At 48.2% G+C, this 144,179-nt stretch overlaps 2 protein-coding genes across 3 annotated transcripts; both read right to left on the bottom strand.

Annotated features, from left to right (window-relative positions):
- Positions 1-10,286: 10,286 nt before the first annotated feature.
- SPSB1 (splA/ryanodine receptor domain and SOCS box containing 1) lies at positions 10,287-78,212 on the bottom strand. Of its 2 annotated transcripts, none has more exons than XM_077837467.1 (3): positions 78,077-78,212; positions 19,330-20,151; positions 10,287-12,519 (listed from the first exon to the last, which is right to left on the bottom strand). In XM_077837467.1, the coding sequence occupies exons 2-3, from the start codon at positions 20,021-20,023 to the stop codon at positions 12,392-12,394; spliced, it is 822 nt and encodes a 273-aa protein (XP_077693593.1). In that variant the 5' UTR covers positions 20,024-20,151; positions 78,077-78,212; the 3' UTR covers positions 10,287-12,391. The 2 variants fall into 2 exon arrangements, with proteins under 2 accessions (XP_077693593.1, XP_077693591.1); XM_077837465.1 differs by lacking the exon at positions 78,077-78,212 and adding an exon at positions 36,282-36,357.
- Positions 78,213-93,153: 14,941 nt separating this feature from the next.
- Positions 93,154-106,970, bottom strand: H6PD (hexose-6-phosphate dehydrogenase/glucose 1-dehydrogenase). The gene is made up of 4 exons (XM_077837403.1): positions 106,330-106,970; positions 102,412-102,529; positions 100,187-100,456; positions 93,154-99,441 (listed from the first exon to the last, which is right to left on the bottom strand). The coding sequence occupies exons 1-4, from the start codon at positions 106,954-106,956 to the stop codon at positions 98,084-98,086; spliced, it is 2,373 nt and encodes a 790-aa protein (XP_077693529.1). The 5' UTR covers positions 106,957-106,970; the 3' UTR covers positions 93,154-98,083.
- Positions 106,971-144,179: the final 37,209 nt, after the last annotated feature.

The following is a 144,179-nucleotide window of genomic DNA, read 5'->3' on the forward strand; positions in this document are numbered from 1 at the left end:
TTACTCCAGTTCTCCAAAGACAGGAAGATTTTAATAAGTAAAGGAGAGGCCACAGGACAGAATCACAGCGCCAGGGCTGAAACTAGCAGGGCTTTGTGCGGGTCAGACAGAGGCAAGAGTTAGCATTCCAAAATTGAAGAGGGGGTAAAAATCTGAAAAAAACTGATTGGGTAGAAGATAAGGGAGGGGAATTTTATGCAATTAATAAGTACCAAAGCCTTGAAGGTCTGGAAAGAAAGGAGAAACAACAATCTATAAAAAGAAAAGGAGTACTAGTGGCACCTTAGAAACTAACTAATTTATTTGAGCATGCATCGGATGAAGTGAGCTGTAGCTCACGAAAGCTTATGCTCAAATAAATTGGTTAGTCTCTAAGGTGCCACAAGTACTCCTTTTCTTTTTGCGAATACAGACTAACACGGCTGCTACTCAGAAAACAATCTGTAACGGATCGAACCACATGCCTGCTGCAGGCCATGTTGGTGGTATCCAAGGACAGCGAGAGCAGTAATAGCCTGTAGGTGGTTTTTTTTAAGCCTTGATAATATATAGGTTTGGAATCGAATGTGGATATTTTTAATGCATCTGTCCCTGTGGTAACTGAGCACTCTGCTTCTGAATGCAGTGCACAGTACCTGAATGCTGGGTGATGAATGACACCCTGCGAGTGAAATCTGCAACCTATTGTTTCAAAGTACTCATTGATGGTTCTAACCTCCAAGGAAATTTGCCATTTAAGGCCAATACAGGCAGGGAGGCAGCACGCACCAGGTGTTGATAAAGTGAACAGTTCTCACAATTATTTATGAGAAACCAGGGCACAGTAAATAGTTTCAATATGTTTTAGTTCTATTCAGCAAAGTGACTCAAAATGAGCTTTATAAAGCCAACCACTCCAGCCATACTTCAGAGCTTGAAAGGAAGGATGGTCTTGTGGTGTACTGGGACTTGGGCAATCTGGGTTTAATTCCCAACTCTGCTACAGACTCCATGATTGGCCTGGTCAAGCCACTTATTTCCTGGGCCTCAATTCCCACCTCCACCCTCCCTGCTGTGAAATGCAGGTGAGGTCACTTTCCCAGACCCAAAGAAGCGCTTTGTGTGACTAGAAAATTTCTCTCTCTCACCAACAAAAGTGGGTCCAATCAAATAATTTACTTCACCTACCTTGTCTCCCTCCCCCTTGTCTACTTAAGAATGTAAAATGTAGACCAGGGGTTCTCAAAATTAATTGCACTGCAACCCCCTTGTGACAACAAAAATTACAGCATGACCCAGGTAGTGGCGGGGGGGGGCGGGGGGAGGGAGCCCGAGCGGGAGGGCAGGGGGAAAAGCTAAAGCCTGAGCTGCACTGTCCCATGTGGGGGGGCCAAAGCTGAATCCCAAGGGCTTCTGCCCCAGTCAGGGGGCCTGTAACCTGAGCCCCGCTGCCCAGGGATGAAACTCTCAGGCTTCAGCTTCAGCCCCTGGGCGGTGGGCCTCCGGCTTTGGCCCTGGGCCCCAGCAAGTCTAAGTCAGCCCAGGCGACCCCATTAAATGGGGGTCACAACCCACTTTGCGGTCCGGACTCTCAGTTTGAGAATCGCTGCTCTAGACTTTCTCTTACAACACACACAGACAGCACCTAGCACAATAGGGTCCTGGTCTCTTTGGAGCCCTTCGGTGTTAAACACAATTCTATATAACAAATACGCTCCTTATAGTCCTCTGACTACGGGCACATGGCCACAGCAGCGCTCAGCTGTGTAGAGTTCAGGCATTTTTTGCAAAGGGTGATTGGATCCAGTATGGCCAAACCTATCTTACTATGGAAACACTGGTGAGTTCAGAGTCTGAAGAGCCAAATTCTGAAGCACCGAGAGGAAAGGATGTTTTCTTTTCTGCTGGACAAAACATCACATTACTGGCAGGCGTGAGCAGGGACTGAACACTGTGTCCACTTTGGCAATATCCCGAATTCCTGGACGGACACAAGTGTGTTTTTACATGCAACACGATTGTGTAATCCATCTCCCTCCACTCCCTCTGAAGGAACTTGGCAAAAAAGCATCCACGAGGCTTTGGAAATTAAGAGTAGCCTGGAGCACGTTGAATCTCACTCCATTCCTAGTGCTCCTCGTTATGGCTGCAGAGCAAACATCACACAAATAAACCAAGCCACCTTAACACTGTACAGTCTGTAGCTTTGCTGCACCCAACTTGTCAGAGGTTCAGTCATCAAAGTCCAGTTTCTCTCTCCCACTACATCCAGTAAAACTACATACTAAAAATCCAAGGGTCATGAACTATCTACTCCAGACAGCAGCAGTGAAGAACCTGGAAAACCTTGGTCTTAGCGTTGGGGTTTCCTGGCTTGCTAGCTTGTGGCCCCACCTTCTCATGGGCTCACACACAGCTCTCTGCTTGCTGCACAGGAAAAGGCCCCACACAAACGAGAACACAGTTAACTAGCTCTTATGTGCATTCAACTCACCCATGGGTCCAGGACCAGGCCATCTGAAATATACAGATTATGTTTGGAGTAACAGCCATTACTCCTCAACCTTGTCTGGCAGGCCTCACAGACTGAAGGAGGAACAGACCCTTTCAGCACTTGGGAGGAGACATCCAAAGGAAACACCCCTGGGTTATTGGGCAGTACTCAGCCTCCAAGGAACAGTGAACCACTGCCCAGCATGGTGCTAGAGAATCCCATTGCAGAGGTGCTTGCTTTGGTGAAGAAATACAGCAGGACTCTGGCCTCACAATCCTTCTTCTTTTTGCAGGGGGCAGAAAAAGTAACCCTTGGGTCCTTGTCAAATGCCAGTTTAGGCCGGCCTGTACTGTGAACTGGATAGCATATTTGCTTGTGCAGGTCCTGAACTGGGGTGAAGTCCTGCTAGGCCCCGCTAAATAGTACTTACTGCCCAGGCAAGAGATGATTACAGTTCAGGGGCAGAAGAGATTCCCGTACGAACAGGCACTATAATGAAGCACTTTGCAGCCCTTCAGGACAAACAAAGCATTTTCTAGAAATTTATACGGCAACACCACCCCCACTCAAGCCTATACCCCTCTGCTATTAGATACCCCAACCAGCTCCTTCCTGAGCTATCGCCATCTGTTGCCTGAACAGCTTGACTAAGAGGATGCCTTAAAAAACTCAACCCACATGTACTCTGGGGGAAAAACAGTGGTGGGCGAGTGGGGAGAAGTACTGATTCTACACATTTTTTAGAGGTACAGATTAAAGTCCCACTGGGCTAGCATCAGTGGACGCTCAGAGCCAAGGCCTGTACCCAGTTACGCATCTATACTTACACAAATGGACTTTCACTTAGTTTGGTTTTCTTTCGAAGGCACTTGCATTGTATTCCCCCCATTCTGTAATACTATCCCCATTTTACAAATGGGTTCCCGGAGGACGGAAGAAGTTCTAGACCTCAGGCCAAGCTCACAGCTAGTCAAGCAGAGCCGCTGCTCACAGCCAATTTCATCACAATCAAAATGTTCGGCAGGAGTATGCTGATGTCAGCAAATCTTCTGACTGAAACCAGGCAGCATTCCTGCCACGTTGCCCACCTGGCAGGCTGCTGCAGAGCTGGGACCCTGGGAGCCCCAGCTCCAGCTGGGGCTGTCAGGACTTCCAAGCTCCCAGCTTCTTGGTCACCCCTCCAGGCAAGCCGCCAGGCAGCTCAAGGAGCCTCATGAGTTTTGTTTAGAAAAAGTCAAAATGAAACATTTTGATTTTTCAAACTGGAAATTTCAGGCTGTCTCTGTTCCACAGGAAGTTCTGAAACCAGAGTTTTGTTCCAGTGCAGAATTCTTATTTTTTCAGCGATCACAGAATTTCCTGCCCACTGGGGATTCCAGGTTCTGACGAACCCTAATATTTGGTGCTAGTCTATTTAAGGAAGCATAGGCCCAGACCAGGCTGTTCCCACAGGACCCAGTTGCCTTTACAAATGGCTGTAAGCCACCTTAACATCTATATGATACTATAATGCGTGAATGGAGGATCGTGGCTGAACTGGGCGAGTCCTGTACCCCTCGAGATCAGAACAGCAAGTGAGACAGTCAGTGTGCATTACCATAAGCTTTCGTGATGAGCTCTAGCTGGTATCTCTTAGATGCTATGTGCGTCTGTGGTTTGGGTGGGAAACAAGCATTTCGAGGCAGCAGAACAGAATGCACCAGGGCAGCTTGAACTCTGGCGGGAAGAGCATTGCTAAACAGTAAGCAAGTTGTAAACCACCAGTCAGACAAAACATCTGGCAGCTGCTTCAAATAGTTCTCTGTCTGAAGGGCGGACAAGCCTGCAACAGACTCATAAATCAAAACAGAGCCCCGGGGGGGCTTTGTGCAGCCCTAGGATGAGCCTTTCTCCCTTTGGCACCACTTTCCGGACCAAGGAAATTTTAAAAACAAAATAATTAAATAAATTTCCAAATATTTCCCTCTCCAATCAAATTCAAGCCAGCCTTTGGCACGGGATCAAGATTATCAGTGCAGTATAAGATGGGGGAGCACACGAGGGGATCCTTTTCACTCCTAGCTTCAGAACAACTTCACTCCCTCCATAGAGAAGACCTGTTTGCAACCAAATCGGAACATTCACTGCATCAGTCAGCAGAGGAAGGCTGGTTGTGGTTAAGGCATGGGGCTGGGACTCAGGAGATCTGTAGTCAGTTCTCAGCTCTGACACTGGATGTCCTCTGTGACCTTGTGCAAGTCACTGAATCTGTGCCTCAGTTCCCCATCTACAACAAGGAAATAGGGTTACTCCCTTTTGGCCGAGACCCTACCTTGGATTGCCAACTTTCTAATTGCACAAAACCGAACACCCTTTCCCTGCCTCTTTCCTGAGCACCCGGCCCCGCTCACTCTCATCTCTCCTCCCTCCATCACTTGCTCTCCCCCCCCTCACTTCCTTTCACCAGGCTGGGGCAAGGGATTGGGGTGCAGGAGGGGGTGAGGGCTCTGGCTGGGAGTGCAGGCTCTAGGGTGGGGCCAGGAATGAGGGGTTTGGGGTGCAGAAGTGGGCTCTGGGCTGGGGCCAAGGGGTTCAGAGTGTGGAAGGGGGCTCAGGGCTGGGGCAGGGGGTTGGGGTGCAGGAGGGGCTGCAAGCTCTGGCTGGGGCTCTGGGGTGGGGCCAGGGATGCAGGGTTTAGGGTGCAGAAGGGGGCTCCAGGATGTGGCTGCAGGGTTCAGAGTGTGGGAGGGGGCTCAGGCTTGGGGCAGGGGTGCAGGAGGGGCTGCGGGCTCTGGGGTGGGGCTAGGGATGAGGGGTTTGGGATGCAGAAGAGGGCTCAAGGCTGGGGTAGAGGGTTGGGAATGCAGGAGGAGGTGCGGGCTCTGGGTGGGAGCTTGGGTGTGGGAGGGGGCTCAGCGCTGGGGAAGGGCGTTGGGGTGCAGGAGGGGGTTCTGACCTGGGGCAGAAGGTTGGGGTGCAGGCTCCAGTCGGGCGGCGCTTACCTCAGGTGTCTCACGGTTGGTGGGGCACCCTGCCTGCCCTGGCTCTGTGAGGCTCCCGGAAGCGGTTGGCATGTCCTTGTGGCACCTAGACGGAGATGCCAGGGGGCTCTGTGCGCTGCCCACAGGCACCACCCCCACAGCTCCCATTGGCCGTGGCTCACGGCCAATGTGAGCTGCAGAGCCGGCACTCAGGGTGGGGGCAGCACACGGAGCCCCTGTGCCTATGAGCCAGACATGCTGACAGCTTCTGGGAGCTGCGCAGAGCCAGGGAGCCTGCCTTAGCCCCACTGCACTGCCAACTGGACTTTGAATGGCCCGGTCAGCAGCGCTGACCAGAGCTGCCCGGGGCCCTTTTCAACCAGGCATTCCAGTTGAAAACCAGATGCCTGGCAACCCTACCCTAGGTGTGTATATGAAGCAGCTAACCCAGCCTGCTGCTTGCATTGCCACTAGGGTTGCCAACCCTCCAGGATTGTCTTGAAGTCTCCAGGAATTAAAGGTTAATCTTTAAGAAAAGTTTACGTCAGCTGATGAAACCTCCGGGAACACATCCAACCAAATCTGGCAATCCGAAACACCACAGCTACGCTTCTAGTTCTATTGCGGAGCTCAGTCAGAGCTAGTGCGGGTACGTTTCCTCGAGCTGGAAGCGACACCTCCAGCTCGAGTGTACACGTACGCTGCGTCCCCTTTTCAGAAGCTCCTGCGGCACTTAGAAACCTAAACCCCACTGAAAGTCAGTAGCGCTTCAGCGCTTAAGTCACTTTTGAAAATGGGATTTGGGAGCTATAGCAGCTGGGGGGCCAGGTGGTTAAAGGTATCTTAGACACCTTTGATTTCAATGCATTAGGTGCCTAAATACTTTTAAGACTCTGGCCTGTGGGCATGTTTGAAGAAACTCTAAAAAGGGAAGCAAGTTGAAATTTTTGACCCGGCTCCTATTTAACTAGGTTACTTTCTGCCCTGTGGGAATGCTGCATGGTGTAGCAGAAAGGACACTGATGGATACCCAGGCCTGGGCTGTATTCTCAACTCCACCCTGAATCACTATGACCTCAGGCAACCCACAACCCCTCTGCACCTCCTTGTGGATGAGACACAAGCTTCCTTTCTAAAGTAGCTTGGACATCAACAGCTGAAGCCCTGCATCTGTGCCATAGCCACCAAGGCAAAACACCCCCCTTGACTTGTTACTTCTGGGTTTGTTTGGGTTTCTTTTTTTTGGGGGGGGGGGGAGGAGGAGCAGGAGGGGGGAGCAGGGGAAAGAAGTTATCATGAGGGTACCTCAGATTCTTTCAGCGATCACCACTGAACATCTATGGGGAGAGGAGCATTAGACGCCTTGGATTGTGTCACTCAGACAGCAAAGCAGGATAGACGGCAATAAAATGGAAAGGCAAAATTCCATGCAGATGAATGTGATTAGTCAGCAATAGAAGGGAGGCAAGCGATATTGTCCAGCAAGCCAGGATTGGCCTGAAAGGAGGCCCTGATGCAAGTGGAACTTGTAATTTTCACGCTCCTCAGAGGTGGGAGTAGCCTTGGCTGCTGCGGGCAAGCACCCAAGCCTATGCGACAGCAGGGGAAACAGGGCTCCACTGATTCATTAGGATTTGCTAATCCGTGACATCATTTGTTGATTCCATCAGGTCCAGGCCACATCTCATAACTTTCTGCATGGTTGCTAGGGCGATGTACATAAACACTGCAAACTCCAGGCCCCGAGCAGGTCATTTATTTCAAATATTCCCAGCAGCTGGAACATGAGCCTGTTTGGGTGTCTGGAGCAGAGCATGAACAAATTTCTCAGTCTTTGGCACCCGCCCCACCTTCTGTCCCCGCAACCCCAGCCCACTGCTGTGCTCCTCCCCATATCGTTTATGGCTCACTCGAGCTCACATTCCATAGAACATTGATGGGACAGGCTGCAAGGGAGGCAAGCTTTGCCCACATATGGTCAGAAATTAATCTCTCTCTTTGAATCCCTGTTACCTGCAGCATGAGAAAGATGCAGAGATTAATTGCTACCATGTGTGCAGGCTGCCTTCACTTAGCATCATTTCATTAGCGCTTTCCTTTAAGTATAAAGAGATGGCACTGAGGGCTCCTGCCCCTCACTTATCTTACATTTGCTCCTTGCCCAGGCCAGAAGCAGTTTCTGGTGTATTGCAACCTTGATTTGAGCACAGTTTTACAGACCCTTTCTGCAGGCTGGAGTTGTCAGAGAGAGTTTTCCTCTCGCACCCACCCCACCCAGTTTGGCAGCTGGCACAAGAGGGTGCGAGGCTTGCCCCAGAGTAATACAGGTGCGCTCAACCCCTGCCCAGTAAGTCGCATACACGCTGGTCTACCAGGGAAAAACTGCAACGTCAGCTAAGGTCACCCTGTAGCCATTATAGCATGCTACAAAGGACTAGACAGACCAACCACCCCAACCACCACGGCATTGGCATTGCAAGATGCCACTTCTAGGACCATGGAACTACCTTCTTTAGACAGGGCCTTCTTTCCAAGGCGTGAAACCTCTCCCCAAAGCCTATGTAGTGTCATTTCAAGTAGTCAGAGGGAGGGGTGGGTACTGATCATCCCAACTGCATCCCCTTTAGTGCTTTGAGCCAAAAATCAAAGAGGAACGGCTAGGACTGGTGAAAGGTGCTAGGTTAAGAGCCCTGTAGCTAAAAGGCCTCAGTGCATTGTGTGGGCAGAGGCAGTGTAAACTTCCACCCACTGCCCCTTGCAAATGCCTCAGCCTTGAGCTAGAGGACCACCAGGCTGAAGAGAGTTATTCAGATTCCTCCTCCAAATTAAGTCTTTGGCCTCCAACAGCCAACTGCAAGGACATCTGTACCAGACTGAGACCTAATGGCAAATGGTCTCCGATCATCACCACTAGGTCTGACCTAGGTAGTAGTCAGCGGCCTAGAGGGAAGAGGCTGTATGCATCCCACTATAGATTCCAGAGCCATCAGTCCCATGCATCAGGGGCATGTGCTACATTAATCTATGGGGCAGGGTAGTGCTCTTTGGCCACCTGAAAGACCCTCGTTTAAGTGAATGAGGAGAAACAGGAATCTCAATACTTCATGTAACCCCAAAACAGCCTGGCTGGAATAGGCCATGATCTTCTCTATTTATCCAGTTCCCTTCCCTCATTCCATTTCCTCCTCTGTGCCTCTCCACTTTTTCTTTATAACTTTCAAGAACCCACTCAAGTAACCCAAGGAAAAAAAAAAATGTTCCCATATTTATGGTGTATTGCCCATTACATTTTGCTCATATACACTGTGATTCTTTACCCTTACACTACAGTGTGAATAAGGCACACATTTTAAAAAGAGTGAGGCGAGCTAGCCATTGGAACTTAAGGAATGTGGTGGATTCTCAGTCACTTAAAGTCCAAGTCAAGATTGCGTGTCTCTAAAAGATCGTCTTTCCTCACTCAGAAATTATGGGGTTGATACAGGAATCACTGGGTAAAACTCTCTGGCATGTGCTATGCAGGAAGTCAGCCTAGATAACGGGCCCTTAAGGCCTAAAAAAAAAAAAAAAAAGGCATCTATGAGTGAACCTGGGTTCATTTTAAGGAACTAAGTACAAGGCCAGTAACAAGTCTTCCCTGCCAAAACCACCATCTCATCTCAGAGATATTCATTCCAACCACATGTGCAGTAGAGATTTCCAGGCATGACTGGCAGATGTGGGTCCCATAAGCATTAAGAAGTTAATGAGGTTGCCTAAACACACTGGTTAGCTGAAGATCCCCAATGCTTCACGGAAACAGAAGTGCTGCAGCTCTCGTACATCACATCCCCACTCTCTAGGCTTGCCTCCTGCTGCCCTCCTCCTACTCGGTATTCGGAAGGAAGATACATGTAACGAGAGGGCTGCAGGCTTGAGCCAGGTGACAAACAACTGTGGAGACCTGAACTCAAATAGTATCTGCTGTCACAGGTGGAAACAGTGCAACACCACCGTGATAACCACAAGCTACCAAAGGAAACGGTAGATTCTCTGACTCTGGAGTCTTCAATTCAAAGACTGGATGCCTTTCTGGAAGATCTGCTCTAGCCCATCACATTGTTGGTTTCAATGCAGGGGTAAAACTTCCATGGCTCATGATACGCAGGAAATCAGACTAGGTTATTTAATGGTCCCTTCTGGCCTTACAATATAGTAAAAACAATAAAAATAAAATCTGAGCCATCTCAGCCTATAGCTGTCCATTATGTGCCTCTGCTAGGGAGCATGCAATGGATTGCAAGGAGCCCAGAGTCTGGACAACAGGGTGACGGGCTCCAATGGTCAGGTGGAGACCAGACCCTATGCCCCCAGTGCCACATTTTTCTTCCATTAGCTACAATAAGATAGTCCGGCCTTTCACCGATGCCACTTCAGATTACTATCCACACAACCCTGTTCCCCTGTCACCTCTATGTCTCCTCCAACACAGCCAGGCACCTTGCTTTCAGAAGGGGAGCACCACCACAAGACCATACCAGGTGAGCTTGCATAAAAGCACAAGCGCAACTTGTAATGACAGCTCTGCATGTGAGGGGGGAGGGAAGAAGTTTGTCAGCCTGAAGAGCAAGGATGGTCTAGGGGTTATAGCACTAGAGATTTGGGTTTAATTCCCAACTCTGCCACAGACTTTTTGGGTAGCCTCAGAATGGGCTCTGTAAAATGGGCATAACCCACGCTCTCATCTTTGTTCGTTCTGTTCAGACTAGACTCTTTGGGGCAGGTCTCTTGGTCTGTATATGTAGAGACCCGAGCACAATTGGCCTCTGATTTTGACAGGGCCGTCCTAAGCACAAGTAAAACATGACTCCTGCTCAATATTTAATAAACTTTATTTCTGTATTGGGTTACTGAATATTATTTACAGCTGTAAAAGAGAAAGCGAAGAGTTTAAAACTGTACAAAGCAGTGCACTGGGGACAGCGAAGAGGCAGTGGAGACAAAGGGGGCGCTAAAAGCACAAAAACAACAGGGCAGAAGGTGGCCACTTCCCAGGAGTAGTGAAAGAAGCAGGTAGAGTTGAAGGCAATCAAGCGAGGCTCTGTACACGCTGAATTCTCTTGTGCAACTTTGTACATGTCCCACCCTGTAACAGAAGCTTGTACAAATCCCTACATAAAAATCATCATCCAGGATACATTAAAAAAAAGAAAGAAAGGGGCACTTTTCACCCCCACCCAGTCTTGGCACCAATTCTGTGCTTTAAAAAATACTATGCCAGTAGATTTTTTTTTTTTTTTTAAAAAAAGGTACCCTACAGCAGCTGTTTAAAACAGGATTATACAAACACCACAAATATATATTAAACATTTTCAACAAATAAACTCATTTGTACCTGTACAAAACAGAAGCAAAAAAACCCACACATTGTTTTTCAAGACAAAAAAGAAATGTGCAAAATAACCCCAGAGAAGGCAGCTTAATAGCTTGCTATTTGGAGAGGCCAGGAGAGAGCAGCTCCTGTTGACAGTGGGGGACTAGGTCCTCTCTTTTTGGCTACCGAGGTGAGAATCTTTATTTGGGATGGGCAAGGATTTTGCCCTTTTTTTAAAAAAAAAAAATGTCTCACAATGGTGGTTCTTCCCCTCTTTCCTTGACTGTAATTCATGCTAGTTTCCTTTGCTGTCCATGCAAAGCATCAAAAGAGCACTGTCAAGCCTCCCGTCTACTTTCCATCACATCACCCTCTAGATGTCTGACCTGCAGAACATACTGTTCACACCCTTCCTCCTCTGTCATCCCTCTGTCCACTAGCAGGGATGAGAGAGAGGGTCGTTCCTGCCAGAGAGCAAGGAGGAGATTATCTTGATGGACAATGGCAGACTGAAAAGCTCTGATGTGAACTACTCCAAGCAGCTTATCAAAGCAGAAGATTCCCTGGCAGATCCATTTCAGGGGTGCTAACATGAAGTGGAATATGCATGATTCAGACATGGGAAAGGAGAGATCTGTGGTTGTAAAGGTTCTGCAATCGACATAAATCGGTCTCAAGTGGCTGGCTCTCCATGGATGATATTGCATGCCAATGCATCATGGCAGGGGGAAACTCACCACCAATGGAGGGGGGGGGGAAATGGCACCTTATCTAAAAGCTGCAGATTAAAGTGAACACAAGGAAAGAGGGGGGAGATACAGACATCAGAGGGGCTGCTCAATGGATTGGTTTCCCCATCCACCACAGGCTTTATCTGCCCCTAGTGTCACATCCAGTGAAAAGGAAGACAGACAAGATGCAGAAAAAATGGAGAGAGAGATGGAGAGTGATGGTGAAAGAAATGAGATTCAATCTACATAAAGTAACAATTAAGACAGGGCGAGACAGTATCGCGACATTGACATCAGCTACATAACCACCTTATCCAAGTTAAAAAAAAAAAGTGTCCATGTGGAGTTTTTTTTGGTGTTTTCACTTCCCATTGAAGTGTTTTATGTTCTTGTTTTTCAGAAGGCCCCCCCCATCTCATGCCATTCCACATCTAGCACCTGGCATTTGACATGTTGCCATTCCCAACGCTTCCCCGTCCAAGCTTCATGTACTCTCCTTCAGCCGGCATAAGGGGCAGAATTTGCTCCTGGACTGCAGGCATTCAAAGGATGCTCTACAGCCGTTTGCCAGGAGTTGGGAGGAAAGCAGCAAGGGATGTGCAGAGAGATTCTGCAAGGTTGTGTTTTTGGGGTGGTTTTTTTTGGAAGCATGCAGGGATGTGATGTGACCTTCATCAGCAAAGGTCATCTTAGTTGTGAAACAAGGATATTTGAAAACAGCCATTTATAGGGCATATTTGGTTTTGGCATTGGAGGAAGGTATGGGGCAGAGGATGTCCAAAACTAGTGACGGGGAGAGGCTGGCAGGACCACCGTCCAATGGGTCAGCGCCAAATCGTTAGCCGCTGTTTCAGTTCTCTCGGCATCCTGTAGGTCACTGGTAGAGAAGGTAGCTCTTGAGGGATGCTGGCAGTGGCAGCACTTGGATCTCGCTCAGTCGGTCTTTGCCCAGAGCCAGCCGCACAGAACGCCGGCACAGGTCCATCAGAGGCAGCGGTTCGGCTGCAAGACAAAAAAGCCACACGTTAACTCGGAACACGAGTTAAGAGCCCGGTGGCTGCAGTGCTAGTTACAGTAGCCGATATTCTCAAGAGGAGTGCGAGAGAAACTGAGGCCCTGGCCTGTTCGGGAGCCCCTGACTATCCATTACCCTCAGCAAGCGAGGCGGCAGTTCTAGGTTACTGTGCAGGGGGTCCCAGTAGGCCACGAAAGCTGTCAACTATCTGCAGCAAGCGTCGAAGGTGATGCATGCCCTAGAAATACCCATGGTCGGGTAAGAAAGGAGATCTTGGAATCCCCCATAAGTAATTAGGGAGGTGTAGCAGCATTCAGTTAAGGTGGGAGATGCCACATTTTTAGACACCACAATGTGGGAACCTTTGTGAAAGCTGTTTAAACACAGGACTGCATCTTGCAGCAGGATTTTACCATTTCTAGATACCCTAAAGCTGTGTACTGTTCTTCACATTTCTAGGCACCCCAGAAGCCTTCACATGCTTACTTCTGACCTCCCCACCCCCAAAATACAGACAGGCCAGCTCCATCAAGCTTCACAAGTCACTATATTTGCCTGCCTCAGCAAAGATTTCCCCTTCAACCTGATCCAGCAGCACCAGACGGGACTACACACCTGCACCCATTAGTTCAGTATCCACGTAGCAGGTTTCATAGCCCTTAACAGTGAGCCAGCTTTATTTAGAGCTCACACAGCCAGTTCTACTGGGGTGTCTTTCTATGCATCCTTGGTAGATTGGGCAAGTTCCTTGTGGCAGCACAGCATCCCCCACGGTGGGCCTAAAGAGTTCCTATTCAGTTAACACTTCCTGAAATGCAAGCGCCATGCGATGAAGGGTGCAGGTGTCCTGGCTGCTAAAGCCAGTGCTTGCACTGAACACGCATCACTGATGTGAGTAATAATTTCTCTTCTGCAGTCAACCCTGCCCACCTCCCCACTCACCCCCAAAAGCCATCATTGCAGCAGATCTCTAGCCAGTTTCCCCTCCAGGGAGATTTTTCTAATGAGGTAGCTCAAGACCTCAGTCTCCATCAGAGGTTAATGGTAGCCACCCTGAGAAAAATTCAAAGCCTAACATGAAGTCACCCCCAAAGAGCAAGTTGAGCTCACTTGCCTAGGTCAGGACTTCAGCATCTAGGGGGTAGATGAGAAGCAAACCACCTACATAATGTCTCCAGCAAACCAGGCTTAAATACCTATATTTAAGGGGGCAAGCCCACGTCAGACCCCAGAGAGTGTTCCCAGAGAGTGTGTCCCCCACTGTGGACAGAACACGCTCTACTGGAAGATCTGCAAGTACGATTCTTGCAAAAATGCTTTAATAATACAGAAAAGAGAAAGCGCAAGAGTGGCTGGCTTCACTAACCAGGATTAAGACCCACAAAAGGGGAAAAGCCAGAAGTCAAAAGCCCAGCTTCATTTTAGCTCCAAAGTTACATTTTCAGGTGAGGCTTGACAGACTCCGGCAGTACCCCAGCAATGAAGAGCTGGGGAAATGTTTTTCACTTCAAACGACTGCATCTGCACCTAGGGCTCCATATCTGTCCATGCAGCAGGGAGCTGCTGTCTCTAGTTCTCAAGGAGGAGGATCTACAAAGGCCCAGTTTTCAGCACAGTGAGCACAGGAAATCGAGATTAAGATTTGATATTTTAGAGACAGAAGATCCAAATTGCCATCTCCCTACCTCCCAGGTTACAATTCTGCTACCTAAGAAAATTCATAGCCCTGAAAAAGTTCGGGATTCTATAGGCCAAACTCAAGAACGCTCTGCATTCAGATGCATGAACAGCAAGCAGGAGATGCGACTTGCGTGCGCGAGCGGTCACACAGACTAAAATTAATATTGACTAGGACTATTTCACTGCTCTCCAGAGGAAAGACTGGCTTCTTGCGCTCTGACGGATAAGATAGCAGGAACCAAAGTTACAGCTGCACACAAGGAGAAGAATCTGAATTTCAGGAGTTTTTCTTGATGAAGTTTTCCAAGCTCATCTGGACAGCACTGTAAATAAGGGTTAAAGGTTTTCAAAAGAGACGAGGTGTGACTCAGTTTTGGGCCGTCTCACTCAACACTTAAGATTGAGAAAAAAAAAGCTCAACAGGGTCTAAAAATCCAGGCTCCAGCTGGAAACCCAAAAACAGAGACATTGCAAATCTTGGCCAACAAGTGCCAATTTTTCAGGAGTTGACTACAGATTAATGCCAACTCTGAAACAAGCCAAAATTAAGCTATCGGCCCTGTTCATCCTGCCGCCAGATGGGAGGCAAAGTTTTTTCCCCCCCCAATTTTCTGACCCTAAGGGTCACTGCATTCATGCTCCCTTCCAGAATCATTCCAAGGAAGAAAAAACAAACAAACAACTCTTCCCACTCCATAAGAGTTTTAGGATCCATCCTTCCCTTTCTGCCCAGAGCAACGCTCAGTCAGGTCTCCCCCCACCCCATTTTCAGATTACTGTAGCCATTGCTTCCACCTTTTAGCCTCCCAATACTCATCTCAATCCATTCACAGGACAGCTTGTTACGATCACCCTCGCTTTCCCATGGACAAAACTGTGGTAGAGTTTTCCTAGCAGCTCGGTTGGAATCCCTTCATAGACTCCAAGGCCAGACAGGACCACTGGGAACATCTAGTCTGACCTCGTGTGTAACACGAGCCAGAGAACTTCCCTGAAATAATTCTTAGGGCATAGTTTTTAGAAAGGCATCCAGTCTTGATTTCAGAACTCAGTGCCTTGCATGTCAGATCAAGTTCAAGATTCCAACCCTTCTTTTCAAGGTTCTACACATCTCTGCTCCGCCCCCATGACACAGCCTCTCCGCCTAGCCAACGATGCCAGCCTTGTCCACCGATTGGGCTCTGCTCTTTCCACTAAAATCTACACCTTTGTCCATATCATAGAATCATAGAATATCAGGGTTGGAAGGGACCTTAGGAGGTCATCTAGTCCAACCCCCTGCTCAAAGCAGGACCAGTCCCCAATTTTTGCCCCAGACCCCTAAATGGCCCCCTCAAGGATTGAACTCACAACCTTGGGTTTAGCAGGCCAATGCTCAAACCACTGAGCATGCGGTCCTCTATGCAAGGGCTTCCCTGCCCTAAGCCTGAAGGTCCCTATCCTTCTCTCGACACACAGCTCAGCTGCAGTGCTGATAAATCAGCTAATTAACGGCTATGTGGCGAGGCATATGGGGACATGACTCTATAAGTCATTTTAAAAGGCAAGGGTGCATACTGTGCATTTGATTCTCACTCTACTTCCTGCTTCAGGCCCCACCCCAATGCACTTCATTTGTCCCTTTGCCTGTAAGTTCTTCAGGGCAAGGACTGGGTCTTTGTTTATACAGCATTCAGCACAATAGGGCCCTGACCCTCCTCCGTGGGGCCTGTGGCATCACTGCAACAGAAACATGCCAATGCCATGGTCTTCAAAAGAAGATTTGGATGCGAACTAATCCAGTTAAATTGTATTAACTACATTAGTTTGGATAACCCAAACAGTCCCGTAAAGATCACCCAGCTTCCACAGGAGCCAGAAATAAGCTTCTGTTGGCAGGTGAAAGGAACACCCAAAAGAACCACCCATGCTTGTATCCGAACTGCTGACTCAGAGAACGCAGCCACTGCTCATAGAGCAGATTCATGAGCATGGTGTCATTCAACCCAGGATCATTACTAAGTCCTCCAGGAGCTGTTCCATCTGTGCCTGGTAGCTGGTGTCTGACCATTTCTGACCTGGTTACCAGTCTCCACGGTCAAGGCTAGGCTCCAGTAGCCCCATATCGAGTATGCTACATCTTGAAACCCGCTCCAACTGAAGCGGAGACAGAATATGCCTGTTCGCTTGCTACGTGGAGTTCTGTGCTGAAAACTCCAGTCTATATTGGCTACCTATTGGCTTCACCCCGATGGCGCTGAATGGTTTGAAACCCAGCTACCCGAGCAACTGCCTCCCCTAGGCCATGCTGGATAGCAGGTGTGCTTGAGCTGGAGTCCCTTCTGGCGGAGTGGTAGGGCACCATTGCCAAGAGCTCTCTATTCCAAGGCTTGATCCCATGCCCACCAGGGTTGGGCACCCTTCCGGACCTGCTCCAAGCCAGCCTGTTTAGAGACAAGGATGCCGGGAGGAAGTGGCTGCTGCGGGGCCATCTGGTTTTCAGGTGGTAGTGTTTAGTTGTGGAAGGCAGTCTATACGGAAAGCATTGACATTATGCATTTTCAAGTTTCAGCACCAGCATCCTGAAGGGGCACCTAACGCATGGAGATTAGACACCTGACCTTTACCCGGTGCCTTTCCCTACTTCACACATGCACCTGCCCTATGCCTGAACCCTCAGAGCTAGTGCAAGAGAAGGGCTCTTGCTCATTTATTAGCCTGTCAAGTAAATACAAAGCATTCCCAACCATTGTCTCTGGTTGAATCCTTTCAGATACAGAAGACTTGATAAGGTGATTGGCAAAGACCACAGTGCAGACAAGAATCCGTGTTCCTGTGTCACAAAGCTCAATTTAGGCCACCTCAAAATTAGACCAGTCTAGTCCCATCACTGTTTAGGAGGAGAGGGATACATCTCTGCCCGTCTGCTCCTGGGTGTCATTTGAAGTGCCTGTTTTATCTTACCAACTTCTGCATGGTTTGGGACCTAGGTACCCAGGAGACCAACCATCCCCATAAAGTGCTGCAGCAGCAGCTACCAGGCTTAGCTGGAAAGCTCTCTCCAACCAACAGCACCTGGAAGTGAGGAGTGAGTTTTGGGGAAAGGGTCCTGGGCCGTGGAATTCTCCTTGCTGATGCGCAGGAGAAAGCTCTTCCTTTGAGCTAAGCATTTGCTTGACATGGGTCACAGCTAGGTCAATGTTTTGCTGTGATATGTACCGGTGTGGGGGGAGGGAGGCGGTCATTACGGAGATTGCAGTTACAGTGCACTGAAAGTGTAGAGTAAAAATACATGAGTTTGGATAGGTTTAATCCACAGCTGTCCCTGTAGTCACGTAAATGCTCAGAGCTTGCTACATACCCAACTGCACCACTGGCCAGGTTTGCTCAGAGCCCCTCTACAGTAAAATTTGAAAATCAAGACACTCAATGGTAGGTGTTTACAGCAGGGCAAATTAGGAGAAGTGAGACTTATCACACACATCCCCAGAATAAAATTAAAAACAGGCAGGCCAAACATTACACTCCAATGCCTGTGACTCAGCACCAGCTCTGTCTCAGGCCAGGAATACCCTACTGCATGTAGATGGGTTGCCAGGTTTGGTTAGATAATAGAGCAGCAGAAACACCAAAGCCGGAAGATTGAGTCTCTGCAGTCCAACCTAGGTAGCAAAAACTAGGAGGAGTTTTAATGCAGAGTGAAAACAAAAAAACCCCTTTCACTGTTCAAAAACATTGTGCCTTTTGGTCTGTTTGTACAACCCCTAGTACAAACAGAATCCTGCTCCATGACTGGGGCTCCCGTGGGATAGGGGAGACCATACAAACACCACCCATTGCCTTAATTTAATAGCTACAATGGCAAGGAGTCAAGTCTGCATTATTAGGCACTGGCATTTCATTCTACAGAAGTGAACTATACTGCTTAAAGAAAAGGAGTACTTGTGGCACCTTAGAGACTAACCAATTTATTAAATAATTCATTAATTGTAATTAATACTATACTCAATTCTGAAAGGGCTCCATCATTGCACTGGGTGACCTTTGCATGGCTTCAATGAAAAAGTAAGTATATTTACCCCCCCAAATACAGGAAGAAAGTATTCTGCAACACCTTGCAACAATATAAGACAGATGTTACTCTGGGGCTTGGGGAGAACATGCGATCCCTTCCCTTATTAAACCTGACAAATTTCAGTAGCTGCAAATGCAGATTAAGCCATTCCTCCTAATGGACTAATTCACGTTCTGGTGCAATTGGGAACCTCTGTCCCAAAGACAGACAGGCTTTTTTTCATGATCAATTTGAACTTGGAAAGCTTGTACTAAGCTTGGCGACCAATGGCCATCCGGAGTTTACACTGAGCTGTCAGAACTACCAAGGGTTTCCTGGCTCCCAACCCCACTCTGTTTAACAGCGTTCTTTAGCCTTGAAGGGAAAAGGACAGAAAGCTAGTTGCTGAACAAGATGAGGTTCCAGGCTAATGACTGCACAGCTCCCTACGCACCTGTCTGCAGAGCGAGTTTAAAACTTGTTTTCCTATATAAAGGGTACATGGACGAGAGGTCACCTTTCAGGTAGAGTGCTACAGGACTTTGCCTCGTCCATTGGCCTAAATCCATAGTAAGGCACTGGAGACTCTGGCAGTAAGGAGGAAGAGGAGAACATCAGCTTTCCAGATAGACTTAATGCAGATGGCTGGAGTCCCAGCAGTAGGTTTCCTCTCCGCATGGCTGCCCAAAATCTACAGTTTCCACCCTATACAGTCACCTACTTACTATCAAGCTGCATTCCTAATTTGAGGCACCGTATGCTGATGGGCAGCCAGACTAGTTGGGGTTACCCTGCTATAGGGACAATCTGGCTGACTGGTAACTGCACCAGATCCACTCAGAAAGAATACTACTCTTTCCAAACACAGCCCATCAGAAGTAGAAACCCCATCCTCCCCCAAACCCTTTGCTGCCCTAACAGGACCTGCTGTCCCAACAGTCATTTCGGTTTGCACAACCCAGAGTTTTCAGGTACCTAGCTATTGGGAAGGGAGTGTGGATACGTGGTTCAATCTCTTTAGCGGGGCTAGGAAGGCATGCAGAGATCTGCATTTTCAGAACAAGCTGCAGAGGGTTATACTCACGATCAAGCCCGTTCAAGTAGCGCATGCGTATTTCACAGTGCCCCCACACTGCGCTTACAACTGGATACAGTTTTTTCCCTTTAAGTCCCCGAAAAGCAACACCCATGTATTGCCCATCTACAATGAAGCTCAAGGTCCCATCATCCATGTCCAGGACCACCAGGAAAGAGTCCGGCACAATGAAAGTCTCATCCGGTTCTAAGAAGGCAGGGTAGGTTTTACTCGGCTGGTTCTTGCCATCGTGGTATAGTCTGTTCCGCCCAAGGTCCCAGCCCCAGGATTCATGGTTATTTCCTATCAGGGTCGTGTACCCTACAGAATGCAAGGGCGCGTCTGCCGTAGCCACTCCTACCACAGCATGCGTGCCCCGCTGCCTCATGGCCCACGTGATCTGCCACACATGCAGTCCCCTTGTATATCCAACTTTGCCTCGGATGGCATCTGTGCTCTGAGCCACCGGATGCCGGTGAAATATTAGTTTGTCGTCCTCTTTCACAAAGACATTCAGCGAGCGGTCATCGTTGTTCCACGAGTGCAGTAGCTGGACCTCGTATGAGACCGGAGGCATATCCAATAGCAAGTCCAGGCGTGTGGGCTTGCAGTAGTCTAGCCCCTGGAGCTCCTGCTTGAGGGGCCTGTATGCAGGGTCTCTCATATCCACAGTCTTTATCCCGCCAGTGACCTTCTGACCCATCTTGTGTTTTGAATTCAGGTATTTAGAGACTCCCAGGGCAAGCTCATCAATTACCCTCCAGCTGTCATTCAGCCCTGCAGAAGAGATTGCTAGGAGACCTTAACAAGATGTGCCCTGGTCAGTATTGCCTAAGAAAAAGGAAAAGAAAAACAGGAGGAGAGTTAAACATTAGCACAACCTGTAAACAAGATTTCCAGCACCCGGTTGTCTGGGCAAACCGATGAAAGGTCACACCTAAGGGGACTCACATGCACCCTGCACAGACAGAGACAGGACCACCACACACTGGAAGGTGCAGCATGTTCTAGAGGGAACCTTTAAGTTCTGTCTACACTGCAGGACAGGTGTGACTGCAGCATACACTGACCTACCTGAGCTAGCTTTCATCTAGCTAGCGAGAGCACCAACAGCAGGGAAGCCACTGCAGCACGGAGGCTTAAGCCTGTCTGGGACCCTGGGTACTTACCCAGGCAGTGAGCCAATGCTGAAGTCTTTGCTGCTGCAGCTTCACCACTATTAGGACTTGCACTAGCTGAATTAAAGCTCTCTCAGGTCGGTCTCCACATGATGCAATTTCACCTCTGACTGCAGTGTGGACATACCGTAAGGGCTGGGAGTTTGCCAGGCAATTCACGTGGGTGAAGTTTAAATATTTCCAGCTTCCTTATTAAGCACACCCAGCCTCCCACGAGCTACAAGGACGACACAACTCTATGTACTGTGATGTACAATGCATAGAGAAACCCAGACTTGGGCCCTTTGTGGACGTCATTAAAAACACTGACAGGTTTCCAAGTAGCAGCCGTGTTAGTCTGTATTTGCAAAAAGAAAAAGGAGTGCTTGTGGCACCTTAGAGACTAACCAATTTATTTGGTAATAGCTCATCTTCAGTGATCACTCTCTTGTTACAGTGTGTATGGTAACACCCATTGTTTCATGTTCTCTATGTATATATATCTCCCCATTGTATTTTCCACTGAATGCATCCGATGAAGTGAGCTGTAGCTCACGAAAGCTTATGCTCAAATAAATTGGTTAGTCTCTAAGGTGCCACAAGTCCTCCTTTTCTTTTTATTAAAAACACTGAAGCTGTGGTTTTCCCTTGGGTTACAAGGACTGGACAACCCTGTTGTCACTGGGCCATGATAAAGCTTTTAGACACAGGGCTTCTCTAATACGCTGCCTCCCCATAGGTATCCCCTGCATTTAATCCCCAGTCACTCCTGCTAAGTACTCTATTGTATGCTGCATACATCGGCACAAGAGTTACAGCTTGATACAAGGTACTGGCAGAGATTAAGAAATTCCTTGATGGCCCTGAACAGGCCATTGAGTTGTAGCAGATACACCTTTTAGCAAGCATAGCCTTGCTTCATCTCAGCCCCAACAGATACTCTCATGGATGCAAGCTGCACGAGACACCCCAGCCACTGCCAGGACCATCCACCTGTGTGTATCTTTCCAGATACTTATAAAGGCCCTGGAATTACATTCCAGCTGGACAACAGTCAAAGCAATCTCTACAGTTGCCCAGAAAGGAGCCAACACACACAAAGCATTTAACATTCTGCAAAGAAAAATCCCTGAACAGCCCCAGACAACTACGGCAGCTATTTGAGCCCTTGTAGCAAAGCGATTCCCAGAGGTATGCCCAAGTTCAGTTGCGTTTAGTGCCTAGAAGGAGCTTGCTTTCATCTTGCAGGGTGAGACTGCTTTGGTGGGAGAACTGAGCTTGCTTATTTGGACTTGGTTACTGAAGCTTAAAGGCAAGGTCCAAGGATTACTGCAAGTTCGGTATTTAGATTGTTCTTAGCAGCACAAGCCCCCTGTATCCCGACCCCTTGGTCTTATTTCGCAATAGATAAGACAGAACCAACCTCCAGACAGAGGCAGTTGCCACTAAATAATAAAGGTGGCTGAAGACTCTATCCCAATCTGCAAAGAGGTCTAGCACTTGCTGGGATATTACAGGGCTGGCTGGCCGAGCCTGCTGTCTATGCTATCCTGCAGGAGTTTCGCACTTTGCGTCCCACTTGCTGGTTCAGTAAGGTTGAGAGCACAGCAGAGGAAGCACTCGTTCATGGGAGGTGGGGAAGTGACTTGCACGGATTTCCCTGGAGTAGCTATAGCCGGCCAAGGGCGCCGGATCCAGCCTTCCTTGGCTGGCTGCCGTGGGTGACAAGGCTCTGGGGTGGGAGGGAATCCTCTGGGCTCTAAGCACCCTCTGGAGAAAAGATTACACAATGCAAATACACAGGCCAGGTTGGCTCGTTGCTCTGGTACAGCCTCGAATAGCTTTTCCTTCCTCAGCTCCACTCTGAAACGCGGCTCCTGAAAAAGCTTTAAACATGGCTACTTCCCAAGAGCAATAAAGCTATTTCAGTGATCAAACAAGGGAGAGGGCCAGGCAGTAAGGGAAAGCCCCAGATGGCGACAAACTGTTCACTGAACAGCGGGCAGAGTTTGAGAGCGTACCCTTCTCTGGGACAGGTCTGGAGAGGGATCTGTCCCATGGGCCCCTGGCACTTCCCTAGTCCGACCCCTCAATACTGTGAAGTACCTTGGAAGCGTCCGGATTTTGCAGAGCTGAAGGAGCAGGCAAACAGGCTCGGCCCAGCCTCAGGAGGCCCACATTCCAGCAACGCTTGGCAGCAGAGCTCCCATTGAGTTACTGGAATCCAGACAGCAGTTACAAAAACCCTCCTTGTACGTTTAGTCTCAAATTCTCTGCATCACTGGGGCAGCTGCTCTTCCCAGGGAGACAGAAGCAGACTCCGAGTCCAGAGAAAGGAGCAGGATTCTTTGCACAGCTTCAGTTTCCTTCCAAGCTTCAGACAGACTCATTTCGAGAGGAGCCAATCTGCTTAGAGACCAGCCACCTTCATGCACTGTTCTGTGGCCTTGTGTCCACCCAAGCAAATCTGCTCTAACTCAGCTACACAAGCAACCCTCTGTTTATGAGCCGCCAAGGCAGGGGCAGCTATTAGGAAAATAAAAATATAGGAAGGGAGGGAACCAGCTTTCTAAGAAAAAAAAGTGTTGTTTTAACGTTTCCTGGAGTGAGGCAATCACCCAGAATTCCTGCCAGCTACAGTCACAACAGTTACTCATGACCAGGATCTCATCTGGCATGGAAAAATCACGGTGCATGAATCAGATCTTGTATAAAAAATATAGATATAAGGTTACCGGACATAAGCGGCAGCACTTCAGTTAGAGGCAATAGGGGGAGGCTGTAATGTGCATCAGCATCACCATGGACAGACTGATCAGCTTCCCCTAAGCTTTATGCTAACAAAGTTGCTGAGACTACTCTGCTATTTTAGGTGCCTGTGGTCCAGGGGTTGCTGCAGTTCTGTGGCTATTTGCCTAGTGTGCTAAACCACACACACACACACACAGTTTGTCAAGTTTTCTGAGACTAACCAAAAGTTCCATCTCCAAGAAGTTAGCACCACAGCAGGACAGCTGGCATAGTACATTGGCCATGAAGATCTTACACATTCTCTTCTGCCTTGGACCGGTGAGCTGACTGTCAGACTCTTGGAGGTGTGCGCTTAGGGAACAAACCACTCCCAACCAAGCCTGCCCTAGTTTGTTAGTCAGCGATGGAAGAAAAACCAGCTGCCTCAGAGAATGGTTTCCGCCTTTAGATGCGCAACGTGTTTTCCGCTACGGTTTTGCACCGGCCACACGCTTCACCATTTAAGAGACAGTGTCAATGAAACAACAAGACCTATCCTACATCTCAAGTACTATATTGGGCTCTCTTCAGGGACCTCTGCTCTATGGGGCAGAAGTGCTTTAACAAACTCCAGTCCTGTAGACCAGGGTTGATAACATTGGTAATAAAAACTTGAAATGGAGGATAATTACTATAAAAGTCAATCATCCAGTATTATCCACAGGGGGACCCAAAGATAAGCTAGGGAACTTGCAAGGATGGCTTAAATCACACTTCAGCATTTGCTGACCGGCTAAGCATAAAAGTCATCAACTAATTGCAGAACAAATTTTAGTGATGTTCCCCTTTCTTTGGCTCAATGCTTCTCTTTAAAAGACGTGCCTCTTTCTTCCCAGGAATCTCATTTTGATTTGTTTAAAGCACTCCCCGAATAGGTCCGGAAGTTTCACAACAATTTATGCAAGGTCCGAGAACAAAGTCAAACTACTACACTCCAGACAGGCTATGAGGAACCCCACAGATTCATAGACATGCCCCACCCACTCCATCCTTCAACCCACTGTGCTCTCTGGTCATGAGCTGTGCAGTGCACGATACATATTAAACCTGGGCCGTCTGAACAACCAGGAGGAGAAGTTCTCAGGAAGAGAGGCTCTCACCCAAGAGGTCCTCCCACCAGCTCTCCTTGCGCTGTCTAAAGCCAGAGGACTGCTCAAATGGCAGTGTTATCATACGGACAGGTCCTTTCAGGTAGTCACATTCCAAACCACAGGGGGCTTTAAAAAGGTCAAATCCTACGACAAACTCCCCCCAAAAGCTAAGTGGGAGGCAGTGCAAGTCTGCAGAGCATCAGCGTGCGTGGGCTCTGCACAAAGCAAGGACTTGGTGCTGGGAGCTTTACAAAGGGGTACAGACACACTGCTCATGCCACTGCCCCAACCCCACCCCAAACCACGGTTATCGAGTTTGCGGTAAGTCTTGCCCGGAGCTCTCAAGGGTTAAAGCCAATATTAAGAGATGTATTGAGGAAAAAAAGCAGAACCTCTCCACTTGGTTTGTCTTCACTTGCTCTGGGACAAACAATGTCACCAAACACGGAAGCAGCAGGAGGGGATGTTCGGACAGGAAAGCACCTCCAGTTTGGACCCCTACGATGCACTCATTGCATGGAGCCTAACAGCAGGGTCGTACTGGTGTCAGCGCAGACAAGAGATTGGAACTGAAAAGGAACCAAGCCCTGTACAAAGGGAAAAGCCAAAGGCACCTCTAGCCGGCTCTGAAAGGTTCTGGACAATTGAAGTTCAAAGCCACGCACAGCTGCTCTGGCCATGCTGAGCTGCAAAGCAATGCATGACGCCTCCCAGGTCACCAGGCACAGAGGCCCCAACATGCTTTTCTCCATTTCCTGGCTTCCCATGCAAGTTTTGCTCTATGGTTGTTCGTTTGAGGGAGAGTTTACTCTGGGTCACTCTCTTCCCACAGTATTTACACAGAGTTTCTACGGGGGAAGAGGTCAGGCATCTATAAAGCACCCAGGGCATGAGGAGAAAGTCCTGGCCCCACCCCAAAGAGCTTAGGATCTGGAGACCCCATACAGAGGGGCAGCGGGAGAGGAGATGCTGTGCACAGCCACTTAAAATCATTCTTTTAAAATCTTGTTTAACTGCCTGGTATGACCCTTGTCATCATTCTTTAACCCTGGCTTATGTCTTTTTTTTTAAAAAGAAAAAGGAATCTGATTTTGTAAGTCCTTCTGGTTTGTTTTAGGGATTAAGTCAACACTGTCCCTCTTCCAGGTCTCTAACAAGAAGGAACTCATCACGACCAGGGCACTGGACTGGTGTGTGGAGTCCTGGTTCTAGTCCCAGCTCTGCCCCCAATCCGTCCTTTGGCCAATTGACTCCCCTCTCTCTCTACCTGCAATTCCCCTATCGCTCCTTTGTTTTGGCCGAGGCCTCACTGTCTGCACAGCGCCTAGCACAATGGAACCTGGTCTCAACTAGGGCTTCTAGAAGTAGATCTACACACCTGCTGACACAGGCCAGCAGCGGGTGTAGACATGCCAAAGGGCTACTTCAATCCAAAGCGACAATAATCCTTCCTTTTCTCAGCAGTCAGCACCATCCAGGAGCACAAAAACCTCTGTTACGTTGGACTGAAAGTGCGGCCAACTGTAGTACCACTAACCTGAAGGGAAAGCACACCACTCAAGTTCCCCTGTGAAACTAGTGCAACTGAAATCTGCACAACAGTTAAGCTTTGATCTCAGCAGAAAGTTATCAGCACTGTTTTCATTCTCAGTCTACTAACAAAGGGAATCAGAGAGCAACCTCAGGGGAGAGAGTCCTGCTACTCCCCCAATGCACAGACACCCCCTGCACTCAAATTCTCCGGAGGCCCAACGACTGCCGCCAACAATTAATCAACTCTTTGAAACAGCAAGCTCACCCACCTGCCAGAAAGAGCCTTTGCCTGCTGCCCTGGAAGCCAGTCGGTGTGCAGCAAGCGCTAGCCAGCCCCAGAACTTGGCTTGGCAGCTGCTAAGTAGCACACAGGGACTGTTGCATTAGTAACACGGTTTACGCTAGTTTTGAAGTGTTGCAAGTCAGCCCAGCAGACATGGGTAGGCACAACCATCACCGCCCAGCACCAGTTTTTGGCACTGGTTGCCGCCCCTCTTCAGTCTTGACTCACAGACCACAAAAAGAGGTTGCCCGAGGGGGCAACTTCCCCCAACCCCACCCACCGGCGGAGGCAGCTTGACGAGGAAGGTTCAGTTGCTGGAAAGGCTGTTACAGTCCCTCTGCAGAAAGTGAAACTGCCTTAGCACGTGAGAGCAGGAAGAAAGCAATAGAGAGATGGCACATGTCCTAGCAGACAGACTGAGCAAGAAAATCCTCTTCCAGAACAGAGGCCCTGACAAGCAGCTGTATTCTACAGATCTGCAGGGGATGGGGAGAACAAGCCTCTTTAAAGCCTAACAGAGCAGACCACCAAAAGCAATGCTGGCAACCCACGTTCCTAAGCCAAGCACCAGATTCTTCTGCAAAGTTATGGACCCTATGCCTACAGACTTCTGCAGCTACATCCCAGTTCTTCTAGATGCTGAGTGAGAGATGTACCTACCCTCATTCCTCTAAGAGGAGTCTCCACTACAGGTACGAGGAGGGGTATCTTGTCAGAAAGACCCATTTTATGGCACTGCTAGGAACTGGAGCAGTTTAAAAGCCAGCTGTTTTACAAGATGGAATTTTCGGAAAACCCCTGCTCAGGAGATGGCCTAGGAACAATTCTCCCAGCAGAAGCTTTGCAAAAGCAGTGCATTTTGGGTAGGATGTGAAATGCACTGCAGGCATCTCATGTGCTGTAGTTCATTCTCCAACTGTTCAATTCTCAAACACAATCACAGCAGGGCTGTGAACTTGAATGAGCCAGTGCCCTGAATTAGCTAAGCCCACCCTAGCGCCCAACGTCTCCATAAAACCACAACTGAGGAACCACCTGTAGGAATCCAATCTCCAGGTTAAGTTTCCATTCTCACCCTACCCAACACAGCTGTCATAAATATAAAGGGAAGGGTAAACACCTTTCAAATCCCTCCTGGCAAGAGGAAAAACCCTTTCTCCTGTAAAAGGGTTAAGAAGCTAGGATAACCTCGCTAGCACCTGACCAAAATAACCAATGAGGAGACAAGACACTTTCAAAAGCTGGAGGCGGGGAGAAACAAAGGCTCTCTCTGTGTGTGATGCTTTTGCCAGGGACAGAGCAGGAATGGAGTCATAGAACTTAGAAAGTAATCTAGCTAGATATGCGTTAGATTCTGTTTTCTTTAAATGGCTGAGAAAATAAGCTGTGCTGAATGGAACGGATATTCCTGTTTGCGTGTCTTTTTGTAACTTAAGGTTTTGCCTAGAGTGATTCTCTATGTTTTGAATCTAATTACCCTGTAAGGCAGTTACCATCCTGATTTTACAGAGGTGATTCTTTTACTTTTTCTTCTATTAAATTTTTTCTTTTAAGAACCTGATTGCTTTTTCATTGTTCTTAAGATCCAAGGGTTTGGGTCTGTGTTCACCTATACAAATTGGTGAGGATTTTTATCAAACCTTCCCCAGGAAAGGGGGTGTAGGGTTTGGGAGGATTTTAGGTGGAAAAGATGTTTCCAAGTGGGCTCCTTCCCGATTATAAATCTGTTAGATGTTTGGTGGTGGCAGCAATAAAGTCCAAGGGCAACAGTTTGTACCTTGGGGAAGTTTTAACCTAAGCTGGTAAAAATAAGCTTAGGGGGTTTTCATGCAGGTCCCCACATCTGTACCCTAGAGTTCAGAGTGGGGAAGGAACCTTGAAAACAGCCACGAAGCTCTGCAGCTAGCAACAGGAAAGTCTTGAAGCACTCCTACAACCAAGGAGGAGATGAATAATTCATAGGTTCCAAGCCAGAAGAGACCACTGTGATCTAGTCTGACCTCCTGTACAATACAGGCCAGAGAACTTCCCCAAAATAATTCCTAGGGCATGGCTTCTAGGAAAAAAAATTCCAATTTTAAACTTCTAGTCAACAGATTCTGAAGCGCTGTGGTCATCAGGGGAGTTCTGCACAGCAGCCAATAGCTGAGACAAAGACATTTGCTTTGTTGAAGGTTTGTACTCAGGAAGACATGTCTGAAAGAAGGTGGTTTCCTGCTCCTGCCAGAGATACTCCCCTGGATTACACAGGCCAGCTGCAAGTGTCAGTTAAGTCAAACTCCTGGATGCAACGTTTGTATCGGCATTTGCCAAAGGTCTCAGAAAGGCCAGGTCATATCTTAAGATTTTAGGGGAGTCCCGCATCAAAGTTCAGTGGATGTGCCCAAAAGGTCACTAGATTGTCAGCAGCTCTCAAGAAAACTCAGATTCCTCACCAGTGCCAGCTGCAACTCAAGCAGCATGTACAGACACAGCATTTTCTCAAGGCTCTTAAAAATAGCCTGCTTCAGTGAAGGCAGATTCCAGCCATTCCCTCCCCACAGCAACAAAAGCTACACTAGAGGGACAGCTAATTTTTTTTTTTTTTTTTTTTTTTTTACTGTGGCATTGCCAGACCAGGGCTCCATCTCATCTAGCATCTATCTCCAATGCTGGTCAACAATAAGCTTTTCAGAGGAAGGTGCTCTACTCCTTACAATGCCCTATTTATGAGGAAGTTTTTTCCTAACTATCCCCAGGAATAGAAACCCCAATGGAACTCCTACCCCGTACCCCTTGAACCCCAAGGCCCAGGGATAAGCAGCTCTGCAGAATGACTTCTGTGGAGCAAATTTAACCACTCTGTATTCTAGAAGGCACCTTTAATAGAGAGATAAGAGGGGAAATAAGGACATGGGGATATTTCAGCAAGTTTGCCATAGCTAGGTCACTGAGTAGGTTTGCACTGTAAGTAGCGGCAGGATCCAAGTCGGCGGAGAAGTGAACTATTAGAGACCATCTCTCCAGGATACAGCCCTGGATGTTTAAGATCACATTAAACTGATAGGTTTCAGAGTAGCAGCCGTGTTAGTCCTTTTCTTTTTGCGAATACAGAGTACTTGTGGCACCTTAGAGACTAACCAATTTATTTGAGCATAAGCTCTCGTGAGCTACAGCTCACTCCAATGAAGTGAGCTGTAGCTCACGAAAGCTTATGCTCAAATAAATTGGTTAGTCTCTAAGGTGCCACAAGTACTCCTTTTCTTTTTATTAAATTGATACTGTGCTACGTCTCTGCCAGAGTGCGGAGAAATGTAGCAAAAGCCCCTTCCCATGTCCCCAATTTGCAGCTGCAACCCTGACCTTCCCCACAACTCTCTCCTTTGCTCCTCTCCAACATCCTGCTGATCAAAAGCATTTGATGTGAGAGAGTGCGTGACAGAGTGCGAGACAAGAATTGCCAGGTAGTCTTACAAATCAGAGAGCTGGTCTAATCAGCTGTTTCCCGGTATACCTTGTGGTGTCTAAACCACCCTCGGTGCCACAAGCCAGACTGTCACATGTCCTGATGCTGCCTGCCAGCGAGAGAGTTAATCCAGCCATCTGTCCGCAGCTCTGTTCTGAAGCTGGCAACGTCTACGGATGGATTGCAGACATACCTTGTTTTTATGCAAGGGTTGCAGACAGGCTATATTGGGGGACATCACTGACAAGGAGGATGATCATATTCAGTGAGTTAAGAGTAAGAGCCATAGCTCTGAACTCCAGACAGACTCTTTTGGAGGAAAGAGCACAGAAGTTGTAGTATGGCGGATCCGGCAGCATTGAGATGGCACCTGCACATTGTGTTACGCACGGATTTTCCTGTCCAGTATTTCCCCCCTTGTTCCAAGGCCAGTTGGAGGCGGCAAAAAGACGGGTGTCTGGAGCATCCCAGCTGTTACACCTCGGAGAGGGAAGTTAGGAGGTGCAGAGAGAGAACAAGGTGTCCTTGCAGTAATTAGGCAATTACACAGAGCTATTCCTCTACAAAGCGCTTTGCAAATATTAGTCATCAGCCCTCCCATGCTGCAGTGTAAGCATTTCACCGATGAGGAAACAGTCACAGATTTAAGTGACTTGGCCAGGGCCACAGTGTCAATCGCAACATTTGGTGGCATGACAACTGATCCATGTTCTTGGGTGCGAAAGGGACACAACTGACTGTTTCAGAAAGTAGATTGGCTAGATCAGGCGTCTGCCCCAGACAGGAGAACAAGCCTTCCGAGCACCTGAGCTAGCATCATTTGCCATAGTTTGTCAAAAGGCAGGACTAGAGGTGCAGAACCAGGAGCTCCTGACCTCGTAGACAGGTGGTTTTCTAAGCCAAGCCCTTTGTGGACATTTAAACACCACAGAGCCGATGCAGCTGCTCGTCTCCTCAGTAGGAGCACTGAGGGTGCAGAGTCCACTAGGACTGAGGTTCATTAGCAGAGCCATGTGGAGAGAGGCTCACAGGTTGGATCTGCAGCCCCTCATGCCAAAGTCAACAACTCAGGGGGACGGAAGTCGATCGAGTAAAACCAGGGCCCCAGAGTGCAGTACTTTCTTCTAAAGAGCCCAGGCATTTCAGAACCTCTCAGTTATGGTTTCTTATACCCACACAATATTTCCAGGGCCCATACTGGGTCAGGATTCAAGAACCACTTGCCAGTCAGTATGGAGTGGGCGCAGAGCCAGTGAGGGAGAGGAGGACTTCCCCTCTGCTTAGGAATCTCCCCCTCTTTCCCCACATACCTGCCCTATTCTGGAAGTTAGCTTTTCTAGCACTGCCAAGACTTGAAAAGCTCACGCACGCCTCCCCCACACCGCTCAGTAAGGGCTGTGCCAGGCTTGGCTTGCGTCATAGGTAGCAAAGATCCCAAAGCCACAGCTTAGCAGCGCTGGAAAGACTGGTTTGGGCAGTTGGGAGACTGTAGTGAGAGGCACCAGCCATGCTGTCATCCAGGTTATTAACAGAGCCTTGTCTTTTATCACCTTTGTCTTGGGAGCCTCTCCCTGCTTTTACAAGCTAACCTTCACACTTCCCGGTTCTGTCACATGCTCGGCACACAGGACAAGCCTGGCTTTAAAGAGGCTTTTTTAAAAGCAGGGCGCTCGGACAGGCTTGTGTCTCTATGGATGCTGCATCATGGTTCCTATGTCCTTAGACTGGAAGCTCTGAGGCAGAGGCTCTGTTTTGTATTTGCATGGCACCTTGCCCGATAGGATTCTGGTCCAGGCCTGGAGCTCCAACATGCTCCTACACCCCCACAATAATAATATCCTATGCATAGTTACCCAACTTCACAGCAGACAGTCATAGTCTAGGCCTGGCCAAACTAAGAACTCACGGAGACCACTAGGTTGATACAAAACTGCATCATGTTTTTTCTGAATACAGCTGACAGGTCTGAGACACACCCAGCTGGTGAGCTAAGCGGGTGAAAGACTGATCTTTCGGGGCCACGCCAAGTTTCCACTTCTGGGGTGGTGCACTCAAGCCATCAAGGTAGAGTTGACACATTACTGGATTTATTGAAATTGCTAGTTAGCTCAGAGCAGCTGTTCTGACTTGGAAAGATTCCTGTGCCTGTGAATAAAGGAGCACTTAGCAGCAGGTGGGTAGCTTCCCTACCACTGACCCTCACCTCCGACAACTTGTCACTGGTTTCTTGTCACTCCCCTCCAGGAACACAGCCAGCTGGAAAGTGCAGCATCGGAGATAGCTTTCGGAGCTGCTCTATTGCAAGACCCATAGGTTAAATGGGCAGGAGACAAACAGCAGGAGAGTGGGGGTGGAATAAAGAATCAGGCAGCCCTGTAAAATAGAGAAGGGCAGGGATGCTCCCCCTAAAATTAACACCAGTAACTTTTTGCCACAGTTATTGGGCAGCAAGCTGACAGAGGCTCTCAGGTTAGCCCCAGTTCCAATGTGTTTAACTTTTCTGTGCCTGGTCTTGGGAGCTTCCAAACAGCTGGTGCCTTCTACACCCCCCTCAATGCAGATTCCCCCCTCAGTAAGCAGTGTCTCGCTGATTAACCACTCCCCATATCAGGTTTCTCTGAACCCAGGAGCTGTCATATCAGGACAAGCTGCATTTTAAAAAAGGTATTTCCCTCTGCTATTAAGCCACCATAAATTTAAAATAGCAGATGTTTACCTTTGGAGCTATTTGCATTAAAGAAACACACCTAATCCTTAGACAAACCAAGCTCCCCTTACACTGCCAGGGCTCCAGAGTCTAATTTAGTCCCGCTTTACTTATTCATAGCCCATGCAGCAGTCCATACAGCCTGTGTGTTATCTGCCTAAATGACCTTCTTTAGTTCTGTGTCATTAGTTGGACAATCACACCAGTTTGACACAGTGGGGAAGACAAAGAACCAAGTTTCTATCACTATCCAGAGTTTCTGTTCCTATATCAGAAGCTCTTTTCTGCTGAGACAGTACTATGGGCCAACAAAACAAGCCATCAGGACCCAGGTTTTCGTAACAGCACTCTCCTTTCCTCTTGAAGCCTGTTAACACTGAGTCACTGTGGTTTAATGGTGACGGCAGCTGCACTGATGGAAGGAATCCATGTTAAAGTTGTACAACAACATCAACCCCATCCTTCAAGTGACAGTGGGGCAGACAGACGACTGCTTGAAAGCCCAGGAGACCGAGACAGGAGCAACCGTTTCATTGGGGGGGGGATTGTTCTTAGGTAGAAGGAAGGGGCTGGGTTGATAGCAGGGACAATCACAACAGAGGCACTGGTGAAACTTAAGGCTCCCACACCCCTGTGTGCAAGCTTGCCCTGCCGTGGCAGCACTAGCTAGTAACAGTGGAGTCGAGTCTCCATTCTGTTCAGTCCTTGGCTATCTGCCACGCCTGCCAACCAGTGTGGACGCCTAGGGTATGTCTACACTGAAACAAACAAAAAAAAAAAAACTCATGACACCGAGCCTCAGAGCCCAGCTCTACTGACTAAGGGCTAGTCTACACTGGCAACGTGCGTTTATCTGCCTCAATGACCTTCTGTAGTTCCGTGTCATTACTGGACAATCACACCAGTTTGAGACAGTGGGGAAGCGAAGGAAAAACTTGTTTCTATCACTATCCAGAGTTTGTTCCCATATCAGAAGCTCTTTTCTGCTAAGACAGCATGATGGGCCAACAAAACAAGCCATCGGGACCCAGGTTTTCATAACAGCACTCTCCTTTCCTCTTGAAGCCCGTTAACACAGATGCTGGCTGCATGGCTTGGGTAGTTGGGGCAGAGCGCTGGGAGAGAGCTCTCCCACCACTTTAAAAAACCCACCTCCACGAGGGGCATAGCTAACAGTGCTCGGAGCACAGCTCCCCACACGGGAGCGCTGTCTAGGCCGGCACTTTACAGCGCTGAAACTTGCTGCACTCAAGGGGGTGGTTTTTTCCCCCCCACACCCCTGAGCAAGAAAGTTGCAGCGCTGTAAAGTGCCAGCCTAGACAAGCCCTTTGGCTTGCCGGGCTAAAATTTGCAGTATAGATGTTCGGGCTTGGGCTGGAGTTTGAGCTCTGAGACCCACCCTCCCCACCCAGCAGAGTTTCAGAGCCTGGGCCACAGCTAGAGCCCAAACATTGACATTGCGATATTTTTAGCCCTGCAGGACACGTCTGCTGACCCTAGCCAGCCGCAGCCATCCTGTAGGTCTTATTGCAGTGTGGACGTACCCTTCGTGACTAGAACTAGGCAGAAGTCACTCACTCGTTTTCAGACAGACCTCTGAACAGCAGCTGGACGGCTACTGCTAGACACTACAAACCTCGGCTGGATCTGAACTAGTAACCAAGACACTCAAGACTCTTCCGGTTACCAGGATCTTGTAGGATGACTGAACAGCTAGAGAGCAGAGGTGGGTCTCCCCTTGTGCCTCAGCATTGGAGGAAATTAATTTCCTCCTTCCCTTACAAAAGGCCAAGCAAAGGTGCATTCCACACTAGCACCCCAGCTACACGGTTCCCATGCTGTTCTGGTGAGTCGTTCACATGACCAAGGCTAGAACCCAGGTCCCTCCTCTATTGCCTGCTGTAGCCACTAGATGACGGTCTCCAGTTCCAGGAGTCAGCACAGATCTGAAAGACAGGCCTGCAGAACAAAGCTGAGAGCCCTTTCACTGTTAATGCCTTGTTTGGCCTTTGTTACCACTTGTTTCGAGAACACAACAAGTTTGTCAAGAATTGAACAAGGCAGCCTAGCACAGGACAGGCCTCCGATCCCCACGACAATCTGTACTAGTCAGCCACTGGAATGCTAAGGGGGAAAATCAAAGGCTGGAAAGGAGCGTGTTTGCTCATATATACTGAGGCAACAGGGCCATACAGACACTTGGAAAAGAACGTTTTTGTGCTGAGCCAGAAGCTGCCAAGCCTCCTATGTGTATGGGTGAGGCTTGGGGAGCGGAGAGAAATTCCCTATGACCCAACTACCTTTACATCCTTTGGGAGCATCCAGTTAGCTGGGGATCAGCCTTTCCCTTTAAGATTCCGGTTGCTTTTGGCAGAAGTCCCTTGCACGCAAAGCAAGGGGACAAAATTTAGTTTCCAGGTTAAAATGCTTCACACAGCTGATGCTGCCAAGATGTGTCGATCTTGCAGAGGATCCTAGAAAAGTCATGACTCCCTAGCCACAGAAGCGTAGCTGAACACATCTAGAATACCAGGTCACCCTAAACTACTAGCCTGGAGGCTCCATCCAGCATGACAGAAAAGCCACCACTAGCTAGGACCTGGAGAAGGGCAAATGCATAGTAACACCCCCCTCCACCCCACTAGGTTTGAGCCATGGTCAATGTAATACAACTGTAGACACTGTACCTATGTCAAACCTAACAGTCCTCCAGCCGCTGTTGCACAAGGCCAGACACTAGCCACTCTGCTCACAATTGTCAACTCCACCGCCCAGGTGTCACTGAAATCGGAAGTGCCCCATCCCCTTTACAGCCCCACGAATTTTTTAAATGCCTTTTCCTGATTGTCCAGTTTGGTGAGCTCACCTAACTGCTCTCCATTCTTGTGTGTATCTGCTCAGCTGACCCTGATGGCTACCAGCGCCAGATGTGCTCTAGCTTGGGAAAGACAGGAGATATTGGATCCGCTGGGCCTGTGTGTAGAAGAGGCTGTCCAAGCACTGCTGTGGACCAGCTCTAGAAACATGGACCTCTACGAGCAGATTGCACAGGGGATGCAGGCGAAGGGACCAGCAGCAGTGTCTTGAGAAAGCAAAGGCGCTGCGGCAGGCAAACAGACAGACCAGAAGGCCAGGGAGACCTACAGCTTATCTAGTGCCAAGCTGCAAGCGGAGACCCCAATCAAACATCTCCCCCCACCCCTCCCCCACACCGGGCACCTCTGGGAAGCCAGAGTCACAGGCCCCTGGTGTGAACAGCGAGGACGGGGGACAGGCGACTGGAGAGTCCAGTTATGCTGCAGGCCAAGACCTGTTTGAGACTCCACCGCAGCCCAGTCAGTTGAGCACGGGTGAGACCGATGCAAGGGAAGGAACTTGGGGTGAATGTGTGTAAATGTATTTCCCATTACAGTGATGGCACCTTCAAGTTAGCAAGACACCTAGCTACTTCTCATGAATGTCCTCCTACTAGGAAGAGGTATTGGGACAACAAAAGTAGAATTACCTGCTTTTCATGCAGGCGGGCGTGGGGTCGGGGTGCGGGGGGGAGGGAAATAGCAGAGCAGTTCATGTACTGTACAGGGACGTCCCTGGAATCCTTGAGATCTCTCTCAGTGAAACGTCCACGGAGATACTCTGCAATCCTTTCCCCAAGGTTTCTAGGGCTGGCAGCCTCATTTCTTCCTTTGCAGTGGAACACGTTCCCACGCCAGCTGGGGCTTACTGCAACGGTGCCTGCTGAAGTTAACGGGTTAGCAGCACACAGGCACGGCCAGCTTTGGGATGCCAGCAGCAGCTCTGCTTGTGTTACCCTCAGGAGTAAGAGATCAACTAAAAACACAACCGAAGGTGGGGGAACGATGCCAGCATTCTGTGCCTTTGCTCTGTAATTATGGTTTCCTGCAACTGAGCAATTCCCTCCCAGTGTCCCTCACCCCTGACTAGCCACACTCACCGTGGCTGGAGCAGAGCGCGGACCATGCACAAGCAGTCTGACGCAGAAGAGTCCATAAAAACGCCTTGTTTAAAACTGTAGGGGAGCAAGGGAAGGGAGCTCTGCATCTTAGCTTTCACTTTCTGTTGTGCTTTTATCTGTAGCTGCTGATGTGGCCTTGAGGGGTTTTTTCCAAATCTGCAGAATGCCTGAGCCAGATGAGGAGGAGGAGAAGGAAGAGGAAGACGACATATTCAGTGAGGTCCTGCAAGCCAGGGCTGCATCAGACCAGGAACAGAGAGCCTGGAGGATGAATACTGCAGACTGTATGGAGAAGGAAAGAGTGGACAGGAGAAAGGCACCAGGACATAAATGGGGCTTCTTTGGCAGCAAACACAAATGCTGCAGACACTCTTGGGGAGCTACAGGTTCAGTCCCAGGCTCACCTCCCTTTGCAGTCCATGGAGAACTCCAGTACAGCACCTTCCTACCCTTCCCCTGCCCTTATCACTGCATATTGGGGGACATTAAGGACAACCACAGCTTCACATACCCTCACCTGTGAGCAGGGGTGAAAGTAACTTAAAAGAACGTACTGGTACGCAAGGCCGGAGTCCTGAGCAGGGAGGCAGGGCCTCTACCAGAAGGAGCAGGGCCTTTCAGATCCCCAAGGCCCGGGGCTCCAGCTGCAATAGCAGCTGTTGGGAACCCTGGGCCCTTCAAATCCCTGCCAGAGCCCCATGGTAGCGGTAGCGGCCAGGAGTCCCAGGGCTCAGATTGTGATTTAAAGGGTCTGGGGCTCCAGCCACTGCTGCTACCCTGGGGCTCCAGGAGCAGGGCTCTGGTAGGGTTTAAAAGGTCTGGGGCTCTGGCCGCTGCCAGGAGCCCTAGGCCCTTTAAATTGCCAGCCTAGGGAAGCTGCCCCCTGCCGGTATAGTCAGCTGTGTACTGGGTACTGTACCGTACCGGCTTACTTTCACTTTTGCCTGTGAGAGCCACAGTAGATGTATGTGTAGCTAAAATAGAAGTGAATGTTCCATCCTTCTTTAAGCTGTTCCATGAATTTGTTAAGATTTTAATGCATTTGCTTTTAACTTGCACAGAATTTAAGTGGTTTTGTTACTCAATAAAACTATTAGTATTTTGAAAATAAATTCATCTTTATTAGTTCCCAGCCTATGCTGCAGAACAGCTGGTGGGACTTGTGATCGTACACTTTGACACAACTCATAGGATTGAGTATTGGGGGTAGCCCTGTTAGTCCCTATCCACAAAAACAACAAGGAGCCCTGTTGGAACCTTAAAGGCCAACAGATTTATCTGGGCATAAACTTGTGTGTAAGAAACCCACCTCAGATGCATGGAGTGAAAATTACAGATATAAGGTAACTCCCTTCTCTTCATGTATAATAATGCCTGCAAGTGAAGAACCAGTGTTGACAGGGCCAATTCAATCAGGGTGGATGTGGTCCACTCCCAATAATTGATGGGGGAAGTGTCAATTCCAAGAGAGGGAAAATTGCTTTTGTAGCGAGCCAGCCGCTCCCAGTCCCTATTCAAGCCCAAATTAATGGTGTTAAATTTGCATATTGCTCTGCAGCTTCTCTTTGAAGTTTTCGAAGTCCATCTGTTTGCACTTGGAGAGGAAGAGGATGTCTGTATCTGTGCAAGTTTTTTTTTTTTTTTTTTTTTTTTTAAAATGAGGTTGATGGATTTCCACTCACAGGATCAGTGACAGTGTAATCCTACATGGGCACCAACCAGCACAAAATTCCTAAAAGGCCCCCAAACCGAAGGCCAGGTACAGCAGCAGCACCACAATGCATTACTATGGCTCGCTGCTCTCGTGCTCTTCCAAAGCCCCCCTGAGCTGTATAGGTCCATGCTGAGCTCGACAGCCCTTGTACCTGGCTATTCAAACTCAGCTGATAGCCGCTCCACCTTTGCCCCCCACCCCCTTTGTTTCACAGATGTTATGCAGGACACAGCAGGCAGCTAGAACCACTGGGATATTTTTCTCATTGAGATCCAATCTTGTGCCCCTTCAATCTCCCAAAAGAGCACTGTCATTCTGCACCTGCTGAGCAAGTAGACGGCTGTTTCCTTGGTGCTGTTGAGGTGGCCAGTGTATGCTTTCCTGAGCCATGGAGTAAAGGGTAGGCTGGGTCTGCCAGGATCCTGCTGGCATTTCAGCATTGCCAATAGTCATCTACTGGTTGGGAAAAAAAGTCCATGCTTGTAGCTTTTGAGCAGTCCTGGACTCTTAAAGATGTGAGTGTCATGCACTTTCCCTCACCAGCTAGCGTTAATGTCAGTGATGCATCCCCAGTGATCCACCAGCACTTGCATAACCATAGAAAAATAACCCTCCCTGTTCATGTACTCTATGGCAAGGTGTTCCGATGGCAAAATAGGGATGTGCTTGCAATCTATCGCTCCACAGCAGTTTGGGAACCCCACTGCTGCAAATCCATCCATTATATCCTGCACATTGCTGAGAGTCACAGTCCTGCGTAGCAGGAGGTGAGTAACGGCCCTGCATACTTGCAAGACAATGGCTCCCTCTCAGTGGATTTTCCAACTCCAAAATTATTTCCCTTTGACTCGTAGCAATCTGGCATTGCAAGTTTCCACAACATGACCACCACTCGCTTCTCCAGTCAGTGCAGCTCTCATTCTAGCGTCCTTGCGTTGGGAGAGCTGGGGCAGGCTCGGCACACAGATCCAGGAACATGACATTGCGCATCTGAAAGCTCTGCAGCCACTGCTCAGCATCCCAAACCCGCATTATGATGCGATCCAACAAGAAGTGCTCATTTCTTGGGCCCAGAAACAGCACGCCTCTTGCAGCTGCTCCGTGAATGCCACTGACAATCTTGAATGGATTCTCATTCCATCCCACAACAATCTGACCTCCAGGAAACAGTCATTTTTCACGTGGCTCTTCTTGCATCTGCAAATACCAGAGGATTGTGTCTCCTCTGTTTGTAATGCTCTTGACAATAGGGCAGAGCTGTTCAGGCTGCAAGCTTCTGTCAGAGATAATGAACCAGTCCCATATAAGGTTCATGGATTTGTCAAAATAGGCATGAAAATCACAGGTGGCAATCTGGGTGGAGAAAGCTGCATCATGGGAACTTGACCCCCCTCAGTCCCAGTCATCCCTTCATGACGCATTTCTGACCCACCAGGTATTGCCAAAACTTCCCAAGTCAATGGGCTGGATGATGGCAAGTTGCATATTCGGATACCTACCCATGGCGCACTGCACTATGCATCGAAACAAGCACCCTGATGAGCAAGTGCATACCAATGCAAGGCTCCAAGCATGCACATGCACGAGCAGTCTACTAAACTGACAGCTTTATGCTGATGTGACTTGCATCGGCAAAAGTTTGTGGTGTAGACATGCCCTCAGTTGGGCCTTTAAGGGATGTCCGAGACATGACTATGGGTCTGCATCCAAAACCAAACCTCTGCCTCCAAGGCTGGGACCTGCAGGAGAATGAAGTGACTGGACAGACTGCAGAATGTGTGTGTGACCAGGCAAAGGCAACAAGCCCTTCAAAACTTTTGGGGTGACAGATGTATCCAAGTTCAATCTTTGAAAACAGAAGAGTAGAGACCGTTTGCTCACCTACCCTTTTATTTTCAATTTTGAATTTTAACTGGTGCAGTGTCCCCCTAAAAATGCTGAAAAAAAGAGTCACGCTCATTCTCCATCACCTTGCTTTCCCCCCGGGCACTCAAGACAATCCCACCTTACCCTCCATTAGGCTGCTTTGTCCTCCCACCCCAGCTAGTATTTCATTCAGGGAAGCACTCGACTGACATTCCCAGCAGAGCGTTCCCACTCTCCACCTCCTTGGGTGTTCTGCTTTGGCTGCAGACCAAGGAGCCTTCCACCAGCTTCTGCAAGCAGCAGCACGTCTGGAGCAGTGAACATGCACTTTTGCTTGTTAGTGCACAGCCGAAGGTGTCACCGTTGCAGCCCTTCACCAACTCAAGAAGAGACAGAGAAATGGTTCGGTGCTGGGAGCAGCCAAGCAGGATTCAAGTTAGAGGAGCAGTAAGTCTGTTCCAACAGCAGCTCCATATGCACAGGCAGACCGTCTCTTCTGGATGGAAAATCCCTTACAATTTGAGTTGTTTTAACAAGACTAAGGCTGCCAAACTGCAACCTCCTCCTTCCTCTTTTCATTTAAGCTGTGTTAGCCAGGTCACAAGCACTATTAACCAAAGAGCAAAAATCCCCCACAATGAAGCACTATATTACTCAGCCTGTTCCCTTCTAAGGCTTTGTTGAGTCTGACACAGAGCTACAGTAAATGCTTCTACACCAGTAAAGTCTCCGTCCAAGGGGAAGTTACGGCAAGGATGCTTGGGCCAGGTCTGGCCACCTATGTCCCTCCGTGTATGGAAAAAATCCATACCCCTGAGCAATGTAGTTAAGCCAACCTTATTCCTGAAAGGCTTCTTCCATCAACCTAGCTACTGCCTCTTGGGCAGATGATTCCCTTTGCCGACGGGAGAACCCCTCCCGTCGCTCTAGTGAGCGTCTCTGCACAGACGTGCTACAGCAGCGCAGCGGCAACGCTTAAGCGTCGACTTAGCATTGGCAAAGCTGCTCAGGGAGGCAGCGTGGTCTGAAAACATTGGCCAGCTAATTCCACTTGATCTGTTACAGCACGTGCCCCTCCACACCCCACCCACCCCCAACAAACATTCCCACCTGCTCTCCTGCAGAAAGAGGTCAGGGGAAATTTTGAGGAGCATAAAGGGGGCACTTCCATTTATTGGCAGTCTGTGCCAACAGGCCCAAAGAGCGCCTGGGCCACAAAGACTGAGTTCCCATCCACGCCTCTAGAAGGGGGTCTCTCCAGGTCAGAACAGAGGCATACTGGGACTGCATAGGTTTGTGCAATCTTGAATCAGTGATGCATTTTCTGAGGCTGAGTAGAGGACATTACTCCGCAGGACTAGAAGGCACAAGCGGCACTTTCAGCTGGCTGTAGAGAGATGCGAGGTTGCCTAGCCAATAAAGTGCTGGAGTGGGACCAGGAGATTGGGTACGAGTCCCAGCTCTGCCGCTGCGTTGCTGTGGGGGAGGGCAATTTCCTCCCTGTATTCTCCCCCCCCCCCCATCTACAAAATGGATATAGTGATGTGACCTCCTTTGTGATCTATGGATCAAAGCATTGTATAACAGCTAGGCATTATTAAATGAGAGGAAGAACCTGTATCAAAGTTCCTCCCACCCCAACCCTGAGCAACATCTCTTCTTAGGAGAAATGAGACTCCTCCTCACAAGAGCAAGAGATACAGATAGATACAGAAATGCCTGTAGTTGGAAGACTCATCAACTCCCTTCCACTAGCCTCTCGAGGCCAGCGACACAGCACACTCACTACAGTTGATTTGCTCTCTCCTTCGCATTCTACACTCCCAAAAGCCACACTTCAGATGTGACTTAGTTACAGTTTCTCTTTTCCTTCCTTTCCAATCTTAAATTCCTTTAGGAGGCCAACACTGAGCTTTTCTGGCTTCACCAGTCTCCGGTGTTTACACCTTGCTACTTGCGTTCAGTAAATGGACACTCAGCTTTGTGGAGTGAGATCTGGGCCAAGTCTCTCCAGCCTTGCTGGCCAACTGCCACTGTAGGTTTACACTCAATACAGGGGCTGCTCTGGGTTTGATCAGATCTGAACACAAAAGATGCACTGGTTTTAACACCACCTTTGCTTAAACTAGTGTTCATAGGTGGTTCTGCACTCTTGTTCTGAAAACTGGCTAAAGAGGATATAGCTAAAATTGGCTTGTTACAAGCCTTAGGCAAAGTCAATTGAGCTACATATATTGCAAATGAGTGCTCATGCAGATTTGCACCTGAATAACCAAATCTGTTTTAATCTACACCTTTTGTTATTAGAGTGCAGGTTTGAAAGTAGAACAATCACTTGGCTGAACCCAGCCATGGCAAGTCCATGTGTTTATTAAATGGTCAGGAAAGGGGGTTATAGATTGAAATAAAAGGGATCCTGTACACATAAATAGCAGCAGGTTTCAGGAACTATAAAAGAAGTGCTCTAAATGAACAGTTAATGATTTCCCAATTATCTGCAGAATTTAAAAAATTAGAATGCTTTATTAGCTCTGTGACAAGCAGCTGCATGAACCGAGAAAACAAGAATGTCATTTTAGGATGGAGCATCTCTAGGATACATTGAACACCTTTCGGGAGCTCTGCATAGCGGATACTTCTTCGTTGCCCTCTGAAGGAGATTGGGACGTAACAGCACAAGATTGAGAGCATGTTTGACAGGAAGTGGATAAGGTGATACACAAAACAATCCCTTTCTTAAATTCAACTTGCAGTCCACCCAGAAGACCAGACAGGCAGCACCTGACCCCCATACATAACAGCATCCCATGTCATCAGCATGCACTGAAGGTTTCTCTACACTGCTCTACCAGCAGTTTAAAGATTGAGGTTACTTGTGCTCTGCTCTTACCCTGTGCATCCAACTTAACATGCTCGTCTCTCCACTCTGTTGGGGACAGCTGGTAGACTTCCGGTGGAAAGACACCAACTCTGCCAGTGAAACTGCTGGGGGGAGAGGGGGAAGCAGGAGGAGGAGGAGGGGAAGAATGCGGTAAGCAGCAATTCCATTCCAAGTACAGCCAAAATCCCCTCCCTGCAGCAATGGGATAGCCCTTCCACACCGGCTTTCTTTCTCCCTGTGCCAGCACAGGTCACAGAGATTGAGAGCCTGAGCCTTTTCTGGAGTCTCCTTGCTGCTATCCCAATAACCTACTACTAGCGTATCCAAACAGGATATGTAGTGTGGTACCCAAGCACCTTGAGGTTCCTATATCTCTTCTCCCCATCCTGTCCCCAATGAGGCAGGAAATACCTGCTGACACCTTATGGGATATAGAACCAATCAACCCAGGCCAGTTGCAGGCATTTAACTGCTGTACAGAAGTACCCTCTGAGATCTCCAGGATGGGCCTGGTTAAAGATCTCCATTTGGATAGAGTCGAAAAGAGACAGCTAGACTAGGAGCCCGACACTAGACACTAGCCCCCAGGAACACAGCATGCATATCAAGCCTAGAACTGCTTCCTCTCCTTACAAAGAAATGCTTCTCACTTATTAGCAATACTGACTTACTCAGTAAGACAAGACTGAGTTGTGTGATACACAAGCCTGCAGAGTGCGTCTCTGGACTAATAGGCTATTCAGCTCCAGGGAGAAGATTACTGGAAGAGTCAGAAGAACCTTCTGTCCAATCGTATTAGTCTGTTGTCCATCTGTGATCCCACCTCCTTTTATACCATATGTCAATGCAGCCGCACTGAGTTTTAAAAAAAAGAGGACCACATCAAGAACTTAATGGCTAAGCTTCTCACAACCAATGCAGCTGCCACTACAGCCCTAGACAGGAAGAGATGCCAAGCTGTACTGAGAGTTTGTAATAGGCCAAGTGTCCTTGGAGGAGTGAAATTAGACCTTGCTCCCCTCCGTGACCCAAACAAACACTGGAACCCCACTTTGTTTAGAGAGCTGCTAGTCCACTAACCCATTAAGTTCCCAAGCCACTTCCACACAAAGATGCTTCTACATCTTTTCTTATTCTCTCTGCTGGAGTCTTCCCTGAAGTGGAAAAAAACTGTTGTTAGCAAAGGTCAGTGAAAGGCTCTATACTGTCCTCTCCCCGACACCCTCCCCTGAGCCACATAGTCTTTAGCAGGGATCAGTTAAAGCCCCCAGCATTCAGCCAAGCACAAACAACCTCCTGATTCCAGGGCATGAGGACTCAGGTGTGGGAAAGAGATGAAGGAAGGCACTGTGCAAATGTCTAGGAGACTCAGAATCTTTCCAGGACTAGCCTGTTGTGAGAGAGAAGAGAAAGGACCCCACTGTCTGACGGTAAGGCAAATCAGCACTACCAACGGGAATTAGCAAGACTAGTACTGGAGGCAATCGTTATGAATCAACAAGGCGTTTTATTTATTTGCAGCCAACGTCTGAAGTACCCCAAAGGCAGACAAAAACCGAGGAAAGTCCCTCGGACAAATGGTCTGGATAGTTGAAATGTCATGTTGCAACATCACCACCCCCAAACGATTAGTCTGCCCATTGTTTTGGGGCATGTGGGAGGAAGAACACACGAAAACTTCCTTCTGGGAAACAAGCAGCCAATATCCCAGAATGCAGCCTAGGCATGCAAGAGGTCAACATCTGTTGGCATACTGCTGATGATGCACTGTATAGCTGCCACTCCTCCTCCCTCCAATGCCCCAGATCTCCTGCTTCCAAAGCTTTTAGCTATCCTGCAGAGAGGGTATGTCTTCACTGCATAAAAGATGTTCTGAACCCCGGGGCAGGCAGCACTGAAGACAAGGGACCTTTGCTTTTTACTTGTTAGCAGCTACAGTTCAAGTCTATAGGGAGTCTGGTGTTGAACTCAAGTAGCCTCATCTTTGCTGCTATTTTAACCTGAATGTTCTTTACTAGGGTTTTTTGGGGGGTGGGGGTGAGGAGGAAGGGGACAACAGTGAAGTCATACCCCTAGTGGTCAAAGCAAACCACCTACAAATAAAGTCACAGGACAACTATCAACTGCTCCACAAGCTAAACACAGCAGCTTCCCCTTAAAAACACATATTGCCACGCTCCATAGATGTATTTGAATGCATGACAGCACAAAGCCACCTTCCAGTGTGTGTATGATTTAGTTTTGAGCCAGTCCAGTTAGGGCATGTCTATGCTTCAATTAAAAGCCCCAGCTAACCCATGCCAGCTGATGTGGGCTTGAAGGGCTTGGGCTAAGGGGCTGTTTAACTGTAGTGTACATGTTTGGGGTCAGGCTGCAGCCCGAGTCCTGGGACCCTCCCACCTCACAGAATCCCTGAGTCCAAACATCTACACTGCAATTAAACAGCCCAAGCCCAAGCCAGCCAGCATGGGCCAGCTGTGGGTTAATTGCAATGCAGACAACCTTAACAGTCCCCTGAATCACAACAAACCAGTGAATTTCACTTCTACCTGATACATGAGCTACTTGCTTGGGCAAAATTGCACTAATAGGCCAGGTGCAAAGAGCCGATAGCAGAGGTCTAAGGAGAAGGGTATGTATATGGGTATTCCTGAGTGGAGTTTCACCATATGCCAAGATCAGATACACCAACCCCTAGCTTTTAAGAATTCCCTCCAGGGTGTTTGTCAGGATCACTTATCCCTCTTTAAGAAGTTATTGACAGAAAGTGATGGCAGTGGGGGGGGGGGGGGGTGCGCGTGCATGTGGGTGCCTTGTGTCTTGCTTCTCTGATTCACAAAGGCCCAAAAGGATGTTAGATGTTTGCTTACACTAACCATTCAGCTTCTTCCTGCCCTGAAGACTATGGACACTGATGAATGTGCAGTTACAACAGAGTTGAGTAACCGAGGGAGTGATTTTTAAAACAGCTTCTGTTCATGCCAATACTTAACACAACCCCCCTTTTGCCAAGTGCTTATTAAGGAGTCAACACCCTTGAACAGGCAATTAAAGTGTGAGAGCTCACACCCCCACCCCCAGGAGATCTTTCAAAGCCTGGGGAGACCATACTTGATATTCCTCATGTTACTAATCTTACAAAAACATGGGGGGGGGTGTTTTTAAATAACTCTATGACCATCATGCAATACGTAGTGACATTTTCTAGACCAACTAGGAGATTTAGAGACTCACTTGTAGGAACTGGGGGAACAACCCCCCCTTAGGCCGCTGTGAAAAAAAGAGGGCACAAACTCCATTTTAAAAAGCAAAAGCCTTTTACAAGTCAGCTTTGAAAAGTAGGATACCGGTTTTGGTTCACGAGCCAGGACTCCAAGCTGAAGGAGAACAGTCCTCACTTCTGGTCTGTGTCCTTAATTCATAACCAATACTTGTACATTCGTAAGGCTCAGTGATAAGTCAAGAAATGCTGGGTTGTGGAGCGGGAGGGAAAAAGAGCCGAGCCACTCAATGGCACATTAAACACTAGCTTTTGAGCCATGGCATAGGGTCAGGGAAGCAGAAGAAGAAGGAACCTAGCCAAGTTTCCCAGTAGTAGGCATGCTGGACAGCATCCCCAGCTCCGTCCTGTGACTCAGAGGGTTCTCACCAATGAAAGGAAAAACGTGCTCAAGCATTAGAGTGCCTCCTGGTAAGGAGCCTACCCACGCACATGACACTATAAAGCATGAAGCTGAAAACATCCACCCTCTGTGGACAGCGCCAGCCCTATTATACAAGTAGGGACAAGTTAGACAAGTGACTTGCCCACAGCTGCAGAGGAAGCGAGCTACTGAGCTGGGACTAGAAGCAGGGTGTTACCTTACGCCTCGCCACCTGTTCAGCCCATGCAGGGAAACCCAACAGGTCCACCAGAGAAGATGCACTCTTACCAGGCTTGTAGCTACAGGTCACTTCACTGCCACAGTTAAAAGGTCTTCTCAAGATTGAGGTTCATCTGCCCAGCTTCCTACCACTGTTGTGCTAGGGAAGAGCTCCAGGCTGAACCACATCAATGGCATGATACTGGTAGCATCATTTTTGCACTGAAGCCTAGAATCAACTGGGAGGTGAACAAGTTGCAGGAACAGTCGGTACAACATGTGATGTCCCTCACACCAACACTTCCCTTTTAACCCCTCATTTTCCAGCCTCCTGGCTCAAGCTGTACCTGCCCCTCAGCAAAGAGGCAGCATGCTGCAGAGCAGTCAGTGAAACAGCCAAGCGAAACAGACTACGAGAGCTGAAACGTTGGCCCAAGTGTGGTCCCAGCTGCTTTGTAGGGTCAAGTTTTTAGGGAGGGGGCTGAACAACACATGGCTCACCTTGCTGTAAAAAGGATGTTTTATTACCAAAGCTGTCTGGATGGGGAGCTTTGAAATACTCCCTTCTCCCCCCACGTGAAAGTCCTGTTAAATTTAGCTTTGCAACCAAAACAAAATGAAAGCAGCATCTGCTTGGAAGAGATGAACACAAGATAAAAGGTGTCTATGACAGAAAGCTGGCTGCAGTCTCATGTTTTCTTTTCAAGTTTGAGCTGGGAAAGAAACATAACAAGAGCTGTGGAAAAACCCTTTCCAAATCCAGCAACATAGCCGGAAGGGAAGAGGCAATTATTCTTCTCCAACGGCATCAATGGCCAGGCAAGGTAAGAAGTGGAGACAGATTCAAACTTGCTGTCCCCTCTGGTGCCTATAGCTCCTCTGCTTGCTGGGGTCTGGAGAGATTTTCCCAGCCCCCAAAATAAGAGCAGTTTCCTAGGGATCTCCCTCAGCAAAAAGGAAGTCGAGTTTCATATGATGGCAGGGCGCCTCCAGAATTTTTCTGGCATGGAAGGTTTGCAACCCTGCCAGTAAGGAAAGGGAAAGCACTGGCATCTTTCCTCTGCCTAGAACGGCCTGTTCTTAGAGGAGAGTGAAGTTAGGATCATCATGGGTTTGCTGGGACATGACAGAATACAGTATTTAGACACTGCTGAGGGCTCACTGTGGTCAAGCCCAACACTGCAGTATGAATAGACAAGGGTTGCTCAGCTGCAGATACACAGTGACATAGCAGCTCCTCCCCACTCCAGGGAGGGGCCACCACCCCTTACCCTGCCGCAGCCCAGCTGCCAGTACCCCCTTGGACACACAGCACCCCTAGTATACAGGTTAATCCAGCACAACGGAGCTTACGCTTGTGCTACCAGGGGCCGACTGAGGCAGCCAAGGTGCCTTAAGAACTCAGGATTTTACACATGGCAGGCTCTTGTGAGGGGTGTTTAGTGGACTCAGTGCAGCCTCCCACGGACAAGCCTCCACCACTACACTGGTCCCCCTTGTTGTCAAATCTCAGCAGAGGTTCCCAGGATTGACTGGGCCAGCGAGACCCAATGCTCACCCCTCGAGGTGGTTGCTGCAGAACTGAAACAAGTGGGCAGGGCAAGCTTGCCCTGTCTAGGATTTACTGGTCTCCAAAGTCCAGCATTCTCTCTCCAGGAGCAGAGTCACCACACAAAACACTCTTGCTTGCCGATTTTGCCTGCACTGCTACTATTTTTGTATGGCATTTGCAAAGCAATGGACTGGGATTATAATTGAACCTGGAGATTCAAAAGCCATTCTAATGCTTCTGGGATAAGTAGGTAGGTCTTCCTTCCGGTACATTTTAATGGGGCTGTTGTCCATGAGGCATCCCGGTCACCTGAAAGATCAGGCCAGGCGGTTTCCCTCAAAAGTTTCCATAGCTGAAGAACTAGGTACAGGTGTTCCCTCACCTTTTATCGCATGAGCTACCTTTTAATAGAAATGGTCACATGGACCTCCCCCTCCAGCTTCTGTTGCTTCTTATCCCTGAAGCAGCTCCAGCACTTGTATTTGGAGTGTACTCATTTCTCATCTTCACAGTATCCAGCAGTCAGAAACAAGAGAAGTTAAGAGAGACTACTAGAAAGGGGGGAGGGATGTGATAGAGGTCTATAAAGCCATGACTGGTGTGGAGAAAGTGAAAAGGGAAGTGTTATTTACTCCTTCACATAATACAAGAACCAGGGGGTCACTCAATGAAGCTAAAAGGCAGCAGGTTTAAAAACACACACACCATCAACCCGTGGAACTCATTGCCAGGGGATGTTGAAGGACGAAAACATAACAGGATTTAAAAAAAAAAAAAAAAGGGTAAATTCATGGAGGATAGCCAAGGACAGCTGTTAGCCAAGATGATTAGGGATGCAACTGCGTGCTCTGGGTGTCCCTAAGCCTCTGACTGTCAGAAGCTAGGACTGGATAACTGGGGATGGATCACTCAGTCACCCTGTTCTGTTCATTCCCCCTGAAGCATCCAGCACTGGTCACTGTCAAAAAACAGGATACTGGGTTAGCTGGACCCTTGGTCTGACCCAGCATGACCGTTCTTATGTTCAACACACCATGGCCAGCCTACTCTCAATCCATCTGCAGCATCTACTGAAAAGGTACACACGTGCCCCTCCCATTGCCAGAGTAGCTGTCAAAGTCTACAAAGCATTTGAAAATTACATGTGGGAACCAAACAGGATTCATCCAGATGTGGCATAGACAAGTGCTGAGCAGTTCTGTCAACGCTGAGATGACTCTCCGTCATCTCATAGCATACTGGTGCAAATACCATTGCCAGAATACACAGAAGTGACAAGTTACTCCACAGCGTCTCATGGGCTGCCCAGTAACTATTGAGTAAGAGGACATTCCTGAGAGAACTCAAGACTACTCAAAAGGCAGCTCAGATTACCGGCGTACTGGAACATACACAGAAACTCCCTCGCCAAGCATGCTGGGCCGATACCTCACTAGAGCTCATTGGTCCTTCATTAGTCAAAGAGGTGGTTGAACCCTGTGTTTACCAGAATGCTTCAGTCCAATTATTTTTAAATGGGAATATGGCAGGCAGTACACACACACACACCCCCCTCAGTGAAGAGCACAGCTCTGCACAGCCATCTGGACTCATTAGATAATACAGGACTCCTTTCACCCTACCCGGAGAGGCTTATGAGAATATAATCATGTTTGTCAAGTGCTTTTAGTAGGGTGGGGCTACTGGAGTGATTAATTTGGATTCTTACATCACCTAGCATTGCAAAGGGCTTAAGTTACCACATGGGTCAGTGACAAGACAGCTAGATTTGTCCATTTGTCTAGGTGGTTTTTTAGCTTTGCCAATTTAAGTAGTTTTATGCAAAGCAGCTTGCATCACAGGACACAAGGGAGCTCAAATTTGCATGTACAAAAAACCTGAAGCTACTGATTCAGCTGGGCTTCCCTTAGGGGGTAGGTCTACACTGGAAACACTACAGCCGCACGGCTACAGTGCTGCAACCCCGCCGCTGTAGCGCTTCAACACAGACCGTCACTGCGGCGATGGGAGGGGGTTTTCCGTCTCTGTAGTAAATCCAGTTCCCCTGAGAGGCGGTAGCTAGGTTGACAGAAGAATTCTCTGTCAACCTAGCAGTCTACACAGGGACTTAAGTCAGCTTAACTACACCGTGCAGAGGTGTGGATTTTTCACTCACCTGAGTGATATAGCCGTGTCCATGTAATTTTCTAGTGTACAGCAGCCCTGAGTCTTCACTCCTCCAACAAAGTCCAGAGGGATCTGCTTGTCAGACAGCCCTCCCTCATTCAGAGAGCCTATTAAGACTGGTTTCAGAGTAGCAGCTGTGTTAGTCTGTATCCGCAAAAAGAAAAGGAGTATTGTGGCACCTTAGAGAAGGTGCCATAAGTACTCCTTTTCTTCCTATTAAGACTGAAGCCTGGACTACACGTAAAAGTTAGATCCACCAAGCTATGTCACTCAGTGGCATGAAAAGGTTTATTCCCGCCTCCCTCTGGAGAGATGTCACTCAGGGCTTGTCTACACTTAACCGGGGGATCAACCGCTAAATTGACCAATGCGGTCTAGTGAAGACCTGCTAAATTGACCGCTGATCCTCCCCTGTCGACATCGCGTAGCATGGACCCCGCGGGAAGTGGGTCTAAGCTGTGTCGATTTGAGTTACGCTATTCACATAACTCAAATTGTGCAACTTCGGTCAAATTTCCTCTGTAGTGTAGAAAAGGCCTAAGCCAACCTCAGCCCAGCTGTACAGACTCTGCTAGCTCAACGGAAGGATTCTTCTATTGACCCACCTACTGGCTCTCAAGGGTTTGGATTTACTACCCTCTCCTGTTACTATCGAGTCTACACTATAGCAGCACCATGCCTGTAGCACTTGTAGCTTAGAGATATCTAAAGAGGAGAAAGACTATGGGCCTGACGCAGCTCCCACTGAGTTGAAGGGCACCAGCTCTAGATATAGATTGCAAGACATCATAACAAGTACTTGCCTCTCTAAACCCCTTCAAGTCAGCATTAAGCTGTGCCCAGCTTGTTAAATTACTTAAGGGAGTTGAACAATTTAGGCTTCCCCACGTGGTGCATTCCCTGGACTAGTTTACGTAACAGGAGCACCACCCTAGGGCAGCAAACGTGACCTGCGTAACTTGACTGCGTTACTCGTAGCCATGTCAGTGTCAGGGTATTAGAGTGACAATATGGTCCAATAAAAGACTACCTCACCCACCAACTTCTGCTAGTGAGAGAGACAAGCTTACACAGAGCTCTTCCTCAGCTCTTCAGGCTTGTCTTTCATGAACAGAATGTGGACCAGCAAACGATCTTACCTCACCCACCTTGCGTCTCTAACTTCCTGGCACTAACACGATGATACCATCACAGCAAACAATTTACTGTACGCACTCCTTTGCATAACCTCATGCAGTCTTATATCAGCTGGTTAGAAGACATATTGCATGCTAAGCACACGAAGGCTATAAGAATTTGCTTTTTTCCTTATGGGCTTTTTGGGGGATTACAATGGGAAGAATGCCTGGCAGTAAGACTGAAGACCTAAAAATGGCCATATTTTAGACACTTGCCTAGGGTTAAAGGAAAGTTGTTCCAGCCAATCCAGGAGTAGTCAGAAGCGAGGGCTAGTGAAGCTGTCAGGAAGAGCAAAAAGATTGTAGGAACTGGAGTTAGCTCACACTCGATGTTTGAGCTTGTTTTTTCCCTGTAAATCTCAAGTGCAGATAAGGCTTACTTGTGGATTTCCTGTACCGGAACGTATGCATGCTTGGTAGGGAAATTAAGACCAGAGTTTAATTAGCCTTGTAATACATCGACTGATGGTATAGATTTTGTTTAGCTACCTGCCAAGACAGTCTCCAATGAAGGCAGGCTGCTAGTGCACATTGTCCATAGGGTAATTGGCAAAAAAACCTTTGCCTACATAACTTCACGTGGACCTCCCCTCCAATGACAGGGAATTTTACTTCAACTCTCCAAAATAAAAATAAGGACAGTTTCCCCAAAACACATGGTCAGATCTTTTTCATGCTGCATTGTGCAACTTTAAGAACTAGCATGCCCCTTACATTTTCACATTCCAAGTGCACCCACAATACCCCAGGGTCCTGTGTTAAGCAGTGTTTGGAGGAAGCCTCCGAAATGAACACATACACACCATGCCCTCCCTGGGACTCCTGTGCAGACTAAACTGTGGATTTCCTCTTAGAAAGGACAGAATTCCAGTACCTGTATTAAGCTAGCTGCTTTATGCCATGACTGTTCCAACGTGGCTGTCTGAAACCTTTCCATCATTACCAATGCAAAAAAAAAAAAAAAGCTAGCCAAAGCGAGAAAAACAAGACAGCATCAAAGAGAGGGCAAGTATGTTTGACATGAACCAACCCCAAATCCTCTTATCTGGCATTTCACATCCGCTAGTTTTGGGTTTTTTTTTTTTTGTTTTTTTTTAAACAGTTCAAAGGCAAGGCAAAAAATATCCAGAGTCAACCTGTCTTCTCATAGTCATCTTAAGTCCTCATAAATCAACATACCCGTTAAGTAAACATTTAATACAAATGTTTATATAGTCACTTACTTCCTGGTGAACCAAATCATTTGAAGTGGGCCATGGAAAGTTCATGACATCAGTGGAAAGTTTCCAATTCGGAGACCAAGTTTAAAACATGTTAAGGGCATTTTGGGCTCTTTAAAGAAAGCAGCGGACATGGAAACAGCCAAAAAGAGACCTGCTGTTAAGCAAAGAGTAATTTTTAAAACTGATTCCTAGGACCAAGTGAGGAATTTAGACCAGGTCTTGTGTTCTTAGTCAGTACTTCTGCGAGATGAGTAAACAGCACATGACCCGATGGATATGCTAGGTCATTAGGTTCAGGTTTCTGTCTTTATTAAGACTGGTTGAGGGCCTCAACAAGCCAAGCGGTTTCATCCACCCAGAGCACACTGAACATTTACCCGTTTTCAAGTTGCCACTGGGTGAGAAGCATCCACTCTAGATCAAAAGGTTAAAGTCTCTTGCCAATCACACACACATTTCAGGAGCGTTCTCCATCAGGACTTCTTACTAGGGTACATCAGCTCTGCAGGACAACAGCTGGCACAGAAAATTTTCCCCAGTTTTAGAAGTCTGGTACCTGGTCCCAGCCAGATCACGGGCTTGAGTAAAGGGATGTGGTTCCCTTCCACCCTCAAAGGAATTAACACTTGCCAAAGCAACTCAGACAAGTTTGCAGTAGAGTTCAGCATTCCTCAAGAAGCCACCCTTACAATAGGGGCTACTGGACAGAGAAGGGGCAGACTCTTACCTCTTAAGTGGGGAGGAAAAAAAAAAAAAAATCAGTATTTATAGCCTTTCTAAAAACTGAAGTTACGTCAAGCTAAGTGTGACCGTTTGGCGTTTGAGGTTAGGGCGGACTTCCGCATTTGCTCTCCAACTTCTTAGGACATGATGGAAACCTATCAAGTTAACATACCTCTTTCCAGCCAGATTCCTACAAGGACCTAGCGCACTTCCAAGACATTTGTCCAACCGCTGTTGTTCAGAGGTTGTCTCACTGGGCTGAGGTTATCATCGTCTGCCAGCTCCTCATTTCTAGTTGTCTCTCTCACAATGAAGAGCCCAGAGGTAGTTGCTAGTAAGAGACGCCGCAGGACTGGTTCTTTAAGACACCCATGTGCTAAGAGCCAGACTAACCACCACAGTTGCAGAGAGTGAGAAATCCTACAGGGGTAGGGGGAGACAGCCTCAGTAAGCCTACTCAACAGCTAGCAGAGAGGAAAGGGGACAACCTGGCCAGCCTCCACACACACTGCTGCCCAAGCAAGCACAGCGCTGGCCTGGAGCCCTGTCAGTACAGCACACCCTTTGTCAGAGGGACTCTCGTAGGCACTTACAACAGCCACACCTACAGTGCTAAAACTTTTTTTGCTACTAACACCACGCACAGAATGGGACACCTCCCCCACATCCCGATTCCCAGCTGTCATTACACATAAGGAATAGTTGGGTTTTTTTAGTGCAGGATGATCACCTTTGCTTTTGGAATGTGACCAAGGGGCTATCGCCTAGGACACGCCTTTAATGAGCATTACATCTGACAGATGCACTCTCTCTCCTGTTAAGGCACCTGGCATTGGACACTGTCAGAAGACAGGATACTGGGCTAGCTGGACCATTGGCCTGACGCAGTATGGCCATTCTTGCCCTTAAGGGAATTCACAGCAGACAAGCTTGGAGTCCTGGTCATTTTTGGCAATCAAGTCACTGCATTATCACATGCAGATTTAGGGCGCCCTTAAGAAAAGCGTGGTTTCATGTACTGAAGTGTACTAAAATATTAGACCTCAGTCCTCCAGTGCAGGAGGAATCCTGGATTAACCTTACTGCCCTGATGTTGTAGTAGAGAGCACATATTTTAACAGGCAGGGAAATAGTGGCTAGATCCTTGGGACCTAAAATAAAGTTTGGCTCCACTCATTAGAATTTAACATGAAAAGAAGGGGTGGCAGTGTGGCCTAGAAGATAGGAGCACCGGACTGGGACTCAGGAGACCTGGATTCTATTCCCAGTTTTGCCACTGGCCTGCTGGGTGACCTTGGGCAAGTCACTTTGCACCCTGTGCCTCAGTTTCCCCATCTGTAAGATAAAAAATAAGACTCCTGACCACCTAAGCTACTTTGACATCTATTGATGAAAAGCACTGTAAGACTCACTGTCATTATTACTCCAGGAACTATGCCTCCAAAGCAACACCGTACCAGCTTAGAGCAGAGGTGAGTGATTAAGTATTGCTTGAAAGGTGCTTCGAAGAAGGGGCTATATGAAAAGAGTTCATATAAAGTGGTAGCCTGAAAAACTACAAAGGGCCTTTTAACCACCTTAGACTGGTTGTGTGCCAACAGCACAATAATCTATAGCAAGTAGATGTTGAACAGAAGCTCTTAGTTCAGGAGTGGATTCACTAGAGAATTTCTGGAGATTAGCAAATTGATAGCTGTCCAGTAAGTCACAAGATTGTGACTTGGGGCCTTTTTAGATGAACACCCCCTTGTTTAGATGATTGGCTTCACGGGAAGCCAGAGCTTGTCACAGACCTATTTGCACAAGGGGAGCCGGGCTAGAAGAACTGAAGCTTGGGGGCAGTACTCACACCCCAGCCTCCTCCTCAAAGAAGAATCTTTCCCAATCGCCTGAACCCAAGTCAGAATTAAAATACCCTGCTCTGAGCCAAGCAAAGAGCTCTCCGCTAATGCAAGTATTTAGAGATTGGCAAAAAAAGGGGGTGACCCTTTATGAAAGGCAGGGTAACAGGTGCAAACCAGACGCACCGTAGCATCTGCCGCCCAAGCACGGAGCATCTGTGCCAAAGCAGAGCATGATGAACTCCTGGCTGACAGCTTTACAAGGTCAGTGGCAGCATCATTCAGGAAGTTTGCTACTAACAGCAACAGAGTAGTAACCTTTGCAATGTCTTTTCTGTGCCCCAGCTGGGATACCAGTCTAATTTGGGCAGCCACTTTTAAGTGCTACATGAATAGGCTTATTACACAGTGGCTTTCCAGGAGACTGCCAAACTGCTCTCAGTCTGCAAAGATGAGCTGCTGTCGGTTCATCCCAGTATCAAACCCTCCACCACGGGAATACAGCTCTCACACAAAACACCCTGAAACCCCATCCCCTCATAGCTTTGATCATTCCACACACAGATCCAAAGGCTGTCTAAGGAGAGCTGCACCCCAGATGATTCTGTGTAGATGCACATGAGGTGGATTGACCAACTTTTATATTCGCCTTACAGCCAAAATGGTTAATTGCAGCGGCCTGCAAAGCCCTCTCTTTCACTGCTGACTGCCTGCCACCTGCTGGGCCATTTGCCTTGTCTGCTCAGGACTCATGGGAAAACCTGTGTTAGCAAGTGGCTCAGCAGCACAATATTGGCACATACAAGATTTCACCTGATTCTTTCATGGGTGGCCCAACCGTGCCAAGAGAACAAGATTCCACGACACACAGAATAGGACATTGAAACAAATGCTACTGCAGAGGCCTTCTGCTGTTTGATTCTAGATTCTTGGGAGGACCCCAGGGAGCCAACCAATCAGGTGACTAAGGTCTTGTCAAGACTAGGATTCAAGGTGTGATATTAGCATGTTAGCCAGCATGCACCAACATGTTTGAGAAGTCAGTGGAGACATGGGACACTGCTTTTACACATACTAAACTGGTCAAGTAAAGCCTAATGTGGAGCTTACGAGTCAACGTGACCAGCTTCACAAGCTTACATTGCCTTGTTCTACCTACCCTAGGTTCCTGAAACACATTGGCATGTGCCAATATCACACCACGAATCTTAGTCTAGGCAAGCCTTCAACTGCATCTGCTACAGCTTAGTTGCATTTGTCTTCCCCCTCCCTCCCCCAATGAATATTGACAGGACTAATCTGGAACAGGACGTTCCCTCAAAAATCATGGCCCTTTTGAGTGGTCTGCCGGGAAAACCACTTCTGCTTTGAGCTGATTGAGAGCAGGGTGGAATCTTGAGTTGTGTTTGGCTCTTCTGTGTTTCCTGATCAGGGAGATTGAAGAAGTCAGAAGGACGTTGTTTATTGCCAAGGAAGAAGTGTCTACACCAGACACTTGGTGTTTAGAACGCCCAACATGACATGGAGTCTATATCACCATGTCCCTGGAACACAATGTCTATATTTCGATATCCCATTAAGCTCACCTTCACTCCTCCCCTTCCAGGGGACCCACGGGACTTGAGCTTCAGCAGGGGCTCTCACTATGGCTGGCCACTCTCCTACCCTAGCATCTGACAAAGGAGTCCTTTCTTGATGGCAGCAATTATCTCAGCCAGTCCTCTAGAGGGTTTCCAAGCTTGCCCTTACCCTTAGTAACCATCTAGTGCCAGTCCATTCCCTACCCCATCCAGGGGAGGTAGAACATGGGGACCAGGGGGCCACAGCCCCATCACTTTTTACCAGCCATAAGGGCAAGCAATGGGTGGGAAGAGTCTCAGGGGGGAAGAGGCAGGACAGGCAGCAGCCCAGGGAAAGAGGTAGTATGGGGGGGCAGGCCCACAGTTTGGGAGCCAGTGGATCCCCCTCTTTGAGGGAGCTTTGGTAACTAGAAATTCCCCCTCACCCCCCAGCAAGGGCAAGCAATCATTTGACCATGTTCCCCAGCACGATAAGCAGTGAGCTGAAGAGTTGCTCCTGGAGTTACCTCCCTGCTAATGGAACATTACAGCTCACTTAGTCTGCGGTCATGAGCCCTGCTCTGACTAGCCTGACTTACACATCGCTTGTACCACCAATGCTTTTGCCCACAGCAATGTGAGTAGGCTTGTCCTGCAGCTGCCCAGAGCTTCCTAGAAACCAGACAGTCCTTGCCTGGGCTCCCAGTTCAGCTTATCCCTTGGCTGCTTGGCCAGGTTTTTTATTTCTTGGCCTGGGTGCGGCCTGGAATCTCACAAACCTACTTTGGGTGAACTTTTATTCGGGGATTAGGTTAGACCAGAACACCAGAGCAGTCCCTCCCCAATCAGCTCGGGTTGTGATTGGTTTGATCCCGACTACTTAGGGAAAAACGATTTCTAATGAGTTCTCTTACAGGAAGGCCAGAGGAGATTGATCTAGCAGCTTTGTTTTGAACCACTGGCATGTAGAAACTTTCCCCCCCCCACACCCATCCCCTCCGATCCTGCAGAGGCAAAATAGACTGATGTTTACAACTGCCTCACTCTGAAGCACTTCAGAAATCACAATTCCTGTATACTGAGACACTCACAAAGCAGCAGACGAGCAGCTAGTGCTCCTGTGATGTGCCTATGCAGATCAGCGAAAGGCTATTCTGATTGGTTACTCTTCTGGGACATGGTTTCAGTAAGCTTGCTAAAACCAAACCAAACAAAAAAGGTTTCACAGCTGTCCCTAAGTATAGTATTCACAATTGGGGCAGATTACAGGGACTTAAAGTTGGTCACATTTAAGATTTGCCTTTTGATTTACAGGCATGTAGAAAGCTCTTCCTCCAACAAGTGGTAATTTACTATCTTTCACCAAGGAGCTGGCTGGAATGCAGGCACATCGCACACCCCCCCCCCCCCAATCAAATTTTACCCTTAGCATATCCTGTGTACTCCTTTGTGCCCCCATTTTATGCATTAGCTTCCTTTGAACATAGTCCATTTAAACCAAGTTCTTCTGACCAGGGACCTGCCTTACTCTGCCTCTAAGTCCCTAGTACTGGGACATGCGGCTCCTTGTACAGGCACCGACTCTGAGGCTGGAGCTCCAGGCTCCAACTTTCCAATGTGCCAGAGGGGTGCTCACTGCTCAACTTCTGGCTCTGCCACAGGCCCTGCCCCCACGCCACCCCTTTCCAGCCCTTCCCCTGAGCCTACCATGCCCTTGCTCTTCTTCCTTCCTTCTGCATGCCAGGAAACAGCTGATCAGGAGGTGTGGGGAGGGAGAGGGAGGCACTGATTGGCAGGGCTGCCAGTGGGCAGGAGGCGCTGGGAGCAGGCAGGAGCTGGTGGGGGGCTGCTGACGTATTACTGTGGTTCTTTGGCAATGTACATTGGTAAATTCTGAGTCCTTCTCAGGCTCAGGTTGACCACCCCTGCCCTAGCACATTGAGAGAGCTAAGTAGACACAGCACATGCAGAGGCAGCTCTATCAGGAGAGAGAGAAGGGTGCCAGTTTGAGGCTTTGTCTTCACTTCTTCTGTCGGTAGAACTACGTTGCTCCAGGATCTGGATTTTCCCCTGAGCGACAGAATTGTACTGATCTAACCCCTGGCCTAGACAGCACTACGTCAATGTGAGGGCTTCCGCCGTCCACATAGCTACCGCCTCTTGGGGAAGCGGAGTACCTACGCCAATAGGAGAAGTGCTCGCATCAGCAGTGGGATTGTAAGCATAGACAAGCCCCGAGTGTCAGTCTCTGCAATTACTTCTCCAACATTCATTTTTAGTGCTGGTCAAATGAGGCTGAGTCACTGGCTTTGGGTGCCTGGGCACTTATGAAAATGCTACTGAAGTTAAACCAGGTCACCTTGGGATGGTCACATTATTGAGCCCACCCCCCACTAAAACTAGAACCTTGCCTCCTTAATGAGACGCTGTTCAACTACACCGGGCTGCTCCCATCACCGGCTCAACATTCCAAAGGCATGTGCTCCACCGGGATTGGACAAGTTCAGGGGCACAGGAACGAATGGTGTAGCAGCTTAAAGTAATAATAGCGTGGCTTCCATAATATGCAGGGTTTGCAGTATTGCTCAATGGCTTTCAACACTCCTAAAAAAAAAAAATTTTTTAAATCGTTCTGGCATCCTTGGTCTGGGAGTTTAATCAGCAGCTTGGAAAGAACATTTAAATTCTGCCTGGCCCAACTCACCAACTCATCCTTCTTTCGGTAGGCACTGCAGATATACAGTCCTGGGGCCTGACTGCTCTGTGCCCCTGCAGATTTAACCAACTGAATTGTGCACAAGTTGTACAACCTGAGCTGAAGCCTCACTACCATGAGGTCCTGGTAGGCTCTGGAATCCATGAGTTAGAAAGTTGGGGCAGGTCAACATAAAGTTGCATTGTTATAATTAAGAGATACCCTGATTTCTGTTGAAACAAAGCTTATTTTAGCTTGGCTCAGCTTATTAGGAATCTCTTTCAACTAACCCAACAATGCCACTCAAGCCAGAGAAGAGTCCACATGGGTTTGCAGCAGCTTAAATTAGTAAGTCTTTTTAAAGACAGATTTTAAACCAATGCTGCTTTTTTGCGCAGAAAAGGGCTTGGTTTCATCCTTCCCTTGCTTATGTTGGATGTTAACAATTTGTGGCTTGAGTTCTCTTTAAAACACAGTCATTCCTAGAAGGAATATCGTAGAGTTACTAACTGGCTTTGTACATTTATGGTGTCAAGGCCCCATTTGGGATCTCCTCATGATGTAGATTCTTGACATGGCAACATGCCAGAGATCTAAAGAAAGCACCCCTGGCATCTATGCAACTGCTGCAGAACAGAAGACTTCTCATCAAATTCCCTTCCCAGCTGGGAGAGAAAGCCCTTGTTTGGCAACTCCATATTCTAACACATAGCCACCTTCTGCCCCAGTGCCCTCAGATAAGAAGCAGGCATGTTTGTACATTTAGAAAAAAAGAGTAAAATCCCATTTCCATCCCAAGATTATAAAAGTCCTAACAAGGCAACTTCATATATTAGCAGGGTTACCATAGTGAGCTGCCTGCTTCTGCAGTCTGCTAGCAGAGCAACAATCTAAACCTCAGAGAATTTAAAAAAGGAGTTTGTTCGAAGTCAACAGGGCTCTCTGCAACCTTGTAATGGCAATAAAACAAAGTGCATACAGATGCCAATTTCTGCATGAAGACTGGGAAAAGCATCTCATCTGAAGAGCTTCTTTGGTGCTCCATTTAATTAGTCCCAAGACTAAGTAAGCTTCACATGTGAAAGATCTCTGAACGACATTGAAGTTGTGAGAAAATAGTGGGAAGAATTTTTTGGATGTGAGTTGGGAAAGAATTAGAGCCAGTAGCACACTGTGTTTTTCCTACATCTGTGAAAGGGAAGAGATCCCATTTCTGAAGCTTGTTTATATTACAGTAACATCCACAAACCCCCAAAAGGGACTGGGCCGCTCGCTGCATTAAGTTCATAAGTGAGAGGGCTGTCCCTGCCCCGGAGAGCCTACAATTGAGAGCAAGTAGGGATGCACCAGATCAGAAGAGCCACAATGCACAAATATACTAAGGATGGCCTATACCGTTCCAGCATGAGTCAGGAAGGAAAGCAGCCTGGCCCTGGTAGGGTCTGCAGCTGAAAGCGGTCCTCAGATTATTTCTAGAGAGAACATACAGCAAAGATTCCTTCTGCGCTAAGGAAAGAAGAAGCTAGAGTGTTAAGGGATGCCTTCCCCTCCCATTCGAAGCTATGTTGATGTGTCCCAGGGAAGAGACGGCACACCAAAATATAGTGCAGCACCAGATCAATCCAGACTGTCCAACTCTCGTAGAGAGAAGCTGCATTTCCTTTATCAAATGTTTCATTTGACGGTAACCCTGCCACTGATGCCAAGGTCCTGCTCACAAGGCAGCTGTTCATCAGTTTTTAAGGAAGCCTGGGTTAGAATGGCAGGAACTGTACACATGATATATTTTAAAACCCAAATTATCTTCCTTTAGTATGCGCAGCGCGCCGAGAGATGGCGAGAAGACTTTTCCCGGAACAATTTCACTTGCTATTGATATCTTCCAATAAGAATTATCTTTTTACATATGCTGCTTATTTTTTGCATCTCACACTGCTTAGACAATGAAGAGGCTTCTAAACCAGTTTCACTTTCAGGTTATCATGCACCAGCACCAATAGCCCAGGGCTTGCAGTGCTATCCCCGTAGGGGAATGCAGCACACTGAAGTCCAAAGCCTCATTTTCACTTATTTTAAAAGTTAAGTAAATATTTCTAGCAGAATCCAGTTTGAGAGAGCAAAAGTGCCTTCATTTTGGGCCTCACCTGCCTATCAGGGGCCCTTCTGTTGCATGGCCCAAAAGACAGGTTTCCTTGCAGAGCTGGTTTCCTTGGTTGTCCCCTTTGCAGCCCATCAGTCCCCTTGCAAACAAGGCTAACTTCATGAAGTAAACCTAACAGCAGTCTGGGTCTAATTTTTGCAGGGCTCCATGTGAAGGGATACAAAACATCAGCCTAATGTGGCAAAGGAGCCCAAATCAAGGGAAGTCAATTGTTAAATTATTATGTAGTCAGAGGAGAATGGGCCACAGGAGATGGATCACTTGAGGATTATCTGTTCATTCTCTCTGGGGCACCTGGCACTGGTCACTATCTGAAGACAGGATACTGGGTTAGATAGATCTTTGGTCTGACCTAGTATGGCCGTTCTTATGTTCTTATATTCTAATAGTGCAGTCCTGAGAAGTGCAAGGCATTTCACAATAAAGGCTAGCCAACCTAATACCCAGTCTCCCACTTTGGTCAGTGCTCTCGAGGTCTTTCTAGCCCACTCCTTAAAACTCCATGCTTTGTAATTCAACTAATATTAGTAGGGCTTGACAGAATTTGTTGCTGTTTTTTTAACAAAAATAAACATCAATGTTCTCCATCAAAATTAAGTTCTATTTTTATCGAGTTAAGTTTTCATAGTTGCAGGAAGTTATGGGTCAGACAAGACTAAAAAAATAAAAACTTTGTATATTTTGATGTGATTTTTGAAACTGTTAATGTTTATAAAGTAACTATCCTTAAATCAAACTTTAACAAGTTCTCTAGAAGCATTCTGCTTACTTTGCCCACTTGTGAGTTTTAATTATCGATGGACTTTTTTAATTGGTTTGCGCGTACACAGTGAAACTGATGTTCATTGACATTTACTGATAGAAATCTAATCCTGCCAAGCCTTGTCATATTGTATTTGTCTGAGCCAGACTGCAAACATTTCAGCACAGGCACTGGACATGCTGGCCTGGTCTACACTTACAAGTTTTACTGGTATAACTATTTTGGTCATGGGTGGTTTGTTTTAAAGCAAATATTTATCCTGCTAAGGGCTCTAGGATGGATGCCGTTATAACAGTATAAAGATAACTTACATACTATAGCATGTTTCAGAGTAACAGCCGTGTTAGTCTGAACCAGAATGAGTTATGCCAGTACAAGCAGTTACACTGGTTTAACTACTAGAGCAGTCAGAATAGCAGATTTTTCAGTTCCCAGGCAATTCCAAAAAACTGGAGGGGGAAATTGTTGTGTGTCAAAACTAAATTTTTTTTCAAGCCCAAAACCAATTGTTGTTTTGACTCAGCTTTATGTGTAAGTGTTTAGATGTTTCCTTTAAGTTGAAGTTAATTTCGAATCACTGACATTTTTAAAATTTTATATTTTCTGACCAGAAACAATTCAGCAGAATTGACAGTTCGTGGGGAGCCGGGGGGGGGGGGGGGGGTCAAAGTTTTACCGTGCTCGAACGACTTCATCTACACTGGTGGTTTTGTTTCCCGCCCCCCCCCCCCACGTGTACCACAACAAAGCTTTCTAGGGTAATCAAGACCCTGATACAATCCCATTTAAAAAATTCAATTTTTTTTTAAACACACAGTAAAGGGCCTAGTTTAAATTCTACCCCAGACAGACAGTAGGGGTTAGTTTTTTCTAACGTGACAGGTGTTGGCAATACGATTGTAGTACTACAGTAACCTAACGCAGCTGCCTGTGGTAAGGGTGGGAGAAAAGCATATTGAACTGTTGCCACTGCATAAGTTTGAACAGAAGCCAGCATCCAAATCATGCCCAAGAGGCACTAAGGAAGATCAGATGCCTCTTTTTTTTTTTTTTTTTAAAAGACAATATTCACAGGCTTCTACAGACACAGGCCAATACACTCAGAACCTGCAGCCAGTTTACTGATTTATAATCGCATCAACTTTATCTTGCTTCGAGGGGGAGTTAGTTTCAAGCATGGTTTTCTCTATACATGAAAATTTGGTTTTTTCAACCAGCCAGCCATGCACAGACCATAAAACAATCAGGAATAGGCAGAGCACATGAAAAATGGCTTCTCTACATTTTTATATTGGGCTTATGCAGGAGAGGTGTGCTGGAGTGGACAGTCAGTACAATGGCTGGACGTTTACAATAAGCCAGTCAGAGAGGCACGTGCAATAAACAAACAAGAATAATGAAATTATTCATTCAGAAATGAACAAACAAGAGCTTTTCCTTGTAAGTTTAGGATACCATTCTCTAATTAAAACACTGAGAAACCAAACTTGTGTGCCCACACCCACTTTCCTATCTTTTTCACCCAGTTGTTTTTAAAGTAACCAGTGTGGACTTCAGTGTCCCTTCCACATAATTTCCCATTAGAAATAGTACAGTTCTAATTCCCAAAAATGTTTGTCTCACCCTAGCATTTCCACATACACCTCCACGAACAAGGTAGTTGTCCATATTATTGGACGTGAAAGTCACAAGCAGCAGACTCTCCAGATACTGGAGAATGGCAGAACTTCTCCAGCCAACATAGTTAAAGCTTCCTCATGTTACACAACAAGCATTTGATGCCACTAGATTTTATGAGCCTAGCACAGGAAGAAAACCCATTAATTTTTGGGGGCTCAGAGTCACTTCTAAGCTCTGGAGGGACCCTGAGTTTTAAGAAGATAGATCATACACAGAAGGTTGCATTAGGTGATATTCCTCTGGGAATAATGTGCTTATAAGAGACAAGGGGTGTCAGCCAGGAATGCTCAGCCTAAAGGCACTGCTACTGATCTATCAGAATCACGACTGAATGGGGAAAAGGAGGAAGAACGAACCTTCAGGATGACAACAGCTCAACCATCCTCTGAAGTCAGGGCCTTCTTTTAAAAGGAAGGGAAATGCAGAGTGGTCCAAGCTTTCTGGTTAGAGGAGTAACAGTAACTCAGATGTTGAGTTTTGCAGTCTGGTTTAAGTCTTCAGATTTTTCTTCCACTGGCTAATGGCTGGGGATTTAAGTTCCACTTTCCTCCCTTAAGAGGGGTGTTGAACACCAGGAAATGCAGGCCCAACAGCACTGGTTACATCCATGCAAACACTGAGCAAGTTTGCGGACACCTGAAGCCAGTCTCACACCAGCTGTCATTCTTCTCCCATCTCCCTTTCTAGTACAGGCTATCAAGGGCTGGCGGTGCAGTGGTTCTCCAACAGAGGCTCAAACCCTGCGCACTTGTGACCCAAGCAACATATGAGCCAGGAATTAAAAGCTACGCCAGGATTTATACATTCTGTTTATCGGCATGTTTGCTTGAGGCATCAATCCCAGTTTCCTTTCAAAGGAAGTTTATTGTTAAGGCTTGCACTGAGTCAGAAGGTTTCAAATATTAAAAGAAACATGTTTCAGTCTTCAGGACGGCTATTTTGCAGCTTAATAATGAGGCTGCCGCAGAAACTCATCAAGCCATGCTGATGACTCACGATCCATAGGGAAGGGGAGGGCTAGAAGGCAGGTGACATCCAAGAAAGCCTCTGCTGCAAGTATCCTTGCTTATCTCCTCTGAATGATGTCAGGAACGCATCCAAAAAAAATTCCTTCCAACTTCTGACTTGCCATGAGCCAGCGTCCAGAAATGAGGGTGGAAAGGCTTCCGGCATGCACCAGCAGTTCCAGGCAGCATGCTCTAGCCACAGTGCCCAGCTCCTGCATTTCCAGGGTGTCGACAGGATTGATTCATTCCCCCACCCAGTCAAAATGAGTCCACACATCATGAGAAATCGCCCACCAAAACCAAGCAACGCTGCTTCCTGCATTAGCCAGAAGGCAACGCCGTGCAAATCAGCAGCATACCAACTTCAGTTCTCCCAACAGCCTGACTCAGCAGATTTCTCCTTCTGTAAAGACAGGGCTGACGCATTAAGGGACCTGTTCAAGGCCACACAGCAAGTCAGAGGTACAGGTGAGATTAGCCTACAATTCCTCCTGGCTCCCAGCCCTGTCCTCAATCCACTAAACCACACTCCCTTGGGGCAAGCTAATGCTGCCAGAATGCTACAAGCACCAGTGGCCAGAGAACCCTGGACCTAAAGCCCAATCTCAGGCACAGCACCACGCTGCGAATGCGATCGTCACTGGCGACTGAGTGAGCATCTCTCTCATGCATCCGTCTGTCCCTTTAGCAGCAGCATCCCTGACCTCCCTCCACATACAGGGGTTCTTCCACCAACGAAACCCCTCTTATGAGCACATGCTCCCCTTCCAGATCAACAGCACACCAGGAGCCAGTTTGCATGCAGCCTGATGGCGCAGAGGACTGATGAGTTATGCAGTATTTCACCTCTAAGTCACAGCTTTATACCCAGATTGGTAGGGACAGAGTTGTTACTGTGCTGTAGCTATTCACCAAGTTGGGTGGGTGTGTGCGAGCCCAGCATATGCCTTTAACACCAGTCAGCCTTGTTGGGGAGAGGTCAAGGACGTCAAAGAAGCCTTCAACCCCTAGAAATGATCCTTCTAGGTCAGGGCTGAGGAAGCTCATGTTGCTGCAGATTCAATAGTGCAGAAAATGGCATCATTGATCGAGCCCCTTTCAGCAGCATTAAAATCACAGATTTAACCCCTCCAATATTCCACAGACTAGACCCACTCCTAGCCCTGATCATACATCTTTGAAAGAGCACTGTAAGCCGAACTCGTGTCTCTTCACTCTTAGAGCACTCCTGGAGAGTTCAGGCTGGCGCCAGCCTCAACAACACTCATTTGTTAACTCCGGTAGGGTTTGCCTCGAGATTGTACCAAAGCTGCATTAACATTTTAGTTTCCAAGACTGCAGAATTGTTATGACTAGAGTGGGAGAAGCTAATTAGAGTGTCACTACTATGGAGCCTGCCACCATGTAAACCTGTCACAATACAGAGTAACTGCAACCCACATTTCATCAGAGCCAGGAAAACCTTAAGTTCAGAGGGAGGTGAAGCCTGTCCACTGGTCAGACCAAAAGCGACCAAGTCTAGAAGTGCCACCAACTCCCTGCATCTCGTTGCAAGCAAGTCTCAGTTTCCCTCTGTTCCAGTCAACCAAGCTGGACAACTAGGTGCAACTTAGGATCATCTTGATAGTGAACTTCTAAACTCTTTTGTATGCTGAACAGACAATGGCCTTTGCTCTGCACAGCCCTACACTGGTCAGGAATGATACCCCTCTACAGCATCTGGGACACACAACACTGGAGCCAGTCATCCGCTGGAGTGTAGTTTGCAGGAGGAATTCACTCTTAGATCTAGTCTACACTGAAGTTAGGTGGACATAGCTATGTCAGTCCAGGGGATAACAAACACCCCCACAAGTGCCATAGCTATCCCGACCTAAACCCAAGGGCCCAGAATGCTTCTGTCAAGTTAGCTACCATCACTCGGGGAGGGGGTGTTCCTAAACAGCCTGGCAAACCCCGTCTTTTGGCGCAGGCTGTGTCTTGGCAGTGTAGACATACCCGGAGTTACCTTGCATCACCTCTGCCAGTAAAATTATATAAGTGCATAACTGCATATTAGCAAAGCCATATTATAAACTATTTCAACACACGTGTACTGTGCAGTGTAAACATACTACATAAGATTGTGGGAAAACGCCAATCCTATTCAGCATTGATAATTAGTCTACTGGACCATGCTACTTCTAAACACAGAAATGGAAGCCAGGACCTCCTGGCATACTAGTCCTGGCTGGGCCAACAGCCCCCCCCAATGCTCCAGACCCACTAGTTAAGTCTGGAAACAGACAAGTTTAACATCCGATAGATATTTGCCTACCTCACAGATTGTTGTGAAGTGGTTTATACAGAATGCATGCACACACAAGCTAATTATTAAATGCTACCGCTGCACCTTTCAGTCAAGGATCCAAGTCATTTACAAACACTGCCACAACCCCTTCTGTGAAGCAGATACACCAACCCCTTTTCACAATCAGGGAAACTGAGGCACAGAGATTAAGTAACATTCCCACGGTATCACACCACAGGAGAGCCATTCCCACGGTGTCACACCACAGGAGAGCCATTCCCAGGAAAAGGAATCAGACATCCTGGTTCCCAGTCACACGCGCCTAACACTGAAAAAATTAAGTAATTCTGTGGGCATGTTTCCTCCTTTACATACCAGATGCAAAGCCACGTGTAGCGCAAGGCTGCATTCTTTGGATCCTAGTCATTTCAGACACCCTAGAGCTCTCCTCTCCTGCCTCGCAGTTAGGCTGTGAAAGAACAGAGCCTCCTCAGTTGCTAAGAGAAGGCACCACTTCCAGAAGCCCTGGTCAGCACAGCAAGAGGCCTGCAGGAAAGGGGAGAGTTCGGACAAACATGCCGTGTCACGGTTCAGGGCAACTGCACCCGTATTTCCCCCTCTATGGCCCAGCAAAGGAACCTGCTCTAGTAGCCTGGCTCCTCTTGTCTCCTCCTGCACTTCTGTGAGGCCTGGAAATGGGCCAGTCAGTTCACCGCCTACACTGTGAATCCCCAGCAGTTGACTGCACAGCAAGCCTGCTTGGCCTTCCTTCCTTGGAGGCTACAAACAGTGTAATTATCCCAGTTACCATGCAGCCCTTTCTAAGCATTATTCTTCATGTACCAGCATTAGACAAGGTACATTAACAATAAAAACCTACCTGCAAGCTGATAGCTTGCCAGAGATCACCCCTGACTGCAGCAAGGGCTCTGGGATGCGGAACGGGTCCTTCAAACACCAAGCCCTTCTGAGGTCATAAGTACATAACTGGCTTGGCTCAGAACAAGCACGGACTTGAATCTGAGAAGCACTCTTATCCAGTTTGAGCCTTTGAGTTTGTCCGTACATAACAGGTGATCAGCAGACAATGGAACTGCTCCCTGAGGAGAAACCCAAAGGACTGGTCCAGAGTTCAGAAGTTACCTTCCCGGCCTCCCAAGTACTTCCTAAGTATCCCACTTCGCTTGGTCTGTCTAGCCCATTGTTTCACAGAGTCCTTTGAAGCTCATAACACTTCCCAAAGGTTTACACCGGCCACATCTCCTAAAGAAGTTACACACAATCCTACAACAATACAAACAATTGCATTTTGAATACAATGAGCTCCTAAAACACTTAAACTTAATTCAATAAGGTTTGTCACACAGGATTTTCCCAAACTAGCAAGGTAGGTTCCCACAGGCAGAACGTTGGTCAGAACAGTCTGAAATTTGCTTGGCTCAAAGGCTGACCTGATGAACTGTTTGAGCCGACTAAATGGCGGTACACTTAACCTCGATCTATTTGAGATGGCTGGACAAGCCAGCACTAGGAAACATAGGTTTAAAGCTCACTGGACTCAAGGAAAATGATGAAGTGTTTGGAATAGCAACTTGCTACCCTATACTTCCAGCTGAGGAGAACTCAAGCAGCATGACTGTGACTAAGCAAGAGCTGGAGATGGGAAAAAATGTGCACACTGTGAGTCAGTACAGCTCTCCCAGCCTTTTGTGGGAAGGGGTGTCCGACACCGGAAGAATGGCCTTGCAGTTAAGGCAGGGGACTGTGGAGATCTGGGTTCAATTCCCAGCTCTGCCAGAAACTTCCTGCGTGAAGTCAGGCAAGTCACTTATTACAACTTAGTTTCCCCTCTGAAAAACAGACTTCCCCAACCACTCATTTCTGAGGCAAGAGGGCCATGCAGACATCCCCCTGACTGTGATACTCTTTCCCTCCCCACAGAATGGCGACAGAGCATTTCTACCTGTCAACAACAGCTTATTTTTAAAGCTTGCTCTAAACAGGACAGAGCTGGCTTGCAGCCCACTTTAGTGCTCTTTACCCCCTCACAACCATGTCCAAGGTTCAGCAGAGAGCAAACAACTGCTTGCCCAACACGCGCCAGAGGCCTCACAAACTGGATTAATATACAGACCCACTGCATTTTGGTGGAGTTTCTTCATTCAGCTGGAGCGAGCTAGCTGCCAGCAGAACCTCCCACTGAAACGCAGGCCTTGTCCTCGGTTTAATGGCTGTTCGACTGGAGCAACCTGTGTGTACACGCGCTTCAGTTTAGGGGTGGCTTATTTCAGCTTAAATAAATTCCTAACTGATTTAACCTAAGCCAAACTAAGTGTGTCCACACAAGGATTTCTAAGAGATTTAAGTGAAACCAGAGGAGCATTCTTGTTAAAACAAAGTCTCAGTGTTAAGATTAAGCAATAATGGAGAGAGAGAGAGGAGCACCTGTATCAGGGCTTTTACTGCAGTGGTAAAAGGCTCCCTGATCCTGGCAGCCTCCCACCAACCAGGCTATTTATAGCTGATGAGCGCTAAGTGAGCTGCTGAAGGCAGCAGTATCCATTAAGGAGAGAGGACATCCATACGAGCCCTCGCTCTTGCTGCTGAACCCGATAAGGTTAACAAAACCCCAAAGGAATAGAGAACTGTCCGAGAATCTCCAAAACACAAGCACCACTCAGGCCCTGGCTTACACACTCTATCAGACCAACAAAGACACATGAAATTCAACCATCTCTCCACTCCATTTCAGATTCCAGAGAACTACTGTTGCAAAATGCTATTATCCCTATTCAGTTATCGGCCTGCACCCACAAGGACATTCCTTCCCCAGCACAGTTTGCTGGTGCTTTGCTTGTAACAAAGACATCAAGCTATAAATTTTTCAGTGGCTCCAGCCCTGTGCCTCACCACTGACTAGTATTTTGAATGAAGATCTAGGCTAAACATAAACCAAAAGGACGCAAGAGGCACTGGCTGAGGAAGCTCTTTGTGACGGAAAGCGGGAATAATCGATCCATCAGGATAACTTGAAACTGGTCAATGAGTATGGCTCTTTCCATTAGCCTATAAATAAATGATTGCTAAGTAATCAAGCAGCTGTAACCTTGTCTGGAAGTCACATGTGACCAGCTCTGCTGGAAATAACTCCCTAAATCTTTAAGATCTCGGTAGAAGGAGAATAGACTTATTCTCACTACTTTGTTGCCTGGTGGCTAGAAGGAGGAATGGTCATTTTTTATCATAGTATCCAGAGAACACAAGGACTGTTCATCAAAATGAAGTAAGGAAGTGGGTTCCAGGAAACTTGTGTCAATCAGAATTATCCATGGCTTTATCTACTCTTGTACTGCTTTAACTACATCAGTACAGTTAAAGCAGTTCCCCAATGTGAGCACAATTACAGTAACATAAAAGTGATTTATTCCAGTTAAGTTTACTCCCCCTTCTTGTGCCGGAATAAGTTATACCAATATAAGGCAGTTTTATACCAATATAGCTGTGCCCATACTAGGGGTTGTACAGGTACAGCTATGTTGGTCAAATGAAAGTCATACCACTAACCAAAATAGTTATGCTGGGAAAACTGAGTTTAGACCAGATCTTCACTTCTGCCCATCCCTTCCCCACCCAATAGAAGAAAAGCCCTCTGTCCTAAAGGATGCTTTAAACATACAAGAACCTTCTTTCCTTCCCACCATGCCCCTCTCATCTGGAAAAAAAAAACCCTGGGCAGTTTCAGTGCTTCAGAACCCACACTTCAAGAAGGCTACAAATCCTCAAGTTAGTACAACTCCAGCTCTGCATCCAGATGTTTTGGGAGGCAGTTATCTAAAGTCCTGTCTTTATTACCATCATGCACGCACACACAGGGCAGCTGTGCAACACATCTCCCAACCCCCACTTACAGCTACACTGCCACAGCTATTTAAGAAGATGTACCAAGGACAGCACCTATTGTCTTGAGGTTCCAATGCCTCTTTCACAAGGACCAAGAACCTGGAAGCCTATCTGATCCCCATTCAACTGAGAAAATTGTTTGTACTGTGACCACATGGCACAAAGCAGCCTCCTTCCAGCCAAGAAATGAGAGTTCACAACGTGGTTGTATCAGGACAAAGCAAGACACACTGATTTGGCAGGGGGCGGAGAGGGAGATCCTCACAGGCCTATGGTCAAGCATACTAATGAGCACTTAATCAACCCAGTAGCGAGATGCAAAGCTCACCAAGGCCTTATAATTAGCTCTAAGTTCTTCCCCCTCTTCATTTGCATTTGAAGAATGGCAGCCAAGTTTATAGTGTGGTAACAGATAGGGCCATGTCAGGGGAATGTGACATGTGACCCCAAACCCAAAATTAGGCATATAATAACCAAATCCAGATGTTCCAGTTTCCTTTCTTGTATCACATACAACGTGGAAGCTTGCTAGTGTTTAATTCCCCTAAACTTGCCTTAGTGCACATGCTCTCTGCTGGATAGTCTTCTATGAGATCACGTGGCTATGCAGGACCTACTGCTTTACTCTACCTTGGCTTTAAAAGCCACTAAGATTGGACTCTGAGCAAAGGGAGGGAGGCATTGGAGCAAGTTCTAACAGTGACTCAAGTTTCGCTTTCGGCCTTACAAGCACAGATTTGCTTCAACACAGATTTACCTGTGTAGTTTCACTTGAAAAGAAACGTGCCAGGCTACATTTATGCATCTCTCCCCAGTCACTGAAATGTGTTTGTTAACATAAGAGGAGACGGGGGGCAATTAAAATGGCTACTGATTTATACTAGCGTAAGATGTGCTTTAGAGGGCAAAGTGAGTTCGTCCCTACAAAAATAGAGAGTAAATTCCAAACAGAGGAGCAGCATGAAGAGGCCAAGCTGAAAACAAGCCACGAAACCTGAGGTTGTCTTTACTGCAAAAAAGACAAAGAGGGTTTTTACATCAAGATAGCTTGATGGAAGGTAGTGGAAGGAGGTTAAGTAGGGTTGACCTCAACTTGCCATATCGAGGCAACTACTTGTGCCTTGTCTGCATGGGGATTTTACATTGTTTGCTTCCTTGACGCAAAATAAAAAGCCACACTCACCCTTTCTGCAGTGAAAGCACAGCCAAGAGGCAGATATCAGCAGGAGGAAGTTAGAGCAGAGATTGTGCAGGGCCTTGAAAGTGAAGGACAGGAGCTCAAATCTGATGTGGTAAGGGGCCGGAAGCCCATGCAGCAGACTGTTCAGTATTCTGAGTGTGGAACATCTGCTCCGAATCTGGCTGTGTGCCCTTCCTGATTTTGTTACAAAGGGTTTTTGCTTTTAGCGACAGTATTTAGTGCCCATGTGTGTGGTTTGTACAATTATTTGTAAACTGAGAAAGTCAATAATGCCAAACTTGCACATTTCCAAGTGAGCCCAGGGATCCTGGCTGCTAGAATCCCTCCCCTACTTGCACATTGGAACTAGGTGTTCTGCTGTTTTGACACAACTGCACACTAAAAGAAGTCTGTGGTCTTAAATATCCCATTACTGAAGTTCTTATCCAGCCTCAGCAGTGGGTTTGTTTTTTTCCAACCCCAAGTTTCAAGACTTCCTGTTTTGTTTTTAACAGTTTTCTGTTACATTTAATTCAATGACGCACCATAAGTTGTCCCTAGAAACATCCTTCTACACACAAAAGTCTCCTTCAATCATGCCACTGCCAAGATCTCCACCAAGCCACTCAGCTCAGATAGGTGGGTCTCACCATACAAAACTTATTAGCTACTTACTTTGGAAGTCTGTTCCTATACTCCCCCCACAGCAAAAGGCATTGTTTGATAGAGCAACGTTTCCTGTGGCATTAGTGGAATGGGCCAGTAGGCTTTAAGGTAACTACAATCATCTCGCAAGAGTTTGCCCTGGGTTGGTTTCCACTCCTGTTCTAAGGTCCTCAAGCTTTCTCCAGACTTTGGACTGCATCTCAATAAAAATATAGTCTCTTGGACAGACCCACTTGCAATAGCATGTGTCACTCCCCCATTTGCCCATGTGCAACAATAACGTCCTTGTGGTAACTCCAGCAATTGCTTACATGGAAGAGCAACATTAGGGAAGTAGTTTGCTGTGTAATACAATGTAGTAGCTGGAAGTGAGTCAGCACATTGACACGAGCCAACTCTGAAGACCAGCAGCAAGAACTCCACAGACCACGGTTTGGAAGCCTCCGTTCTCAGACACATATTCACTTTTTATATCCCACAAGCATTACCCTTGATTGCACAATCTCTTCAGGAGCTCATCATGCAACTAATTAGTGCCCTGCCCCAGCCCTCTACAGGAACCACTAGTGCGAGAGATTAAATAACTCTCCCATTATTAGTCTGCTCACATGAAGAGCAGGGCTGCTCATTTGACAGGTCTCCGTCTTGGGTGACGTCCAGGTCAGGGAAATCAGCACCAAATCAATCATTGCAATCCATGCTGTTAGGGAGCTCTAGCGGTATTACTGCCCCTACTACAATATCAGTGCAAGCTTCTCCTGTAGATATTACACTGTTGTGACTTACCCCTTTAAACACCGGGTGTAAACTGCACTGCTGCAGCATCTACATTAGGGCTATGCACTGGCGTAGCTGGACTGAAAGAGCCTGATGCATGCACATTGGCACAGATTTCCCTCATCTAACCAAACCCTTGAGGACCGGGAGCAACTCCCTCCTCTCATCCCAACCCCCGTCTCTTTTTCTTACATGTGAGTAGTGGAGCCCTGCTTTTAGGCTGGTTTAGAGTTCCAAGTCAGAACCTGCTTCCATCCTTATTAACTTCATCCTGATGAACTGCCAGCCAGCTGCTCTTGAAGTAAGTGCCGCTGGTGCGGGAAGAGCATAGGTAAGCGCTGAGTACTCCAACTGCTCACCATATCAGCCTACCACATGAACCTAGACCGGCATGTAATACCTTCCCCTCCCCGCCACCACACACAGAGGAAGAAGCTGTTGCTACCCTCTTTGTTGCAAATGCTGCACCCATGAATGAACAGCATCATATCAGCTGAAGAATCAGCTGCATCTTCAGCTACATTTACAAGACAAGCAAGACCTCCAGGGCAAGCAGCCCACATCTTTGCACCGGGCAGGAGACAATGGGGACACTGTCCTCAGCGGCCATACTTCATTTCACTTTTAAAAACTCATGGAAAAGTGTGACAAGAAGTACAATACACTGCAGTGTTAGACCAGAGACCAGATAAAAGAAATGGAGACAAAACTGAGTCTTGAAAGTTAAAAAGATTGTCAGTCATAATTACATCAGGTTGAACGCATGCTTTATGGGATTTTTTCCTGAACAGTTCTGGGGGAAATGATGAACAATTTAACTCCCCTTCCCCCCCCCCCATGAACTATGAATCAAACACTCTAATACAAATAAAGGTATCCTCAGGGTCCCCTGTAAATACCACTGAACTATGAAAATAAAATAAATAAAAACTTACTGGATTAAGACTCCTTGAACTTGAAAATTAATCAGTTTATGCAGCGTTAGTGCCACAGTATGCAACAGCTTATGTACAAATCCATAGGGCTAGGAATTCCAGTGGACTAACTGGCTCAACTACAAATCAAATGCCTTCATCAATTCCTAACCAGCCCATTTTAAAGTGCACCATTTATAGCTTACTGGTGGGAGGGACTGAATATTAAACCAACTCATTTTGTGCCCACGATCCACATGAAGCCACCTGACTCCACAGGACAATACACCATTACGGCAAATTAGTTCCCAGAAAACCAGACCACAGCTTAGACACATCCAACATACAGGATCCAAAAAAACAAACTCCCAATCACATTATAATGCACTTCAGTGATCTCTGAAGAAACGGAGACAATGCACTAAGCTGCACCAGCACAGTCCCCCTCCAGGGGAATACTCTGCTGTGAAACAATTATGATTCCTATTGCCTCTGCCATACCAAAAAGATGAATGGGCAGAAGGAGGGAGGAATAAATTACACCTCAATAGGTCAGTCATCTTCGTTCTTGATAAAGCCAGAACAGCCAAGGCACGGCCAGACAGGTTGACAGAGCAGTTCGGTGTATTTAGCATTTAAATGTCACCCTATTTGGGGGGGAGGGGGGGGAGAAGGGAAGAGTGTATTCCCTGTATCAATTTTTAAGTCCCTCTTGAAGGTGCCATTTAACTTTTAGATTACTTTATAAGAAGTGGAATAGTTCCATCTTATTCCCAATGCACTTCATATCAACTGGCTCTGCTCACAGGGCTGTCCCCCACCCACCCTTACAATTGTCATCCCCCATCCCATTCTACAGTCCCATGTAAACAGATCCCTGGTTATAATGAATGGGAATTCTGCACATGGACTGCTCAGAGGATCAGGCCTTCAACCTGAGGCTATAAATTAGAGAGAAGAGGTGAGTGAGGCAATCGCCTTCTGTTGCTTAAAGAGAAGCTTTCAATCTCCAAAGAGCTCTTCTTCACATCTGCTCTTTCAGCAATAGAAGTTAATCCAACAAAAGGTATTCTCTCTCTCACTTTGTCTCTTTCATGGCCTGGGACCAACATGGTTACAGCAGTGCTGCAAATCTATAATTTAAACAGTACTTCTCTGTTACAGAGCCTGCTGGTTACATTCTGAATGGATGAAGCAAAACATATACATAAAAAAAACCAAAAAATTAAAATCAACCCTTCCCCTCCCCAAGCTGTATCTGTCCTGCATTGCTGACAGGAGTAAAAAGCTCAATTCCCCCTCAGGAAGGCTGATTGTAAAAATGACAACAATCACTTAGAGCTTGTCTATACTTGCAAGTAGCATTTCAAGTGTAGACAACTACACCAGAAACAGTAGTGGGAAAGCTCTCTCACAGTTCTCCCATGGACCCAGCCCTGTCTACAGAGGGGCTGAGGTCAGTATAATTATATCTCTATGGGGTGTGGATTTTTCACATCCCTGAGGCATGAGCTATGCCAATGCAAGTTCCCAGTGTAGAGCAGCCCTAAGTCCGACCCAAAAGGATGCTTCAAGCAGGACAGTAGGTAGACCTTTTACAATGAACACTTAGTTTAGGTGTAGCTCATGAGGCGTCCGGTTGTTCATTAGCCATTGGCTCAGTCAGGAAGCTACAAACACCAAACAAACTAGGAGACATCCCCCACCCCACCATGAAGAGCTCTGCGAAAGCTCAAAAGCTCATCTCTTTTACCAACAGAAGTTGGTCCAATATTACCTCACCCACCTGGTGTCTCAAATTAACTGCATTTCATCTTTACTTGTCAAGAGTATTTTGTCATGGAAATGACAGACACCAACTATTTAGGACCAGGCTGAGGTCTTCTTATACTACCAAGATGACCATGTTGTAAAAATAACCATGTTCATTAGATTTGCAAGGTGTGCTCCACAGACCATTCAAAGCAGCACTGTAAGGCATACACTTAACAAACAAACCTATTTCCTTAGTTAGTTTAAATCGACATTATCAGTGTTTGCCTTTCTCACACACACACACCCAGGGCAGAAGATGACCTCTGGCTGTTAAACATTTCCTTGCATCCCAATCACTTGATTTTCTGATAAAGGAAATAAAGCATTTGCCCAGGTCCCCAGCTGACAGCTCTGTTGACAACTGGCACTTACCATTAGCCCAGCTAATCTTAAGTAATTTGCATCTGAAAAGGACTCTACCATTCACTTTTGCCCTATGGTGAAGATGCTACAACAGCTCCTTTAAGTTGCACAAACAAGGGCATAAAGCGTAGAGGAATCAGAGTTATGTACTGTTTAGTTTGGGGTTTTTTCTTTTCTTTTTTTTTTTTTTTTTTTTTTTTTTAAGATTTGCATTGAGCTAGTTCAGTTACTAGAAGAAAAAAAAAAAGTTCTTCGCTGTGAACTTGAAGAGGGAGGAAAAATCCACATGCCAACTCAGTTTTCAAGAGCCAGTGTTTGCACAGCAGCTGCATCTTAAGGTGCTGCGGGGGAGGGCGGAGAAGAGAAATACTGACTGTTGGCAAGGTGAGGAGAGGAGATGGAGCAGGAAAGGGAATTCACCCGCTCAGCAGAAGCGCCACAGGTGAGAGCTCCCTTAAAGCGGGGCGTTTTGGGGGAGGAGGGCGGCAGAGAAGAGAGAGGGGCCGGCACACAAGCGCGGTACTTGTCTCTACCCCAGTGTGGGCCGCTCCACAGGAAACTGAAGCCACAGAAGGTGGGAAGGGAGGACCGGTCCCTCGCCAAGTTTCCATTAACCCCTTCGCGCCGGAGCCGCCCGGCTCCACGCCGCCTTTCCCGGGCTGCTAACGGTTTCCTGCGATGGGCGAGGGATGCCCACGTTACTCCACCCCGCCCCCGGACCCTCCATCCCGCCCCGCAGCTTCGGGGGCGGGGGCCCTTTCCCGGCGGCTGCCCCCGGGGCGACCGAGCACCCACGAGCACCCTGCCCGCCCCGCCCCGCGCCCTGCGAGACAGCCGGTGGCTTGTCCCAGGGGCCGCCCGCCCGCAGCCGGGGCGCTGCACGCCAAGGGCGCCCGGGGCAGGCTCGGCCAGCCCGCCGCCGGCACCCGCTGGCCCTTGGGGAAGGGGCACATCCGCCGCCCCCCCGGCCCCGGCCCCAGGGAGCCCCGCTTCTTACCATGCGAGCCCTCCTCCCCGAGCAGGGCTGCTGCCTATCGCGCCGGGCCGCGGAGCATGGCAGCGGCCGAGGCCGGGCTCTCCCCGCTCCGGGCTCCGCCGGGGGGCCGCTTTGTCCTTCGTTGGTGGGGGGGGGGAGCTCGGGCAGGTTTCCTCGGGGCTCCTCGCCCGCGTCCTCCCCGGGCAGGGCCGCTGGGATGCCCAAGCGACTGCGAGGGGGGGAAACCAGCCCCCCACCCCTGGCACGCAAGCCCGGCTCCTCCCGGGCGGCCGCCGCCTCGTGGGGGCCCGCCCCGCCCCACCCCGGACAATGTCAGGGCTGGAGCCGCTCTCGCCGGGCTCCTCCTGGGCGCCAGACGCGAAGAAGCTCCGGCCGGCGGGATCACATGGGCCAAATAGCTCCCAGCTGCCGCTTGGCACCGCCCCGCTCCCGGCCCCTCCTCTCGGCGGGGCGGGGGGAGCCGCCGCCGAGCTCGGGAGCAGGAAGAGCCCTCTGCCCGGGCCCGCCGCGCCGCGCCTGCCCTTTGCAGCGGGGCTGGGTGTGCCGAGGTGAGAAAAGCCCCCCCCAGCTACAGAGAGCAGGAAAAAGTTTCTCAACCCGGCCTCTTTCCTGGGGGGCTGTGGAATCCTCTTCATTGGGGGGGTTTAAGAGCAGGTTGGACCAACAGCTGTCAGGGATGGTCTAGGGCTAGGTTTACTTGGTCCTGCCTCAATGCAGGGGGCTGGACGGTTTTCTCAAGGTCCCTTCCTCCAGCCCTACGTTTCTATGCCTCTGTGAGCTGGGGGTAGGATCGGGGGGCTAGGAAGTGATGTAAATCCAGATTTTTACCGGATTGTGGTGGGATCTAAAAGGCCATTGTACCAGGCACCCTACAAACAGATACTGACGAGTTTGCAACCCAAAGCCTAGATCCTGTAAACACTTATGCACCCCGCTTAACTACACTACTCTGATTAGTTCCACGGATGTCTTCAGGACACCTCTGGTAGCAAAAGTGGAGCATATGCAGAAGCCTTTGCAGGATGGGGGCTGCACTGCATACTGCCGGCCCCAAGCATTCAAACGCCACAAGTCAGGCCCCATAAAATCAGAAAAATGGCTTAAAAATCATGAGATTTAAAAAATGATACACTGCCAGTTCTTTTTATTGGCTTTCTCCTATTTGACCTTTTGGGTTACCCTAGGGACACATTTTCAAACCTTTCACTCTCGCCATGAAGGCAAGAGGCTTACTTAAAAAAAAAGAGGCAGAGATTCTCACCTACTCACATGATTCCAGGAGTTGGGATTTTGAGAAAAATATCAAATAGAATGAGAGTTGGCAACACTTGATAAGTTTATGAAAGGGATGATATGATGATTTTTTAAGGTCAGGCTTGACAAAGCCCTGGCTGGGATGATTTAATTGGGGATCAGTCCTGCTTTGAGCAGAGGGTTGGACTAGATGACCTTCTGAGGTCCCTTCCAACCCTGATATTCTATGATTCTATGGGATAGCCTAATTTTGGCAATTAATTGATCTTCAGCTATTAGTGGTAGATATGCCGAATGGCCTGTGATGGGATGTTACATGGGGTGGGATCTGAGTTACTAAAGAGAATTCTTTCCTGGGTGTTTGGCTGGTGAGTCTTGTCCACATGCCCAGGGTTTAGCTGATTGCCATATTTGGGGTCGGGAAGGAATTTTCCTCCAGGACAGATTGGCAGAGGCCCTGGGGGTTTTTCGCCTTCCTCTGCAGCATGGGGCATAAGTCACTTGCTGGAGGATTCTCTGCACCTCAGAGTCTTTAAACCACGATATGAGGACTTCATTAGCTCAGACATAGGTTAGAGGTTTCTTACCGTAGTGGGTGGGTAAGATTCTGTGGCCTGCGTTGTGCAGGAGGTCAGACTAGAGGATCATAATGGTCCCTTCTGACCTTAAAGTCTATGATTCTGTGATTCTAACACTGCAGGGTAAAAATTTCTACTTGTCTAATTCCTTACCTATGTCACAAATAACACCTTATGTTATTAATGCACAAAGCATTTTGTTTTACTATTTATACACTTTGTTTATTTTTATTTATTTGTGGACAAATAAACCCAGTTCCACTTTTGTTTGTGAACCGTCTAGTCATTGCAAACACTTTAGTGGAAGGCGTATTTAAAAAAACGCAGTTTAATTAAAAAATAAATCATGAAAACAATTCTATTGGTTTTAGGTTCTCCGAAAAGGAAATTGTGGGACAAATTTGACTTGATGGTCTCCTTTTAAGAGGTGCATTTTCAGTATTCCCAAGCGAAAGGTCTGTTTGTAACCATACGATTTAGGGCTGTGAACTTATGAGTTCTCATAAATTAAGCAAGCTTGAACTTGATCAGTATTGAATGGAGCACCTCCAATGGCCACCTAGGGGGTGCAGGAAGTGGTCTGAATGGTTCAGTAGGTGACACTCTGCCATCCCAGTCAGTATTGAACCAGTACCCCATCCTGGTGCAGAAGGTGGTGGATTTTGAGTTGAGACATTCAAATCCGGTCCTGACCGCCTGTGGTCATTAAAGATCCCATGACACTTTCCTCAAGAAAAGCAGTGTTAGGCCTTATGGCTTGGCTAAATTTGAAAGGGCCTGATTCTCATCTATGCTCAGGCATCTTTACACTGCAGAGCCTTCATTTAACTAAGAATCATACTTCAAGTTGTGTAACTGTGTTGTGCCTACCTAAATGCAGTTTAAGTCAGAACACTTTCTCTCCTGTTAGTTTTCAGAGTAGCAGCCGTGTTAGTCTGTATCTGTAAAAAGAAAAGGAGGACTTGTGGCACCTTAGAGACTAACCAATTTATTAAAGCATAAGCTTTCGTGAGCTACAGCTTCATCCGATGAAGTGAGCTGTAGCTCACGAAAGCTTATGCTCTAATAAATTGGTTAGTCTCTAAGGTGCCACAAGTCCTCCTTTTCTTTCTCCTGTTAGTGTGCTGTGCTCTTTTTAGTGATGACTGAAGTTCAGAAGCGCATAAGGGGATTCTTTTCTGTGCACATCATAGGCTTGTCTTTGCTGCAAAAAAGGAGGAGGTTCTCACAGTGGGATAACTAACATTAGCTATCCCACTATAAAATCCTAGTGGAGACAAATCACTATAGCTTTTACTGCAAGGTAACTAGGTGAGTTTAGGAGTATAGTACATTTACATGACATGAAGGTAGTTATTCTAGCGGCCTAGTAGGACCTGGGAATTTAAAGATAAAGCACAAAATCCTTTAACACGCTGTATTGCAGGAAAGAAAAGGGAGAAACAAATGTTAAAAATATATAGGTAGCTGGCATTTTCAAAACCACTTTGTATTAACTTGACTCTTCCCCATTTAAGCCAATGGAAGTTTTCTATTCATTTCCGTGGCAGCACTGAGATGATTTGAAAATCCCACATACATACTTTTCCCCCTGTGTGCTTTTTATTTGAACAGGTGGTGGGTCAAGCCCTGAAGTTCCACACTCAGCTGAAGTCAGTGGGAGTTTTGCTTGAAGAAGGAATGAGTAGGGAGTGCAAGATTTTGCCCTGTGTAACAGCTCCAAGTTTAGCCAGGACTGCAGTGACAGCCGCCTGAGCTAATTCTTCTTTGTCTGGGAATCAATTCTTTGCAGCTGTTAAAGTCTCTTGTCCTGCCCCACATGCATTACACATCTCCATGCAGAAATTTTTGCTCAGAAAATTGTGGCATGGATACTAACACTCAGTACTGTGGCTATCTTTATTTTGGTATTTAAAAACACCAATTCCACTCTAAATCATTCTCATTTACACTGAGGCTTCTTTACACCATTCTGGCAGCGTAGACATCATTAAATTACGTTACACCTACTTTAAGGCTCTTTTATACTGTCAGAAAGATGTCAATGGGGTCTTAATGTAATGCATATCTGACCCATGGAAGTTAACATAGGCTGAAAAGGCCTTGTAACCCAGAAAGGGGTAGTTGTATCACCTTCGGCTCACTGTTTAATTTGTATTGGAATGTTTTGCTTGTGAAAGATGTTGGATGAGGTCTGAGGTCTTTGGTTGGCCCCCAGAATAGATACAGCCAGGGCAGCAGCAGTGCCAGTTTCCCTGCAAACCTGACCTGGAGGTCCCACATGTGGCATTGAGCAGGTTTCTGTTGGACTCGCCTGATGCTGCCAGTGAGGGTTCCACTGACCGTGTCTGCTAGAAGCCTACCACCTCATTTCACATAAGCCACCAAACAGCCATCAAGAGGTTAAAACTTTTAATATCTACCACTGACTAGAGATCAAACCTCCAAAGACCCATTGCTTGGGGGGGAGGGATAGCTCAGTGGTTTGAGCATTGGCCTGCTAAACCCAGGGTTGTGAGTTCAATCCTTGAGGGGGCCATTTAGGGATCTGGGGCAAAAATTGGGGATTGGCCCTGCTCTGAGCAGGGGGTTGGACTAGATGATCTCCTGAGGTCCCTTCCAACCCTGATATTCTATGATTCTAAGTCCCTATCGCTTACAAAGAGCCCGTTGGATTTACTGATACTTAACCGTAGGGGTTGGGAAAGTCCCTCTTTCACCGCATGTGTGTTGTGCCCCAGGGGAAGTACAGCTGAGGCAACAGAGTGCTGCAGCACCATAGAGGGGAACCATGCCCCTGCGTGAACTTAAAAGCTCTTGCATGGAGATTCCAAAGGAGCACATAGCTGCTGCTCCCTTGCTGCCTTGTGAACCAGTGTGAGGTTCTCCTGCAGAGAAGGAGGCCAAGTCATTGGTGACTCCCAAAAATAAGTTCATCAGGTGGGAGAATTCTACAGCGAAGACACCACCCAGCTGCCTGTGAACTCCACGGCTCAGTTAGCTGCTCTCCAGTGGAATAGGCAGGTCTCCCAATGTACACACTGGGGATACCAGCTCCATGGAAGACTGGACAGTGAAAGGGAAGTAGTAAGGCTTTAACTGGAAAAAAAAATAAAAGGTTAGACACTCACCAAGAGAGCAGAGAGAAAAGGCACTAGGCATTTGTTAGAAGATTCTCTTAATCTGTGTGATGGACACTACTAGTCCTTTTGCCTGCTGGAGAGAAGCAGGGGGGCAAAATCCCTACAGGAGTTGAAATTTGATCTGGCTTCCTCTGTCAGCGGAGATGAGGGGATCCCATTCAACTAACCCACCTGCCGGGGTGTGCAGCACAAAACGTATCAAAATGGCAAGAAGGATGTGTTAGTTCGTGGCTCTTTCTCTTGCAGGATGAGGTCAGGGCAGACCCACTGGAGAGGCCAACCTAGTACAAGCTACAAGGAAAAAACCCTTTCCTGATGTACTGGGCCAAATCCATCCCTGGTGTACCTTGGATAACTTCAGGAGTGTTACAGTGGGGATGTATCTGGCCCGCAGAGAGTGCAGTGGTGGATTTCAGGATGCACGAGTGACAAAATAGAGACAGCTAAGGAAATTATTCCACCCCTCCTCTTCCTAATAGACACTGCTTCTTGGCTGACATTTTAAAAAGTGACTAGGAATTTTGGGTGCTCAACTGGAAACACCTTAAAAGGGCCTGGTTTTCAGAGCAGGGGCACTCAGCAATGTGCGCATATCAGGCCCCTTTTAAGATATTGAAAGTTGGACAGCCAAAATCACTTGTCACTTTTTAAAATGTAGTACCTTATATGTTGAAGGCACTGTAATGCTTAGCACAGGATATGGAGTCAGCATGCCAGGCTTGTCCCCGGATTTTCAGTGGGACCTTGGACAATTCGTGCCTTTGTCACTTGGCCCAGAGCCTCAAAGGTGGATCTTTAGGTACCTAACCCGCAATGGGTAGAGGCCTGCAAATATCCGCTTTATATCCACGGACCACGTTTGTGGCTCGGATGTGGTTTCAAATTTTGTATCCATGCAGGGCTCTACCAATGGGAGTTAGGCAGCGATATACCTTTGATGCTTTGGGCCACTGAGATTAGGCTGTTGCAATGCATTCTACATGGGGCTAACCTTTACATCCATTCCAAAACTTAAATTGATGCAATATGCACCCCCTCACTTACCTTGTGGAGGGCCCATTGTATCCCTGGTAAGTAAAGAAGTATTCTTTTCAAAGTGAGCAATTCAATGACATGTCCGAAGTCATATACAGTCTGCACCAGACTGGGAAATTGAGCACAGGTCTCAAGGCCTGGTCTGGCTCCTTAATAACCACAAAACCCTCCCCCCTCTCAGTCTGAAAGGGTACTGCCCAGAAAGACCAAAGGTAAAGCAGTTGGCACCAGCCTGGAAGGGGGAATGCTGTACCAGTTCATGTGCGAAAAAGGACACTTTTCCATCAGGACTGTCTGAACCAGCATGCAGAAAATAAGCCCCTACTCCGTGGGAGAACTTAAGTTTCTTTCTCATGATAATGCACCATGCTGCCTCCATGGTGACACTTGTAAATGTCACTTTATTAATTATTACCTTCTTTCAAGACACCCTATTCTTAGTATCTGGCCTCTGAGCACGGATAGACTGCAAGAGAACACAGCAGCCAGATGAGGCCTCTTATTCTGAAGACAATATGGACTAACTTTTCCTCTGATTTACACTGGGTGCAACCATACTGGGCTACACAGATGTGATTAGCAGGGCTACGAGGATGTGATTAGTAGGCTCTCTCGCCCACTCCCATAGGGATGCGGGGCTCCTTCATTGATTCACCCTGCAACCAGGACTCAGAAGCCTGCCCAAAGCTGTGGGATAAATTCTGCTGACTCACGATGGCAGGTGCAGCATGTTAACTTCAGTGATATAAGCAAGTATGGGGGTAGCCCTCGAGTCATGGGTGGGTTTAGAAACAGAAACAAGGTCTCCTAGGATACTTGCTCTTTGAGTCCCAAATAAAGTCAGGCCCCACAAGGGGGTTGAGTTTGCCCTTACATGTCACATATCCATGTCATATATTTTCAGCAAGGTGGACAAGCCACATGCTGCTACTGAGAAGAAAACCAGCTCCTGTATCTTCAACTCTTAAGTCAAAGACAACCCTAAAGAGGGCTTTATCACTATCCCCTTGTGACCTGTTGTGCAAGTTTACTCGTTCTGAGGGATTGTCTCACAAACCTTGGCTGTCCTTTTGATGCAGTTCCTGGCATATGAAGGTCTCCTGCTGTTTCTAACCAAAAGATACTCTTATCTCTGGATTAACAGCTGGGAAGGCCCAGGGTGTTCTGTTCCAGGGGGTCTTAGCCAGACAGATATTAATGCATATTTGAGCTAAACACCCTTAATCTGTCCTGCTCTTTTTGTGTTCACTTGGCTGTGATTTGCAGATTGCTGGAGAACTGTTACGCATGTGGTGGTGATAGAAACGTTCAGTTCTAGCTTTTTGTTACAGATACAAGAAGGGTACAATTGCAGGGTAAGGGGAGCAGACAGATTGGAGGAAACACCAGTTGCAAACGGTGAAAACACGGTTCTGGAACATCTGGCCAGTCCATTCTGAAGATGGACACCTTCTCTGGGAGCAGATGGGACCTTGGAACCTCTTTCCAGATGACATTCCAGCTTCTACAGAATTGGTCTCAGGTGCACTTTACTTTTGTCACATTTAACTCTCCTGCATCCTCAAGGGCCATGAAGATACTGAGTTATTTGCTAGAATCACTAATATTCACATCCAACCAGCTCCTAAGAGAGGGGTCTTTTTTGTTTGTTTTATTTTTAAATCCCTCTACATTTCAATTTTGAATGAAAAAAATGGAGGAAAGGGATAATTGACAAATTCCATTGCCCACTGCCTAAAACTGAATCTGCTTGAAGAGCTAGACTCTGGCTGGGCTGGGGAGTGGACCCTGTTGATTGAACAGGCCTTCTCCTGCTCTACCCATGGCCTAAGCCAAGATTTTTAAAAATTATTACTTCTTTCGGGTACCTCTATGTTTGGCTTTAGGCACCTTAAAAGGGCCTGCGAAGCACCTTCTTGTGAGATTCAGGCCTCTTTAAGGTGTCTCATGTTGGGATCCCAAAATCACTTATGGTGTTTCCACCTCTGAGGCACAGCAAAATTGGCTGTGAGGTCAGGTCCCAACTTGGGGGGCTGGTCTGTGGGAGAGACTAGGTCCCAGGGCTGCAGGGAAGAGGCTCAGCTCTCGGAAAATGACATGAGGTTTGGAAAGATCTGGGACTGGGATTGGTCACCACTTCCCCATTAGCTGACATCTGCCCTTTGCACACCACATGCATGCAGAGCAGTACCCAGGTGCCAGCCAGGCAGCTGCGGTGCACTCCCAGCTACGAAGCGTCCAGCCAGTAGTTAAGATCGTTGCATGTGCATGGAGCAAAAAACCTGGCAAATGACATTTTCTGTCAACCAGCAAGTCCCTGGAGAAGCGAGTCAAAACCCTGCCTGGTGGCAACCCTATCCCTCCTCGCTTTTGAAAGCACTGGCCGAAATGCTGCTACATGATTTATAGAGGTCCTTTTGCCCTGCGGGAGTTACTCCATCAGCAGGAGGCTGGGAGACTGTATCTAAAATAAATCCCAGCACTTTGCCTTTTGGCTCCTGGTGTAAAGAGTCTGCAGCCCAGCAGCCGTGTAGCTTGTTTTAAGGGAGCCAGATCTCTCCTAGCCTCCCACCCCCCTTTGCCTGGGGACAGTTGTGGTGTTCCCAGGGGCAGCAAGGCTGAGCAGTGCCCGGAAGCATCTACGTGCTACATGCAGGCTCTGCATGTGGGAATCTAGGGAGACAATCTGACAGGCGGAACAATGAGGGTCTGTATTGTACAGCGCTGGAGCCAGAGTAACCTAGTACTCTATTGAACAGAGGGAAAGAGACGTTATTAAAACAGCAGCATCCCCAGGAGGTAGAATTCCTGCCAAGGCTGCTCATAATGCAATCAGCAAGACCTCCTCAGCTAGAGGATGGGTCATTGTGATAGAGAAGGAAGTAAAAATGAGGGCGTGGGGATGGCGAATCCCAGGGGAACTCCTGCAGGCCAAACATAATCCCTGCTCTTTTCAGCCAGCCAGCCTCCTGCACGTCCCAGGTTCAGATCCCAACAGGGTCAACCCAGAACTTCAACCTTTGCCAAGCAAATAAACGAAGCTCCACACAAGCTCTTTTCAAGCGAGACTTTAAAGGAAGCCCCTGTCTAGTCTGCACAAACACTAAAGCATTTACGGCACCACTCTTAAGAGTTGGGATTTGCACTGATGTTCTGGATCACCATTTCCTTTTGCTCACCCCAGTTGCACAGGGCACCATATGCCCGCTGGCTACTTTGCACTGGTATTGGTCATCTAGAGCCCTAAAGTTCTTTGCATAAAATATGCTCATCAAAAATAATTAAAATAATCTTTTATACGGGTAGCCAGCCAGTTAAACTTGGGATGCATGGGCAACAGTCATAACACCCCTTCTGGACTCCTTAATGGGTGTGCATTCCTGAGGCACTGGCCTAGATGCATAAACTGCTCCAGAGAAGGGCCCCTTCACAAGCACACGGTTTTAATCATCACCGCTGCATTTGCAATAACCTTAACAGCTAAGACAACCGTCCCTCCTTTATCCCCTGGGCATATAGCGCTGTCCCAGCCATTATTATATAGCACCATCACCAGTCTGTGCACAGGAGGCGGACCCCACTGTCACGGCCTGCACACAGAGTCATCTTGTTCGTGCACAAGGAGTCTGTATGAATGTGAAATAGAGAAAATATTTTCTGGTCTTACTGACCCGAAATGATAGAGGAAACACAGGGAGCCACAGAAAGTCAATGGTGCTCTTACAGGCTGCTTGGGACCTGCCACAGAAGAGCGGCCACTAAAGCAAACATTGTGTCCCAGCCTAGCCCAGAGGAGTTTGTTTCTAGTAATTGTGCTGTCAGTGACGCACCGACAGCTGCGCTCTGCACGGCCTGTGTACAAGGCACTGCAGCACTGGGAGGAGAAAAGAACTGGTTCGGTGTCCTGCTCTCTCTGAGTTAGGAAAGAGCACCCCCTGCTGGCGAGATGCCTGACTCAAAAGCACATTTGCCTCCAGACACTGAAGTGCCTAGAGAAAGGCTGCGGCTTCAAGCTTTGAAAAGTATCTGTAAAAAAGTCCCTCTGCAAGTCATAACACTGCAGCGTGTGGGCGGTTTGTTTAATAGACGGTCTGACCATCATGGCAGAATACTGCTGCTGGAAAAGAAGCTGCATCTGCTCTCAGCAGCTAGGAAATACACAGGCAAGGCACACAAAAGATCTTGCTTGCTGCTGTTCTCCTTCTAGTACTTTGGTTGGTATTTTATGGTGAATGTGTCTTTACACACACACAGACACCCCCCAAGGACTCTATAATAATGCTCTCCCTTCATCTAACACCCTTGATCCAGCACTTTACAAACCTTCACTAGGCCTTTAATAAATTGCCTACCTTACAGAATGGGAAACCAAGGCACAGACGAGTTAGATGACTTGCCCTCCCTGAATCCTGGCCGCCTTCCCTTGCTCTAACCATCAGACAATATTCCTTCTTTGGAGCTGGGAACAGAACCAAGGAGACCTGACTTCCCATTTCTCTGCTCTAACCCCCCAGACAACTCATCACGTCAAGGAGATCAGTAAGGGGGCCTGGTTCCATTTCACCTCTCCCCCTTGGTTAGCCAGCGGGCCAACTCACCAGCCAGTGCATCAAGCCCACTCAGTAGCCACACAATTTTAGTCCCTTTACTTCAGGGCTGGAGTTTTATTTCTTCCGAATAAAAGTTTAATCTAAATTCCACCTCTCAACCATGCCCTTGCCTCTGACCCAGGGTCTCCTGCAGGCACCGATCTCCTCACACCCCAGCCCAGCTACCTGACCACAAAGGAGAGCCTCTTTATCTCCTTATTTCCCTGCCCTCAGATCCAGGCCGCTGGGATAAAGGGCAGTCTGAGCCACTCAGCTTCTACCACGTGACTCCAGGACTCATTCCCTTCCCCTGGGGAGCTGAGCTGAGCCGAGCCTGGCAAAGTGAGGCAGCTGAACCCCCAAATCTCTCAATGAGCCGGCTCACCCTGTGACCCTCCCTTCAGCACACAGCTTTGCTCCAGCCCCTCTCGAACATACCGCACTCCCTGCTCCATTGCTTTGCTACAGTGTGTTCCCCAAAATGCATGTCCACAAGGTGCTTATTCACCTCAGTCTCGGCACCAGGCTCGAACTCAACAATGGTGAATGACTCTCCGACCCAGTGTCATTCACACATGACACAGCTTGTTTTGCGGACGAGTTGATGCCTACAAAAGGGAGCCCTGATGAAGGAAAAAATGAGGCCATGTCTGCTCTGCGCATTACACGGACATATTTTCCAAGGACATTTTCCCAAGAGCAATTCGTCAAGGGGGAGCCAATGCGTCCCGACGGAAGGAGCATTGTAAGGGCACGGGCCTGCCGGAGTCTGCAGCAGTGCCTACAGGAAAGCCTCGTGCTGCATTGCTACAGGATAACATGCCAGCTCTGCAGAGGTAGGACCTGGGATGAACTGTATCCATTTAAAACACACACAGACAATTCTATCCACCGATTTGTTTAGGAATCAAAGGGATTCCTGAGATGTGTCACTTTTTTCCTCCTTTGTTCTGCATTTTCTCCTCCCCTTTTTATGAAACAGCCATTTTCAATTGTACTATTTTTGGGGGGGGGAAGGGGAGGGGAAATGAAATCAAACCATCACGAAGAAGAGAGAGGAGCCTGGAATTCCAGATCTGCGAAGGACAACCTTAGCAGTTGACTGCGGAGAAACCAAGGCGAGCATTAAAAGAGACATTGATTTCTGAAATGATTAAGATGCTACTATGGGGAAGCGTCTCAGAGCTTCAATCCTTTCCATCAGTACTGCCTCTGCGAATGGCGGGGGAGGGGAGGAGACCTGGCTTTGGAAAAAACCTGCCAGTATTTTTAAGCATCCACGGTCAGTGATATGCGTTGAACAAGAATTGCCTTTCCAAAAGGGATTTAAAAACGTCTATGACTGACCGAGGAAGTGAAATCTCTCCTGTGCGGCTGAGCTGTTACATAGGTTTTCAATAATCGATTTGGATTTATCAACTTACACATGTTTTGTTGAATCCTAATGTATTAGGCTGTTACCTCCATTCAGCATGTCCGTGAGAGGCTCATGTGTGGCCCTAGTTACGGTTAGACATCAGTCTGGGGGACATCAAAGGGCTATTAGGATGTGGCTATCACTCCCTCCCACCTTGGCCAGTGCAGCACTGTTCCTTTACTCCATGTTTTCTCATACTATGGGGCCAATTCTGGACCCCGTTCTGACACATACTTACTGCCCCATCAACATATAGAGTCAGAAACTGAGGCGCAAGGGACCAGGGTAGAATTCCCCAAGTGCAGAAGCAGCATAAGGCAGCTGTAAGGGCCCTATGCTGCCCTCCCATGCAAGCCTTGGCGTAGAGGCATGTTAGAGGGAGTCCTGGGGGCAGAAGGGGAAGTACTCCTAGCACTTAGTGCTACAGAGAACCCCGTCTGCAATATAGCCCATGGGCAGCTCTGGGGTGGCTGTTGTAATACTAATTTTACCCCAGGGTCATTTTGGCCCCTGCAACAACCCAGAATCCAGGCAGCATGAACTCATACTTGTCACCCATCCTCCTGCATGATGCAGCACAGAAGCTAGCCCTTTGTCAAGTCAGAAAGTTTCCCCTCCTTCCATTGGGAGACTATTCCATAGTCTAGTCGAATGTGTGTTTCAGATGGTACAGTGTTCTGCTGGAAGAGGTCATGGGCTGCCATCAAGCAGGTCTTTGATCTGTAGACAATCACTGGCCTGGTTAAAGATGATACATGTGCTGTGCATCATTTTTTCAGGCTGAATGGAAGGAGCCGTTAAATGCACCTTTATTTAGTGATAGCGGCGAACAACAGGAAGCCATCACCCAAAACAATGGGTCTTAGGATAAGTCCAATAAGTAGTTAAGCCATGTTGACTGAGGAGTTTCCCTGGGGCTGACTGTAAAATGCAGGCACTGGGGGATTGGTTGGCTGCAGTAGGTATCTGTATGTAACAGAGGCAGAAAACCAGCAAAGCAGGGGTGAGTATGGCCTTCAGAGGGAATTGAGAGACAGAGATGCTTTTGGGCACAGCACTTGATGGAAAAACAGACTTGGATTTATGAGCAAGGAAACAGCCTGCTGCTCTTTGTTTCTACTATGTTCAGGGAAACAGGACTTTACATACACTCTTTTTAAATGAGCAGGATTGCACTAAAGAAATACCTGACTTGTATAATCCGTTTCTCCTCCTAATAAAAACAGTTTACCCCCATACATTGACAAACTGCTGGGCCCCAAAGGGGCAACGGCATAAACTGCTGTTTTGCCTCCCCATCCCCAAATGATGTAGTTTCTTTTTCCGCTCCTCTCTTCTCTCCCCCCCCCCCCCCACTAGGTCCAACGCCTTTTTGTTTTGTTTAATGGAGAGAAAAATCTCACTAACATATTATAATGTATTTAATTTTTCAAGTGATGGCACTTAACCAAGGAGGGGGCTGGTTCCAGGCAGTGGCCTTTAGGAATTCAGGGGAACAGAGAACACAGAGCTGGTTTGGGCACCAGCACTGGAATTCTCTTATTCAGTAGACAACATATTCTGTAGAAGACAAGTCTACAGATTTCACTTTAAATTCAGCTACACAATCTTGATTCGCTGGACTTGAATGAGTCTGAGACACAATAAAAGCCTAAGTTACTAAGCAACCATATACTATGGTGATGGCTTCTACAGAAATGCATAGAATAAATCAATAGATCAGTGGAGATTTTCCCCAAGCAGCATAGAGCTGCTTCCAGGAATTACAGCCTATGTTTTCAAAGACAAGTGATTTTGAGAGCCCGACTTGACACCTTAAAAAGGGCTTGATTTTCAGAAGGAGGGTGGCTCAACACTTTCTGAAACCCTGACCCTTTTAAAATGGCTCAGGTTAGGAAGGCAAAAATTGAGAGAGTCAAAATGAATACTCATACCAAAAATTCGGACCTACTCTCTTCGAACTCTTGTAAATTTAGGCCTACTGTCTTTGTAAGAACCAGTACCATTTAAATACAATCACCAATCAGAGAATAAACAAAAGTAGAATAAAAGGCAGCTTTTGGCCAAAAAAAAAAGATTTTATTATTCAAAATATATATTTGTTTTTTAAAAATAAATTTCCATCAATTCCCAAACATTTTATGGTTCATTATTAGCAGGAAAATAACTCTTTACAGCTTGATTCATAAAAGTTAAACCATGTGAGAAATGGCCTATTTCTAGTGTTAGATTTTTGTAAATACGTATAAACGGTCACATCATTGCTTTGTATGAACACTGTTAAGAAATAGTTCTTCCTTTTAAAAAAAGCGCCGTGACAATACAAATAATTGGTGGTGTGATAAAATGAATGCAAAAAGTCACTCAATGGGCTCCCCTTCGCAAGGATGTTTAACACACATTCACTCAGCAACACAACTGCACACAGCATTCCTAGCTCACTATTCACTCAAAATAAAAATCAACAGTTTCTAATAGCTTTCCCAAAATGTAACTAGCACTCTGATTCCATTGCCTAGATTGAAGTAGCTCTTTACCACACTGTCTTTTTCAGCGTCAGACTTATTTTAGAGTTTCACATTCCCTCCCCCACATCCTGCTCCCCAAATCTCTTGCTGGTAAACTTTGGAGGTTTAAAAATATTTATCCCCACTCTGTTATTTTCCATTTGGCAAATATGAACAAAGTATTAAAGAGTTTAAAACAGATGCTTCTGAAAAAGACATCGCTCTGAGAAATACATTGAAAGATCTTCAGTGAAGAACACAGATATATTCCAGAGCACAATTACTAACTAAGGATACACTTACATACAAAGTTTCTAATGGAATTTTATAAAGGGAAACCTGAGGTTTTATTTACAATTTTGGGGTGCCCAACCTAAGATATCTTAAGGAGTCCTGATTTTCAGAAAGAGCTGAGCACCCAACTTCTGAAAAATCAGGCCTCTTTGAGGTGTCAAGTGGAGCACCTCAAAACCACTAGTCATTTTAGAAAATTTCAGCCAAATTCTTCAAAAAAGAGCCAAGGAAACACCCCACCCCTAACCCACTCCTGCAATGTCACAACCCCTTCTCGTCTGGAGAGAAATTCTGCTGATAGCCATTTATTCTCCTGGAATTCCCCCCCAATTTTTTTTTTTTTTTAAAACATTAAACCTGTTACACCACACACACCATTTGAATGAAGCTGAAGGCAACACGGCTAATATTGTTTAGCAAAGAAAAATGAAGCTTTGAATTTTCAGCCATCCCAGGCCTAAAAACCTCCTCCTTTACACAGCTGCTTCAGCCACAGGGGCACATTCTGGAATTAGCAGTGTTTGTTAGCGACCTGGCACTTCAAGCCAGCCAAGAGCAGGCGGAATTGTGTTTTTCTAGGTCTGTGACAGCGGGCTAGCAGCACCACCCTGAGCACTGACAATGTGGTAGACAAGGAAAGGCCACAGGCTCAGCTGGAAGCAATTAACCACTTTTCTATGAGGAGATTAAGAGCACCTGGGGGGTAGTTACTAGGCAATTGGAATAACTGGCAGTAATGGGAGGATGGGGAAGGGGGGAACTCAGATGTATGGAAAGCCCCACATACAGTATACCTATATCCTCTGTTTGGGTTGGGACTAAGGGATCAAGGAAGCAGGCCAGGAAGTGAGGCACAGCAGGTAGCTAAGGGAGCATCCCATGACAAGGTCCTATTGTTGGGGGATTGTGATGGTGGTAGGCAGTCTGTGTTAATGCTTTCAGAAGCTGGAGGATTTTCTGTCTGGAAAAAACAATGTAGGTGATGATATGGGACACAGAATGGAGACAAGGAAGGCCACAAACATTTTCTAATACTGCGCTCAGACCCCCTGTGCCCAGCCACTGGCCTGCAGGACCACCCCAAATCCTCCAGCGGCCACCCAGGCGAGGCCTGGCCTAGCAGGCCCAACATTGGGTGTCCAGCTCCCCTCCCTTCCCCCGGCTTCCTCCACCGACGACCCACGGCTCCCAAAGCTGCAGGAGGCACCCCCAGCCCCAGGGAGGATGCGCACAGAGTCGCTCAGACCCCCTGCGCCCAGCTGCTGGCCCTCAGGACCATCCCAAATCCTCCAGTGGCCACCCAGGCGAGGCCTGGCCTAGCAGGCTAGGCAGCGGGTGTCCAGCTCCCCCGGCTTCCTCCACTGGGGACCCACGGCCCCCAAAGTTGCAGGAGGCACCCCTGGCCCATCGCCCCTCCTAAAAGCAACCAACAGGGTTTCCCCACTACACAGTAATTTACGTTTACCCTTTGTTTTGAGGCCGATAGGTAGGCCCGCCTGCCATAATAATCCAGAGAGGAGGTAATTCCAACCCACACTCATCTCTGACTAGACAGCCTTTGTCTCCTCTGGGGATTTCAGCCGATGATGTAGCTACACCAGTGCAACCTCCCTGATGTAGACAAGCAAAGCTCCTTGCACCAGAGCAATTTATCCCAGCTTGGTCAGAGGCACCTGTGCAAACTGCAGCTTGGTCTTTCTGCACTAGATGCTTGCACTGGTGCAGTGACCTCAGAGGCAGAAATCAAAGCAGCCCTAATTGAGGAAAGGCTTCAGCTCTGAATTTCACTGAGATCAGAACACATCTCCCACCACAGCTTACTGCTCTATCTCAGTCTACCTTAGGTCTGAAAATAAGGGATTGGTTCTCAAGAGCTTCCCCATTTTATTTTTATCCACACCATTAAAAGAGGATTGCGTGCTACAATAAAAGCCATTCAGAATGACCAGGAGTGGGAACACAGGTGCACAGGAACTGCCAGACTGAATGAGACCCATGTCCCCCCGGTCTCGGATCACGGCCAGCATCCGATGGTTTGGAGGAAGGTGCAGGGGACCCACACAGATGTGGGATAATCTGACCCCCCACATTACATCTCATCCCAATCTCTAGTAGTCTGAGGCTGGCTCGACTCTACAGAGGAGGGGTTTTACATCCCTTCCAAGGCTTTTTTGGTATTAACTCAGCTAACACTGGATATTCTTGTTAGCCATATGCCTTCCCTCTTTGAAAGATCTTGACAACCCACCCACCACACCCGCAACAAATATATATTCTCAGAACTCCAAATCAGCTTACAGTGAAGTCCAACTCTGAAAAACAGGGTGAAATGTCCTGCAGCCCTGTTATACTCTGAATCCTAGCTGCTGATTTTAGTGACCCATATGGTTTTCCAAATTTTTTACTCCTGCTAGCCCCTCAGCCATGAGAGTGAACCCAATTCCTTCCCAGCTTATGCATCATCAACACGGCTAGCTGTCTAACTGTTGCCCTGACTGCCCTCTTCCACCAACCTCCATGGAGTTCAGTGGGGAGCAAGTCAGGCAGAATCTGGCCCCAATATCCACCTCCCAGACCCCCAGATAGACTTTTTCTCCCTCCCCATTCCATCAGCATTTCACATCTGTGTCGGTCACGAGGGCTGGCTCCTGAGACTCACGCAAGCAGGACAGGAGCAGCCTCCCATGGTTTCAGGCGCAAACACTGTGGTGCTTGGAAAACACACACCATTTATCACCACTTGGTTTGCTTGGTCTTGGCGCCACCTTGTGTCAGACTCCAGCTTTTACACTGAACTGCAGTCGCACCCGTCACTGACTGACGACATCCACCTGGATTCCGACAAGACTGGACCACTGGACAACTAATTCTTTCACTAGCTGCAAACATCAGAGAGTCAGCAGCCAGCAATTCACCCTTCCCAAAAGGGGCCTCCTAAAAATCCCTCTGAAAACAGTCACTTACTTCCCTTCTCCAGTTCTGTCGGTCAAGGATGTGGCATTGCTGGGTGCGGATCAGACACCAGTAGATCTGGATTTGCCAGGAACTAGTAGAATGTCCCTATTCTGGGTTCCTACGACTCTGTTTTGTACTCCTGGCCCTGCAATGCTTGGGTGGATTTACCTCTGCCCTCCACCCCCCCACAGATCACAGAGCAGCTCAACATCTCCCAGTGTAGTCGGCAGAATCCGGGTTTCCTTATCTAAAAAAAGAACGTTCCTCCTGCATGCCACAGTAAATAGCCCACTAAAGCAGGCCATAGAGTCCCTAGAGTATATGGGGCGAAGGCTTATATAAAGGACAATCTGCACACGGGCAAGGTGGAATTTAGGTAGTGGGGGAAAGAGTTCTAAAGATTCTTCTGCCCTTTACTAAATAGGACTGCACCCCCTGCTTTTGTGCTGTTGGTCTACGCTCTTCTGACCCCCTCCAATGTTTTCAGAGGACATGTCCTCCCTACGAGGTGACAGCAACGTGTGGATTGGCTGGAAAACACCCAGGAGACAGAAAACTCCCTCCCCTTACCCAACAGCAACAGCACCCCAGTGCCCGGGAGTAACAGCCCCAGTCACTGCAGTATCCTTGCCGTGAGCGCTGGATCATGACTGCTGAAGACAGTAGTACTGGATACAGCTGCCTCTCGGGGAGAGGTCACAAGCTGCTGAACAATGCCGCACTTGCCCACGTGGGCGGAGGAGGGCTCTTCCCGGGGACTATAACACAAACGCGCCTCAGGATATTTAAGGAAACCCAATTCCATCTTCAGGTAACTCTGCCCTCCACCCCTGATCCTCTGACAAGGGAAGCTTCATCCGGCGGTAACGCCACAGACAAACGACATCTCCAGAATAACTGGTGCTGAGCTGCAATGCTCTCAGCCCAATCTCCATAATCCTGAAAGTCTAAACATCCCTTGCCTTTTCCAACCCCCTGTGGTGCTGGCTCCCCACTTAGGAAGAACAGCAATTGCTACGGATGACTAGGCCTGTGCACCAGGGCAATTTCTAAATCCTCAGACCAGCACTCAGCACACAGCTCAGTGCCAGGGAGGGGGCAGTGTCGGTCACACAAGGGATAGTCCCTGGGTGTCTGCAGCTTCCAGGGCTGCATAAACACACCCATGTAGGGCAGGGGACTAATTTTTTTCTTTTTGGGGGGCCGGGGGAGGGGAAGGGGGAAAAATCAATAACAGGACCAATGCAATTGACAAAGGTTAAAATGAGACGAATCCCATGGATGGCATAAGGCAAGCAGGCAGGGTCTAGAAAACTCCAGTGCCCGATGACTGCACCCAATCACGGCCACCCCCCTTGCCAAGTTTGCAAGAGCTAGTGACTGCTCACCAGCACTCCAAGGGGCTGATCTAGACTACAGCCCAATCCCTTCCTCAGCATTAACAGTCTCATGCCTCAGGGTGGATACTACAGTTACACACAGCAATACACGGCTAGACCCTGGTTCAGCAAAACACGCGCTTAAGTCCCATTGATCAGCAAATTCTTTGGTGCTTTGCTGAATCAGAGCCAGGGCCACGCATCAGTCGCCCTGACAATGAAGCAGGGCCTCAGACCTGCCAATACGGGAGAGGTCTAAAACAGGAACTGCACCAGAAGACATTAGACTAGGAGAGCTCTATAAGGAAGAGAGTGGGAAAATGGTCAGCATTTTGCTGAAGTAAAGGGTGGCACATACAGGACTACAGCACAATTGTGATGGGCCTGGGCCTCTGGCCACTGTGAAAATGACTCTGTCAGCCTGTCTGATCCGAGGTGAACATTAACAGTCAGTAACACTGCGCTTCTCTCCGCTCCGCTCCTCTGAGAATCCTGAAGAGCTCTGCAGGCAATTAATCAGAGTTGTCTCAGATGGCTTCTGTGAGGTAGGTAGGTATTATTAACCCCATGGTATGTGGGGGAAACTGAGGTACAGAGCAGCGACGTGACCTGCCCAAGGTCACAGAAGCAGTCAAGGGCAGAGTCAGGAATACAATGCTGATCTCCAAGCACTGAGCCGCCCTGCTTTCTAGACTCAGATGACAGAGTCGTTACAGTCAATGGATCTTCACAAAAGTTAGAGAAACTGTTCAGAGCAGGAGCTGTTATTGTAAACACAGGAGCCTGTGTGCAGAGTTGGAAAATACAGGCTCCAGAGGGCAACAGGACAGGTGTGAGGGGAGAATAAACCAAGAGATCATCCAAGCAAAGCATCATAATCCATGTACCACACCAGCTGGCCAGAGCTGGGATTGACCCCTGAAATAGGCCACTTTCTGGGCTCCTGCCCCACTCTACTGATCTGGGTTGTGATTTCGTGCTTCCCCTTCCCCATCACCAGCACAGCCACCTGCCTGGCTTTGTTGATGAGAGGCAGGCTGAGGCTCATCCTCTGGTGGGGTTTGACAGGGCTCTCCGTCAGCACCACCGTCTTGGCCCCTTCGAGGCCACTGGACGAATGCGGGAAGAGCGAGGCCGTGTGCCCGTCGGAGCCCAGCCCCAGCAGCACAAAGTCCAAGCTGGCGTTGGTCACTAGTGCTGCAATCTCCTTGGCGTACAGCTCTGGCCCCTGGTCCTCCTCCACACACAGCCGTCGGTTCAGGTGCACCAGCATGGGGTGGATGTTGAGGTAGGGTACCCGGACATGCTGGAGGAGGTGGTTGTGCAAGCTGCAGAAGTTGGATTCTGGGTCGGCGAGCGGCACACAGCGCTCGTCCACCAGCCACAAGTGGGTGCGTCTCCACGGGAAGCCGTAGTGGTGTCTCACAAGCCGCTGGAACAGGACGATGGGGCTCGAGCCGCCCGACAGGGCCAGGTGGAACTCACCACAGCGTGCCACAGCCTTGGCTGCCGCCGTCTCAATGTCCAACGCCAACCGGGCAATCAGCTCCTCTGGCCAAGCCGAAACCAAGGGGCTTTGCCGAAACTTGGCCTGGATGGTTCTGTAGTCACTTGGCGTTTGCCCATCACTGTGCAGCAGTTCCACCGGCTCTTCCAGCGTGAAGGACAGCTCCCTGCCCATCATTTCAAAGTCCAGGAGGTGCTGGTTCTCCAGGCCCCCCGGGTACAGGCGCGGGACCTGCTGGGTTAAGCTGTCCAGCAGCGGGGTCCAGAACTCCCAAGATGCCAGCAGGTTCTCAGTTGTGATGAAGGAGTCCTTCCTGCCGTGAAAGATGCTGGAGATGAGGACGGAGTAAGCCTCTCTCTCCTTCACAGGGCTGTACACGTAATAATCCGACAGTGGGAGCCCAAAGAAGTGCAGCTGTGGGTGATCCACCACCTCCTTCCAGCTGCCTTCTGGCATGATGGGCTTAAAGAGGTTCCGGCTGATCAGCACGGCAGGACAGCTCAGCTCCCCGTGCCCGATGTGGAAGATGATCTGCTTGGCTCCACATTGGCTCTTCCCCATCTCCCTCAGGCTCTCACGCTGGGTGCAGTAGGCCCGGTTCTTGAAGAGGACGCGGACGTAGCCTACCCGCTCGTCCAGAGCTTTGCCAGAGGTGAGGAGGAAGGGGACTCCCTCCCAGCGCAGGCTGTCTAGCTGAATCAACACACCTGAAATGACAGGGGAACCTCAGGCCCAAGCCCAAGCACTGTTCTCTTGCGTGGGTCCCAAGAATCCTGGCATCCGGAGCCTCCCTTGCGCCACAATCAGCCCTCCCCATCACCCTGCCAGGTCCCCAAGGATTTGCCTTGCTCTCTCCCGATTAGCCCACCGCGTTCCTCAGCTTGCCGAGCTACCCCTTAGGACAGCAGTTTCTCTGGATGAGCCGTCACATCACTCCCTAGCCAAGAATCAAAACACTGAGCACATGCAGTGTGGCCAGAGATGGCCTTGTGATGAACTGAGATCCACCAGCCCCAGAGAAACCCCCCCCTTCTTACCTTTTGGAGACATTGAACAGCCCATCCCCATACAGTGAAGGGAGGGAGCTAAGCCACTATAGAATGAATTCCTAAAAATAACTCAGACATTTATACTAATAATTCCACCTGTGGCTTCATGGCCCAACAGATCCTTATAGGTCCCTGGGAGTCTGGACAGTTTGAAAACGTTCGGGCTCTTTCGGTCCCACAGGGACAGAGGCCCTAGAAATAAACAAGGCAGCTACTGTCCCCGTGTTGCAGCTGTGGAAGCAGAGACAGACGTTAAGTGATTGGCCCACGGCCACAGAGGAAGTGACGGCGCTGGGATTAGGATTTGGCCACTCCCCGTCGCTTAGTCCCATACTCTGACCACCACCCCACCTGCCTCAGCCTTTATGCCCTATGACGTCATCAGCCTGGGTCTTGCCCCCACCTGCAAAGGTTGGCGTCGTGCTGACGTAGTCCTGGGCCTTCTGCAGCTCCTCCCGCACCTGGCTAGCATAGGCCTGGTACTGACCCAGCACCGCGCTGGTGCTCTCCAGGCCCTGCAACGACTTGAAGGTCTGCAGCTTGCGCCGGAGAACCTCTTCGGCGCTGCTGATGTTGGCTGGCAGCTCCATGGCGAGATACAGCAGGACCTCGGTGAGGTGGTTCTGGAGGACATCACGGATGACGCCGTACTGCTCGTAGAAGCTGGTGCGGCCTGAGTGCGACGAGGAGGCGAAAGACGAGCAGTCAGAGCAGTAGGAAAAAGAAACCCCCCGGCAGCCCCCAGCTTGGGAAAGGAGCTTGAATATTGGTGCCCGAGGGAATGAAGGGACAGGCCCAGGGACAGAGCCGTCTCTAGCCCTAGACTGGGTACAAGGCCAGCTGCCTCTGCAGGCACCTCAGAAACCACTTCAGCCCCGCAAACCCCTTCGCCCACTGCAGCGGGGCCTTCCAGGAGAAGCTGCCGCAGCTGATAAAGAATTCCCAGGAGACCAGCTGCCCTCACTGGAGCAGCAAAAGGGACCTCCGCTGGAGGAGGGAACGGGAGAGTGGGGGCTGGGTGAGCAGAAGGGCTGAGAGGAGGCAGCAAATCCGGTATGTCCTCAGGCACCAATGGAGAATTAAGCCAACCCTAATTACAGCCTTGCCTGGGGCTTCCTGAGACTGGGGTCGGGGGTGGGTGGGGGAGTGGGCTTTGCTTGACAAGGCCAGCAGCACAGTCCGTGTGTTCAGTCTGGGCCTGGGATCAGCGTCCAGCCAATGTGCTGGGAAAGCAACACAAGACTGTGCAGTGCCGGGCATCTCTTTCACCCCAGCAACGATGGGCACATCTCAAGGGGCAGGAGGGAGGGCAGCAGAGCCTGGGGTCTCTAGCTGGGGTGTGAATCCACATCAAAGCCTTAACAGACGGATCAGAACAAACCCAGGTACCCCTCGCGATTCCGCAGCAACGGATCAGGTCAACAAAGCAGCAGCTGTCTACATTACACTGGGACCCTTCCATCCACCACTCGCTGCATAGTCCACTCCCAGCGGTTGAATACTCCCCCGGACCATCAACTTAAGCCCTGCCCTTTCTGCAGGAGTTGGGCTTTACCCGCTTCAATACGGCCCTGGGCTGATTTCTTACTGGGGCTGGGAGGGAGAAGGACCATGTCCTATTCAATGCAGGTGATTCAAACCAAAGCCTCCAGTGAGCTGGTCAGGGGCAGGCAAAGCGCTGCAGACCGCGCCCCTGCCCTGGGTTTCCCCTTTGGTTTGATATAGTTTCTCTCCCTCTGTCTAATCCAAAGGCACATTTGTTAACGCAATCAATGCTGCAGACTCTCTGGAAGCCGGGCTGCAGGGCGGGGGAGTGTCAAATGATCAGTGACCAGGCTTTAATAGTTACCTTATTTAACACTGCCTGTGTGGTGGCTAGGGGCGGGGGAGGGAGAAGGAACGGGCAGCAGAGACAGAATCCTGAGGTTGCAGAAATAAGGGCACCTGGCGTGCCCAGAACTGCTGCCGGTGGCAGCCCAAACCAGAGTGCTTTCCGCTCAGCACTGCAGCGTGGGGCTGTAGCACTGCAGGGAGGGATCGCAGCCATGTCCTTCAGCAAGAGACCCGCGCCAGCGGCATGCGGCTCCTCTCTCCCTCTCTGAACAGCTGCTGAGAGAGATGCCCCCGTGCTGGGATGGACGAGCACAGCCTGGTGGGTGTGAGTAGCTCCCCCAGGCAAAAGCTGCAGCTTAACCCTGATTTAAACTTTCATGCCACAGCACCAAATGAGACCTGAACCCAAGCCGGGCCCTCTCTGAGTCCCTCTGCAGCAGAACTCACGGTCTCTGGGCATCAATGGGAAAGGCTCCCGAACTCTGCAGCAGGAGGAAGGGGCAGGTTCCCCCTCCAGCTGAGGGAGGCAACAGCCATGACTGGGAATCACATTTCTGCCTCTCAAGTACCCATCAGAGTAGAAGAAGAAGAAATGAGAGAATAAGTTTGTATATTTCTGGAAAATAAAGATCAGTTTTACACACACACGCAGAGCGACACCACTCAGCTACCCACCTGGCCTCCTTCTCATGCATTTGCAACATTCAGCCACAGGGGTCGCTCTCACACAGATACACTAAAGCCACCCAGGTCCTGAGAGATTCCCCCTGGCTAGCTCAGCCCAGGATCCCTGACCTTTAGCATCCAGAGTCTCCTTCAGGACAATCTCTACTCTCTCCACATGATGCCGGTTCCAGATTGGGTCCAGAAACTGTCGGTTCTGGTCTCGGAAAGGCAGGATGTGGGCCACAGCCTGGGAAGGAAGGGAGGGAGGGAGGGAGGGAAAGATCAGCGTTAAAAACAAAAATCCAAAGCCAGCAGCATTTCTAGAGCATCTCCCATCCCACTGCTCCATCCAGCACGGAAACACTGCCCTTTCTGAGGTCTAGGGAGCACCCAGCACAGGGAGGAAGAGGAGAAATCGGCACAAGAACAGCAGGGTAAATAAAGCCTGACTCTTGCAGAAAGTACCATGGAGTCTCTAATGTCCACGTGGGACAAACATGAAAGGCCTCCCTGGACAAGGCAAACGTTTTATGGTTTCATCAGAAAGAGACTGGCACACAAAACACAAGACACTCAGCTTCTCTCCCTCAGAAGGGCAAATGGCTGAGTCAGACCCTGCTAGGATTCCAAGCCAGGGTTCCAGGGAAGTTGAGGTGGATCAAAGGGGCCGCATACACCACTGAGCCATCTGTTCTCACTTCGGGCAAAACAAATTCTAGTCGAGATGCTCTCCTTGCAGTCAGACATGCACCCTTGTGACCAGGACGTGGGGCCATGGATGGAACAAGGCTATTTCGAAAAGGAGATGTCACAGCACACCGAGGCCAGGGCAGTGCGTCCACCTCACACGTGTTCCCTTAAGGGGCCATGCAGCTGCTCAGACATATCTGGACAGGGCAGCGCATGTTCTCAGAGCCCAGTGTTCTGGGGTCAAGAGTGAAACGTCAGCTCAGCCCGCTCCACAGCTACAGAAAATGACACCTTGTCAGCTGGCTGAAGAAGGCTGGGTGGGAAGGGGAGGGAAGGGAAAGGTCACCTGAGGTCTTCAAAAACCTGATCAAGGAAGGTGCAGCATCGTGGCCCTCGAATCACTTGTGGTCTAGTGGATCTGGGGCTGGGCTAGGAGTCGGAAGAACTGGGTTCTGTTCCTGGCTCTGACAATGGCCTGCTGGAGGACCTTGGGCCAATCTCTTCCCTTCCCCCATCTGTAACGTGTGGATGGCAACACTTACCTCCTCTATGTAGAGGACTCCAGTATCTCTAGCTAAGCAGCCCTATCAGAGCTAGACACGCTGAAAACCCATGGAGGTCAAGAGACACAAAGTCAGGAAAACTTCCGTATAAAGCTAACCATCACATCTCTGGCGCAACCCAGCTGTTCCCAAACTAGTGGTTTACAGGGATAACAGGCGGTGGGAAGCGGGACTTTAGGTGGATGGTGGATAATGTGGCGTTCCTTGGGAACCCCTGGGAGAAGGCAGGAGAAACTGAGGACAAAATGGGAAACATTAAAGCACTGCATCTGTGGACTGGTTCTCAAGTATGATGTTAACACTGATCTCCCAGCTCAGGATGGATCCTGATCAGGTACCACTCCCTACTTCATGTTTATAGTTCAAAAGATGGGGTAGTGGCACAATGGACCACCAGAATGGTGATCCCCTCTTAGTTCCTTACCAGAAAGGTCTCAGCAGATCCAAGAGAGAACCCTGTTCCATCCACCTACTGCTAGAGGAGAGCCCCTAGGTATGCAGGATTGACAGGGAGAGAAAGATGTCTCCCGGTGTGGCAGATACAATCACCTGGATTATGTGTCAGCTGCCTTCCAATTAGGGGACCTGATCCCACGCAGGTCTGTACCAGTAATTTACCTGCTGGATCTGGCAATATCTGGCGCAGGGGAAAGGACAAACGAAGTCAAAAGCAGAGAGCATATAGGCCATAGTTCAGGGCCCAGGATCTCATGGGGGTGGGGGTGAGGGAACAGTCTTGATTCTCAAGAGAATCAAGCGATGAACCCCTTTCCTGCCTCCACCCCCTCTTCCAGCCGAGAGCAGGAGACACGTGACTTCCTCTGCCGCAGGGCTACGTTCACTGCCTTTACCACCCCCTCCCCACTCTGTCCTGCTGCAGTCACTTGCACAGATGCACCAGCCCCTGAAAAATTGGCTGATCATTTAAAAAAAAAAAAAAAAAAAAAAAGCAAGCAAGAGCACATCATATCAAATTAAAAGCCTCCTCTAGAAGCTGGTGCTAACAGGCTGGGACTGCCTGGAAGGGAAGGGTTTGCTTACTCAGCGAAATACAAGCCCTGACCTTGACTGGAAGACCAGATGGATTCTGCATCTGACACACACCCCCATATGTGGCCACCTCGCTAGGAGGAGGAGAACAAAGAGCCGGACCCTTATCACTTTGGCATGGAAAGGTCCTGCCTCTGTCTGCACATTTCCCTCCCCCTCGCCCACCTCGGTGAGGGATGGGCCGGCAATACAGGGGAAAAGTAATGGCCAGTCACCGCAAGGTCACTTGTCTGCAGCCCGGAATAGTGGGCTGGACACATTCTCTTCGGCAAGGGGAGGGTTTGAAACATGCTCTGAACTGCTCTGCCTGGGATCCCAAGGGGAGATGGACCCCTCAGACACCGGGGTGGCAGGTTCCAGATACACTGTGAGAGCAGTAAAAGAGCTCTAAGCGCTTCATAAACAGGGATCCATTTAGCCTCCAGACCTCACTGGCAGGCAGGGGCCATCCTCAATTGCAGATGCAGAAGCTGAGGCACAGAGAGGACAAGTCACGGTGCCTCTAGGAGGCAGAGCTTGGAAACGAATCTAGGAGTCCGGACTCACAGTAGCTGTGCCGTAACCACAAGGCCAATCTGCTTCCGTTAATAAGCACGGGACAGTCCAATCAAGACAAAAACTAGGAGCCAAGAGCACAAAACTCATTGATGGGGCTGAACCCTCTTGCCTGGAGGCAGAAAGGGAAGAGAGAAGCTGCCTAAGGATATCTGTAGCTATAAGCCCTTCAGGATTGGTTGGGTTGGGAGCAGGGGAAAAAACATAGGCCTTGATAACCCACCTTCTGGTACTCTTGCACCTAGTCCTTAATTGTTTGTATAGCCCTGATCTACAACAGACTCTCGACTCCTCAGGCACCTTGCCTTCTTCTGCATCTGCAAAGCACCGTGCACACCTATGGCACTGTAAGGTAACACAGTCCAAGGACATGCAGAGCACAGACAGGCTGGCATTCACTAGGAAGAAACGTGGGATCAATGAAGCCCGCAACCAGTGTCTCAGAACTCCATAGGTCTGATGGGAATGGGACATCATGGCCTGCGAGTGAGGTCACACACACCTGACATGGCCCTCAAGCGACAGCTACGTTTTACAATATTATTGCACCAACCCTACATTTGTTAGATAAAAATTTCACACGAGGAGCCAGGCAGATTTTGAGGGGGGAGGCTCGAGGTTCTGCCCAGCATGTTTAAAATCCTGCTGCGCTCTCAGACCCAAAGGAAGGGTGGAAATATCCAGCTTGTGGCCTGCACCCCGACCCCTCCCTGCCTTCCCTTTACAGTCCATGCGCCCGGCCCACCAGCCAGTCTTACTAAGGTTTATTTTGCTGATGCTGAATATCAGCCATGGATCCTTTATGCAGCTGGGCAATGACCAGTAGTATTAATAAGTGAGGAGGAGCCAATGTGGCCCTCATTTCACAAGACAGTCAGATCAACAGGAACCGAGACGGCCTCACTGGGTCACAGCTAGCTATATCTTCGTCTCCAGCCCTGCGCATCTTGGTGAAGGGGACAAGGAACCAGCCAAATGAACAGTGATAAGAAGACTTAATAGGCTCCAGGTCTCTTCACTGCTCCAGCAACCTAGGTGAGCAGCTCAGTTGGGCTGTGATTGGTGCACCTGGCAGCCTGCTGCCCACATTAAATGAAAGGCTGAAATTTAGGGACCTCCCACGAGCCAAGCTCCCACCCCGCCAAGACCCCATCCAGCATGGCAACAGAGTCATTCCAAGTCTGCTCACCTGTTTGCCGAGGTAGTGATCCACCCGGTACATCTCCTCTTCCCAGAAGAAAGTCCTCAGCTCGATGGCTAGCTGCTGGGCTGACTTGAGGTCATGGCCAAAAGGCTTCTCCAGCACCACCCGCAGCCAGGCTCCAGGGCGCGGCCTGCAGCTGCCATTGATGTGGCGGGCGATCTCCGCGTAGGCAAAGGGCGGCACCGAGAAGTAGAAGATCCTGCCAGCTTCCTCTAGCCCCTCCTGCTGGAGCAGAGTCCCAATCTCCCGGTTCAGGGCAGTGTAGTTCTCGGACGTCTTCAGCTGGTGATACCGGCTCAGCTTGAGGAACTGGTCCTTGACCACAGCGCACCTGTCAGGGGACACATCCGACGGGCAGGCAAGCTTCTTCAGCACCTCAAACATCAGCCTCTGCCCTGGCTCGTGTGCCGTCAGTGCAGCCCCGTGGAAAGTGAAGCTGTGGCCACTGCTCACCTGGTCCAGGTAGAGGTGGAACAGCCCCTCCCACAAGTACTTCTTGGCCAGATCTCCTGTGGCTCCCAGCAAGACAACGGAGACATGCCCTTGGGACTCCTTGGCCAATGATGGCAGGGCACATAAGAGAAAGAGGGCACACAGGGCTGCCCTCAGCATCCTGGGGGAGGAGACAAGGATCCAGGGAACCTAGAGGACGGAGAAGAGAAGGGAAACATCAAGCTACATTAGCACAGAATATGATGCCACAAAACACAACCCCGGGTGCTGGTTCTTCCACAGCACTTGAGACAGGAATTTTCACCTGGATTCCTCTCCCAAAAGTCTCTCTTCTGGTTTGCCACAGGCGGGAGTGATCTCAGCTCTGTTGATTCAGCCCTAATTATTCACTAAGAAAAGGCTTTCATCAAATAAAGCTGAGGACCCAGACGCTGTATTAGCCAGGTGGCTTCTGTCAACAAGGAAGACCAGATCTCATGGGCTAGAGGGGATCAATGCCATCAGCACTGAGCAACAGGGTGGGCAGACCTGGCACTAGGCATAAGCAAACTAAGCAATTGCTCTATTCACTTTTTTCGTATGTGTTGTATGTGCAGGACCCCCAAAAAGTCCCTGCTTTGGGCCTCCAATGGGCTAGCACTGCCGGAGGTGGGGGGGTGGGGCTTGCTGCACAGGACAAGAATCCTGCATTAGTGCAGGAAGCCTCGTTACTTTCCCTGCAGTTTGCCAGAGTTTATGATTATTGCTAGCAAATATTTGCATTACAGGGCTCACATGCCCCTATCAGGACTGGGCTCTGGACAAACATAAAGAAGAACACAGCACCTGCCTCGGAGACCTTCCCGTTGTGTCAGCACTAACCCCTACCTGGTGAGGTTTCTGAGTGGGAGCTGCTGGCTTTGAGCTGTGGAAATGAAATCCATTCTTACACAAGTTTCAGTGCCTACTGCAAACAAATGTGTGCGTCAAGGCATGCAGGATGCTACTTCCTGCTTGGGGCTTTTCTTCCATTTTGGCACCTACTTGCATCAATATTGTCACAGCACTTCAGAGACAGGCACCACAACTGGTCATCCCAGTTTTCTAGCTCTTTGGTTCACTTCCATAATACGCAGCCAGTTTAAGACTTACATGTAACTATGTCCCAATGAAGGGCACTGAATAAGGCTCTATGCCAAAAAAGACCAATCGGTCTGATGAAACAAATCTGGTATATGTAGCTATGAAACAGTGATGCATTTTGTGTGTGTACTTGCACCTTTATATCTCTAAGCACTCTGCCTGTCTGCAGAGATCCCCCATTCTGTTCCCAGAGTTGCTACAGCCTATAACAGAAGAGATGCATACAGTCCACTCTCCAAAAGAAACTTAGCTTTTGTTCCTTCTTACTTCTGTTTTCTTTATACAAGAAAAGAATTTTTTCCTTATACTTCTGTTTTCAAAATACAAGCAATTTTTTAGACGAAAGTACAGGTTTTGTTCTTTGTGCACAGCAGTGATGTGGGAAACCAGGAGAGAGAACCCAGAAGGACAAGTTATGAGGACAGCACAACGGTTGATTCATAATCTGTTGCATCAGTTGTTATCTCGCTCTATTCACTTAGTTTCCTGGAGTTGTGTGTTACTGGAGAATAGCCACGATGATAGCACAGTTGAGATAACCCAGGGCTTTCATGGCATTTCAAACAGTTAAGCCGTATCTACCACAGAAGGTTGTGTCGCTTTAGCTACACCAGTGTAATTAAAGCATGAGAACACCCACAAGTGCGAACACAGTCATATTGGTATAACAATGCGTTAGACCACTATAGTTACTCCTGTATTCTGTGCACACAGTAGGTTATGTACTAGCCTAACTACTTAGGTAAAAACACCATACCTCTAACTGACATAGTTACACCAGTACAAAACTGGTGTTTACACCAGGCCTCAATGAGCGAGGTTCTAAAGTGTCTCAGTGAAACAGGAAATGTATCTGACACCACAGACCCAATTAGCTTTTCCCACGTTCTGCACTTGGGGCAGGGAAACTAGTCGGTTTCACTTTCTAGCTCTCCTGTAGCAGCTGGTCAGGATGGATTTCTCTAGTGCATGGGCCTGTTTAAATTTTAATCAAAAATGAAAAAAAGAAATCCCCCATTCCTCCCAGCCCCTGGCAAAATATCATTTCAGAAATTAAAAAAAAACAGGTGACAATATTTCCATTCACATTAGGGTTTGAAACAACCCGATTTTCTTTTTACAGCAAGACTGCACCAGGGCTCTGCACTACCTTGCAGAGAGCATCACCCCATGGTATTTGATTCATTCTCCTCAGACAGGAAACACCCGTTCCCCACCAACACAGTAAATGGTCCATAATGAAGGATGCAGGTTTTTTAAGCCTGTTTCCTCTGGTGTCAGTGACCCCAACAATCCCCGTTCAGGCCATATAGGTCAAATGTAAGGACCGGTCTTGTCAAGATTCTTGCATGAAATGAGAGCGTTGGGTATTTAGGATTTTTCTCCTGCTCCCCCAACAGCCTCATATAATCTGCCGCTAGCTTCCCCTGGCCAGCTTCCCTGACCCCGTGGGCAGGTTTGCATCTGAAGGGAGGGGAGAGGGAGAATGGAGTGAGGGAGAGCTGGTAGGTTTGGAGGATAAAGGCAAAGGAAGAGAAACAAAACCCAACCCCCGCCCCCCATCCCATGCAATCTCCCCTCTCCTCAAGCTTCTGCCTGGAGCTTGGCTGCTCAATGGAATGTTTCTGGCAGGGCCAGCACAGCATGACTGAGAATGGATGGAAAGTGGAGATGTAGCAGTACCCAAGTACCACTTTGTGGGCAGAGATGGGAAACAAAGGCTTCTCCGCAGGCTCCCAGAATCCCTGGCTAGTGACAGCACACAACTCCCCTCTCTCCCAACACACAGTGACCTTTACACCAACGTCCTTTCCCTTCCTCCTCCCCAAGCCACTTCAGGCCCTGGTTCTGGACCAAAGGACCTGGACTCTGATCCCCTGCCAGGCAATGGGCTGAGCGGGTCCCACCCTCCTAGCACAGTTCTAATGGGTTTCCATACTAACAGGGTCCAAGGAAAAAAGTCTCCTCTTCAGCGCTAGTGTTTTCACTAAACCGACACAGGGAGCCCCAGGAAATCCTCACCGCCCCATCTTGAATAAATGTGATTAAAACGCACGCTGGTCTCACCCAGCAGACTCACCCCAGTAACACATGAAAACTGCTCTGGAAACTGACTTCCTCCTGTTAACTCCTGACCACAGATCTTTCTTCTCCTGCAGCCAGAGACAGGCTATGCCAGCACACACAAGACTAGCTAACTAATCAATAGGTAGACAAACAAGAGGCCTCGTTAATGATAAGCCAGCTCAGCACTTTCTGGTAAAGGAGAGGAAACAGCAAACCTGAACCTCCCATTCCCAGCAGAGAAAAAACAAATGTTCCTGTACCCGTCCCCACTCAGCACTTCACATTCATTGGTCCAACCAAGTTCCTTTTACATAGCTGTCCAGGAATGGGGGTGGGAGGGAAAGTTGTTTTTTTTTCAATGTGGATTCTTGATCTTTTATTTAAAAGAGTTGGAGGGGAACCCAAGAAAGGTTAAAGCTAAATACTTGCACCTAGGCTAGCGGTAGATGTGTGAAATGCTGGCCCAGGCAGGAAGTCCAACTTCCCAAGAATTTTCTCTGACACATTCATCTGATTAGTTAAGACACTTGAGAATCAAACCTAACACTCATAGCGAGAAGCAGTGATAATGGCTTATAGTGAGCCTTCAGTAAGAGGGATTTAAGAAAAGACTTCCCAAAGTCACAAAAACTGAGTGAAAAAAAGGGTACATTTTAATACACACACACAAAGAAAAGAAAATAAGGGTTTAATACTGTTGAGATTCTGAATGCCCTTGATCAGAGTTGAATTTGCAGATGAGGAAAGATGGTGTGGAAAGATGGAGGAAAGGCACTAGTGTAGGTCTTGACAGACCTGAGTTCTTGCCCCAGCTTCACCACAGCCTCCTTACATGACCTTGGGCAAATCACTTTGAGGCCTTGTCTATGCATAATTAAGCCAATAAGAATGTCACCCTCTTGAGGGATGTCATTTTTCTAATGAAATAGTTCAATCAGTATCTCCCCTACCAGTTATGCAGGTATAAAGGTGCCTTATACTGGAATAGTTCATTCCTTTTCCCCAATAGGAATAGCTATACCAGTAGACGGCAGCTTTCCACCAGCGTAACTGCATCCACACTGGGTGTTGTGCTGCTTTCTCTATCCCAGTTAAGTTAAAGCACTACAACTTGCGTTCGTAAACAAGGCCTTAATCTTTCTGTGCCTCAGGTCCCCAGCCAGAAACGGGAACAACAACACTCCCCTTCTCCCACCTTTTGTCACAGAAGCATAGAATCATAGAATATGAGGGTTGGACGGGACCTCAGGAGGTCATCTAGTCCAACCCCCTGCTCAAAGCAGGACCAATCCCCAATTAAATCATCCCAGCCAGGGCTTTGTCAAGCCTGAACTTAAAAACTTCTAAGGAAGGAGATTTCACCACCTCCCTAGGTAACGCATTCCAGTGTTTCACCACCCTCCTAGTGAAAAAGTTTTTCCTAATATTCAACCTAAACCTCCCCCACTGCAACTTGAGACCATTACTCCTTGTCCTGTCCTCTTCTACCGCTGAGAATAGTCTAAAACCATCCTCTTTGGAACCACCTCTCAGGTATGCATCCCCCCTCATTCTTCTCTTCTGCAGACTAAACAATCCCAGTTCCCTCAGCCTCTCCTCATAAGTCATGTGTTCCAGACCCCTAATCATTTTTGTTGCCCTTCGCTGGACTCTCTCCAATTTATCCACATCCTTCTTGTAGTGCGGGGACCAAAACTGGACACAGTACTCCAGATAAGGCCTCACCAATGTCGAATAGAGGGGAACGATCACGTCCCTCGATCTGCTCGCTATGCCCCTACTTATACATCCCAAAATGCCATTGGCCTTCTTGGCAACAAGGGCACACTGTTGACTCATATCCAGCTTCTCGTCCACTGTCACCCCTAGGTCCTTTTCCGCAGAACTGCTGCCTAGCCATTCGGTCCCTAGTCTGTAGCAGTGCATTGGGTTCTTCCGTCCTAAGTGCAGGACCCTGCACTTATCCTTGTTGAACCTCATCAGATTTCTTTTGGCCCAATCCTCCAATTTGTCTAGGTCCCTCTGTATCCTATCCCTGCCCTCCAGCGTATCTACCACTCCTCCTAGTTTAGTATCATCCGCAAATTTGCGGAGAGTGCAATCCACACCATCCTCCAGATCATTTATGAAGATATTGAACAAAACCGGCCCCAGGACCGACCCTTGGGACACTCCACTTGATACCGGCTGCCAACTAGACATGGAGCCATTGATCACTACCCGTTGAGCCCGACAATCTAGCCAACTTTCTACCCACCTTATAGTGCATTCATCCAGCCCCTACTTCTTTACTTGCTGACAAGAATACTGTGGGAGACCGTGTCAAAAGCTTTGCTAAAGTCAAGAAACAATACATCCACTGCTTTCCCTTCATCCACAGAACCAGTAATCTCATCATAGAAGGCGATTAGATTAGTCAGGCATGACCTTCCTTTGGTGAATCCATGATGACTGTTCCTGATCACTTTCCTCTCGTGTAAGTGCTTCAGGATTGGGCACTGTCTGTCTTGTCTATTTTGGTCCATCAACTCTTTGGGGCAGGGACTGTCTCCTATTACTGGCATGCACAGCACCTTGCGCGATAGGCACCTAGACATGGCAGGGGCCTCTCGGTGCCGCTGTAATACTATTTACTGTGCTTTCCCCCTAGCCCTGGCTGATCGGTGGGGTTTTCAGGCACACAGAGCAGCATAGAAGGCGTTTCTTTGACGTTTTTCAAACACAGGAAAGAACACCCCGTGGCTGCAGAGGAAGAATGTCACACATTAGCTGAACACAGGTAAAGCAGGTCTAACCTGACCTGTGCTGACACTTAGCGAAGGGAAACAGGAGATAGCCTCAGCGTTTTACCACAGTGTGGAATGCTCTCCCAGGAGACAATCTGGGATGAATTCTCTTTCTCCTGGGAACTACTGCAAGATATATCTTCGCTCATCAATCTAACTCGTATCATCTCTCCCCAGCCATCCACTGTAACTCTCCTACCCCTCCCTCCTTGCTTCTCAACCATCGGCTACTTAACCTCGATGTCGCCACTTAAGTAACCCATCAAATTGCACCGATAACCACATAGGGCCAAAAGCATAAAACATAATCCCCTTGCCTATGGTATTACAGAGAGAGATTATTTTGCAGGTGTACATGATAGTCTTTCCCTCCACTATGGAAATATAATAGAACAATATTATTATACCTGGATCAGCAACTTTTATTCAGGAGCCCTACAGTGCTTCAGATGTATTTAGATAGAGCACAACTGAAATGTTCCCACCTTGTGGGGTGCAAGGGGCTAGCCACCTAGACCACAATATAGTGCATGACAGCTGAGGAGGGGTGAGCAAGGATTTCGGCTAAGGACCCTGGCACAGCCCTCAACTCTTATAACAAAAAGCCATGGGATCCTCAGTGATCTCAGCTGCATACAGGTGTGTAAGGAGCGGGGCCAGGTTACCTGCCCAACCGCCCCAAATCTGAGTGGTGTTGCAACTCGGTGTGCCAGGTCACAACACCACTCACTTAAATTTGGCCCACGCAGTCCTGCGTCATCCAGTTAGGGCTGGGGTACTGCCTCCCCCACTGTGCCCCCGGCTGTGTGTGAAATACCCCCACGTAAACTACAGGGCATAATTTATCAACTCCAACACTGGAAGGACGAACCACCCCTGAAGGGATAGAATCTGTGACGCTACACAGTTTGGGCATCTCAACCACGGGCATCCCAAAGCTAAGCTAACCCTTCTGGAGTTTTCTCTGCATTAGACCAGTGGTTCTCAACCAGGGATACATGTAACCCTGGGGGTACGCAGATGTCTTCCAGGGGGCTACGTCAACTCATCTAGATATTTACCTAGTTTTACAATAGGCTGCATAAAATGCACTAGGAATGTCAGTACAAACTAAGATTTCATACAGACAATGACGTGTTTATACTTCTCTATATACTATACACTGAAATGTAAGTACAATATTTATACTCCAAATGATTTATTTTATAATTACATGGTAAAAATGAGAAAATAAGCATTTTTTCAGTAAGTGTGCCGTGACACTTCCGTATTTTTATGTCTGATTTTGTAAGCAAGTAGTTTTTAAGTGAGGTGAAACTTGGGGGTACGCAAGACAAATCAGACACCTGAAAGGGCTACAGCAGTCAGGAAAGGTTGAGAGCCACTGCATTAGACAACTTGCACTGATGTAATTCAAAACCAATTTAAAGTCAGTTTAGTCACACCCTACTGTAGACACATTAACTGGTTTAAAGTGCATCATACTAGTTTAGCTCAATATGGTCACTGAATTAAACTGTTGTGAGCATATTTTAAACCAGTTTAAGTGTGTCTACAAAGGAGTCTTACACCAGTGTACGTAAGCCGACTTAGGTCACGTCTACACTCGCATTTATGTCGGCAAGACTTTTGTCGCTCAGGGATGTGAAAAAAACACCCTCCTGAGTGATATAAATTGGGCCTGCATAAGTGCCTGCGTGGACAGCCCTTCGTGGGTAGGAGACACTCTCCCGCGGACACAGCTTCCGCCTGTCGCAGAGGTGGCGTAATTATCCCCACAGGAGAGCACTCTCCCATCGGCACAGCGCGTCTTCACCAGACGCGCTGCAGCTGCGCCAATGTAGCATGGTAGCGTAGGCTTGTTTTAAGCCAAGTGGACTCCTGGGGGATTCAATTACACAGTCTCACACATTTCCAACTAAAAACTGGTTACTCAATACTTCCAATTGCAAAACACCGCCCTGCCGTGCCCAGAGCCAGCAGAATAAACCCAGTTCCCCTGGTTTATTGCTGTCATATCATATAACAAAAAGGACCCATGTAAAAATAAAACCAGACAGGATTATGTTACCCAAGAAGGATTCCTTTCCCATGTGACCTAAGGCTTAGCTATATGAGAAAGTTGCAACATTTTAACTTAAATCAGTTTTAAATCTGGGTTAGTTAAACTGGTGCAGGTCCCTGTGCAGACATTCTTATTCTGGCTGAAGAATAGCTGGTTTGGGTTTATCTGGGGTAAATTCCCAAAACTTAAAAACCAAAATAACTGCTATCAAATGGGCATAAGGCAGCCCTGGTGCAAAATTAAACCCTGTTATAACAAACGCCCTGACAGCCACAAACCTGAATATAAACAGCACGATTAAAACAAATGGATTTTACAACATGACCATAAAGGCTTGTCCTGTAATAGCACCGTTCAGGCAATCCATTGAGGGTAACGCTGCCATGCGTGGATGCAGGAGTCCACCACACAACCAATTGCAGGTTGAGGGCCTTAGACCCTACTGACCAGCAAATGGGAACCAATCCCAAGGGCTTTCTCACCCTGGATGTCACTGCTCGCAACAGTTCAGGACGCATACGGAGAGCATTCCACTTGGCCCTAACCACTGTGACATACACATTAAGGCCCTCATCCTGCAATGATCTGTCAAACTATGGGTTGTCTTCTAGGTTAGCAGCCCAATGGGGTACCCAGGGGAGGCTGAGAGGTAGGCCCCAGTTTTTCATTACAGATCCACTAGTGCAGACCCCTTCAAATGGAGCTGATTGATCAATCAGGGCCAAAGATGTTCTCCCAAACTCTCTGCCTCTGCTAACCAAAAAGCCACCCACAGTGGGGCACAGATCACCCTGACGTCTTTAGTGCTGGGCTCTTTAAGGGAGTAAGATTGATTTTGGTTGGTCTGGGAGAGCGCTGCAGAAAAAAAAATCACCTGTCAATCACTTTTCAACACACACACACACACACACACATACACACAAAAAGCACAGTCTTCTGAACAAAGAAAAGCACCTACAGCCTTGGGAAAACAGCCTCTACTGTCATGACTGGGTAGAAGTCTCAGTCCCCCAACTCGCTCCTGTATGAAAAAATGACAAAATGATCACGGAGTGGTAGGTTTTCACTAGTGAATTAGCATTCAGTCCACTCCGCAAAACATTTAAGAGATATACAGCACAACACTGCATGGCTTAATCCTTCTGTAAGGCTGGGCATAAATAAAACATAAAGGAAAGCGTCACCAAGGGGGAGTGAGAATCAGGAATAAAAAGTCAGCCTTCTGCACAGGGGAGTATTAGAAATGGGTTGAACCGGCACCATCAGTTCCTGGAGAGGTCAGAGGTTTAATGCCCAAGATCCCATAAAGTACAGAAGGAGAGATTCAAATTAGCACTTGATCCTTTCTATTAACTGTTCTGACAAAGCCGTGATCTCCAACCCTCACACAAAGGAGGCAGAGCTTAGGCCACCAGATCCAGAAAACTGAATCACAGAATTTCCGGCAAGCAGGAGGAGCAGTCTCGCATTTATAGAGACCCCAAATCAGCATAGCATTTATTCCTCAATGACACAGAAGGCAAACCCTTGGCAATACAAGGGTTAGCCAACATCTGAAGTGCATCCGATGAAGTGAGCTGTAGCTCATGAAAGCTCATGCTCAAATAAATTGGTTAGTCTCTAAGGTGCCACAAGTACTCCTTTTCTTTTTGCATCTGAAGTGTGCGTTTCTTGCTACTCCAACCAGCGTGTCTAAGTGGAGATCTAAAATACTGCTCATCCGCCTTCCTCAGGCTCATTCCAACCCAGTAATTTAGTTGTTAAACCCCTCAGCACCAAAGGTCAGGAGAAGAATTTCATCAAGGTTGTGGAACCATGCACAGAGGTAACCAGTGTCATCATGGGCAATAACTAGCGAACAATTTACCAAAAACAAAAAAACAAACCACAGAGTTACAGAGGCAGAAATGGGGAAGTGTATTTCCTTTGGTGAGATCTAAGGAAAAGTTACCTTAGAAGAGGGGCATGTCCTGTAAAGTACCCCCACAGAAACAACCTACACAGAAATAACTTTGTTCCCTTCCCTTGCCCAGGCATCACCAAAACCCACACCCCAGAAATAAATCACTCCTCACACACACCATCTTTCTACCCACAAACTGCTGACTGAGCTCCTCCCCTTCACGCCTCCTCCGGTCCCAGCATCCTCCTCGGAACAGAAACCAAGTCCGCTCCGCAAACTGACTTGTGCAAGAAGAAAGAGCCCGAGGCCATGGGGCTTTATTCCACACGCAGCCCAAGCCGGGGGGGGGAGGAACTTTCCCCTATTCCGCCCGCCCCAAAAGCACTAGCGGACCCCATCTCCCCTCGAAGTGGGGCTACCCCCAAGTCCGAGTCTATTTCTGCAGAGCCACAGCACCTCAGCGGACACGTGCTCCTGTGCCGGGAGAGCCCACGCTGCGCTGCTTGGCCCCTTGGGTCCCCCCAGCAGTTTGCCCGCTGGGCAGAGTGCACGGCGCTGCAGCAGGCTCTGCTCCCACTGCTCCCTACCACACGTTTCGCAGCGGCTCACCGCACGCAGCAGCCGGGCAGGGAGCCCCCTCCCCGCCGTACTCACGCGGAAGGCCAAGCCACGGGAAAACCCACCCTGGGCCGGGCCGGCTGCAGCTGCGGGCTCCGCCTCCCGCACCGGCGCACGGGGCTCCGCTCCTCCTCTTGCGAGTAAAGTCTATGGTTCACGCTGCACTGGCTCCCGCTATTGAGAGGCGGGAGGGGGCAGAAAGACTGGATACGTGGATTCTTAGGGATTCAGCTGCAAGGGTGGGTCCCGCCCCCAAGCGAGGCAGCTCCAGTCTCAGAGGGGCCAGATGTTTTTTTTTCCCAAAGTGTTTAGCTCCCATCTGAGCACTTAAATGAAGCTGGCCAGATTTCCAAAAGTTCCCAGCAGCTGTAGAGCCCACAGGACCTGTCAAGTTTCGAAACAAAGCCTTGGGTGCTTTCTCCCACGCTGCCCACATGCTTGGGAACAGCTCCCAGTTAGCCTCCCCAAAGCTACCTTGTTAGCCACCGTCAAATCCCTCCTCCAAACTCTCCTTTGCCATGTTCCCTACAAAAAACTTGACAACTGCTCGATTACTGATGTGCTGAGATTACTGCCTGTCAGGCTGACCCATATCCCATGGTTTCCTTTTCGTCCATGATCTAGCTCTTGTCTTAGAGCGTAAGCTCCTTGGGGCAGGGACCATCTTCTTGTTCTGGGTTTGTACAGCACCTAGCACAGTCAGGTCCTGGACCATGATTCAGGCTCCTAGGCTCTATGACAATACAAATAATAATCAGGGCTGTCGATTAATCACAGTTTACTCACACGATTAACTCAAAAAAAGTAATCACGATTAATCACAGTTTTAATCGCACTGTTAATAGAATACCAATTGACATTTATTAACTATTTTTGGATGTTTTTCTACATTTTCAAATATATTGATTTCAATTACAATGCAGAATACAAAGTGTACAGTGCTCACTTTATATTACTTTTGATTACAAATATTTGCACTGTAAAAATGACAAACAAAAGAAATAGTATTTTTCAATTCACCTCACACAAGTACTGTAGTGCAATCTCTTATTGTGAAAGTGCAACTTAGAAACGTGGATTTTTTTTTTATACATAACTGGACTTAGTAACCAAACAATGTAAAACTTTAGAGCCTACAAGTCCACTCAGTCCTACTTCTTGTTCAGCCAATCGCTATGAGGAAAAAGTTTGTGTACATTTACAGGAGATAATTCTCCCCGTTTTTTATTTACAATGGCACCTCAAAGTGAGAAAAGGCATTGACACCTGTATGTGCATGAGTGTGTGTGTGATACCTGCTGGGAGAGCAATATAGCAGTGCACAGACAATCCAGGAAGTTTTTGGAAAGTGTAGGGGACAATTTCCTGGTGCAAGTGCTGGAGGAACCAACTAGGGGCAGAGCTCTTCTTGACCTGCTGCTCACAAACTGGGAAGAATTAGTAGGGGAAGCAAAAGTGGATGGGAACCTGGGAGGCAGTGACCATGGGATGGTCGAGCTCAGGATCCTGACACAGGGAAGAAAGGAAAGCAGCAGAATACAGACCCTGGACTTCAGAAAAGCAGATTTTGACTCCCTCAGGGAACTGATGGGCAGGATCCCCTGGGAGAATAACATGAGGGGGAAAGGAGTCCAGGAGAGCTGGCTGTATTTTAAAGAATCCTTATTGAGGTTACAGGGATAAACCATCCCGATGTGTAGAAAGAATAGTAAATATGGCTGACGACCAGCTTGGCTTAACAGTGAAATCCTTGCTGATCTTAAACACAAAAAAGAAGCTTACAAGAAGTGGAAGATTGGACAAATGACCAGGGAATAGTATAAAAATATTGACAGGTTTCAGAGTAACAGCCGTGTTAGTCTGTATTCGCAAAAAGAAAAGGAGTACTTGTGGCACCTTAGAGACTAACCAATTTATTTGAGCATGAGCTTTCGTGAGCTACAGCTCACTTCATCGGATGCATACCGTGGAAACTGCAGCAGACTTTATATACACACAGAGAATATGAAACAATACCTCCTCCCACCCCACTGTCCTGCTGGTAATAGCTTATCTAAAGTGATCATCAATTTGGGCCATTTCCAGCACAAATCCAGGTTTTCTCACCCTCCACCCCCCCACACACAAATTCACTCTCCTGCTGGTAATAGCCCATCCAAAGTGACCACTCTCTTCACAATGTGCATGATAATCAAGTTGGGCCATTTCCTGCACAAATCCAGGTTCTCTCACCCCCTCACTCCCCTCCAAAAAACACACACACAAACTCACTATCCTGCTAGTAATAGCTCATCCAAAGTGACCACTCTCCCTACAATGTGCATGATAATCAAGGTGGGCCATTTCCAGCACAAATTCAGGTTTTCTCACCCCCCCACCCCCATACACACACAAACTCACTCTCCTGCTGGTAATAGGTCATCCAAAGTGACCACTCTCCCTACAATGTGCATGGTAATCAAGGTGGGCCATGTCCAGCATAAATCCAGGCTTTCTCACCCACCCCCCTTTTTTTTTTTTTTTTTCCCAGGGACACACACACACACACAAACTCACTCTCCTGCTGGCAATAGCTCATCCAAACTGACCACTCTCCAAGTTTAAATCCAAGTTAAACCAGAACGTCTGGGGGGGGGGGTAGCAAAAACAAGGGGAAATAGGCTACCTTGCATAATGACTTAGCCACTCCCAGTCTCTATTTAAGCCTAAATTAATAGTATCCAATTTGCAAATGAATTCCAATTCAGCAGTTTCTCGCTGGAGTCTGGATTTGAAGTTTTTTTGTTTTAAGATAGCGACCTTCATGTCTGTGATTGCGTGACCAGAGAGATTGAAGTGTTCTCCGACTGGTTTATGAATGTTATAATTCTTGACATCTGATTTGTGTCCATTTATTCTTTTACGTAGAGACTGTCCAGTTTGACCAATGTAAATGGCAGAGGGGCATTGCTGGCACATGATGGCATATATCACATTGGTGGATGTGCAGGTGAACGAGCCTCTGATAGTGTGGCTGATGTTATTAGGCCCTGTGATGGTGTCCCCTGAATAGATATGTGGGCACAGTTGGCAACGGGCTTTGTTGCAAGGATAAGTTCCTGGGTTAGTGGTTCTGTTGTGTGGTATGTGGTTGTTGGTGAGTATTTGCTTCAGGTTGCGGGGCTGTCTGTAGGCAAGGACTGGCCTGTCTCCCAAGATTTGTGAGAGTGTTGGATCATCCTTTAGGATAGGTTGTAGATCCTTAATAATGCGTTGGAGGGGTTTTAGTTGGGGGCTGAAGGTGACGGCTAGTGGCGTTCTGTTATTTTCTTTGTTAGGCCTGTCCTGTAGTAGGTAACTTCTGGGAACTCTTCTGGCTCTATCAATCTGTTTCTTTACTTCTGCAGGTGGGTATTGTAGTTGTAAGAAAGCTTGACAGAGATCTTGTAGGTGTTTGTCTCTGTCTGAGGGGTTGGAGCAAATGCGGTTGTATCGCAGAGCTTGGCTGTAGACGATGGACCGTGTGGTGTGGTCAGGGTGAAAGCTGGAGGCATGTAGGTAGGAATAGCGGTCAGTAGATTTCCGGTATAGGGTGGTGTTTATGTGACCATTGTTTATTAGCATGCACATTGTAGGGAGAGTGGTCACTTTGGATGACCTACTACCAGCAGGAGAGTGAGTTTGTGTGTGTGTTTTTTGGAGGGGGGTGAGGGGGTGAGAGAACCTGGATTTATGCAGGAAATGGCCCAACTTGATTATCATGCACATTGTGAAGAGAGTGGTCACTTTGGATGGGCTATTACCAGCAGGAGAGTGAATTTGTGTGTGGGGGGGTGGAGGGTGAGAAAACCTGGATTTGTGCTGGAAATGGCCCAAATTGATGATCACTTTAGATAAGCTATTACCAGCAGGACAGTGGGGTGGGAGGAGGTATTGTTTCATATTCTCTGTGTGTATATAAAGTCTGCTGCAGTTTCCACGGTATGCATCCGATGAAGTGAGCTGTAGCTCACGAAAGCTCATGCTCAAATAAATTGGTTAGTCTCTAAGGTGCCACAAGTACTCCTTTTCTTTTTATAAAAATATTGCTCGGGGATGCAGGAGTGAAATCAGGAAGGCCAAATCACACCTGGAGTTGCAGCTAGCAAGAGATGTTAAGAGTAACAGGAAGGGTTTCTTCAGGTATGTTAGCAACAAGAAGAAAGTCAAGGAAAGTGTGGGCTCCTTACTGAATGAGGGAGGCAACCTAGTGACAGAGGATGTGGAAAAACCTAATGTACTCAATGCTTTTTTTGCCTCTGTCTTCACAAACAAGGTCTGCTGCCAGACTACTGCACTGAGCAGCACAGCATAGGAAGGAGGTGACCAGCCCTCTGTGGAGAAAGAAGTGGTTCGGGACTATTTAGAAAAGCTGGACGAGCACAAGTCCATGGGGCTGGATGCACTGCATCCGAGAGTGCTAAAGGAGTTGGCGGATGTGATTGCGGAGCCATTGGCCATTATCTTTGAAAACTCATGGCGATCCGGGGAAGTCCCGGACGATTAGAAAAAGGCTAATGTAGTGCCCATCTTTAAAAAAGGGAAGAAGGAGGATCCTGGGAACTACAGGCCAGTCAGCCTCACCAAAGTTCCTGGAAAAATCATGGAGCAGGTCCTCAAGGAATCAATTCTGAAGCACTTAGAGGAGAGGAAAGTGATCAGGAACAGTCAGCATGGATTCACCAAGGGCAAGTCATGCCTGACTAATCTAATTGCCTTCTAGGATGAGATAACTGGCTCTGTGGATGAGGGGAAAGCAGTGGACGTGTTGTTCCTTGACTTTAGTAAAGCTTTTGACACGGTCTCCCACAGTATTCTTGCCACCAAGTTAAAGAAGTATGGGCTGGATGAATGGACTATAAGGTGGATAGAAAGTTGGCTAGATCATCGGGTAGTGATCAATGGCTCCATGTCTAGTTGGCAGCCGGTATCAAGTGGAGTGCCCCAAGGATCAGTCCTCGGGCTGGTTTTGTTCAATATCTTCATAAATGATCAGGAGGATGGTGTGGATTGCACCCTCAGCAAGTTTGCAGATGGCACTAAACTGGGAGGAGAGGTAGATACGCTGGAGGGTAGGGATAGGATACAGAGAGACCTAGACAAATTAGAGGATTGGGCCAAAAGAAATCTGATGAGGTTCAACAAGGACAAGTGCAGAGTTCTGCACTTAGGATGGAAGAATCCCATGCACCGCTACAGACTAGGGACCGAATGGCTAGGCAGCAGTTCTGCAGAAAAGGACCTAGGGGTTACAGTGGACGAGAAGCTGGATATGAGTCAACAGTGTGCCCTTGTTGCCAAGAAGACCAATGGCATTTTGGGATGTATAAGTAGGGGCATTGCCAGCGGATCGAGGGACGTGATCGTTCCCCTCTATTTGACATTGATGAGGCCTCATCTGGAGTACTGTGTCCAGTTTTGGGCCCCACACTACAAGAAGGTTGTGGAAAAATTGGAGAGAGTCCAGCGAAGGGCAACAAAAATTATTAGGGGACTGGAACACATGACCTATGAGGAGAGGCTGAGGGAACTGGGATTGTTTAGTCTGCGGAAGAGAAGAATGAGGGGGGATTTGATAGCTGCTTTCAACTACCTGAAAGGGGGTTCCAAAGAGGACGGATCTAGACTGTTCTCAGTGGTAGCAGATGACAGAACGAACAGTAATAGTCTTAAGTTGCAGTGGGGGAGGTTTGCGTTGGATATTACTTTTTCACTAGGAGGGTGGAGAAACACCGGAATGCGTTACCTAGGGAGGTTGTGGAATCTCCTTCCTTAGAAGTTTTTAAGGTCAGGCTTGACAAAGCCCTGGCTGGGATGATTTAGTTGGGGATTGGTCCTGCTTTGAGCAGGGGGTTGGACTAGATGACCTCCTGAGGTCCCTTCCAACCCTGATATTCTATGATTCTATGTGTATACACGCAAAAATATCTGTCTTGAAATTTTGGGCCCAACCCTGTTCCCATTTAAGTCAATGGGAATTTTGTCATTGACATCGGTGGGGGAAAGATTGGGATATTTCCTTCCAAAGAATGTTGATGCAGAGTTTTTCTTAACGGCTAATTTGCTGGCATTGAGGTCTTCCTTCCTTCCAAACAACTACATTGACATACTTATTATGGGGAGAAAACCCCAAATAAGGATTTACATAGATTCTATACAGAGAGATTTTAAAAAAGCTCAGTGTCCATTTAAATCAAGATTTTTATTATTCCATGTGGATAGTGCATCTTTGAATACCAGCTTCTACTTTCGTATTGATTTCTGATTGACTGATTCAGGTTTAACAATCACAGTAGCTTTATTTGTACTGTCTGAGAAGTTTTGCTAATTATTTTGTTACAGACAACGGCATTATATCTGGGAAACACCTTGAGGACAAAGCACAAAGCCAGCAGGTCAGTGATGTCCCCATTGTGATGGCGTGGTGCTGCAGGGAGCTGCATTGCACTGAATTCCACAATGCAGATCTGATGCGCAGTGCTGCACTTGGAAAAAGCTGAACTGCATGAATACTGCCGAGGAAACTCAACGGCCTTTTCTGAACATGTGATAATTTAATGCAAAGAAACCTGATGTTAATGCATCATTAAGGATGAGAATTTAAAAATGCACCCAGGTCAGAAAATAATGAAGCGACAGTCCTCACACCCATGTTAACTGGGCCAAACTGCACAGCTGTGTTATTTTTACTGAGCTGCACTGCAGCAGTGCCTTAGTACAGGATTTTGGATCACAGTCCAGGCTGTTAAATGCACGCCTCAATGTACTGCACAGAAGCAAGGTGGCTGAGCTATATCACAGTGGCAGTGATGTGACGCTTTGTTATTATTCTCCCTCTTCTTCTGTGAACCAGAAGAGTTCGGTTATTCAGTGGTGGGTGAAGTGACAAGCTCTATATATCCCTTACCTACTGGACAGGGTGGTGTTGTGAAGTTTGTTTGTTTGTTGGAGTGTTGTTTGTAGGTGCTTTGAGATCCTCAAGGAAGGTGATATTGCTATTACTATTTTATTGTTTATCTTACAATAACATCTAGGGGACCCACCTTGAGATCAGAGCCCCAGGGAGCTTGGTGCTGTACGTGCACACACAATAAGAGTCAGTCCTTACCCCAAAGAGCTTACCATCTAAATAGACAAGACAAACAAACGGTGGTAGGAGTAGGAGAAGTGACGTGCCCAAGGTCACATGCCTGGTCAGCAGCAGAGCAGAACCTAGGTCTCCTGAGTCCCAGCCTAGTGCCTTAGCCACTGGACCAGCTTGTGTCTCTTTCTAAGTATGTTACACGAGCTGTTGGGTGTCAGCCCAGTTCCCCATGGACACGAGCACACATCACAAACTCACCCGTACATTTACCACTCATTGGCACCTTCATTTGAAAGTGCGGCAGGGAGGTCAAGGATCAAGGGTGCGATCCTACAAAGTGCTGAGCACCTTCTCGGAGGTGCTGACTGCCCTAGACTCCCAGTGATGTTGCGGGCAGTCAGTACCTTGTAGGACTGGGACCTGGTGAGCCATGGAGAATGAAATCCCCTCTGGCCCCTGGAGGACAATCCCTGTCATGGACTCAGGCACACGGATGGCACAGCCCAGGAGAAGCCTGCACTGCTAATGCCCTTGCTGTGCATGGAGAGCTGCAGACTCCCAAGGTGCCAAGCTAGCACTTTTCTCAAACACTCAGTTCCACTGGAAAAAAATACAGATCTGCTGATGAAATAAGGATCAGATAAAGGCACATGGACACTCCCTTATGCTGCCCCAGCTACACCAGGCTGAGTTTAGCACTAGATACTTGGGCAAGCTTGGAGGCTTTACCGATTAACTTTCTCAACCTCTCTACTTTGGTGCATTGCATCCACCCTATAAATGATCCCAGAGATTTGGAGACGCACCGTGTCTGTTGTCGCTTCCACTGAGCCTCTGGGAAAGCAGGATTGCATAGAAGCCATGATTCTGGAGACCTCTTTGGGGTGTAGTTCAGTGTGGTACACCGCTGGCCCAGGCATCTTCAGCTACTGGCCATTTAATACCCAGCATTATAGCTGCCTTGTGCATTGGCTTTTTCATAACAAACTATACACCCCCTCCCCCAAGCTTTGCAGAATGAAAAATGAACAAGATGGCATCGGAGGGTGGAAAAATTAAACCATTCAGACTTAAAACCAATTACCAAAGGGGGGGTGCAATTATGATGAGAGTCAGGGGAGGGATTTTCAAAAGTCGCCTCTGATTTGGGAGCTGCAGGTGCTCGGCACCTCCAAAAACTTGGCCTAAAGTATTTCAAGTTGGGTACCCACAACTGGAGGCACTCCTGATGGCTGTCCTCTTGGCCGTGCCCCCTCTCTGTGTCTCTGCATCTTCTGTACATCAAGATACCATCCACCTTCATAAAGGGCTTTGGTACCTATGGATGAAAAGTATTTAATTTGTTAATGTCTTGCCTCAAACCTATCCCCCTGGCCCGCCCTCCCCCACTCTCTCTGCTTCTTTGCTACACCAACATATTGCAGCTTGCCTTAATTAAGACCCCATTCCTGCACCTGGCACCACACGGCCAGCACTCTGCATTAAGTTCAGTGGGGTTCCAAGCAGCCGTAGGGGTCCACCTGTGCAACTCCAGTTGCAGGCTCAGGCTTTCGGCCTGGAAGCATGTCAGAGTAGAGCCTGTCCCCAACTGTAGGTCCCGTTTGCCACTGCCCTGCACCTAGGTAGCTGTTTTGCACCATCGCAGAGCGGGTGTAAAATGGAATCAGTCTGAGCGGGTTGCACGTCACACCCGGGTTTGCCCTTCTGTAAATTACTCCACAGGGTACAGATAGTAGTGAATTTGGGCCCTATACATTTGTGAAGCACTTCGTGCAATGGGACTCCACCTGACTGGGGCCTCTTTGGGCAGCTGCATTACAAATCATACATTCTAACAGAGGCATTTACTGTTCCGAGGGGGGCGGAGCTGGAGGGTCTTAGAACGTGCTGTGTCCTTCCTGTTAGGGCTCCCGTCACCTGAGCTCAGTCACGTGAAGTCCTGTTCCTGCTAAATCTAAGAGGTCCCAGCGCATTCTGCAATAGCCTCAGCGCCACGTGGCAGCGTCTGTAGGTGCACGGAACCAGACTGAGACTCGGACGCCAGCCCAGGCCCTCTAAGGGATGTAGCCTCCGAACTTCAATGGAAGGAGCCTACATACCTTTGAGGAGCTGGATGAATCCAAGATGGAATGGAAGGATCCACAATAGAAGCCTTTTGACTAGAGATGAGCACAGGATTTGGGCTTGTCTGATCAAGGACGGCTTGGCATAGGGCTTTCACCCAGCTGATAGGAATTTTACGCCACACCGTTTAATACATATATATACACACACCACGCCCTGGAGTGCCCTGAACTAAAGCTAACCCACCATCTCCCAGTGCTGTGGAGGGACCATGGACCCCCAGCCAGCAAGGGGGCAGATAAATCATCTTAGCAATTCAAAGAGGCGAAGTGGATCTTCCCTTTCTTGGAAATGAGCACCTCCTGCACCGCTCTCCCTGTCCACGGCTGAGACCCAAAAGAGGAAAAAGAGCTTTGCACAAAATGGCTCTGTGGCTCAGAGAAATCACGCGCTACACCACGGCTGGTGTGGGCTGAATCCAGCCAGACCCTCAGAGGCTGTAAAGCACCAGCGCTGACGTCAACGGAGTGATGTTGATTTACACCAGCTCAAGCTCTGGAACCTTGCTTGGTGTTGTCCTGCACGTCAGGACTAAAACCTAGGGCAATCAGATGAGCCTTTTCTTTTCTTTTCTTTTCAGATAGAACCTCTCATTGGATTCCTGGCGCCCTTCTAAATCGGCTGGGAGAAGATGGGAATTAGCAGCGTTCCTAAACTTGGATGAGATTCTCCCTTCTTCTTTATATCCTCTACTCTCTTCTTTATGTGTTCCATTATCCATGTCAAGCCCTTCCCTCCCCCACCCCCACCCCAGCCCCTGCTGGCCTGAGCACCAGCGCTAGGAGTAACTTTCGAACAAGTTCCAACCTGCCCCCAAAACGTGGACCCAAGAGGGAGGGGAAAGGGGCCCCACAGTCTCTGCGCAGGCATGATTGGTTTTGGTTTTGCCAGAGGTGCCTCTCCACGTGAGCCCATCCAGCAGGCAATCAAATGGAGCCTTTACCTGGCCAGAAAACGGGGTGGGGGGGGGGGGGGACGGTGCCTTCCTATAGGATCAGCGTTCTTGCAATGTCAGGGATTTCAATCTCTCCCCCCCGCCCCCCACCACTGGCTTGCTTGTCAGAAGAGCAGCTCGGGCCTCTCCCGGCCTCATTTCAGTGCAAGCACCCACCTGACACTCCTTATTGGAGGTCCTGCCTCCCCCCTGGGAGCCGCAGCAGCCTGCCAGCGACTCTTGCAGCTTCAGCCAGGACCCGTCCGCGAGGAAGAGAGCTGCGCAAAGCGGATCTGCGGGAAGAGGAGAGGTAACTTTCCGGGGGGATTCAGAACTTGGCTGAAGTCAGTGGCTTGTTGTTGCTTTGCCTTCACACCCCTTAGCAATGATCATTGTTAAAGGAGTGTTCATATTTCCTTCCCAAGGGTCGGGGTATTTCATGCAAATTGTCGAAATTCATAAGATCTGGGATTCCCCCCCCCCTTTAAACTTTCTAGGGGCGCTTGCTAATGAGCTGCCCCCGGTTCAGTTCTTTCTTGCCTTGAACTCTGGCTGGGGATCAGTGCAGGGACGGGTCGGTCAGTATCGTCCAGAAATGGATTATTTGGGATGTTAAAGCCTGCTCTGTAGCATTGCTAGAGACTCTTTGGCCGCTTGTCTGGGGCTTCCAGGTTGCAATATCTTCGCTGTTTGCTTTTTCTGGGCCGAGGGGATGGATTGATTTTTATGTCCCCAGTTTGATGCAGTCCTGCTGCAATCCCAGCTCCCCGGCAAACTGCAGACAGAGCCTTGGCTGCGGGAAGGAGTGCATCAAAATGCATCGCCTTCCCACTCGGGCAGCGGCGGGGAGGGTGTCTTCCTGGGTCCCTCTCTACCCCATGTCCTCCCCCAGTCGTCCCCGTTGTTACCCCTACCTGTGTGCGGGCGCTTGCAGGTTGAGATTCAGGAGATTGAAGGAGAAATTGGACACTGCCGCTTTAAGAGTGCCGTAATGCGAAAGCTTTTCTCCTTCAAGTGATCTGCAGAGGAGCAGCAGCAGCCTCGGCCAGGGGATTTCCCCCTTCCTTGATGCTCTGAGCTCTCCACGGCTGCCAGCCAGCAAAGGGAAGCGCAGCCATCAGGCCTTTGCACGATCAGCCTCAAGTTTCCCGACTCTTTTTATTATTATTTATTATTGTTTTAAAAATATGTCAAGGGAGGGGATGGAGGTCCTGCTGTGACCTATTCAAGTTTGGACCGCAGCTCCTGCCTTCAGCAAGATCCTGGCCTGGTGCATTCAGTCCTGTTTAACTAACTGAGTTGGGTTTTTTTTAAACAAGTGTCTCGTGTTTGCTTTATGAAATCAGGAGATACAGAGCCGCATGACCTCTGAGCATCAGTGCCTTGCCACGGGAGGCAAAAGTAGAATTTATCTTGGGAACATGCTGGTACAGTCAGTGCAAGACCTGGATCTTCTTCTGGGGGGATGTGACTCTGGACAAAATCTGCTAATGGAATGAGGTTTGAATGATGCTTTATTGTCGATTTTCAAAGATAAACCACAATAACTGGCATTAGGGACGTGATTCTTTCTCTTAACTAGTATGGGGTTTCTTCCCCACAGTGCAAAAATACAGCTACAAACTCTCAATTAAAAATTAACGCAGATTTTGTCAGTTGCCAGTTCTGTGAGATCGATAGGAATGTGAATGGATGGAGCCGGGGGGGGGGGGGGGGGAATTGAACTCTGAGCAGTTGTTAATTCTAGTGAAATGTAATAACAGCAAAGTCAGCTGGGTTGAAATCTCTCGGGATAAATATTTCACATACTCTCCCTGTCTATCGGGGGAGAAAAGCTGCTCTGAAAGCGGTTTTTAGAAAACACCAAGTTAGTTCCTTGCTGCTGTAGGAAAAAGCACTTGGTGACATTTAGCCGGGGCCTGCCATGGCCACGTTTTTGTCTGCATTTTTGGTGATGTCATTCGGCACCAATGAGAACGTTTCTGCAAAGAGTCTCCACTGACGGCTGAGTGACTTTTCTTGTCCATAACTTCTTCGAAAGTAGGGGAGTGTCTTTACTTGTCTTTGATCTGTCATAGTAATACCTGGCAATTGTACTGCCGTCTTTCATCTGAAGATTGCATGATGGTTTACAAATGCCAATCAAGTAAACCCCAGATCTGTGGAAAAGGTAAGTATTAGCCCCATTTTATAGAGGAGTAAACTGAGAATCAGAGGCTGAATTCCCAAGGTCATGCAGCCAGTCAGTGGCAGAGGCTGGGCTTGAACCAAGGTGTCCTGAGTTTGACACTTCTGCTTCAGGCACAGCGGGTCAAATTTGCAGATGTTAATTTATATCAGGGTTGAATTTGTCCTCGTGTCTGCTCTGCATCTCTGGCTGAGTCCTCGATAGGTTGTAAAGACCCTGATCAAGTTTGTGTGCTGTGAAAAATCAAAAGCTAAAGTACGTAAAACATTAAATGATGGCAAACAATAATTCTGGATTGCACTGGCTCATAGTGCGTGTCTTGAATGTCCCCATGGACTATCATACAGTTACCAGGAATTAAGCCTGGTCTTTTCAAAAATATTAATGCACTGATACATTTGTGTGGTTCCTCATCAGTGGCACTGTGTAATTCATAGAGAGAAAGTACTGTATACTAGTAATCATGTGTGTGACTAACATAAAGGCTGATGGTTTTTAATAGGGGACAGACTATTATGGGATGAGTGACTTTCCTAGACTGGGCCGGAGCTGATGATGCAGAGTTCCAAAGAATGGGCTGCACTGCAGAATCTGTAGGACCAGACCCTGGTTCTGTCATCAGCCACTGCCGTATGAAATAAGATACCTTTATAAAGAGTCGTGAAGAAGGGAGGATTCCACCAGGAGGGGGAAAATATGCCCATCTACTCAAAGCATGTGAGATCCAGGGGATACAGAGAGCAGAGCAGCTTCCATGTGCCTAGGAGTTTGGCTTTCTAGAAGAATATACCTGCTGAAAGCTGTTCCTTCCTGCCTCCCAGCAGGGAGGGCAAGACGGCCCTGCCTCAGATGCTAGAGAAAAGAGAGGTGGTTTATAGAGGACAAGGTGGGCCCAATTCAGTACTGGTGTAAGCAGGTTCAACTCAAACTGGAGTCTCTGGACCAAATTTGGAGGTGAAGAATCCGATGATGTGAGTTACACGTAACCATTTATGCCTCCTGTCACTGTGTGACGTGCACTAGTACGGGAATGTAACAGAGGGGAAGGAGAAATGCGGCAGACAAACTGTTAGGGGAGTGTAAGATAAGTTAGCAGAGGTTGCTTTATCTGACATCCCGCTGGTACTTTTTCCCTTTTGGTAGATGTAACGGTTGCTTTGATCACCTACTGGATGCCGTCCTTAGTGCGAGTTAGACCCCTTAACCAAGCGCACCCTTTGAGTCACCTTGGATTTTGGCCCGCTATAGGTATTACACAGAACAATCCACATGCAATTGACATGAATCTAAAGCCAGCCAGGATTCAGAATATTCTAAGCACAGGCATAGAGTCTATGCTTCTCTGCATGGAGTCATGACCTAAAAATCTCGACCTGCAGGAGACCGTAGCACCCTGAATCATAATCCTTAAAGCTGACACTCGTGGTGTAATGAGTGACACTTCTGTGAGCTGTGTTACTTTTGGGCTATTATGGCATTTCATTTACCCATGCACTAGTCTCTGTCTCGTAGATATGACTAATGTTTCTTCTCTATAAGTCCTAGCATGAAGTGCTAACCAAAATTAAGTGCACACAATGCACACTCCTTGCCCCCTCTTGGGGCTGATGCGGTTGAGCAAGGAGAGATCAGAGCCAGGTCTGCATGGTCATAGCTGACCTGGCTGCTGGCATAGCCCAGGGTGTTTTGGTTTGCATGTTTAAGGAGTGGAATTTGCAGCAGATCAGTCCTGTCTACTGGTTTGTAATTCTCTCCACCTCTAGTGGGAGAAGGGTTTGGAAATGGTTGAGGGAGATTTGTTTAAGTGGCAGCCGCTTGTGTTGTTTTTGCAGTTGAAGGTCATGGATGCTGTTCCTGGTGCCCCACTCGCAGAAGTGTACCCCTTAAATATTCTGGTACATCTGCAGTTTATAAATTGTCACCCTCACTGCTGCTGCTGACACTTGTGTGGTGTGGCATAACCAGAGGCTACACACAGGCTTTGGGGATGCCTTGGAAATAAATGAGTGATCGGGTTCCCCTTTACCCTCCCCCCTAGCAGCATGTTCTCCAGGCACTGTCCAGCCCTGCAGCAAATGTACATGTCCATAAATCAGTCGTTTCCATGAGAGCTAGTTTAAAAAGGTAGGGGGTGAAAGCAGCCGTGGAGAGGAGAGGCTATTTGTCCACTTCAAGAAGGGATTATTAAATGCTCTCCAAAATGAGAGGCCTATTGGCAGTGCTGTTTCCCATGAAGAATCTAAATGGTGCTTATGCATCCAGTACCAGCCTGTTCTCCCACAAACCTGAAAGGCTTGGAGCAGGGCCGGTGTGGGGGGGGTAAGGGAAGTGAGCTTTTAGTGCCACTTCTCTCAAAACCTCTGCAGATTCTTCCAGTTGGCTGCTTTGCTGCAGAATCCACAGTGATCACAGATGCAAAGGAGTGGGAGGGAGAAACTGGCTGTCTCAGTTGTGCAGTGTGATGCACCACTGTCTAAATTTACAAGAAGTACTTCAGCACGGTAAATGGCGTTTTAGCCCTCCCTGTCTGATGCAGGAACCCTGCAAAAATCTTAATGGTTTTCTTCTTTATTCCCAGGCCTGGGTCTAAATGTCCTTCAGAGGTAACTTTTCCAGCTCAGCCCTTAGAATCTCTGGTTGTGCTGTGAGTGCTAAGCTGTGGCAGGCTTGCCATCCAGTTGCTCTTCTCTAGCCTTTCCCCTCATCTTCTGCCAAGAGAGAGGGGCCCCATTTATGGGAGAGAACCACTGAGAGCTAGCAAACGTTTTTTCTATCGACCTCAATAATCTTTTGCAACAAATAACAATCGTGTGTATATGAAACTGGGACAAAGAACTTCTGACTGCAACTTGCTTTCCTGTAATAAGCGTAAAGTGACCTGCTGTGTTAATACATAGCTAAAGAAAAAAATGAGTCAAGGGGATATTTCTTGGGGACGCTGCCCAGGATAAACCCTGCCCTTTGTTTAGAACCAGAAAGTGAAAGTCATTAGAAACAGAGCAGTCTGTTTTTTGTATTCTGGTAGCACCCAAAGGTCCAACCAAGGTTGCTGTGGGTCCCTTGGGAACAGGATAGGCAATGGTCCCTGTCCCCAAATCTTACAGTCTAAAACCACAGGACTGACAAACAGATATAGACAAATTATGTGTTTTGTTGTTAAAAGCACAGAACTAACCTATGATCCAGCTTCCATATTTCGCAAATGGAGGTGGAAAGAAATATTGGCTTAAAAACGTTCATGGTTTTTAATCTAACACCAATCTTCAATATTTTCCTCTGGACAATCCCTCCCTTTAAAAATCAACCAGTCGGTGTGGAGCAGACTCAGCGCCTCGTGGTAGCGTCTGGACCACAGTGTGCATGTGCTGGACATAAAACAAATGTTCACAAATGGACAGTCATCTGTGGCCTTCGGGGAAGCTGCCAGATTTGGGGTGTGCTGAGGGTTGGGGAAGGATCAGGTCTTTTTTAAATGGTACATGCTGGCATAACCCCTGAGGGACAGCCACATCCTATTCCTGAGGGCTGAACAAGCATGCACACTGGACGTGCTTCAACAGAGTTTGAACCACATATGAGGCGGAAAGCTCTCTCTAGATTAGCTGATACTGATTTGCCAGTGAGACAGCATTGTCAGTGCGACAACGGGGAATGATGCTAATCTTCCAAAAGCTGATAGAGTGCTAGGCTAGAGTGACTGCTACGCTCCAAGGAGAGGCACTTGAGGTGCTCCAGGCAAGGAGACCACCGTGAGCAAAACTTGGATCCAAAGGACCTTGAGCTTGGGGGAAAGTTTATATCCAAACTCGGTAAGCCGAGGCTCCCCTTTAGAGTTTCTTGGGCTGTTGCAATGGTGCGCAAATAGGAGCAATCGGATACAGTCAAGAAGAGGTGACCTTAGGTTGAATAGCAGGGAAAAAAAAAATCTTAATTGTAGATCTACCTGCCTGTGAAAACCAAGGGAAAAGGTTGAAGCCCCAGTGGAACTGTCCTTTTATACGAAGGTCCCTTTCTGCCACTCTGACAGCGGAGAGGGAAAGTAAAGTGAACATCAAATACTTATGCTCACTATAATGCCTCTTTATACTGCTAGAGAGGTGGAAAGGAGCCTTAGTATAAGACTTGGGCAACTACCGGCTTAGTTATTTCTCTCTCTAATTACTGCACATCACCAGCGCAGAGGGGGCAGAGGAGGGCGGAAGAAGTGATGAATGCAAACACTCTTCCTTTTTGCAGAAACCAACTAGCCAGCAAAGCATGATTTCCCTGCGATGCCTGGCACTGCAGCAGGAGCCCTGTCTGATGCAGGGAGGAGGGCGGAGAGGGAGCTGCATGCCGCATGAGGAATGGTTGAGACTCAGACCACCTCCCGCCCCATCCTTCTAGAGCAACAGAGTTGGTTAGAGATAGTAGCAGTCCCAGGCTGAGTGTCCTTGGTGTGTCAGGTCGTGAGCTGTGTTGTGGAGAAGGTGCCTATAGAAAGGGGGCGTTCTACTTGTGGGTCACAATGGCTGAGCATGCCCTTGGAGCGCTGTGACTGCAGGATCTATGGGGTCGCTAGGCTATTGCTGTAGAACAGGTGTTACTGAGATAAGGGCTGCTGTGTTCTACTTGTGCATTAGAGGCTTCCCCTCACCCCCTCTTCTGTCCCTTCTTGTGTCTCCCTCCACCCCTTGGTTTGCTGAAGTGTGAGCTCCTCCCTAGCTGGGCATCCACTCCCTTTCAATGAACTGACACCAGCCACATGTGCCCTTGGCTTCCCCCACAGTGCGGTGTTGGGCTGCAGAGGGAACTGGCATCTGCAGAGCCTGTGCTCTCGCTCAGCCTTTCGTCTTTGCTCTTGTAACTGTCCTCGCTGCACCAGAGGTGGGATGCCGAGAGCTCTGGAAGCAAGAGGCCTCCATTGATCCACGGACCATGTGCTGCAGCGTAGGGACTGCTAGCCGCATTCTGCAGGGACTTGGGGAGAACGTCCTCGCTAGGGGACGTCCCTGGGTGCTGATTCCAGGCCAGACCTCTTGGCAGCACAGCTTGTTAGCTGAGCAGAATTCTGCCTGTCTGCGGTGTGGGGAGGGAAATGTGCTGAGCCCATTGGGCTCCTTTCACAGGGTAACTGTGTCCCTCCTCCATACAAGGGAGTTAACCCCTTAGCTCAGGCTGATGCAGCGTCCCCGGATAAAGAATAGGTAATGCTGGCTGAGTTTCCCTTGCAGAGATGATGTCAGAGATAGACATGAAGGGTGGGTGAGGGAAGAATGCTGGAGACCCTCCCTCCTGACTCCCTGTCCCTCTTTGTGTCTAAATCAGCCTGCCTCTCTTCATAAGTGCACAGGCCCTGTAGACATATGCACATGTCTGCACCTCTGCCTGGATAACCATGTGTGCGCCCAGAGAAACTTAATTTTCACCCCGGCTTCCTTGCAAACTCCTCTGCTTCTGCCAACACTGAGCAGAAATGCTTGCAGCCCCTGGGGCAAATGGGCCCAGAAGCACTCAGACCAAATTGATCTGTAACCGGGTGAGCCATAAAATGAGACGCGCATGAAGGTGTCCCTTTGTCAGAGTCCCAGCTGGGGAAGTGCTGTGACAGCTGCCAGCAGCAGAAAGAAGGGGATATGACCCCTTCATCTCCCTTTCTCATTCCAAAGGAGATCAGTGCAGCTGCATTAACCCATCTTTCCTGCTGCACCCCAGTGACTGTAAGCACACACTGGGGCAAGGACACCCGGACATTTCTTTGGCTAATAACTTAGGCTGACGAGAGGGAAAACTAGGTTTCTTGCTCATAGAGGACAAGTCCCTTCTTTTGATATGGTGCAATTTGGGCATGTCCCAGCGGAGGGCGCCAGCAGCATGTAGGACAAAATGCTGCCCTGGCTTCTGGCACAGTGCTAGTAGTGGGAAGGGGAGCAGATGCTTTTCAGTCTATCTAGAGAAAACCTCAGACGCTGCTGGGTGCTTTAAGGGATAAAGAAACGACAGTCAAATACATGGGAAAAGAAAGTGTCTCCTTCGGGTAGGAAGAAAACCAGTGTCTCCATTGATTTCACGGGAGGGGTAAAAGTATGCGAGATCGATTAATTGGGGGTGGAAACCACTCCCTAGGGAAGTGGTATACATGGCATCTCTTGGGCCATTTTAAAACCGGGCTGGTGGATAAATGAGATTGGGAACAATCCTGAACTGACCAAGGAACAGGCTAGGTGACCCCCTGAGTTTTCTGCTGTCTCTTAATTTCCGTGGTCGTGATACCTAGTGGAAAAATCTCATGTCCACTCTCCTGTCTAGAGTGTCTGACACCGGGTCTCCAGTCTGCTCTTCTCAATATATTCCATCTGCAACTAGCCAACAGCCCTGTGTGTGTGAGCCTTGTGCTTGTGAGTGACTGACGGGCGAGAGGATCAATGTCCCCATATTGTCCTGGAGGCTTGCTCCTCAGCTGGAAAGCACAGGATTGCTGTGTCCTGCGTAGAACAACCCCCTTCCTTCCGTGGGGCTGCAAGGGCAGGCTCCGGCACTGCAGAGAGCGGATGGGAACACAGCCACGGTGCTACCTCTGTTCTCCTCTGTCTGCATGTCACCAGGTTATTGCCTGGTGGACCAGAATGACTTGACCATCATAGAAATGCGGGGGAGTGAAGGAAGCCAGAGAATGTGGCAGTCCTTAAAAAGGGATGAGACATCACCCTTCCCCCTCCCCCCCATGTAACCCGTTCACTGTCGCCGTGCTTGATGTCTCACCAGGGCTGCACCCCAGTGCACAACACTGTTGCAAGGAGTCTGTTACATACTTACGTGTCCCTCAGTGCCCCAAGATATCTGAGTGCCTGGCAGTTGTGAATGGCTTTTACCCTCCCTGTGAGGTAGGAAAGTATTATCCCCATTTCACAGCTGGGGAACTGAGCCACATGGGAGACTAAGTGATTTGCCCAAGGTCACACAGGGAATCTAAGGCAGAGCCTGGAACTGACATCCCCAATCTCCTGACTCCCACAGCCCCATCCAGTAGACCACGCTGCCAGTGGATGCCCTTAGGAAGTGAAGGTCTCTATGGCCCATCTGTATGCTAAACTCTGAACATCTTCCTGCCCCCATTATAATCAATAGGCATTAGGGGTGTCAGTGCCTCGAAGGATTTGACCCCATTTAGGGAACCCTTCACTACCTAGTGTCTATAGCAGCCTTGCTAGCAGTTTTCTCCTCATCTACTTGCTGCTGGCTTTCTCCTGTATGCTGTCCCTTCTGGCTGGCCTGTCCAGACAGTCAGTGAGGATGGCGGTCCTTGGATTGAGCAGTTTTGGATGTCCCCTCTATGGCAATTGATAGAAAAGAGATTCATTGCATGCAGGACAATGGCTGAGATGTGGTGAGATTCGCCACTTGTCTGCTGGGTGGTAACCAAGGGGATCCTGCACCGGTCAGACCTGTAGCTTTCAAGGTACCTGGATTAGGACAGTGTCTTTGTTCTGTATTTGTACAGCACCTAGCACAGTGGGGTCCTGATCCTTGACAAGGACTCCTAGGTAGTACTACTAATAAAGCTGCTTACGCAGCGTGAAGAAAGTGCTTTATTGGGATTTTCTCTGCTTTTTTCCACATTGGCTTGGAAGGGAAGAAAACTACCCCAGGCAGGAGTGCAAAGTCTCGCTCCTGCAGCCTTATACTCAAGGAAGTCACCCTATTGTTAGCAAGGCCAACCTGAATTAGCCATTGGAAGCATGACCTGGTGGCTAGAGCAGGGGTCTATCTGCTAGGGGATCTGAATTCTATCTCTGGCTCCATCACTGACTCGCTCCTTTTCCTTGGGAAAGTCACTTAACTTCTCTGCCCTTCAGATTACCCATCTGTAAAATGGGGATAATACCCACTGGATGCTGTGTTAGCGAACTAGCTACGTAGCCATTTTGGAAGGGAGGCACCATAGATCAGCCGGGCCATAGCGGAGACCCAAAAGCTCATGGGAGACCATTTTTCTATGCTAATATTAAACAGGTTCTTTGGAGATGGAGTTGTGGAGTGATGGGATTGGAAACTGAATCTGAGTTGCTGCATATTGGCGGGGGCTGAATACAGCAGGATGAATAGAAGTGAGGGCTAGCAATGATCTGGGAGACACTCCATTTCCCCGCATTGGAAGATTTTTTTTATTTCCTCTGTTCTCCTTGTTTAAAATATGGTTTAAAAATCACAAAGGACAATATAACTATTTTCCACCAGCATCAACCTTGATTTTATTTATTTATTTTTAACCCTTTGTGTTTAGCTAGATGGCCCTTAGGAAGAACAAAGCATGTCTTTGGCAATTGTAGCATGGTGAGACTGGCCAAGCATCTGCATACAGCGCTCTGACAAATGTGGCTGCCAGGCAGATTCTGTCTCATATCAGACCTGGGGGCAGGAATATGGACTATTTAAAAATGTTATTAAAGCTAATGTTAACATTATATAATACACAGGTTGAGAAAAGAGTGTCTATACATCTGGGTATAGTGCTTAGATTATCCACAAATACAAAGTTTGTTTTTGAAGTCATAAGATACATATAGTGCATAATCAGCAGGAACCCAAATTTAGGTGAATAAATTGAAGAATACAGCTTAGATATTTGCATCCAAGTATTCGGGTACATCACTCCTGAGAAGTTATACAGAGAGTTGGCTGTGGAAAGCACATACTGTATATCAATGAGTGAAGATTGTCCCTCAGTAATTGAGAATTTAGGTTGGTTGTTCATCTAGAAAATACAATCCATGAGGAAATATTTCAATTACTTTCCCCACTGTGCTTCAGCTCATCCCTCCTGGTATTGCTGATGTCCGGTGATGTGTTCTATGTAGATGTCCCTGGACCATATGGTGGCGTCCAACACGATGAGTTGCCGCATCCGCTGAGCGTAGGGTTGACCGATTCAGCATTCTCTCAACACTCGCTCATCTACACTGCTCCCAAAACCAGCCTCTTGAGACTCGGTCTCCTTTCCCAGTGCTGGCCTAGCCTGCCCCTGCTTAGCGTGGAGGAGGACAGCCTGAAGCATTGTGGCTGCACCATGTAATTCAGCACCCTTGTTCTGAGAAGCTTGTCTGTTTCACACCAGCTTTGGGCTGGCGTATTTAATAAGAGGTCAAGTTCATCCTTGATGTAACAACTTCTGTTGTCAAATGCTGTTACAGCAGGGCTAATTTTGGCTTAGGAAATTCCCGGCACTTTGTTTTGCTGATTTGTACCTGATGGTTTGAATCTCACAGCAGAGACCTGTCCGGAGCTTGCAAAAGCAACTCCTCCGCCCTGAGTTCCAAGGGGCTGCAATTGTAAGAGGGAGAAGGGCAGTGGCCTGATTTACCATAATGAATGCAATGGACCAAAATCATCCCAGGTGTAAGCCCATCGGATTCCGTGCATATGTGGAGAAGATGGAAGAGAAATCTAGAGCATCTCCCTTGTTTGTCCAGCGTTCAAGATTGGAACATGAGGCTCGATACCAAAGTCGGCCTCTCCCCTAAAGCATGTAGCCTCCCATCACAAGCTGTAGCTGTTTGTTATACACTGAAGATGCTGTGGCTGATTCCCTGACCTGCGCAGTTACCCTGGGTGCTTGCGCACTTCAGAGGCCTCGGATTCCACCCCTGCTCTCTATTCCCCTTCGTGGTGCTGGACACGCAGCAGCATAGTGCATTACGTGTGCCCAGTACTTAGGAACCTATCCAGGCTGCAGGGGCGGATCAGCTTCCCTGGGGGACCCATCAGACACATAGCAGAAGGAAGTGCTCCTTCGGCTGGGACAGCTTCATGCAGGGCTTAGCTCAGTTCCCCAGGCCATCTCAGGAATGCCACTCCCTGAAGCCACATCTCTGCACCCAGTACCCTGGGTTCTCGAGCGCAACCATAGCAATCCCTAGATTCCCAGAAAGAAACATTCACCCAGCAAGACAGTGGTTAGTGACTTTGCAGCCAAGCATATACACCAGCCCCTGCTAACCCTGAGTGCTGCAGAGATCATGCCCCTGCCCGCCCCTTAAGGGAATGGATTACTCTGTAACCACTCTACTCTCTGGCCAGTGTGACTTTGGAGTGCTCCAGAGCAGTCCCACCCAGCGCTCTCTGGTTGGAGGAAAGATCGCTGTAAGTGGATGAAGTGAAGCTGTAGCTCACGAAAGCTTATGCTCAAATAAATTTGTTAGTCTCTAAGGTGCCACAAGTCCTCCTTTTCTTTTTGTCAGTGAATTGTGTTCTCTAGCACGTCACTTGTCCAGTTTCTAACGCTCCAAATGATGGGGCTTCCACCCTTTAGCTCCCTGGGGGATGCTGTCTTTTGGCCCCATCACTGATGCAATGGGGGCTACACCTCAGCCCTCTAACCCAGAGCGGAGCTCTGCTCCCTGCGGGGAGTCTCTTCCCACAAACTACCAAGGAGATCTTCTCTAAGTGCCAAGTGGTCAACGGGGCTTACAGTCCCCACCCCTGATTCGTCTTGCACCTGCAGGAGTTCCAAGAAGGAGGTTGGTTGTGAGACAGATGGAGAGACCCGAAGATGACTTCTGACTTCTGCATTCACCAGCTGGTTGAATGTCCTGCATTATGCCCTAACAGAGGGGGCATTGCTGCAATGGAAAAGGTAAAACAACTTATTGAAGTCTGTCTCATTTGCGCTAAGGATTTGACAGCCCTGTTGGTTTTCCAGTGGTGAAAGTAGCTTGACCATGACCATGACTCACTGATGAAAGATTCCCTTGAGCCTGCCCGATTGCAGGCAGGAATGCATGAAAAGGCTGTTTCGCCACTGTTCGGGTGGCTACTTGTGCTGCGGCAGCAGATGCTCTAAGATCTGCAACGCCAATATGTGCTTCTGCCCGTCTATCTTCATCCAGTACTGCAGACCCACCTCTATTAGCTGGTGCAATTTCAGTTTGGGCGATTCCCACAAGCTGCATTATCATGGCAGTCCACTGCAGTTCAAGATTCTCCTTTGCACAAGGCAGTTAAATCTGGCTTTACCATAGACCTGTCTATGTTTATTGAACAAGGTTTGAGATAAAGGTTGAAGTGATAAGGTTAAGGATTTGGAAATATAAGGTTACCGGTAAAAGAAAAACATAAGACACAAATTATAGCCTTGTCTCTTACCCCAGGAGGTCCCCCATCTCAGACTCTTCTTGGGGTTCTTTGTCTTTGTAAATCCTCCAGCCTGCCCTGGGCCAGCCTGCAAAGACAGGCTAGGTCCATAGACGTCTGTTGTTCTCCACCTCAGTGGAGACTCTCTCAGGCCATTCTGGAACACAATACCCTACAGGTTAAATAACGCTCTAATTGCTTCCCCATAAACACTTTGCAATAACCACGGCAATCAACTCATTCTTAGCTTTCAACAGAGACCACCCACGACCCCCCCTTAGGTGAAATATACCCCAGGGGTAAAATACCTGCCTGGGGATGTCTGGGCGTGTCCGTCACACTTGCTAGCCGGTGGGGGGGAATACCCTGTTGGCAGCTGAATGCTAGACTTCCATCCCCTGACTACACTGGGTTGAACCTGCCACTCGAACGGAATTGCTGACTGTTGCAGCTGCTGCTCTTCTTTCAGCAAACGCGTCTGGACTGAACTCTGGAGTGTCAGTGGGAGCCCAACTCGGACACTGATGCTGCCCAAAAGGGGTTAAAGGAATCTGTTGCCTATAGCATGGCAGGGGGCCAATTCTCCTGCAGGGAATTGTGCCTGTCTGTGGCAGGGTGCCAGGATGCCTATGGGGAGACTGGATTTGCTTGTGTTAAAATGTGTGCAGTTTAAAGAGATCATTCAGCTGAATCTCCCTCAACTGTGAAATAAATCAAAGGGTGCCGTGCTAACAAGCTTCTGGGCAGTGACCCGAGTTCTCTCGTCCCTGCCTGAATGCAGCAGAGTTCGCTGCTCAGGGGCGAAGATGAGTGGCATCCCCTGCTGTTGAAAATGGTTTGAGGATGTCTTAGACTGAGCCCCACTTATACCTGCCCAATTTCAAGCATTTGGCCTCAAACTCACGATTTTGGGAGAGCTTTTGGGCCCTTTCCTGAGTTCTCCTGACTTCTGGTGATGTCACAAATCCATGTGCAGAATAGCTGGGGACCATGAAGGCTAAATTGGCCGCAGGTTTGTCACGTGGGGATGCCCATTCTATGCTGCCGGAATAGACTTTCAGCTGTACTGTGGAATGTTGCTGCTTGTCGGAATCTGCATCTGGGCTGGGATAGAGGGGCATGGGATCTCCAGGCACGGAGGGAAGGAAAGGAACAGGCAATCCAGTACCTAATGATACCTGAGTGCCAAAGCAGGGATACAGGGATTCATACATCCCATCTCCTTGCAATGTGTTTCCTGACAGGCCGTTCTTAATCCCTTTGCTTCCTAACAGGGCACATTTTAATTTTCTGTCTTGCATTGTTAGTGCGTCAGAGCAGGATCAAAGAGGAGTCCACCCACCTCCAGGGCAGAAACTGGCTCTTACGAGAGGTATGGTGGAGGGCACATATGGGAGGAGACAGGATTTGTTTCGAGCCCCATCGCAAAGGGAAGGAATGCTTCAGTGCAGAAAACTGATGCCCGAAATCTGGTGAGGGGCTCTCTGTGGGTGCCAGGATCAGTGAGTCACCCTCTCTGCTGCTGCGCTCTCTCCTCTCTCCTGTTGATCCTCAGACAGGAAGGATGAATCAGACCTGCCTGTGATTGCGGTGTGAAGAGCTGAGCAAACGTCCATCCCCTTCCAAGTCTCTGCATTTCACACAAGTTTCATGCCTAAAAAAATGTCAGAATCATTTGTGACTATCTTGAGATAAGTTCATCTGTGTGTCATGTCTCTGCTGAAGTCTGTGGGGTTTCATGGGGCGGGGCTGGGGGGGGGAGGCTGGGACTTGACCCAGTGTATAATATATCCCATGACCTAGAATTTTTAAAGGTGACTAGTCACTTTTGGGTGCTTCTTTCTTTCTTTCTTTCTTAGCCCAAATGTTTTTTAAGGGGGTGGATTTTCAGAGGATGGGTGCTCAGCACTCTCTCAATATCTGCTCCTTTTTAAGGTGTCTCAAGTTGGGCACTCAAAATCAGTAGCTGCTTTGGCAAATCTAAACACAACCCCTCGGCCTGTGAGCTTTGAGTCCAGGTCACTAGACTGCATGTCTCATCCCCACAAACCATTGAAAACAAGGGAAGAAGTAATTAAGTAATGCACTACTCATCCCCTCGTCAGTTCCCCTTCTCAACCTCTGTTACTTTCCTTCCGCTGCTCCCCAGAACCACATCTCCGCCCTCCTCCTGAGAGCCCAAACAAGCCCCCTTGAACTCTGACCATGTTTGGTGATGACAAGTTCCTTGACTAGGTGACTAATACAGGGATGGCGTGGCTTCCGCAGATGACAACACGTGTAACCTGTGGGTGACTCTTGCATTGGTTTGTCTAGGCGAGGCGCAGTGCGAGAGTGCAGATGGTGACTGCAGCATGCTTCTTACATTTTTTTCCTGTAGTGCTGGCGAGGAAAGGGGTGTGAACGGTGATCAAAATTAGCAAGTGTTCAAAGTCTGCGATGACATTTTTCTAAATGTCGCAATTAGAGGCAAAATCCACATTTGTGGCTGCACTGGTGTATTTATATTTATGGACAGAGTTAAGGCTGCATACTTGGGTGGGAAAGAGGTGGGCTGTGGGAAGGAAGTTTTTGGGGAGCTAACGTAAGAATTCTGTCAGTGCTTTGACACAGAAGCACTGGCCTTCCTAAGCCACCTGCACATAAGCATCTCCTCCCTTCTAAGCCATCCCTGCTTCTGTCTCCTCCCAAGACAGAGGTCATCCACTCGTTCCCAGCTGGCTAGCCTCCCTCCCTGTCTTGCTAGAGGTATTCACGGGGCACTCCAGTGAGTCAAAGAGCAGATCAGGGAAAAGCAAAATACCAGACTTTGACAAAAAATGAGAACTTCCCTGAATTCTCCCCCCCCCACCACCACCACGGCCCCCGTTCCTCCACTGTCCAGCTGTAGTCAAGGACGCCAAATGGCAGCATTGGGGAAACAGGAGAAGCTGATGGATCTTGGCAAAACTCACTCAGTTGCCCTGAATAAGAGGAGTGACTCTTTGTAACAAGTTTTTAACAGTGGACAGAGTGGAGTTTACAGAGCGGGGAGTTTTTCAGCTGGAGGACTCCAAGACACGGGGATTGGGAGAGGAGGCAAAAAGATTTTTTTTAAAAAGTAAATGTTATGTTTTCTGAAAATAACTTCAATCGAAAACTCAGCTGCCTTCTGAATTCAATCCCCAGATGTGGCACGCACACTCACTCTCTTCATTAATATGTAACGTGGGGAGGGCTTTTAGCTTTGCTTGAAGTAGAAATTGCACTGAAGCCTTATCTGTGGAATGACAGGTTTCAGAGTAGCAGCCGTGTTAGTCTGTATAGCAAAAAGAACAGGAGGACTTGTGGCACCTTAGAGACTAACCAATTTATTTGGCTTGGG

Source organism: Eretmochelys imbricata, chromosome 18 (genome assembly GCF_965152235.1).
Source record: "Eretmochelys imbricata isolate rEreImb1 chromosome 18, rEreImb1.hap1, whole genome shotgun sequence".
In the NCBI taxonomy this organism is placed as follows: Eukaryota; Metazoa; Chordata; order Testudines; family Cheloniidae; genus Eretmochelys; species Eretmochelys imbricata.

Coding starts and splice junctions, on each gene's coding strand:
- SPSB1 (XM_077837467.1), bottom strand. CDS start 20,023: ATGGGTCAGAAGGTCACTGGCGGGATAAAGACTGTGGATATGAGAGAC. Junction 12,520..19,329: donor CTACTTGAACGGGCTTGATC/GTGAGTATAACC, acceptor TTTGTCTTGCAG/CCGAACCGCTGCCTCTGATG.
- H6PD (XM_077837403.1), bottom strand. CDS start 106,956: ATGCTGAGGGCAGCCCTGTGTGCCCTCTTTCTCTTATGTGCCCTGCCA. Junction 102,530..106,329: donor ATCACTACCTCGGCAAACAG/GTGAGCAGACTT, acceptor CTTCCTTCCCAG/GCTGTGGCCCACATCCTGCC. Junction 100,457..102,411: donor GGAGACTCTGGATGCTAAAG/GTCAGGGATCCT, acceptor CGTCGCACTCAG/GCCGCACCAGCTTCTACGAG.